Source organism: Uranotaenia lowii, chromosome 1, assembly GCF_029784155.1.
Source record: "Uranotaenia lowii strain MFRU-FL chromosome 1, ASM2978415v1, whole genome shotgun sequence".
NCBI classification, from domain to species: domain Eukaryota; kingdom Metazoa; phylum Arthropoda; class Insecta; order Diptera; family Culicidae; genus Uranotaenia; species Uranotaenia lowii.
In genome coordinates, this window is record NC_073691.1 from 128,899,603 (window position 1) to 129,016,378 (window position 116,776).

At 37.2% G+C, this 116,776-nt stretch overlaps 2 protein-coding genes and 1 pseudogene across 3 annotated transcripts; 1 reads left to right on the forward strand and 2 right to left on the reverse strand.

Moving 5' to 3' along the window:
• Window positions 1-14,822: 14,822 nt before the first annotated feature.
• On the reverse strand, window positions 14,823-94,887 carry LOC129739975 (uncharacterized). 2 transcript variants are annotated; one of them, XM_055731553.1, is made up of 6 exons: window positions 94,292-94,887; window positions 87,425-87,477; window positions 35,263-35,425; window positions 33,356-33,498; window positions 16,468-16,606; window positions 14,823-16,026 (listed from the first exon to the last, which is right to left on the reverse strand). In XM_055731553.1, exons 1-6 carry the CDS (start codon window positions 94,366-94,368, stop codon window positions 15,681-15,683), a joined length of 921 nt encoding a protein of 306 aa, XP_055587528.1. In that variant the 5' UTR covers window positions 94,369-94,887; the 3' UTR covers window positions 14,823-15,680. The 2 variants fall into 2 exon arrangements, with proteins under 2 accessions (XP_055587528.1, XP_055587529.1); XM_055731554.1 differs by lacking the exon at window positions 94,292-94,887 and having other exon boundaries at window positions 87,425-87,667.
• Window positions 26,582-28,273, forward strand: LOC129739979 (ubiquitin-conjugating enzyme E2 Q2-like; annotated as a pseudogene).
• Window positions 90,511-94,302, reverse strand: LOC129739974 (uncharacterized). The gene is made up of 3 exons (XM_055731552.1): window positions 94,064-94,302; window positions 91,440-92,622; window positions 90,511-91,133 (listed from the first exon to the last, which is right to left on the reverse strand). Exons 1-3 carry the CDS (start codon window positions 94,105-94,107, stop codon window positions 90,657-90,659), a joined length of 1,704 nt encoding a protein of 567 aa, XP_055587527.1. The 5' UTR covers window positions 94,108-94,302; the 3' UTR covers window positions 90,511-90,656.
• Window positions 94,888-116,776: the final 21,889 nt, after the last annotated feature.

The window sequence follows — 116,776 nt, forward strand, 5'->3', positions numbered from 1 at the left end:
CTTTAGATTCCAGACGATCGCATCGTATATGTAACTACGTTGCATGTGAATTTATTTAGTTTTTGCTGTGTAGGTCAGTTCGAAATAAAGTTTCACCGAGTAACGGTCGTTTAGCTTAAGCCCCGCGCGTTATTTTTTGATGCTTAATAAAGAGTGATTTGCATGTTTAAATCACTAGTGTTTACTGTAACATCTGTAAAAACGGACTTTTAAAAAGTGATTCGAGATCCCCCAAAGTGTCCGCGGAGTACCGACGGGATCAATTTATTGAAGTGCTCGTGAAAAGTAGGCTTTCGGAAAGCTCGACATCGTTGTGCAATATGGAATCACATTTTTAGTTTCGCCGGAACGTTGAATTAATCCGGCCTGAGTTTTAATGATTAACATCTAGCTAGGGACCAGCACAATTATTGTCATAGTTCATAACCGATGTTTGCTCGCAATCTTTCAGTCCTTTGTTCAGCAGCCACGAATAAATTCCGATTATCATCTTATACAAACGAGTGCACTATGTCCATGGCGAGGTGATGCATCACTCCGCTATAACAGTATCAATGAATTGATATTGGGATACATTGTTCCGGCTTGATCGAATCAGTCAACTTTTGTATAAGTCGATAAGAAAAAACATTGTTCCGTGTCTTCGAATCGACTCAATTTTGGATAATTAAACAAGGCTTCTTTTCTTTTTTAGGTGCTGAAGAAATATAAAATAGATATCTGTGAAGAGAAACGTAAAATGAATTTCCTGTTTCGTATTACATTTAATTACACTTACTCAGTCGGGCCTCCAAATCCTTCTTTAAACAAAGTAAAGGTGCTGGGGTTCTCGAACAATTTATTTATGAACAGCGATACCAATTCACTATCAAAACAATATTTACACACTTGTTATGAAGTAACCAGAATAAGAACTCAATATTTTCCCTTACACAAATTTATGTTTAAGATGAATTCAATAAAATTATAGAGATTATAAAAAATTCAATCAATTTTCGTCCTTCGGAAAATGATGTTCAGGTGGAACAAATAAATATGGTTCTGAAGCAAAATTTGAAATTTCGACAGAAATATTATAGTATTGTGAACGGTGGTATGCCGGACCATAACACTGGAAATGGTGCGCATCGTTTGCAACGATTTCTTCAGAGACAAAATGAAAAACTCAGTAAGTACATTTTTCATACAACTGACATATAGAATGAAAAAAACCATTCGACAAATGTTAGGAGTTAGGAATGTAACAATTTTTATCTAATGTATTTTTTTCTATTAATTTAGTTATCCGTCCTCAATGGAGAAAGCTGATTTGGCTAAGGCCTTCCTTCGAGCGTTTCCCTATCTAGAGGTCACGAGGGTCGAGTTGAATGCTCCTGCGGAATCGGCCTTTTTGGCACCGCAAAATTAGTGACAGAAGGTCTCTAAACCAAGGCCATATCGAGCGAAGAATAACCACAATGCGGAAAGATGTCCCATTTGCGAACCGCAAATTTCATCGATATATCGAGTGCATCCCGGAAATGTCAAGTTCGGCCCAATTGGGCGCAGAACTATGTGCCTCACTAGAAGCCTCGGCTCAAAATTGGGCCGAAATTTCACGCCACATGAGGGATGCCTTTCCGGTGCCCCACAAAATGGTTTTTGAGAAAAAGAATTTTCGCCACGTAATTTCAAAATTCCCTAATTTAAAAAGTTTTAGTGAAGCAATGGTGTGTAGTGCTACCGTGTACCTTTTTTATAAATTAGAATTCAACTAATAACCCTTATTTTAACGCTTTCAGATATTGCAAACCTTCAACCACAAGCACCCTGCATGCATTCCAAAAATAGGAATGCAGAGGTTCCTGGCGAATTCATTACTTCTGGACAAAACGGAATACCCGATGTGTACCCAAGTGTGGTAAGCTTCGCAAATTTTTTGAAAATAATTTCGTTAAAACGTTTAAGGCGGCATCCATAAATTACGTAACGCAAAAAATGCACTTTTTTGACCCCCTCCCCCCCCGTATGTCACAAATCGTAACGCTTCGAGGTACCCCCCTATGAAAATTACGTAACGCTGATAATTACCCCCCCCCCCCATCTTCTCACGTTTTTAAATACTGATTTTCGAAGTAAAAAAAATTATCGTAAATTTTTTTAACGTTCTTCAAAGCGGAATTAATATCTATCCAAATTGCTTCTTAGTACTCATTGATGATAACTCTCTCATAAAATAAATTGATTGTCTTATTACGAGTTGCTCTGTGTTTGTTAACTGATGATCCACCTTGTTTACTTTATTTTGTGACAAGAGCATAGCTTGTTATGCAAGATATACTCAACTTAGTAATATTCGTCAGAATAACCAAAATTGCATTTTTTAAATCAATTTAGAAAAAATAGTAAAATTTCCGTCTTAAAGTTGAATTGAATTCTTGGGGGTAGATGTACCTCATATTCGGTTTTGCAACGGTTTTTTCACGAATATTCAAAACACATTTTAAGAAATCTACCTATGAATCTTAAAAGAGGAAACGTTACAAACCAGTTTCAATCATGTTGAAGCTTACAAATTTTAAACTGATTTTGGTTTGCATATCATCCTGCAAAAATTGCATGACATGAAAAAGCTGCGATGAAACTGATTTTTTTTATAGAAAAATCGTTACGTAACGATGAGCATACCTCCCCCCCTCCCCTATGTCACAATTCGTAACGCTCGAGCTTACCCCCTCCCCTCCCTGGGAGCGTTACGTAATTTATGGATGCCCCCTAATACCTTCCAGTGTACATTAGGGCTTGTACCATGCTGTTGGGGACATTGAAATCAAGAGGATGCAAGAAACCTCCTGAAGACTTGGATCTGCCCTCTCGTTTCATTGTAGCGGACCCTCTCATCAGATGGGTCGAGGAAAACAATTTAGCAGGATACATGATGTGCCAAAAGGATCCCCATATTTTGTGTGTCGTGTAACCTTTAGGTTATTTTGCCCCGTTAAACCCCCATAGAGCAAGCCATTTTGGAGTGGTCCTTCCGATCACTCAAAGCGTTCAAGCTGTTAATCGACAATTTTCCGATGGAACTCAGCTTCACAGGGACAAAATTTGTAAAAGGTTGGATTAGAAAGGTTCAGTTAGTTAAAAATATAAATAAATTAGACACTCCAAATTAAAATGATATCAGGGAAAATATTCAGCAGATTTAAATTTAAAATACAAAAACACACACATAGAAAGCGCTAACTTAACGAACGGGAATGACAGTACCAAAATGTCATTGGAAAGTGAAACGGAAATTGGGTTAAGAAGAGGCTGCCAACTCCTTGTTACTGAATAAGAAAACTTTTTTTTCCACCTGTAGCTACGCAAGCGAACGCAACGTTTAAGAGCGAATACTAACAGATAGTTACAATAGTTAAAGTACTATCCGTTATCAGTTATAATTAACTAAGAAACAAGTGGAAGAAGAACAGTGAGCTGTACAAGAAATTGAGTCAAGACCCTTGAGATTCGGTTTTAATATTTTGTCTCAAGATTCTGGCTAAAGAATCTGGCCATAAAATCCCGCCAAGTGGGTTCAACAAAGCTTCCGTTCGCACGAGGCAAACGGGCCAGTGAATCACCGTTTTACAATCCGCTACTCTGCCATCGCCATCCTGGGTCAGGAGAATTCCAGGCAACGAATCCTACCAAGGCGACTCAACCAACTCCGGTTACACGTGGCAACTGGGCAGGTGAGCCGAAGCACTGGTCAGAGGGTCCCGACCATCCCGTGTCCATCCGCTAGTTGGATCCATCAAATTGCTAGACCAAGAAGCAAAGGATCCAACGAACAAAGTGGACAACAATAGCGGAAAATAATCAGCAACCCAGCCTATAACAATCCATCGGGTTCCGTTGCTCTGTCGAGGAGCCTGCGGAGCGCAAGCTCTGCGGGCACCATCCAGAGTACCAGCGAAAGATTGGCATCCACCACGAGGACAGCCAACCATAACCGCCAATCAGATTCATCTCGAACTGGTTCCAGAGGGTGTTGTTTGATCGCTTCAAACGGGTTCGTTAAAATTCATTCAACTACCCTCCGGTTCCATTGCTTCGAATGGCTAGTCGATGACCACGGTTGGAAGCGCAGCGACGAAGCAGACCCGTTACGGCCGGCCGGTACCAGCAGCAGCAGCGAAGCAGAACACACCCTACACACCCACACTACACGAAAGAGTAAGTTATAATAGGGTAGGAGCACTAGTTATTGAACAGGTACCAGATATTGCATGAACACTAGTAAAACATTAACCGATTAAAACAATAATATACAGTAGAAAAATGAATCAAAGATCGTTGTGCCACTGTTGAAGCATTTTCTACCTCTGTTCAAATTTTTATCAAGAATCTCGGACTCTTAAAGCCACAATCCCCGAAACTTGGATATGTGGTCAAATTTTGGCATGGTTTTTCGACTGGATGAAGAAAACAGCCTATTTTTGATTGGGGGGAAAATTGGATAAAAGACAAATAAACGTTTAAGATATTGATATTAGTGGTTTCAACTAAGTCTTTTTAAATGATTTCTGGAAGAGTGGAAGCCTTTATAATTCTAAATTTCTTAAAATTTAACAAATTCAAGTGTTCAATCATTGCATCACAGAAAACGAAAATGTTTCAATTATTGAACGTTCAATCTTGCAGTACTCGTTTCGTAAAGAAATGCATTTACCAGTTATTGAACAAACATCGGTTGGTGTTTGGAAATGTAAACAAACTGTTTCTCGGTTGCTAGCTCAACCAAAATCGCCCCTGCAAGGCATACTATCGAGCGAAATACCCCTAAATATATGCAATGATATTCAATGTTTACGTGTTCAATAATTAGAACATTTTCTGTTCAATATTTGAATCATTGTGTTTAATCATTGGAACAAAAGTAATTTTGAATAAAAAGGCTTAAATAATAATTTCAAAACATATTTCCGCGAAAAAAATATATCGATTCGAAGCAGAGAAATAAGCTTAAGCTACGCTATCAAAATTTTATCAGAAAAATCTTTCGTTCTTATTTATTGGCCACAAATGTGTTGAATCCCAAAGATGGTGTTCAATATATAGTGTTCTTACCCTACATGACATTTGCTTTGAAAAATCATTTGTGTGTTCTTCATGGATATCCGACCAGTTCCCTTATAGCGAGAGCCGACCTTGAGCTCAAAAGTGTTTCTTAGACTCTAGCTGGCCCAGCAAAAGAGGCGTATGTAGCCCACCCCAGACGGTTGCCGTGGCTTGACCAGCAACTAGGGGCTATTGGCGACCTCCTTCAGAGAGAGCAAGTAATAGTCGGGCAGCACGGGGATATGGGTCAGCTTTATATTTTCCTTGCCCCGCAGGAATACATCGAGTGCGGAGAAGACTCCTTAAAAGCGCTAGAGGTGTTTTTTAAGGTATTTCCAGTCCTTGGCATACCAGCGCCAAGCTTACTCCGAAACCTGAGTGTATTGGTACAAAACAGGGTATTCGGCAATTGTTTGCCGGAATCTGCAACGGTTCAGAAGACTACCAAACGATTTTATGAGGCAGGGTTAGCAAGAGGCGATGGTAAGTGTTCATTTAAGATAATTTTTAATATTATTTTATTTTTATTGAGTTTATTTTTTAAAGTTATATATCTTCTTTACAGCTCTATAAAGGACTGGATCACGGAACTTCATCATGCGGTTTTTAAAGTTATTATTTATATATATTTGACTTACATTCAATGTGAACTTTGTTGTTAATTTTTGTTTGTAATTATTTTATTTTAAGCCTACTCTGTTTTCGATTGAATAATTATGATTTTTTTAAATTTCAAATCTCAACTTTTACTATAAGATAAGAGTAATAAACGTAATAAAACGTTTACTCTCCGAAATGAAAATCCGTTCAATTCGAATTCAGGATTTTTGATGGGAAAAACAGTAACCATTCCTAAATTTGGGCGGTATGAAACTCATTTAAACTCTGGTTTGGGGGATTTTTTGGTGGAAAAAAGCCGTTCCCAAATTTAAGTGGAGTGAATTCCATTTAAACTCAGGTTTGGGGGATTTTTTTTTGGACAAAAACCAAAGTCGTGCGCAAATCTGGGCGGAGTGAATGTTATCGGGTGAGTGCTCCTACTTTGGACCTAGAGCCTACTTTAGTCCTAAAATGCCGAAAATTGAAAATAATTCATTTTGCTGGCATAAAATAAAGTTATTCCTATGCACACAATGAACTCTTATTTTTCCTGAACCCTACCATACCGTTTTTTGCCATTAAAAGTCTTTCTGATAAAATTTTCAACGTTTTTAAAAATGTACCTCTTCATCAGTGGTGAATCAGACAGCTCATTTAGTGGGGCGCGTATTGAGAAATTAGAGTGTTTAACACGTTCGTCGCCACGCTCATTTTGGTAGTTTTGCTAGCCGGGCCCAACGAAATTTTCAGAGAGAGAAAGCAAAGAGGGAGAACTCCCATATTTGAAACGTGTGGCGAAGCTGAGCGGTAAACTCAAGTAAGAGAGCGTCACTTGCTTTTTGATGTGACGGGGCCCCCCAGGAAATACACCCGTCTGCCGAATATGGTTGACGTGGCGACGAACGTGTTAAAGAAAAATCACGATTTTTTACTTTCCAGGCCAAAGTTTAAAGGGAAATTACTTTCACTGTGAAGAATATGAACCGTTGCAAAGGGCCCAAATATAGGAAACTTTTGACTTTGATGTTCCATGTTTAGACCTGACATCACCAAATCTTTGTATCAAAACCAACAAATCAACAATCTTGCGAATTTTTAATTGGGGCATAATTCAGAACCAATATTGAATATTTCCAACATTTTGGCCAGATTTACGCAAATAAACTATAAGTAAGTAAACACAATCAAGTTTCAACTATCGTTTTGCTGATAGAGCTGACGGGGAATAAAAGAGTTTGTGATATTCATAACAGAAATTTTAGTTTATTAAATATTGAAAAGCTGTTATACTATTTTATGATAGTTAATGATTTAAGTTTACATTTACAATTAATTTGTTTATTTATTTTCGAAAAATCAAACTTTTTATAGGAGTTTTAGTTCTTGGTCCAATGAAAGGAACCGGTCCAGTACTAAAATAGGAACAGTAGGTTCAAAGTTAGAAATCATCCATATCTTTGGAAATCTCTCAATAATGGCGAAACCCATGTTGAAAATTTTCATTGAAACTTGCAGATAAGATCATGACTTATAAATTAACTTCCTGAAGGATATAAATTTCCCGTCCATTCGTGAGAAAACCTTGATTATTTAAAAACCACCGCTTAATGTGTCCAAAGGAGGGCAACTAACCCTAGAAGCTTAGACTTGAGGGTTCCGATTTTTATTGCTGTACCAGATTTTGGGGGATAAGTTTTCTTAAGGGATCTCAACTTTAGGCTGTGCGTTCTATAGCCAAACCTGTAGGTAGGGAGTTTCATTTGAGTTGGTGGTAAAAGTTTTCAAGTTTGGGTATTTTTGATTTTCAGTGTATCAATGCTAGTAGATACCAGAGATGCCAGTTGGTTTTGTAAAAAATCAGGACACCATTACGAAAAAAAATTAGGATTTTTCAGGATACCACTAAATCTGCTTAAATTGCATGAATAAAGGCGAAATAAGGTTATTTTTAAGCCTTAATGTATGTACAGAAGAGAGAAATATTTTGCCTGCTCTGCTGTTTATTTGAAAAACTTCATTTTAATACCATCTGAACCGAAGATTATTATCAGTTAAACTATTTTATTACCGGTTTGTTCGATATCCTGATTATTTGACTATACATTCAATTACATCAATTACAATTTATATATTTATATATTTTATTTGAAAATCAGGACAATTTAATACATTCAAAAGACCATACCTACTTCAAAAATCAGGACAATTAAAAAAATCAGGTGCTTAATAAAAAAATGTATTTTTTTTTGAGCAGGGAAAAGCCCCCGGGAGTTGATTTTCATTCCCTAGAAGGCATAAAACCTCCTCAATTTTTATTCAAACTTATTTTTTCGACGTTTTTTATAGTTTACAATTTTGTAAAAACAGAAGTTGTTCCAGGATTTACTAAATACGGATAAAAGCGATATGGAGACCTGCAGTAGAAGATCCTTCAAATCAGGCATGTCAAACTGGGGGTTCGCGGGCCGCATGCGACCAGCGGCCTTGGTCAATGCGGCCCGCGTAGCCCCGTCTTAAATTATCACAAAATTCCCTACTACACAGAATTACACTGGCATTTCTGCCACAAAATATTAAAAAGATTTTTTTTGCTACGAGAGGTAATAATATTATTTTATGATATGAAAGATTTTTAATGCGGCCCGCACACTTAAACGAGTTTGATATGCCTGCTTTAAATGATCATTAGCAGGGTACTTATTGCATCAGTAAAGAAAGTTTTCTTTGATTCGTATAAGTTTCCATACGTTTATTGTTTTCGAGTGTCTAGCTTTTAGAGTACTGTGTAATTCGATAATTTTGTTCAACTTCTCCAAGGCATTTGAGGCCTGTATATGCTCAACTGCTGCTAGAAATTCAGCATTCAATCGTTCATGTTGAGTGTTTTTTCCAGTTTACGATATATTTCTGGTTTTTCAAGATCAATCGTTGTCAAAACCAAGCTTTGATCATTGATGTCGAGTGGAAGTGTCTCATTCGAGAGAATTACTGAGCAATAAAAAACACAGGGGTATAAATACGTATAAGAGAATAAAGAGCTCCCGGGGCACAGTAAGCACTTCTCTTTTCTACAGAAATACGTATTTTCTGAAATAGGAAAAATTTCGTACTTCCTATGGTATTAATTCTTTAGCAAAAAAGGAATCTCCTTATCATCTTTACAGAGATATTTAAATGAAACTAGATTCTCAAAGAGCCAAAACATTAAACATTTTAGCACCGGAAAAAAAGCTCCTATGATCGTTGAATCATCTTGATTCATAATGTACGCACTGCAATACGCACTGCAACACACAAAAACAGAAATAAACAAGTAAAACTTTTTTACGTAAGATTATCATTCTACATGCAAATATCAATTCTAAAAGTTGAATGACATTTCGTACTTCCGACTTTTTGAAAACAATACCGGACATTGTTGTGCTTCCTTCCGGGATATTTTCAATGAATTCGTGGGGGCTGCTGTTGTATTAGTGAGGCAAGTTTTTTCTAGAGACGGCCAATTTAAGGAACTCATAAAGGGCCAAAATTCGGCGCGGGGGCTAAAATAAGGAGCATTTCAATCAATAGTTTGATCAGGTTTATCTCAAATTATCAACCGCTTTCAAGCAGGGACATATTTTTACTACCTTTCAGGCTAGTAAGCAATCATATTTGTCGAAGGACTTTTGAAGGTACACATTACAGGAAGACTACAATCATGGGAAATGTAGTCAACCATGCCTTAGGGGCCAAGATTGGGTACATTTACCCTACACATTACAATTTTTACCATTACATATTTTTTTATTTTTCATTGTAATCAATTTACCATTGATCGGGGCACGATGAACCTTTTTTGCCTTAGAACCTAGCAGCGAATTCAACTCGATAAGTCAACTAAATTATAGAGCCACAGCTTGACAAGTTTACATCGGACGATTTAGCCTATTGGTTAGGTAGACGGTTGTTATCTATCGCTAGCGCAACGGACCTCTCTCGTACCTATACACCGCGGGCATAACTGTATCGTAACTTTGGCATTAAGTGGTTTCCACAGGATCGACTTGAGATCATTTGTTTAATGGGACAAAATGAATAATGGTTTTTCTAGTGATCATCAGTAATGAAAACAAAGTTTTCTTTTGAAGAACAAATAAAATAAAAGTGATTCCAGAGATAAACTGAAAAATGGGACGGACTTGCCATGAGTGGCAGCTCAGACGTCCGCAAATACTGGCAGATGTACTGAGCTATGACGTAGATATAGGCACTATCTTGAAGGCGCATGCTAAACCCTATTCTATAATGGCTGACATCATTGAATACAACATTATAACAAATCACTGGGTACCCCCAGCACAATTCACATATCCTTATTCCGAGCAGTTGCAGAGTAGAAGTGGAAAATAGAAAAGAGGTATGCGAGCGCAAAGCACCTTGAAACCTTCAAAGGTTGGTTGGTGTTCTCTCAACGTAACGTATTGCTAGGTTTTCCGCTTTTTGTCGTGAATCTTTCAGGGGGAGTTAAAAAACGGTAAAACTTCTCTGCCTCGTGACCAAACCATTCATTTCTTTTTTTAAGTTAACTGGCAGAGATGGATTTGTCATAGTTCATGATCAGTCGAAATAGCACAAGAAAGCAATGGAAGCATCTAGAATTTTTTTTGAGAACTATCAAAGCTCCTTTTAATGTAGGAACCGATGGCTGTAATGTGATGACATCAACAAACTGGGAACTGTTTACGAGATCAAGAAAATCTAACAAAGCTATTCAAAAAAACAAAAACATCGAGCTAAATTGCCAGCGACAAGTGTAATGAAACACTTTAGGAAAAATGTTTTATTGGCTTGTTGGTATTTAAAACAACTAGTGACAGCTTGTGCCGTTGCCTAAAAATGGAACTTGATCTTTGGCGACAAAAAGACGCAGAAATCGCAGAAATACCAAGTAATGCTGTTTATTCTTTTCCTTTTTATGAAGAGATTAATTACCGTAGTCCGTAATGTATGTTTGTTGCTTAATTTATCGGCCTTCTCGGTGAAAAGTGATGTCCTTTTTAGTAGGGACATCTTAAGATTATGAAATTTTATTGATGGATAGAAAGTTAGAAGACATGAAACTTTACCTGCTTATTTTCACCATCTTCTATTTCTTTTAACTTTCTTTCCATCTATAAAATTTCAAAATCTAAGACGTCCCTACTAAAAAGACATCTCTTTTCACCGGTAATTCCGATAAATTAAGTGCATTATCATTAGCATCCTAACATCATCAATCCAATCGTAAGCGTATATGAAGATGAAATCATTTTTTAGGTTTAATCAACACAAAGTTTGATATAAATTACCTTCAAAACTTCTTTAAAAGAAAAAAAAATCACTTAATTCAATATATACATATAAAGTATCTTAAAAGAAACTTTCTTTCAAATTGCATTCAACATAATTAACATGCAGTTGATTATTGTTCACCTATTTCGTGAAATACTTAATCATTTTTTAAAATCCTCATGGAAATAATTGTTGAAAATTTGAATAATCAACAACGACCCCCTCCTACCCCCGCCCCGCCCCTGAGAGTACCGCGCCCGATTTCAGCTTTGTTCAATGAATCAGTGAGTTTTCCCCGGTCGAGATAAGCTGTTAGAAGCATACGCCCCACCCAGTGATAGAATCGTAGAGCATCGCCGTAGCAGGGAAGTCGTTAATGTGCATTCTAGTTCCTTTCGCCCATCGCTTGAAGCATCCTGGACATAATTGAGAATTCCGGCCACGGCACTCACGTTTAATTTTGCACGAGTAAGTATATGCTTCCGGGACAGACGGCAGCAATAGTTAATTTAAACTCATTCTCCAACAGAAGAGCGCAGCCTCTATGGCACTGTCCAGCATTAGAATTTTTCGCAGTTTGAGGCTTTCAACTTGAGATATGGGAAAATAACGAGACCAGCAGATTTATGCCCCCATACAAGTAAGCGAACAAAATATTTTCATATTTCTTCAACAATTTGACAATTATTTATACTTTGAACAACAAAAAAACACATCCGCAAAGCAACACATTTTTGAGAAAAAAATTAAGTAACGTAGATTTGTTATTCGAACTAATTCCTTGTTTTTAATCATGTTTTTAATTAGAAAAAAAAGAATAAAAAAACCAAAGTTAGTTCAAGAGGTCAAGGCAAGGTTTTGATTTGTTATTCGAATGAATTCCTTACTTTTATTCATGTTTTTAATTGAAGAAATAGTTCAAAATACCAAAGTTACTTAAATCAAGGGGTCGTCCCAAAGCTTCGTGATATTTTTATAACAATGAAAATTCCCAGTAATCAAAGATCATAATTTTTAAAATTGGATTCGGCATCCCAAATTTATGCAAACAACATTTTGTTTTTATATCAACAAGACCTTTTCTGCCTGACCAGCCTTTGTAGATATATATCTCTCTGTGCGACCAGCACGCCATGAAGAAAGCACCTCAATGCTCAAAGTCTTTTACAACATATCAAACCCTTTGGCAACTTTCAAGTTCATAAATGAGTACAACAAAGTTTTTTTGATCGATTTGAAAACAAGTCAAGCTGTATTATTTAGTTGACTTCATCGAGTCGAATTTGCTGCTAGATTCCCCGGCAGAAAACGCTCATCGTGCCCCGATTAATGGTGCTTATACTGCCCCAGGGGGTTCTCATTATGCCCCTACAGTGACTGGTTTTCAGCTTTCGGCAAAAAAATTTAAAATGCATTTTTAAACGTTTAAATCTACTTTTTCAAGTATCATCTAATTAGGCAATAGACTATTTGAGTGTCTGAACACGAAACAATAGTGTAATTCACATGTCATAGCTGTGCTATATGGTTAAATAGGCGTTTTCCTTAAGATGGCCATTATGTCCTTATCTCCCCTACAATTTCGTCGCCAAACTGAGCAGAAATCTTCGATACGATAGAGAATCTGAAAAACGCCTAAAAGTCGCTTAATGTGCCGCAACGGAGAAAAAATGCTTTATCTTGAAAACCACTGAATCGGAAAAAAAACCTATCACTGGTTGCAAATTAAATACAGTTGCGTTTAAAAACGATTGCGCATATCAGCGCACAAACTTCCAAATTTGACAGAATGCCATTTCTCTCACAGTTGATTTTTTTTCATAAAACATTCACACAAACTATACAAACTTGTAAACTCTTTATCAATGAGTTTCGAACATTTTGCGAGCACTAGGGAGAGAGATACATCTATTTTAGTAAAAGTAGAGAAAATTTAAATTTCTTCACAAAATTAGCTGTAACTTTGTCAAATTTGCGTTTTCAATTTCATCTTTAATTTTGTGTGGATTATGTAAAAAAGTAAATCCAAGTATGTGGCCAAATTTCATCAAAATCGATCAACGAGATAAAAAGTTGGAGCGGTTTGTTTGAATATGAGGTTGGTTTCAGTGTGCAGAAACCAGATGGCGGCAACGTTACACGATTTGTCGTATCGTATGTATCGTATCGTGTGACCAACATCTTTTAAATAAGGGGTCGTGAATCTCGTTTTTAAGCTTATTTCCTCAGATTTAAGCTTTTTTGCCTTGAGAGCATAGGAGATGAAAGCTTAAATCTGAGGAAAAAAGCTTAAATCTGTCAATAAAGTGGAAATCTGAGGGGAAATCTCCATACGGTTTGAATAGAATTGCCGGCCTCTGGCAGAAACAAAAGGAAATGTGATTTTCAAGAAATCTCTTTGCTTTGGGGATAGGGGAGATAGGACATGTGTTTTGCTTACTGCCTGTGTTACAAACACACGCACAGCTGCTAAAGTTGGGCAGCTTGGTCGGTGGTTGTTTGTCGGTGGATGAAAATAAAGGAAAATTCTTTTTGCTTTTGCTACATACACACGCACAGAGCTCGGTTCGCCGACTGCCTGTAGTTGCCGGTATTTATTTCAATCCTTCTTCGTCTTGTGAATTGTGCTGCGATAGGGAGGAATTTTATTTTGTTTCTTTCAAAAATATGCAATGTGGATCCGCTAGGAGGTTAATGCCGATGGACGCTAATCGAATCATCCCGACGCATTATTTTGTTATGCCAATGATGCTATGATATTCATTACTCGCGATTGGCATAGAAGCTGAACTTTGGGTGTACCTACTGTCGTGTCCGGCGGATCTTTTGAAGACAGCTTGGGCAATTTAAGAGGTCCCTCGACGAAAACAATTACACGTCCGTCCGTCGCAACTATGTTCTATCAACTGATTCGTTCGTTTTTTTCACTCGGAGAAGCTGTTAGGAATGGCACCAATACAAACCTTTTCCAAATCGTGCAGATTCACTAGTGGTAGTAAATCCCTATCAAATTTGTCGGACTGTCTCTTCTTGTCGGTTCACACAGACAACGTATAAACTATTTGTTTTAATTAGACTTTATAATTTTCACACTTAAAATAATATTTCAATTTGTCATTTTTTTAAATAATTTTATTCTCTTAGTTCCTATTCTCTACACCTACATTAAGGTTTTCAGATTTCCCGATTTTATCTGGGTTTGCCCGGATATTTGATACAAAATTTTGGAACAGTTGGGCCCGGCCCGGTTGCCCGGATTTATCACTTTATTTGGCAAATCAAACAAAAACAAAAACAAAACAACAAACGCCTCCAAAACGAAATATTTTGAGCAAGTTTTAAATAAATAATTATGAAAGGTTTTTCTGGAAGCCTGATATACGGTTCAATATCTGTCGACGAGTTTTGTTAAAAAAAATTAAATTTTTTTCTTGATTTTTGTTGAGTAATTTCTAGGTTTTGAGAAAATTTGCCCAGATATTGCTCGGATTTATGGTTATCACTTTTGAAATCAATTGCCCGGATTCTTCCAGGTTTTTATATAAAATTACCCGGTTTGTCCGGCCCTGATACGTGCTGAAAAAAAATCTGGCAACCTTAACTTACATGGTCCAACAACGACGCGCGAGATGTGGGTTTGTCTCCCGCTGGTGGAATGGCTGGATAGGTGACTGTTTTTTTTTTCTATACGATTCTCAACATATCATTTGATTAAATTTCTGAATGATCTTATTAAAGATTATGATGGATTTAATTTTCCCCAAAATAGCTATGGCCAAATTTCGGATGTACCAAAAAAACACCTTTTCTCCCAAACCCGATAAAATATATTTGCGCTTTAACGATCTATGTATCAGAAAATACATGTGTCATTCCATGCCAAATGACCATGAAAATACTTCGACCCTCTCCGATTCGGCACAAAATCAGTAGGACGGATGACTTATAGGATAAAAAGGCAAAATTTTTAAGGAAGGGGGATTCCTATTCGGATGAGGATGGTCCGTTTCACTCAAATTTTTGAATATTCCTTATTAACATGACAATGAGTCATCCTACTGATTTCGGGTCAAATTGGAGAGGGTCGATGCATTTTCATGGTCATTGAGTATGGAATGCATTTCACTTCACAACATCGAAACCGGTTTTTGTCGAGCACTTTTTTATATATTTTTTAAATTCTTTATGACAGGAGCTTCAGGAACCTACGGTATAATGTACTTTTGTTTTTGAACTTGAATCTTATCTAATATCATCTTTCTTAAAATAATCACAAAAGTACCTTAAATTTCATGTTTTTCCGCAAAAACATTTGCTTTTTCCTTGTATTCATCTCCGAGACTTATGGCATTAAAAGAAGTCGCACTGTGAAATTTGATTTCGACATTTTAACATTATATGCATCTATAAACATGTAATACATACATGGAAGATTAATGTAGCATGATTCACCGATTCATTCTTGAAATAAATTATCGTAAACCCTCTGGAACAAAACTCACAAATATTTTTTATATTTTTTTCCAATATATTTTTCTTTATGCCGCAAAGCTTCATCATGTACAGAAGATTAAGCTTGTTGCTTGTTTAAAGAAACACTATCGTTCACACTCACTTCACTGCATCCGCTACATCACCTATGACGTTAATACGAAATCAATTCTACTTATCGAACAGGCACATCAAATTGGTCCCCACAAAACTCCATCTTCTTCTGTCGTCGGTGGAAGTAATCTTAATGAAGACGAAGCCCTCAATGTTGTGCAGCTCATTCTAGGACCGGATGTCAACACAAACAACAACAACACCAGCATCATCATCATCTGGAGTGGTACAATCTGTGCAAGTCGAGATTCTTTCGCCAATCCGGAAGCCGACGAGCACATGGCCGTTTCGATTCTATCACAGTTTTGGAAATGCCTATCACTCGATAACAGCGTGGCGATCTTTCTCAGAAACCGAGCCGATTCCGGTGTGCACATTAAGGCGGCACTGTTGTAGACGCAATTTTCGTATCCATAGCGGGCACTTTGGGAAGAAAGAAATGAGAAAGAAGAAAATTTATTTGTCATTAGGCTGTTGTAAAGTTCCAACAGGGATTGGGGGCTTCGATTCAATTGTATGGTCAATAATTTCTACCACATCTGCAATTTTTTAAGGGTGAAATTTGAAAAACTGAATGTCGCTCAAACTCACTTATAAAAGTGCCAGAATGTATGCTACAAAATTATTCCAATCATTTTCTACTAATTAAAGATAACATTAGTCGTCTTTATGTATGCAATGATAGGAATTGCAACGACATAAAATGCTCATGTAAATTGAAAAAAAAACTTCAACTTCTTTTCCCAAATTAATTTGTGACATGTGGTTTACAAAACAAAAAGTGCCTACCATACGTTGAGGACCAAATAAAACCGAAAACCTCAATACCGGCAAACATCCACCGAAAACCCCCCAGATACTTACCAGCAAAAATTCAGATAGAGAGTGTTGCTGTTAGACGCCGGATGTGCCATCTCATCCTTCAGGATGGCAACGAAATCCCGGGAACAAGTGTTCCAGTGGTTCTGCACATGGACGAAACATGTTTTATGTTTCAGGAATTCTGGAATTGGACGACAAGAGGAGAGACATTTTCAGCAAAATGTAGGATTGGCAGTAGAGAGACAAAACAAGAACATAATCAATAAACAGCTTTCGTAGGTTAGCGGAGTGCAATCAATATTTTTTTTTGGGACTGGTCACATCAAGCAATGCACGGGTGTGGTTTGTGGAATATTTTAAAAACATTCCGGCGTACAGTGTGCATCCATAAAAAACCATCGTTTATTTATTTCATAGTCGAAAATTTAACGAAAAGCAAAGTTCGAGGAATATAACAAATTCGTGATATTTTTTGAAGACAGATCTTCGTAAATTGTAAAAAAATATACAAATCATCGAAAACTTTTCTTAGTACATATTTATAATGCTCCTTTTTTCTGGAAATTGCTAATTGAAGTTAAAGATTTATTATTGAGATACGCGACTCAATTTTTAGATTGTACAAATAAATTTTCAATTTAGAGTCGGTATTGTGAGCAAACCGTTAATTTTGCTTAGAATAGGTGTGTTCGAAATAAAAAGTGGAACAACAATTCAAAAACAGAATTAGGGTGATATTCCAATCGTTTTCCCTAACCCATCGTTGCACAGACTGACTTAAGTTTTCAATATTTTAGTTGTTTTCCAACTTTTCCTCAAAAATAAAACTGAATCATGTAATTCGGAATGTTTTCTGCTGAAATGAGGCTTTTGAGATATTTTCTGCTGTTAAATGTGTATCTCAAGACTGTTTCAATTTTTCTTGTTTTTTTTTCGCGCGGTTTTTGTGCTAATTGTTAACAAAAACCTCACCATTCCTTCTATGGCAAATAAGGTTCTACGTCAAAACAAAATATTTTTCATATCAGTTCTCTTTACGAAACGTTCGTTGGATAATTTTAACATCATGATTTTGAAAAAAAAAATTATGATCCAAACTGTCGGATCGTGCAACAATTGATCGGCACAATCTCCTCTTGCAAAATTGGTTAGGAAATTTCAAATTTAAAAATTCGTATACTTCCAATAGCATTGATTGATTGTTCTTACAGCCAAAAATAGCAGTAAAATTTTTGGCAGCGATTGATTAAGTCCTGAATACTATAACAACTTGTTTTGAATTAGAAAGGAGGCTTGTACGGAAAAATCCAAATTTTGATTCAAAAACCTTCAGAGATGTACTGAAAATACAAAAAAAAACATAATTTGGAATTTTTAAATATTCCTTGGTTCTTTCGATACATTTTATGTGAACAAAAACTAAACTTAACTTGTACACCAGAAATGAAATTCGTTGTCATAAAAAAAATCAACCTAAGTAATTTTTTTTTATTTTAGTGTTTTGGCAGCTGATTTGCGTGTTTTAATCCATAACGGTAGAATGTTTACAAAAATCACTTTTGTAAATGATTTTTTATTTTTTTTTTAATTACTTAGATATTTATTTGATGAAGATAACATTTCAGAGAAAACCTTAACGAACTTGCGTTCCTCTAAAAGGTTCCTATTTATGTTAACAAAGATTTGATTTTAGTATAATTTAGCTTACATTACATTACATTAGCCGCTCTAGATTATTTCTGAAGAATTTTTTTACACGGGCATTGAATATGGGTACGCTTTCGCTATTCCTTATGTCTCTACTCAGACGATTGTACAAAGTTGGGCCTGTTGTGGCTAATCTTCTTTCTCCAACTCTTGTAGAAGAGTTTTCAACAAATAACCTATCAATAAACCTGGTGTTGTGGTTATGTGTTACATGTTGTACATTAAAATTGTGGTGGATGTTTTTAGTTTTTACAATTCGGTGCATAATGATTAACGTTTGCAAATCTCTCAAGCAGCTTATTGGTAGGATATTATGACCTGACAGTTTATATAATTCTAAGCTAGGGTACATGAGAGGAAGTTTAAATATAGATTTTAAACATCTGTTCTGTTGGACCTTCAATATCGATAGATTGGATACATTTGTGTGTCCCCAGGCACTTATAGCGTACGTATATCTACTGTGTACAAAACTATTATACAGTTTCAGTAAGACATGTCTTGGCATGAAATATGAAAATTTACGAATGATTCCACAGATAGGAGCACAGTTTTTTATAAGGTTAGATATATGAAGCTTCCAGGATAAACGGTTATCCAAGTGAACACCTAAATATTTAAAGTTGGAGACCTCTTCTATTTCGTTTTGCTTGTGGATCAAAGGTGGATGGGGAGGCAGTTTAGTTTTAATTCCCCGAAAAACTATAAACTTAGTTTTAGCAGTGTTTAGTGTTAACAAATTATTTTGGAGGTATTTGTCTACAATGTCAAGGTCTTTCTTCATTTCACTGATTGTTGTTTGTACATCCTTATTCGAGTATTCCAATACCGTGTCATCCGCAAATAGTTTTGGGAAACCACACAGAGGAAGTTTTGGTAAATCATTCACGTAAATGAGGAAGAGTAATGGGCCTAAATTGCTCCCTTGAGGCACGCCTACAGTTATCGGGGATTGAGAACTAAGAGTGTGTTTAATCTTAACAACTTGTTGTCGATTGTGAAGATAACTCCGCATAAAATCGTTGACTACACCTCTTATTCCGTAGGGGAGAGTGGGGATACTTGATCCCTTTTTCTTATTTTAACCATATCTTTTTGGAAAAATTTAGCAACTCGCCGTCTTTGACATTTTATGATAGCTTGTAACTTCAAGTTTCTATGCTCCAAAAATTAGAACGATACTCGAACCCGTTGATGAACTAGAACCATTTTCGTGGGAGTAAAAAAAATGCGATTTTTCTGAAGTTAGGGGAGACTTGATCCCCTATTGAAGGAGACTTGATCTTTTATTCAGGAAGCCCTAATCCTTGTATAAAAATCAAACAAAACCCCAAGATAGAATGTTAATTGACTATTTTGGTCATGTTTGTTCTCATTTCACAATTTATAGCAGACATAAGAAGAAAATTCTATAACTTTGTCTCAACGCTTTTTACATTGCATACTTAAAGGCGCTATTTTTTATAATTAAGAGAAAATTAATTATTTTTGCTCTTTTCTTCAGACAATTGTTTGATAAATATTAGTTTTTGGATAAATATTAGTAATTTCGTAGTCAGCAATCATAACGATCAATTCAGAAGAAGAATAAGCCGTTTGGAAGGGGGATCAATTATACCCAACTCTAGGGGATCAATTGTACCCATAATCAACATTTTAGAAAAAAATTTCTGAAAAAAGTTGAGAGTTTTCCATTGCTTTGAAAATATGGCATTATGAAGTTCATTTTACGCTCGAACGATTGATACATTGGAACAAATATTTTTTTCATAATTTTCCCATGTAAGGAACATTTTAAAGTGATGAAAAAAGATCTTCAAGTTACATTTTGTGAAATTTTTCAAACAAAGTTCAATTACTCTAACAATTATTTTGTTAAAATTTTTTAAACTACAAGCATTGTTATTTTGCTCATTTTGGCACATTTTTCTAGAACATTTGATCTTTGTAAGACATTCCAGTTTCGAGATATAGCTAAGGAATCAAGTATCCCCAGGGATCAAGTATCCTCATTCTCCCCTATGCTTCTAATTTCGCCAGTAACAAAGTGTGATCTATTGTGTCAAACGCCTTAGATAGATCCAAAAACAATGCCGCAGGTATTTCCTTTTTCCTGTCTAAGTTGTGTGACACACTGTTCACTAATTCTAGAACAGCTATCTCTGTAGAACCACCTTTTCGAAATCCGTGTTGGTACTCATACAGGAAGCCTTCACCTTCGAGAAATTCCACCAGTCTTGTTGCAATCAGTTTTTCAAAGATCCTACTGAAGGCCGACAATACAGAGATAGGTCGATAGCTATTAATATCTTTGGGATCGCCAGATTTGAACACAGGACTAACGACAGCAAGTTTCAAGCATTCAGGATACTGACCTATACAAAGACTATCGTTGAAAGTCGAAGTTAGAATAGGCGCTAGCTCTCTGTGATGAGTTTTAAGTGCTGAAACGGGGAAGCAGTCTACTCCAGGAACTTTTGTAGAATCTAATTTGGATATGACCGTTATCACTTCTTCAACTGTAGTTGGCCTAAGAAATATGGAATTCCTGCTACGCTTAATTGTGCCATATTCATTGATATTCCCTGATGTGTGGTGTTGATTGGCAAGATGCTGTCCGATTGAGGTGAAGAAGTCATTAAAAGCGTTAGCCACGACTAGCGGGTTACTCACAGATTGTCCTTGTATGTTCAATACCAGATCATCAGATTTTATTTTTTTACCAATTAAGTCATTTATGCGTTTCCATAGAATTTTCGTGTTGGATGTATTCAGCAATTGTTCATGGTAATCTAGTTTTGCCTTTCGTTTGGCACACTGTAGTTGTTTATTTATCTGCTTAACTTGCTCAGTAGCATTGTGGTCGCTAGGATTACGTCTCCACCTACTTAGGATCTTATCTCTTAATTTTGTGAGGCGCCATACCTCTAAAGTCATCCAAGGACATGTTTTTTTCATTTTAACTGTTACTGTCGAAGTGCTGGTATGAGTTTCTAGAAGTTGCTGATAGTGTTCTGTTATCGAGTGTAATGTGGCGTTAGGATCTCGATTCTGTGAGTCAAGGGTTCTGAGAAAGTCAACAAAGTCTCTAGACACTTGTTCCCAATTGGTACGCCGATGTGATAACACAGTGACTTTTCGTACAGGTCTTTTATTGCTGTATGTAGTGAGAACTGGCCTGTGGTCGCTGAGATCGCATGCAAATGTGCAATTAGTAATAGCATTTAGATCGCTAAATCGCACTACGCAGTGATCCAGCAGATTATTGCTAGAAGGTCTAGTGATTACGCTATTAGCAACAGAGAGGCCGAAACAATTTAAGAGACTCTGGTATTGTAGGACTGATTGATCGTTTATTCTGTTGATTGGGACATTGAGATCACCCAAAATAAAAATGGGTTTACTGGAATCTGCTTCCGAAAGAATCTGTTCTAGTTGGTTAAGCAGTCTAGACAGATTATAGTCTGGAGGCCTATAGATTCCGTGAACAGTCATTTGTTTTCCATTCAGTATCATATCAATTCCGATATGATGATATCCTTCATCTTGAGTGTTTCTTTTTATATTGAACTTAACTCCATCTCTTACGTATACAGCAAGACCACCACCATGACCACAACGAGACGAAAAAACGGCTTTATAACCCGGTAAGTTATAGAAAGCAGTGTTCTTTTTCTTTAGCCAGGTTTCGCTTATTACAACGATATCGATATTTGTTTACAAACTGTCTAGGAAGATTTTAAATGAATCGAACTTTTCTACATTATTCATCCCACGAATATTCAGCTGTAGCAATTTAGTTTTCGTGTGAAGATTGATGGGTAAAATATCATCTACAGATTCGCAGAAGATATTTGTACTAACATTTGTCAGCGATTCATCGGCCATATGGAGTTGTGTCTAGGCCGCACTACTTAGCGATCTTATTGCTTTAAAATATTCTTCATATCAGAATGAGATCGAATTGCTATTGGTTTGGAATTCGGAGTCCTTCTTAAAAGTATATTTCCATCAGCACCTGGCCAGATGTAAGCAATATTAAGCTGTTTTTGCTTGCATCGCAATTCTTGGAGGAGTCCATAATTGAAAGGAGTTATTTCACTTCGAACAGAAACGTTAGATTGACAGAGTTGAGATTCTGAGGTAGCTATCTTAAGTTCACTCACGTGAAGACGACCATATCTACGTTTGTCCTCAAGAACCTTCAATTTAGTAGACGGATTTCTTAGAACAACACGAACAGTTTTGATTTGAAAGCTTGTTAACCGTAGGATGAAAATAAGAATATCATTATACTGCTTTGTATAGCCAATAAGTATGTTGATTTAAAAAAATTCGCAAAACATGTCATGAAATTATTGAAAGCTCCAGAAAGCGAATCCTGCAATTTTAAAATATTTTTCAATGGATTCCGATTTTTTATTCTAAAATGGTTATACCTTTTTTCATGAAATTCTTTGCTTTTTCTCATGCTGGGAAAAAATGAATCTTAAGAATAGGCAAAATCAATAATTAGAAACCAACTTCATTTCAAACTTATTTGAATTTCTTGGATATGAAAAAATTTCTTCCTCCATACAAATTGTCATACAAAATTGAACACGTTCATTGACTACATGCAACTTAAAAAAAACTTGGCTTGTCTACTGATATGACATTTTTTTCTGAATAAGTTGATATTTACGTTTAACTTGTAATTTTAGTAATTTTTGTGCTCTAATTAAAAATTTTCCGCTCAGAATTTTCATATTTTTTGCATGCAATGGTGATTTTCAATAATTAATTCTATAATTCAAAGACACTTCATATTTCCATAAGTTTATTTTTTCTACAGTAAAATCTCAAAATTGATGTTTTGTAATTATTAATCTCGTTGAAAAAACATATGTATATATGAAAGTCGGGCAACTTGCAATGTCTGAAAAGTGGCAAAGTCACCTCAACTGCTTAGGCTTTGAAAGACTACTTTTTTATCAGATTTATTTTGAATTCCTTCATTTACTCAACAGTTTATGCGAAGAATCTAAAATTTTTTTTGAAAAAATCTGTTGCTCAAATTTCGAGACGAAAAATCATAATGAATTGTATTCAATGTCCCCTTGATTTTGTTTATAAAATTGTCAAAAATATTGTACAGTAGGAAAACTACGACCCTTAATCCCAAAAAATCAAAGTCGAAGGTCGGAAGACACGAAATATTACTTAACTGATATGCAATTTTCTCAGAAATTTTAATTTGCCGTCACTGGAGACATCTAAGTGAAGCTATATTTGGCCCTTATCATCCAGAAAATAAACAGTCATAGCTTTGTGAAACTAAATTTGATCCAAAACAGTTTTTCAGCCGGAAAACTCTTGGGAAACATTTCTATGTGATGTGATTGTTTCCTGAAGATTGATGAAATGCTACAGAGGTTACATTCATTACAAATAAACCCACTTACATGAAAAATATATTTAAATCAATTAACTTTTTGAAATGATAAATTCTTATACAAAATTGTATATTAGTCAAACAATCTAAAACTTCGGGGTGGTTGTTTCAATTTTCAAGTTTCAAATTAATATTTATCATGTAAAAATCGATCAACTTCCAAGTGAGTCCAAGTGAGTCCAAGGAATTGTTTAATAAAATCACATCTTCTTCATAGGGGTAAGTAGGGCAAAACAGATCACGTTCTTTGATCTTTTCACCTGTAAATAGGCACTTAAAAATTAAGCATTAAATTGTAACGGACCTGAGGCCAATTCCAACGCAAAGTAGATTTGCAAACGGTTATTGGCCAGGGTACCGAGAAGCGAACACTGCTACTCATCAGCTTTGTTTTTTTTATCAACTTTGTCAGCAAGAACTCAAGTGGGTCCGGGGCCCAGAAAAGTTCTTGTTGTCAAGTCAATTGAAAAAAATAACAGGTGTTGACTGAGTAGCCAAAAAGGGAAATAGAGAGAGAATGAACTTAGTTCTGGTCAGAATGAACCAAGTTCATTTCTTTTTTAGGGTATATATAAGAAACAATTAGGATTAATAAAAGGAGAGTTGTGAAACGAACTAAAACGCGATCGTTTACTTCGATGACCGCTCCGCTTCTACATTTATGGTGACAGCGGTGGGAAAAATTAGACTCACGCCGGACATGACAGTTGAAACAAATCAAGTGAAAATTACATACAGGGATGTTAAATATTTTGATAATTTAACAATTATTAATAACGTACATTACGATGTACTAAATTTTACACTAGACAATTGGCAAATAAAACTTCTTCCATCTCTGGATAAAAACACTTCTTTGCTATCGGTTAATGACCGGAAAAAATTATTTGACTTAGGAATAAATATCCAAGATTTAAATAAGGAGATACCATTTTTAGAAAACATGACGTATTCTCCTCTATCGAACGGTTGGTCAATTAGTGGCTTAATAACGATTGGGGCCATAATAGCCATTATTATTTATGTTTTCAGGCTTAAAGGTAATCGATCATCTAAAGATTGCCAAAGCCCAGTAGTGAAAGAAGTAGAAGTTCATCATATTATAAAGGAAGAAAATAAAAATCTAGAAAATTTTGAGAATGCGAGTTCGGAGCTTCATGAAAAACCAGCTGAAATCGAAATGGTATATGAAAACCGTCGAGCTCAATATGGTAGGGAAACACTATCCCTGAGACCCGTTAGAGTTCGATGGTGAGAGATGTAATACACTCTCTAAAAATGAAAAAAAAAGAAAGTTTTTTTTCTTAACTCTGACCATCCGTTATAATTCGGTGGCTATACAGCCTACAGTTAGTTTAACAATAATGTGTTTATCAATTTTTTTTTATTATAAATTTTGAATAGACCGAAGAACTGGAAAACAGGGATAAATTCATATCACCTTAAGGGCTATATACCACAATAAGAATTAAAAGCGCAAAAAGAAAATAAAATAAATAAAATCGGAGAAATCAAAAGATATACAGCCTACAGTTAGTTTAACGATAATGTGTTTATCAATTTTTTATAAATTTTGAATAGACCGAAGAACTGGAAAACAGGGATAAACTCTTATCACCTTAAGGGCTGTATATCACAACAAGAACTCCCAAAATACATAAAATTGGAGAAAACGAAAGACACTCCCAGAATAAATAAACTTGGAGAAAACTAAAGACACTCCAAAAATAATTAAAAGTGGAGAAAACAAAAGACACTCCAAAAATAAATAAAAGTGGAGAAAACCAAAGACACTCCCAAAATAATTAAACTTGGAGAAAACGAAAGACACTCCAAAAATATACAAACGTTGAGAAACAAAAGATGCTCTCAAAATAATTAAACTTGGAGAAAACTTAAGACACTCCAATTAAAAAAAAAAAAAAAATTAATCAACGAGGAGAAACATTGGACAATAGCAATGAATTAATGAAGAAACTCAAGACACCTCACGAACGAAGAAACTTGAAAATTATAAATTGACAAATAAGAAATCAAAGACAAATGAATAATGAAAGAAGGAATACTAACATAAAGAAAATATATCCATTTGGTTCCACTTATATAATCCCATCCCATATGTGTCCTAAGGTAAATCCGGGCATATGATCGCCAGGCATTGACCCAGAATGAAAAAAAAAAACATTATTGTGATGTTGCTGCATTCTTGGCGCGACGTAAGAAGTTTTAAATTACAGAACGTTGTCGTTCACATGTTTTGATGACAACGTGTGTCATTGCCTTCGTAGGAATATCGTTGTGCGATATAACAAAAGTGAAGGTTTCCATTTTCAGTCTCATAAGTTTCATAATCATTTTTTTGTTACATCCGCATCCAAGAACATTATGATTGTTTGTTTGCGAATTAGACTGATTGTTTTTTTCAAATGCCTTTCAGAATGATGAAAATATTTTTTTTTGAGATTTAAGATGACCCTTTTTGAAAAGTAACTATATCATACAAGAAACAAACGGATTAGAGATAGTGCAATTTTTTTTAAATGGAAATTTAGATATGGATTTTAAAATTATTATATTCTGTTATTTAAAAGAAAACCAAATGAGTTCATTCACAGACGATATGGAGACATCCTGACGAGGTGGAACTGATCCCCAACCTATTTCAACCTGAGCGGAGAAGGGGGAGGAAACCGAAGCCAACCGTTGGAACTTCAACATCAACAACAACAACCAGCACCAGCAACAACAACCACCAGCACCACTGAAAAAAAAAAATGAAAAAAACCACTGATACCACAATTAAAAAAAAAAAAAAAAAAACCAAAAAAAAAAAAGGATGCGAAAAAAAAAATTACTCGCAAAAAGAACAAAAAGCACCATAAGTTGAAAAAAAAAAAGATGCAAAGAAAAAAAAATTTGACTCGCAAGAAGAAAAAAAAACACACAACAAAAAGATGCGAAAAAAAAATACTAAATCGCCCACTACTAACCCCATAAAACTACTAACACAACATCGATAAATAGGGAAACAGATATTAGGCTAAAGAATTTGCTAGAGGTTAGGTCAAAGAATTTTATTGAAATATATGAATATTTTCTTTTCACGAACACTTACATTGAATAGGAATTAGGAATTAGGGAAACCGCTGAAGAAGACCAAAATGCTGTCGATGACGCCATCAACATCCGAAAGTGTGGAGCCATCTCGGGAATTAACGAGAACAAGAAGGAAATCAACGAGGGGAAGAAACTATACTGGGTCAATGGACGAAGCTGAAAAAAGGAGGGAGCGGAAAAGCTAAATCGGAAAATGGGCATGGAAACGAAAAAAAAAACAGAGAGGGTGACGTCGAGCGAAAGCGATCAGGACAGCGAAGGCGAGGAGGACCTGGAAAGGCACGGGGTAAATACGAAATAAAAGTATAACATCTAGCAACTCTGGAAAGACTAAGTCGAAGTCAACGACAAGATTATCTTAAGGGATCATTCTCAGGTTCGGTACAGGCGACCGATCGGTTGATGAAGGAACTACGAGACATCTACCGGTCCGATTCGTGCAAGAGCAACATATACTCGATAGAGCTGGTCAACGTTTCGATTTACGAGTGGAACATACGGCTGATGTCGGTCGACCCGGACCGCCCGTTGCACAACGATCCTGTCCTGCTGAAGAAGAAGGAGGGACAAGGACAGCATCCTGCTCAACATCATCTTGAAGGAGAGGCATCTATTCGAGACACAGTTCGTTCGGGTCGTTCATTCGGTGATTACGTACTGGTGGGTGGTGAAATCTGTATGGAGTGGTTCACGGAACAAGACTGGAGTTCAGTATACACGGTCGAGGCGGTTATAATGCAGAAAGCGGCCACTCTAGTCAAGGGTACAGCGCGAATACAATTTGGTGTGACCAAGAATCATTCATAGGGCCAGGACAACTTGGCGCGTGCACAGCAGAGTTTCAAATCGTTGGTCCAAATCCACAAGAAGAACGGCTGGTTTACTCCGCCAAAGGAGGACAGATAAAAGCAAATTGAACGGGGTTAAGCAGCTGCAATCGGAACAGCAGTAAACCAGCAAACTATCCTAATCTTTACAGTAGCAAACAGCGACCGGAAGCACAGAGACAACAGCCGTAGCAGATAAGCCCCAGCCAACACACAGATTGGGGAAAATAAAAAGGCAGCAACAGGAACGATATAAAGGATGGCTCAGCAATTCAGTTAGCTACACCGCAAGTTTGGAGTTCAACCCAGGTCGGCATTTTGGATCTTCAATTAGCTAGATAAAAGTTAGATTCCTGCACTCTCCTGTTTTGAAGCTATACTCTTCTAGAATAGCTTCAAACTCAGATAGTAGGGGGAGATGTAACGGACCTGAGGCCAATTCCAACGCAAAGTAGATTTGCAAAAGGTTATTGGCCAGGGTACCGAGAAGCGAACACTGCTACTCATCAGCTTTGTTTTTTTTATCAACTTTGTCAGCAAGAACTCAAGTGGGTCCGGGGCCCAGAAAAGTTCTTGTTGTCAAGTCAATTGAAAAAAATAACAGGTGTTGACTGAGTAGCCAAAAAGGGAAATAGAGAGAGAATGAACTTAGTTCTGGTCAGAATGAACCAAGTTCATTTCTTTTTTAGGGTATATATAAGAAACAATTAGGATTAATAAAAGGAGAGTTGTGAAACGAACTAAAACGCGATCGTTTACTTCGATGACCGCTCCGCTTCTACAAAATACCCTTTAGTTCATTCTATGAGATTTCAAAGACATAAAATTTCATGTTGGTAGGACGTATAAAGCAAAAAAGCTCAACACTGAGCAAATAAGGTCCTCCCCTCAGATGACTTCGGTTAAATTCAGAGGTAGATTGGAGTTTCTGAGAAAACTTCACGTGTGATAAATGCTATTCTAGACACTCAAACCGGCGAATTTGTGCTTTTTTTGTTTTAGATTTTGGGTCCGAACTTTCTATGCATAAGACGGTTTATATCAAAGACACCCCCCCCCCCCTGAAAAGGGGCTGTCTAAAAATTAAATTGCATTTGAACTAGAAGTTCTCATAATAAGCTTCCGTAACAGCTATCAGCCTCCTCAACCACATGATGGCAGACCCTTAAGAAGATTTTAAAAATGTGCAACCATTGGAAAAAATCGGACAACATTATGCACGACATGAAATTTGCCTGTGCAACTATTGGGCACAGACAAGCTGTTTTAAATGATTTTTCAAATTTTTAAGTCACTTTTTTCAAACACTTGAACTTTTGGATAATGTTGACCAATCCTGTATGAGTGCAATCGACAAAAAAAATCGAGTGAATTTGGTTGAAATGACTAAAATAAAGCATAAAAACAAAAATCATGTGCTTAGCTATGCATCGATTGGCTAATCACCCTAATAACAGAGTAAAAATTAGAGATGTACTGAGATGTACGGCGCCGAATATCGCCAAAAAACCGTTAAGCCGAATATTCGGCTCACCGAATAGTTGAGCACTAAGTATTCGGCCGAATAATCCGAATATTTACTATTTAAATTTATACAATAACAAACTTGTGCATTATTTCAAATGATTTTGGATAATTTGTGAAATATCCTTAAGTATGTAATGTTGAAAGAGCTACACAATCATCGAAAACTTATGGTTCTGCAAAACATCTTAGGGGTATCTGTATACCTTTCACTGTAGATTGTTGCATTTAAGTTACAATTATGTTTTCGGTCCTAAAATATTATACGATACGAGCGATTGGCAAAATTAACACATTAAAACCCATCCCCATATAGAGTAAAATTAGCTGTTATAATTAAACCAACTTCGGTTAAAATACGCCAAGCGTGAATTTTTATGTTAAGAGCACCCAAAAAAGAGGAAAGCAAACGGAGCGTGCAACAAGAGTTGTCAAAAGGGCCACGCGGAAAAGATCGGGCATTTCGAAAAAAAGTAAGTGGTGATTAGACTGCCCCAAATTTGTATGGAAAATTCAAAACCTGTAAAATGTTATGCGCTGCAGGCTGAAATTGATCCTAGTCCTAGTACAAGATCTCATGCCAAATTTGGGGCAGATCGGATCACGGGAAGGGGTCGCTCAACAAGCCTGAAGTTTGTATGGGATTTCGAGACATTTTGCTCGGGAGAAACATGAAAAACCAGTTTTTCATCAATAACTTTGGTTCCCGTCGGCCGATTTCTTTCAAAAACGGGTTTTCTTAAGGCCTAAACTATAAATAATATTTCATCCGAAGACTTTATTTCGATAAGAGTTAAGATAAAAAAGTTATAAGGTTTCAAAAAAGGGCTAACTTTTTAAAGGATGGTATTCTATACTGTTAATGAGTCGAGGCGGTCGAACATATTGACGCCTCATTAATAGTGCTGAATTCCACCGTTAAAAAAGTTAGCCCATTTTTGAAGCCTTATAACTTTTTCATCTTAACTCTTATCGAAATGCAGTCTTAGGATGAAATTTTTGTCATAGTTTAGGCTTTAAGAAAACCCGTTTTTGAAAGAAATCGGCCGACGAATACCAAAGTTATTGATGAAAAACTGGATTTTCGAGTTCCTCCCGAACAAAATGTCCCAAAATCCCATACAAACTTCAGGCTCGTTGAGCGACCCCTTCACGTGATCCGATCTCGCCCAAATTTGGCATGAGATCTTATACTAGGCCAAGGATCAATTTTAGCCTGCAGCGCATAATTTTTTCAAAAGTCGGGTCATTTGGGGCACTCTAGTGGTGATCGGACGTGTTGATGGCTTCAGGACCGCGTGCCTCAAATTTTGCCGGAGAAAAAGCAGAAACCCGCTCCAGAGCGTGTTCCCGGAAGGTCGACGACCAGCATCGGTGTCGCGGAATTGGCCGGAAAAAAAAGAAAACCGGCGAGACGAGCCGGCCAGAAGAGGCGGCATTAAAGAAAAGGAGCAGGAAAAGAAAAAAGGAAAGAGCCGCAAGACCAAGTTGCGGCTCTTTTTTCTCCCCTCATCTTAACTGCCTTCCGGTGCGGCAATTTCGGGCAGTGGCAGGCGAGCCGAACAGCCGAAGAAAATCAGTAGCCCCCTGGTAGTCCCCTGGAGGCGCCACAGGTGTAGGGCGGAGGCACAAATACTACAAAGATCAGCAGCCCCCTGGTAGTTCCCAGGAGGCGCCACAGGCGTAGGGCGAAGGCACCAACACTACAACAATCAGTGCCACTGGCGAAGGGCGCTGAAGAGCGGCGGTGGCAGCAGTGGTGCCATCCGATCGGCCCGAGCTAAGAGCGGGAAATAGCTCACGCAGTGCTGCCATCGGCGTTCCAGATCGCAAACACTAACTGGGAACCACCGAGACTCGAGAATTGCCGTGAAGAAAAGTGGAGGTCTTCCGGCATAGATTGTCCACAAGCATAAGCGGAGGTCGCAGTGGTGCCATCCGTTCGACACAAACAGAAGCGAGAAACAGCACACGCAGTGCTGCCAATCGGTGCTCCAGTTCGCCGAGCGGCCGAAGAGCAGCAGCGGTACCAAGGTGCCACCAATCGGCCTCAGGCTTAGGGCGGCCGAAACAGCAGCAGCGGCGCCAAGGTGCCACCAATCGGCCCCAGGCGTAGGGCGGCCGACCAGCAGCAACGGTGCCAAGGTGCCACCAATCGGCCCCAGGCATAGGGCGGCCGAAGGAGTAGCAGCGGCGCCAGGTGTTGACCAATCGGCCCCGGACGTAGGGCGGCCCAAAAGCAGAAGAGGCACGAGGTGCCATCCGATCGGCCCCCTGTCGAAAGGCGGCGGACGCATGCAGGGCAGGCGAGGTGCCGCACTAAAAGGGTCTGTTCAACAAGAATGCGGTGAGTACACGCTTGTAGAGGAATAGTGGGAGTGTTTTTGCCAAAAATGTTGAGAATATAAACAGAAATGCATTGAAATTTCTCTTGTCATTATTTGTGGCACCGACCACGACTAGCCATCGTAATAAGATCCTACAGAAGTATGCTGACGAATATCACTTTATACTTTGATTATCGTTTATTCGAGATTTTCTTGATATATCCAGGCCATAAATCCAATAAAGAATTCAAAATAAGTTAAATTTAGCCGGGATGCCGGGATATTGTTTAAAGTTTTTCCGATTCAGCCCGGGTTTATTCAGATTATTTGCTAAATCAAATGAAAAACTGAAATTTTATCTTGAAGATTTTAAAATTTTGTATTCCAAAACGATGTTTAATAAATTCCAAAATGAACATACATTTTTGTTTTATCCTTCGATACGATTTCTACACTGCTGCTGTGATTCAATGAAAACACTTTAAATTCAGGTTTTTCCTTTCTATTTCCTCTTGTATGTTTAAGAATTAAGCCTAGATTTCTAGAAGCGTTCAGATTTGCCCTTTTTTTCAAAAATCGTCCTTAATTTTTCGACCATGTGGATACGTTGTTTTTAACAACTTTTTTGAAATTATCTTACTTAAATTCGATCTTTATCTAATTCGTTATCAAATAAGCAATCAAATTGTATGGCACAGGTGCCAAGGTGCCGACATGTTTTGACCAAATTTCACAGGAACACAATCTGCTTGTTGATAAAGCGACAAGTCATTTGATGTCCTTTCCGGTTGGTAATAATCGACTCAAAACACGAGGGGCATTAACATGGAAGAAATAAAAGCAAATTTAAATAATCCCTTCTGTTTTTTCATTAAAACTCAACAGAATATTCGGCCGAATACAGTTGAAAAGGTCAATATTCGGTATTCGGCCGTTCGCAGAATACCACTATTCGGTACATCTCTAGTGAAAATCAAAATTTAGATTCTTAGAATCAATTTTAATCCTCATTAAAAGTGAAATAGCAATTGAAATAGAAAAAAAAACAATCCCGCAGATGTGACAAAGTGAGCTGAAATTCGACTGTCTGACAGGCCAAGGAACAACTTCAGCCCGCATGGTTACGATTCCGAAACATACCCCTATTTTTGGATTACCCTAATGTACATAGAAATGTAAACTTCAAACAACATTCGGAATTATGATTCGAAATAAAAAAAACTATTAGAGCTCACTTTCTTATTCCAGAATACAGATTCTGATATCGGCTCAAACAAAATCTTAAAATTTAGTATTCAGATTCTAAATTCAAATGCAAAAAAAATCAAGAAGCTTTGTTTTCAAAATACTGATACGCGTTTTTCATTAATACATATCAATACACTCCAATGCTTAAAAGAACGATTACTGGTTTTAATTTAAAATGCCGTCTAAAAAAACTGTTAGAATTTCAACACAGCTTACAGAAAAACGAAAAACATAATTAATTTCAAACGTTTCGAATCGAACTCAACAAGTTTTCATATTGATGTTAAGAAAAAAAAATCTCAAACATACAAACTGAAGCAGAAACAACAACGTACCTGGCGTGATTTTGTTTTAATAAAAAAAAAATCCTTTTGATTTGACTTGAGTGCACGTACTTATGGATGATTAAAATAATACAAGAAGAAACGAGCTTAATTCATCACTGAGTTCAATCTTAGCAGAAATAATCAGATTGTACGGTAAATGGGGATTTCCATGACATGACTAGATTAGCCCACAAGATAATAACTGGATCATCCATCAATTCCCCGAAATCCTCAACATCATTGATGAGAGTGCATCCCTAAACTAGGTAACGTTATAATATACTCTGTACGAATAACGATATCTTCCTGGAACTTTCGTCTTATATCAACATGCACTCGCGGAAACGCTTTGAGATGGCGACGCTAATTCAAAGCCTTAAAAAAGGAGCCCAAACTTATGCCGGCCGACCGACGACTTACCCCTTTGGAAGGACCGATCTTGGCACAGATAGGCGTACAGCTTCTTGGCACCGTAAACCTCGTTGTCGATGATTCTGCGTTTCACAGAATCCAGACAGGAATCCACATACCTCTGGACACAGGCCATCCCCCGGTTGAAGACTCTTTTCCGGTCGGCGTGTTAGGAGTACATTCATTAGAAATACAGGGAAACGAGATATTGGGAAAAAAAGAGAAGTCAGTGCCAGAAGCAAATTGGTGGTTTTACGGCGAAAAAAAACTATGGTAATGAATCTATCCCTATTCGGTTTGGATTCAAAGATTTTTCGGTCGAATTTTACTAAACCAGCAGCATGAGGAATAAAATTGGCTTGAATGGAAAACATGATAAAATTACAGGAGGTGAAAACTTAAGTACGAAAGAACGAGAAATATTGATAGAGGGAAGCAAAACGAAAGAACGAAAGAACGAAAGAACGAAAGAACGAAAGAACGAAAGAACGAAAGAACGAAAGAACGAAAGAACGAAAGAACGAAAGAACGAAAGAACGAAAGAACGAAAGAACGAAAGAACGAAAGAACGAAAGAACGAAAGAACGAAAGAACGAAAGAACGAAAGAACGAAAGAACGAAAGAACGAAAGAACGAAAGAACGAAAGAACGAAAGAACGAAAGAACGAAAGAACGAAAGAACGAAAGAACGAAAGAACGAAAGAACGAAAGAACGAAAGAACGAAAGAACGAAAGAACGAAAGAACGAAAGAACGAAAGAACGAAAGAACGAAAGAACGAAAGAACGAAAGAACGAAAGAACGAAAGAACGAAAGAACGAAAGAACGAAAGAACGAAAGAACGAAAGAACGAAAGAACGAAAGAACGAAAGAACGAAAGAACGAAAGAACGAAAGAACGAAAGAACGAAAGAACGAAAGAACGAAAGAACGAAAGAACGAAAGAACGAAAGAACGAAAGAACGAAAGAACGAAAGAACGAAAGAACGAAAGAACGAAAGAACGAAAGAACGAAAGAACGAAAGAACGAAAGAACGAAAGAACGAAAGAACGAAAGAACGAAAGAACGAAAGAACGAAAGAACGAAAGAACGAAAGAACGAAAGAACGAAAGAACGAAAGAACGAAAGAACGAAAGAACGAAAGAACGAAAGAACGAAAGAACGAAAGAACGAAAGAACGAAAGAACGAAAGAACGAAAGAACGAAAGAACGAAAGAACGAAAGAACGAAAGAACGAAAGAACGAAAGAACGAAAGAACGAAAGAACGAAAGAACGAAAGAACGAAAGAACGAAAGAACGAAAGAACGAAAGAACGAAAGAACGAAAGAACGAAAGAACGAAAGAACGAAAGAACGAAAGAACGAAAGAACGAAAGAACGAAAGAACGAAAGAACGAAAGAACGAAAGAACGAAAGAACGAAAGAACGAAAGAACGAAAGAACGAAAGAACGAAAGAACGAAAGAACGAAAGAACGAAAGAACGAAAGAACGTAAAAACGAAAGAACGAAAGAACGAAAGAACGAAAGAACGAAAGAAGAATGAACGAAAGAACGAAAGAACGAAAGAACGAAAGAACGAAAGAACGAAAGAACGAAAGAACAGAAGAACGAAAGAAAGAAATAACGAAAGAACGAAAGAACGAACTAATAAAAAATCATTAATATGAAAACAATAATAAAAATGAAGGATCAATAAACATATTATAGTTTTAACAAAATATTATTGAAATTTTTTTCAAACACCATTCTTGCAAAAAATGATCTATTCAACAAAACGGAAAATACATAAACGACGAATGTTGAAGGGATAAAGGTTGACCTAACACCCTAATTTTTGTTATTTAAAAATGATGAACAAATAACCACAGAGAAATAAACCTCGTTATCGGGATGAATTTGCTCGTTTGAATACCTACTCGCATCTTTTGGAGATTTCCTCCTCAGTTTCGGGAACCTTAGACGTGTGTAGTAAATCCAAAGCCACTTTCTGTGTTGTGTTTTGAAAACAGACATCCAGGAAAGATGTGTTGCCGCACACCGGTTCCGGTAAGAAGCTGATCTTTTCGTGCTGGTTCGAGTCTGTAAAAGACAAACATCAACGTCCTGTTTTTATTGAGTTTGGTAAAATGTGTTAAGGCGAAACAGTGAACGAAATAGAGAGACCAGAGAGAAAGGTTCACTTTAGATGAGATATCTCTGTCATCATTTTCTAGGGATTTTAGTTTACAACTTTAAACCAATCAGGATAACAAGGTATATTGAAACGAAAAGATCAAAGACCGGCCTTCATTTAACTATTTTGGCCCTTTAGGCTAAGTTTTACAAACTCAAGCAAATCGATTTTAGTCACGATAATAGATGACAAATAAATGGTGTCTATATTTAACTTTATGATAAGGACTATGCCAAACATCAATCAAATGATGTACAAATACAATGCACAAAGTGAAATTATAGACGTAACTACTCATATGTGGTAACAATAAACAAAGCACAACTTAAAAAAGCATTTAAAAACACTTTTACACTACAACAAAATAATATCATAAATACATTAGTTTTAAGTAATTTTAAGTATTGTAGTCTACAAAGATTGACTTTAGAAATAAAAAAAATGACATGAACTGTTTTGTGGAATTTCACGGAATCCACAAATCCAACATTCTTTGTAATAAATGTTGGATTTGTGAAAGAAAAACCAAGAATTCATAGATTACGATGTTTTCCAAACAAACATCCGTCCAAAAAAAAAAGAAATCTTCTGCTGGGCGATAATGAACCTCATTTTCAATCCGGCACCATATTTGATCACGTTCATCGATTTTGACGAAACTTGGCCTGGTATTAGATCAAACATTTTTACATCTTTGGACCAAATTTCAAGATTTTTCAATGAAAATTGTCAAAGATACAGCAAATTTAGTGAAGCAGTTCCAAATTTCCCTTTTTTTACGGGAATGGCTGTAACTTTTGTTTCCCGTCATTGTAAAGGCTTCAAATTTTGTGGAGTATTAGTTGGATAGTTAAACTAGATTATGTGAAATTTTCATGAAAAAATATCAACCGAGAGAGAAATGGCAGCTGTTGCTGACTACAACAGCACTCGTATACCAACATTATTATTCCACCCTATCTTTATCACATGACTGTTTCATTCAAAGAAAATCCAACTCTCAATAATTTGATCTACCGTTTAGATAAGTTACGGTTACGTATATTATTCTTAGCAATAATCAAAAGACATGAATAGTTTGACATAGCATTTTACACGTCAATACTTTTTATAAACGATCATGACAAATAATATTGTTGACACAATTGCAAGGACTTCTAATTGAATATTTCCTTGCAGAGATAGATTAAGCAAAATTTTCCATCATTACCTTTGCCTTCTGCTACCTACTGCCGCCTCTGCTCTCAGCACGCCGTCTGATGATTCGGCACGAATGAATTGCCTCAATCAGCTGATGCCCTTCTAGACTCGGTCCTACTTGGGTATGCGCTTCAAAGAAGGACGAACCAAAACAAACAACGGCGATTACACCGTCCGGGTGCTTGCACAATCTTCTTACTCTCACGTACACCACTGACGGGTAATGAAAATAAACCACTGGGATTACACCGTCCGGACGTGTGAGCAATCTTCTTCCTCTCTCACAAACACTAACATTTGGGCGATGAACATAAACTTCTACGATGCCAGCTTTCAAATCTATAGCTGCTTTTCTTTTCTCGCACACGCGCACTATTGACGGGGAATGATCATTCACCCACGTCGCTTTGCAGCACTGAACCACTCCTTTGAGGGCCACTGGGATTCAACTGGATTCTTCAGCACGTTGATGTGCTCACATACGCGCCACCGCGCAGATAATTCCTTCGGACACGTAGACTTCCGTTGACGATAATGCGGCGGCACGCAGTCTTCCCGCAGCGATGGGAATTCCCGTGTAACTGAGCACTATCCGCGTGAGCTGCTAGCTGTACTGCTGCACGTACACATTGATGAATGTTCATCCAGTATATCTGGTTCAACTGATTTGTGATCCGAGCTCTGCGCGCACACCAGCCTAAATGTTCACTTGGAGGTTCGAATGTGTATGAGCCGATTTGATCAGTTCGATTCTACGACCACTCCGTCACCGATGCAAGATTGGACCTACACAAAAGCCCTGGAGACAACATGTGTTATGTTTATGTGGTTTCATGAATGACTCGGTTACGTTACCTCCAGTGAGGGCTTGTTTACGTTTCCTTTCCAGATCCAATTGGGTGAGGCAGGGCAAAATCCAATTGGAATTGTTTTAGCGAACGTTGTACGCCTGTGTGGTAGGTTTCCTAATTAGGATGAGCTCGATCATGAAATAACGTAATAAGTTTACCTATCTTAATTCCTTCAGAAGTTTTCCTTATTTTGCTTATCAAATCCAGCTGAACAGCATGTGAGCTCTCCTCTCGAATGCCTCTTCGAACTCTGGTTGCCTGCACGACAGTTTTATGATTAGGTTGAGCTTACTCTGAACGAATGTAAGAATTTTACCTTTCTTATCTCGTTACTTTGCTAAGCAGCCTTTCGGTCGCACCAAGCGGATATTGGACCGTTCGCGGAAATCGCTTTATCGAAGTATGTTCGCCTGCGTGTGAATTGTTTGATTTAGCTTAAGCTCAATTATTACAGAATAGGTCATACCCTTATTCTCGTGTGTCAACTCTACCTAGGCTCGATCCCGATCATGCACATTTGGGCTTGAGTGAGGAGAGATTCTTAACCCGTGTCCTAGCTGTTTCGTTACCGTCCTATTGCATGCTTCTGGCATGCCTCCACTCGCCTTCGATGGTTGGTTCCGGACGTGGTAGCACGTTCAACGCGCCGTATCGACCTTCCTTAAGGTTGGGGTTATTCGTATGATTATTTTCCATCACATATGATTGATTTCATTCGATTACCTTTAACACAGGAATCACTCTGTTTGCGCGGAACCGAATTTCTCTAATCATGCAGAGAAGTTGCTTAGGATCGGATTGACTAATTGGTTTTACGACAATCTGCATGCAAGATGTCGATCATAGACTAGGAACACGAGAAATGAAAGTGACTAAGCGGAAATGCTGCTTCTTGGTTTTGACAACTTGACAAGTGTCAGGGCTGCTTTCAGTAGATGGTGATGTCATTACAGGCTGAGTTCGATTTCTTGAACGAGTGATCCTAATTTGTAACAAATTGTGTTATTTGTTCTGCATAATTTGATCTCGCTCAAGATACGGTAATACAGCTCTCCTGTACTTCCAGAAGAAATTTTCGTGATTGTAAAAGCAATCACGAAAATTTCGCTAACGCTATGCTTACGGTTTGCTCTTATATATTTCTTAAATAACATACCTGATTCAACAAAATCTTCCATGTTGGACCTCGAATACAGGTTTACTTCTGAATGGTGATATCAAAACGCATCAATATTTGCTTGCTCTCACTTAATGAAGTGACAAATTGTTGCAAGTCATGTATGGTGTTATCTTTCTGCGCAGAAATATTTTAGCTTATGCTTATTTCTACTTAGCTCCTTAATTTTAATGATGAACAATTTCGCTCTTGTTCGTGGTATTGTTATTTTTTGTAGGCTATTTTTTTGATGAGACTTTATGCGTTGTGTCTGATCGTATTTTCTGTCTATAATTCTAGTATTGCGGTAATTTTATAATGCTAAGATTGTTTCATGCGTAACTTATGATTGCTTAATGTAAGTATTAGAGAGAGATTTACGGATTGAAGATTTTTAGAGAACCATTTCGAATGGGTTTTGCTAATGGTCATGCTGAGGGGTTCTTGGAATTGATTGCGTGCGTGCAGATGAATGTTTCTCATCTATTACAGCTTGATCAAGGATTCACATAGTGGGTGGTATTATGGATTACATGTTTTTTTGGATTTTTTGCTGCTTTTTGAGATTGACGAGGTTTCGGCGATTTGTGTTGGTCCTCCAGTCTAATCTTAAGCATGTTTTCTTGCACATACTTATGTGAGTGGTCTGCATGTTGAGTGCTCACATAGCTGAGTTCATATGTGATAAATTTGAGCTTATTTTGTGTTGAAGGTTGATTTGGCTGCTATCGGCGTAGGATGAGTTTTCGGTGGAATGGTTTGGTCCTCAAATCGAATCGTGGAGCATGTTGTTGAACGTTTTTGCTGCTTTCGACGATGGACGAGGATTCGATAAGTATGGTTGGTCCTCAAATCAATTCGAAATGCCTGTTTTGAGCGTTTTGCTGCCTTCTACGATGGACGAGGTTTCGGTGAGCTTAATTGGTCCTCAAATCAAATCGGAAGGCATGTTTCGGGCGTTGATACTTGTGGTCTACAGTCTAGCTGCTACATAGCTTTAAAACAGTTCAGTCAGATTTGATGTCCTTTGCGTGATACGTTCCTGTCTTCGATGTTTTGATGTCCTCCAGAAAATAATTATTGCTACCTTGCCTTTGACGAACTATGCTCAGGATGAATTTTGGACCAAGCTTTTTGGTGCGGTGATCCAGTGCTGACGATTGTTCAAAAGATCTTCTCCAGACGATGTCGCCTACTGTGAATTCCCGACTTCGAGCTCGTAAATTATAATGCTGCTTACTAGCCTCATGAGCTTTGTTTATGCGCTTCAGGACAAATTCTTGGATGTTTTTTATGACCGTCAGTCTCAACTCTTGATCTTTTACTGGATCCTGTGGCGTGTTGAGGTTTGCCAAGGGGTACGTTTCCGTGAAGAGGATATGTTCTCTTCCGAAGTTGCAGAAATATGGGCTGCATCCTAAGGTGTCGTGCTTGGTAGTATTAATGGCACACACGACCTGTTGGATGTGCGCATCCCATTCTCGTTGGTCGACATCTAGAAGCGATCTTATGCATGTGATAAGTGTCCTGTTTGTTCTCTCGGCCGCGTTACACATTGGGGTGTAGAAAGCTGTCCTCATGTGAGTTACGTTATATCGCTTCAACAGAGATTGAAAAACCTGCGATAAAAACTGGGATCCAGAGTCTGACACAATTATTCTGGGTGTGGAAAAACGAAGGAAGACATATTCCTCCAAAAACTGAACCATCTTCTGGGCGTTCGCTGTACGAAAGGGCTCGACGATCACAAACTTGGTGATCCAATCGACTACTACAAAAAGGACCGTGAACCCTTTTCTGGAGCGCGTCATTGGGCCTACCCAGTCTACCGAAATAAGCTCCCACGGTAGCTTAGCTGGTTTTGGATTACCTAGGGTTGGAGTTAAGGTGCTGTTGGGTGCTTTGGAGGCCTTGCATACTTGACAAGCTCTGACGTATTTTTTTATATCGATCGACATATTTGGCCAGTAATACTCTCGTTGAATTCGTTGATGAGTTCGTTCGAATCCCAGATGAGCTGCTGTAGGAATGTCGTGGAATCGTCGTATTAAGTCCGTCCTTGCTGGTCCAGGAACAACTTGTTTCCACCGATGAGACCTTCCTCCCGTCTCTTCTACCACAGCGCAATTTTTGTAGAGCACACCGCCAATAATCCGGAAATCTGGGAAACTATCTGCATCAGCCGTTACTTTTTCCAGAAGTTCGTCATACCATTGATCTGAGGTAGCCATTTGTACTGTTGCAACCGTATTGTTCAACTCTATCCTGCTCAGACAGTCAGGAACCACGTTTGCTGTCCCTTTTCGGTATTTAATATCAAAGGAATACGCGTTTAATCTCAAAATCCATCTGGCTAGAAGAGGTGTGGGATTCTTCATGGTTTTGAGGTACGACAAACTTGAATGGTCGCAGTAAACAGTGAAGTGACTGCCTTCCAAATATCCCCTGAACTTTTCGATCGATCGGATAACTGCGAGACATTCTCGTTGTGTTACCGAGTACTTCCGTTCCGATGGTGTTAATTTCTGAGAGAAATAGCAAATAACCTGTTCTCCGTTTTCTGTTTCCTGGGTTAGTATTGCACCGATAGCAACATCGCTGGCATCGCATGCAACAGCAAACGGTTTGGTGTAGTTTGGTGTAGTTAAAATTGGTGCCGAGATCAGTTGGTTTTTCAATGTTTGAAAGGCCTTCTCGCACTCTTCAGACCACTTGAATTTTGCCTTCGCTCGGGTCAGCTCCGTGAGTGGGGTGGCAGTTTTTGAGAAGTCACGTATAAAGCGCCTATACCAACCACACATTCCGATAAACCTTTGAATCTCCTTTTTTGTTGATGGTGTCGGAAACTTGCTGATTGCCTCGACTTTGGAGTCATCCACGTGCCAGCCTTTCTCATCTAGGATGTATCCTAGGTAGTTCAGACTCTTCCTACAGAACACTGATTTCTCCGCGTTGATTGTGAGCCCTGCTTTGTGCAACCTTTTCGCAATTTCCTTTAGAAGATGAAGATGTTCTTCAAAGGTTTCCGTTGCTAATATGAGGTCATCCAGGTAGACAAAAACTCGAGGCTCAAGGTCGATGAATATGTGAGCCATCACTCTAGAAAGTGCTTGGCTTGCCGTCGACAGACCAAACGGTACGACCTTGAATTGATAATGGCCCCTTTGAGGGATTGTGAAGGCTGTCTTTGGCTTTGATTCCGGTTCCAGGGGTATTTGCCAAAAGGCCGATTCCAGGTCAATGGAAGAAAGGAATTTAGATCCACTCAGATTGTTCATTATCGAAGCAATATGAGGGATCGGATAAGCTTCCTGAATGATGATCGAATTCAATTTTCTTGCATCCAGGCAGAGTCTCATGGAACCATCCTTTTTCTTAACCGCTACCGTAGCATTATTCCAAGGACAACACATAGCTTCCTCGATCACATCTAGTTTCAACATTCGATCAATCTCATTATTCAGGTCGTCTAGAACGAACTTTGCCATAGGGTAATATTTTTGTTTGAATGGTTGTGCAGTTCCGGTTTCAATTCTATGATGATATAGATTAGTTCGCCCTAGTCTTCCCTTGTTGTCCGCCGTTGGAAACCAGGCTATCGTTTGCGTCAATTGCTGCTTCTGTTCTTGAGACAGTGAGCTGATGATTTCGTGGTTGACTTTGGAGGTTACTGTTAGTCCACAGACCATGGCTTTTACCCCAAACACGTCCCAGAAGTCCATTCCCAGTATAAGAGATTTGGGCATCGATTCGATAAACAACACCGGTAGGGTGTGTGTTTTGTTGTTGTACGCTATTGGTAGGTAAGTGAAATAAGAAACCTGATGGGGTGAATTGTCAACGGTTCTAATTTCCCCTTTTACGGGATACTTCTTGAGACCCAGCTTATCAGCGATTTTGGTCAACTCTCCGCCAATTAATGTGCATGTTGCTCCGCTATCGAGAAGTCCCTGTAGTGTAAGACCGAGAACTGTTATTTCCGCATATGGACGATTATCTGTATCGATAGGATTTATGATTAGCGAGGCTACCTTTTGAAAGTGTGGGAAACTGTTTATGTTGGGGATAACGAGTGATTCGGAAGAGCTCCCCCCCTCCTTTAAGAGGTCTCCCTTTTTCCGTTTCCCGGGCGAAACTGTTGATTTCCTTGTGTTAATTGCCTGAATCTAGCTTGACAACTATCGCAACTTCTAGTTGTGCATCCTTTTCTGCCACAAGTGAAGCAAAACAAGTATGTTTTGGGATTTGGACACATAAAGTATGTGTGGCCTGGTCTTTCGCATTGCCAACAGGTTATTGGATTGGTTACTGATTCTTGAGTTGTTCTTGGGTTCCTATTTGGTTGTCCTGACTGTAAGTGCAAGGCACTGACCTCCTCTTCGATAGTTGCCACCTCTTCTGCGTTGTTCATAGCCGTGTCGAATTGTGCGAGCTCCCTCTCCTGATATTCTTCAGCGGTCATGTCCGAAAGTTGTTCCGGAAAGTTGCCTTCCACCATGTGTACTTGTTGACGAACGATGTTGTTTCGATACAAATTCTGCTGAGGTTGTGCATTGAACCCCGATGGTCGGTTGTTTGGCGGATGGAAAGGTTTCTGCCAGGAACTACGGAGCACGTTGCTTGGAGACCGATTTTTCATGGCATACGAGCGTGAGACCTCAAAATCTTTGCACACCTTCACTAGCTGCTGTACGGAAGAAACTTGGGATGCAGCGGCAATCGGGACAAAATCCGTGTTGAGATGTGATTTCAAGATGAATAACTTTTCTGATTCCGGCATTGGTGGTTCAATTATGTCGAAAATAGCTATTAAGTCTCGGTAAAATGACGTAAATGACTCGTTTGCTCCCTGGAATCGCAGATAGAGATCCTGCTTGAAGATCTCGGAATAATGCGATGGTAGAAACTCATTTTTTATGCCGGTTTTGAAGGCTTCCCACGTAAACATGCTTCGATAACTTCTGGTGTACCATTCAAACGCCCTTCCTTTTAGCAACTGTTTTACCACGCGTAGCAGAGTGGCATCATCCATCCCTTCCGTCGTTGCGTACATTTTCACTTGATTGAGAAACTCTCCTAACTTCCGAATATCATTTTCTCCGCCGTATTCCTCAATTTTCCAACGATGTAAAGGTTGCGAGAATCTGTAGGAATGATGGTTATCTTCCCCCCTGATGTGCTGAGATCCAGTGTTCCAGTTTGACCAAGTTGGTCCATTTCCTTGAGGTCCGAGCTCAACCCTTCGAGCTCCGTGGAGTTGATCGTTATAATAGTGCTGTTGTTGCTGCTGCTGTTGTTGTTGCTGTTGCTGTACCGTCTGCTGTTCTAAGTTCTGCCGCTTTGCTCTCTCTTCATCCAAGCTTCTTTGTAGCTGCTCACATTGTTCTTGAAGTTGCGCAAATTGTTGAACCTGTATTTGTTGTTGTCTGAGGATATGCTGGTACTGATTTTGTCGTGCGTCGTCCGGAAATGATGGGATTTGTGGCTGATCTATCAGGATTTTTGATTGCTGTTCGAAATGTTGCTGGTTCCATTGTTGGTGCTCCTGGACTCTTTTTTCCAAACTCTGTTGCTGTTCGAGCTTTCGTTGTTCGAATTGACGTTGTTCCCATTGCAATTGCTCTCGCTGCTGCTGAAGTTGGAGCTGTTGCTCGTGAAGATCATTTTCTTTTCGAAGCTGCTCTTGTTGCTGAATTTTGTGTTGCTGCTGTTGTTCTTCTCGTTGCTGTTGCTCTCTTTCGTCGTTGTGTTGCTGTCCAATGATAACGTGCTGCTGAAGAACCTCTTTTATGCTGGATTGCAATTTAGAGTTCTTTAGCCTGTCCAGAGTCTCAATCTCGGTCGGTAGGATGTCCTGATCACCAGTCGTTCCTTCTGCTGTCGTTGCTAAGTGTGCCAAGCTCTCCTCAATTTTTGACAAAGCTGCTTCCAGTTTTGAAATAGTTTTATTTGCATTTGATGTAATCAGACTGTCTTGAATAAGAGATAGTCTAAAACGATAATGAAGCAATCTAGATTGATACCTTTTCAATACTGTAGCTGATTTTTGTCGAATTGCTGCTTCAACCAGATGTATTATGGGTGAAATTCGCGCCTGACACTGGTAGATGTTGTCGACGTCAGTTGCCACGTGTGTTGATGATGTCGGTATGTTCTTCTCCTTCGCCTCTTTATCCAGAATGTCTCTTAGCGTCTTAAGCTTCGATTTGCGATCCAAATTTGAAGTTTGTTTTACTTTTCGTAAGCTCAGTTCGAAGGCTAGCTCTTCGTCCTCCAAATAATTTATATCCATTTTAAAACAAGCACCGAAATATCGAACACTCCAGAAATTTATTCACACAATAAATAATCACTAAAGAATATCCCGGTTGACTGAATATCGCGGATTATTTAGTTGGGCGCCAATGTTGCTGACTACAACAGCACTCGTATACCAACATTATTATTCCACCCTATCTTTATCACATGACTGTTTCATTCAAAGAAAATCCAACTCTCAATAATTTGATCTACCGTTTAGATAAGTTACGGTTACGTATATTATTCTTAGCAATAATCAAAAGACATGAATAGTTTGACATAGCATTTTACACGTCAATACTTTTTATAAACGATCATGACAAATAATATTGTTGACACAATTGCAAGGACTTCTAATTGAATATTTCCTTGCAGAGATAGATTAAGCAAAATTTTCCATCATTACCTTTGCCTTCTGCTACCTACTGCCGCCTCTGCTCTCAGCACGCCGTCTGATGATTCGGCACGAATGAATTGCCTCAATCAGCTGATGCCCTTCTAGACTCGGTCCTACTTGGGTATGCGCTTCAAAGAAGGACGAACCAAAACAAACAACGGCGATTACACCGTCCGGGTGCTTGCACAATCTTCTTACTCTCACGTACACCACTGACGGGTAATGAAAATAAACCACTGGGATTACACCGTCCGGACGTGTGAGCAATCTTCTTCCTCTCTCACAAACACTAACATTTGGGCGATGAACATAAACTTCTACGATGCCAGCTTTCAAATCTATAGCTGCTTTTCTTTTCTCGCACACGCGCACTATTGACGGGGAATGATCATTCACCCACGTCGCTTTGCAGCACTGAACCACTCCTTTGAGGGCCACTGGGATTCAACTGGATTCTTCAGCACGTTGATGTGCTCACATACGCGCCACCGCGCAGATAATTCCTTCGGACACGTAGACTTCCGTTGACGATAATGCGGCGGCACGCAGTCTTCCCGCAGCGATGGGAATTCCCGTGTAACTGAGCACTATCCGCGTGAGCTGCTAGCTGTACTGCTGCACGTACACATTGATGAATGTTCATCCAGTATATCTGGTTCAACTGATTTGTGATCCGAGCTCTGCGCGCACACCAGCCTAAATGTTCACTTGGAGGTTCGAATGTGTATGAGCCGATTTGATCAGTTCGATTCTACGACCACTCCGTCACCGATGCAAGATTGGACCTACACAAAAGCCCTGGAGACAACATGTGTTATGTTTATGTGGTTTCATGAATGACTCGGTTACGTTACCTCCAGTGAGGGCTTGTTTACGTTTCCTTTCCAGATCCAATTGGGTGAGGCAGGGCAAAATCCAATTGGAATTGTTTTAGCGAACGTTGTACGCCTGTGTGGTAGGTTTCCTAATTAGGATGAGCTCGATCATGAAATAACGTAATAAGTTTACCTATCTTAATTCCTTCAGAAGTTTTCCTTATTTTGCTTATCAAATCCAGCTGAACAGCATGTGAGCTCTCCTCTCGAATGCCTCTTCGAACTCTGGTTGCCTGCACGACAGTTTTATGATTAGGTTGAGCTTACTCTGAACGAATGTAAGAATTTTACCTTTCTTATCTCGTTACTTTGCTAAGCAGCCTTTCGGTCGCACCAAGCGGATATTGGACCGTTCGCGGAAATCGCTTTATCGAAGTATGTTCGCCTGCGTGTGAATTGTTTGATTTAGCTTAAGCTCAATTATTACAGAATAGGTCATACCCTTATTCTCGTGTGTCAACTCTACCTAGGCTCGATCCCGATCATGCACATTTGGGCTTGAGTGAGGAGAGATTCTTAACCCGTGTCCTAGCTGTTTCGTTACCGTCCTATTGCATGCTTCTGGCATGCCTCCACTCGCCTTCGATGGTTGGTTCCGGACGTGGTAGCACGTTCAACGCGCCGTATCGACCTTCCTTAAGGTTGGGGTTATTCGTATGATTATTTTCCATCACATATGATTGATTTCATTCGATTACCTTTAACACAGGAATCACTCTGTTTGCGCGGAACCGAATTTCTCTAATCATGCAGAGAAGTTGCTTAGGATCGGATTGACTAATTGGTTTTACGACAATCTGCATGCAAGATGTCGATCATAGACTAGGAACACGAGAAATGAAAGTGACTAAGCGGAAATGCTGCTTCTTGGTTTTGACAACTTGACAAGTGTCAGGGCTGCTTTCAGTAGATGGTGATGTCATTACAGGCTGAGTTCGATTTCTTGAACGAGTGATCCTAATTTGTAACAAATTGTGTTATTTGTTCTGCATAATTTGATCTCGCTCAAGATACGGTAATACAGCTTGTCAAAGTTGGAAGTGGGTGCGCAGCTTCACGCGGTTTCATTCTTTTTTGAACGCAACTGTATCTAGGAGTGGGCAGGATTTGTAGCTGAATATTAACTTTACCAGGCAGCTGTCTCGTCATTTCAACAGTACTTTCTAAGCAGTAGCATCAATCGGCTAGGAATTTTGTATCGCGTGTTGAACCGCATCAAAAACGCGTCAAATACAACTCTCAAACGCTGCAGGCTGAACGAAAGGTGAAAGTGTGTTGTTGTCGATGTTATTGAGCAAGCCTTATTTTCCTTCAGAACACGCCATATCGTGTCGACAACTGTGGAAAATTTCTACATCTTCTTCGCGTTTAGGGGAAAGACGGGCTAAATGCCTAATACTATAAAGTGATTATTCTATCAATTTGTTGGCATGCGAAACAATGCTCTAAAAGCAAATTGCACCAGACTGAAATTGATAGCAACTGTCTTACTGGGAGAAAAATATGCAGACTAAAAGTCCAATTTTCTGGGTTACTGGCTCTTTTCGTTTTTATACTGCATCTTACAGACAAAATTATTTGAAACCTTTTCAAACGGTTTTTTTTAATTTAAAATAAAAAGAAAAAACAGTCGAAAAGTCAAAAAAAAAAAATCTATCGTGAACATTTATAACCTGATAAGCTCGAAAACATTGCCCAACTTCCTGACTCACAACACAACTCATCCTAACTTTTTTAGCACGGGTTGATAAAGCTATTTATGACAGAATTTATTTATCGTCCCTAAAAAGGTAGCTAGGCTTCTGTTATCTAGATGCATTAAATTAGCTGATTCCGAGAAATTTGACCTTTCTTAATGGTATCTTGAGCTCGCTGATTATTTATGAAGGGTTTCACCTTTATGAGAACCTGTAATCCTTTTTTCATCAGTTGAAACAAGAAAAATCATTTACCATCACCATGCTGACACTTATCCATAAAAGGTTTGATGGGGATATAAAAAAAAAGAAATTTAATCTACGTTTAACGGTACACAGTAAACGTGCTATCGGTATGTTCTGTTTTAATTTTTTTTTCAGCATACAGCTTTTTTTAACCCAGTTGTTCATTAAGTGCTGTCGTCGCATTTGTTTAAATGAAGTTGACAGTAGTTAGTGCAAAAAAGGGTCGGTACCAGTCAGATCCCGGCAACGTTACACGATTTGTCTCTGTATCGTGTGACAAACATCCTTTAAATAAGTGGTGGTGAATCTCGTTTTTAAGCTTTTTTTCCTCCGATTTAAGCTTTTTTTGCATTGAGAGTATAGGAGATAAAAGCTCAAATCTAAGAAAAAAAGCTTAAATCTGAGAGATGTGCTCCACACGGTTTGTATAACATTGCCGGTATCTGGTACTAGTATGAAAAAAATGCAAATGGAATTCGGATGAGGGAGAACCCAGCAAACATTATTGTAGGTACATTTCTAATTAACCTTTGTTATACGTTTCTCATACGTAAGGGACCTTTTAGATATTCCGTAACGCTTGCACGCTTTGCTCGAGAACTCGATCATTCATGCCAACAGTCACAAAGGCGATTATGTCATTGGCACAATGCATGTGGTAGCACATTTTTGGCATAGAGTGAGCTCCAATCGACATTGAAAATTTTTAAACCTATTCTTTGGGTGTAGACAAGGACTTACAAAATCGCTCCATATCACTGCTCACTATTTGTTTGTGAAAAATATAATTACGGAAATTTATCAAAAAGACACCGGTTTTCCCTAATCGACTGATTGATTTATGCGCTCGTTGTTTGAAAACGCGAAGAAACTCACTGGATTGATTTGAAACGTAAAGTTTTTGGAAATTGATCAGAAGTTTTTCCTTAAAATATTTTTCGAAAGTGCATATGATTAAGGTACACCGGGGTAAGTGGGGACGGTGGCTATTAAAACAATACTGTCAACTATTTTTTCAAACTTTTAATGCAGAATGTTCAATTTGCTTGTATCCTATCCAATAACTGTAAAAGAGATACGGTTCCGACAATAACGGATGTTTGCGGTGACTTTTCGTTAATTTTCTATTTTTAACTACGATGTGGAGTTGATGTCCATCTTTTTCAATCGTAAATTTCTTGTAAACTAGCTGGCTCTTGACAAAAAACTCTACATTGAAACAATCCTTACATTAAAAACAACCAGTTAGGAAAAGAAACGACGATTTAAAATTAAGAAAAAAGAGTTTATTTTCAAAAATCTAATATATTGTCTCCAAACCCTACCTGGGGTAAGTTGGGATGGCTTTATACATACTTGATGTTTAGATATTTTTTCAATTTTCTCTACTTCATTCAATACATTTTAGCTTTATCTAGCATTCGGATCATGAAAACTTGGGAAAATCGGATCTCGTACCGTAAACTGGGGGTACTTTGATCACCGGGGTTACTTTGATCAACATGAAATTTTTGCAGATAATCATCATTAACTAAGCAAAAAGTTAAAATATCTGAAAACTGTTTACTACGTTTGAAAGCCTATAAATTTAGTTACGAATAAGTTTAATTTGGTTTTTATTAGAAGATTTTTGATATTCCTAATAATGTAACTTTAAAAACTTAAAATATCTGGTTTTTCGAAGGCTCACAATCAAACATCTCTCCTGATCAAATTCAAGCAATAAGGAACAAATGCGTTGTTTAATATGAAAGTTCAACTTTTTTCTTTGTTTAGGTTTAGTGTAAGTGTTATTTTTAAGGTCATTTGGTGATAATGTTTTTATATTGGAAAAAAAACGGTGTATTTCCATGAGAAACCCCGTATAGTAAAAATGGCTAAAACCCGATCAAATGGTTCAATTTGAAGAAAAAAAATACATGGGAACAGTGCGAGGACGTAGAGAATTGCATGAACGTAAAATTTTATTTGTTTTTTAGGCCAAAAAAAAATTGAGAAATGTTTATAATTTTTACCCCTAGATGTATGCAGCAACATGGTCCATCTTTTGACTATAAATGTTTTTGAAAAAAAAACGTTGAAAAACTCAGTATAGTCCTAACAGAAATTACTGTTATTAATGTTTATGCTTTGTGTGCTTATTGGCACCATAGCAAAAATTTTGGAGATGTTGCGGTACTTAAAAACCACAGTGATCAAAGTCACCCCGAAACTCGAAATCTGGTTTTGTAACAAACATTCAATTATTACCACCAATGTCTTTTGAATTTAATACAATCAATGATCATGTTTGATACTCCTAACCTCAGTAAGGGTTTTAAAAATTTTAGATATTACGAAAAAGCAACCCCTACCAAAATATTAAAAAATGAATGAAAAAAGTGATCAAAGTTCCCCCAGTTTACGGTATGTTGCAACATAAATTACTCACAATTATCACTACCATGAACTTTTTTCAAAATTTTGGACGGTTCGAGCAATAAAGTAACGTATCCAACCAAGAAAACACAAATTTGTTGAAAATTTTCTGAGAAATCAAAGGGAAAATCTACTGTCCCCACTTACCCCATAAAGCGGGGTAAGTGAAGACACCAGCAGTCCATAACAATTCACGTGATAACTTTTTTCGCTTTTCGTCTATCAACCTCATCTCTTCAGCATTTGTAAACAACATGTTCTGCATCACATTGAATGCGATTTTATCAAAATTGATCCACTGCTGATTTTTTAATGATTTTTCAAAGTTGAACTATACGAAAAACCGTTAATTTAAAAAGAACTGTAAGAAGAACAATATAGGTAATTATATCATCTTATTGCCGAAAATAAAAACATTAAGATTAGGTCCAAAGTTCATAGGTCTATTTTCAAATTTTATTCCAGTTTTAATTTCCTCTATCTGCTCAACTTGAGGAAGTAACAGTATTTTGATTTTGAAAGTTGATCAGGATTTCATTTATGGTAAATTTAGAACTGAATACTATACAATTCATGAGTTCATGAAAAAAATAATAAATTAAAACATCAGTTCTTACCAAAAAGTCTGTTTCACATACATAGAATCTGGTTGGATAAAATAGATCTCCGCAAAGAAATAACGTACAACAAAAGTAAAAATGTCATTTTATAGGGTTTTTATTGCACTTTAAGGAAAAAATACATGAAAATCATTCGTCAGCTTTTCGGATGAATTTTCGAACTTTTTTTGTGATACCACCCATCATTTTCTGCACAGTACTGCTGGTAACCTCATTCGCCATCTTGTTTCACCACTTTTCCATTCGAGCGGGATTTTCCATGGTTCTGCCATATTTCTTCAGTTTGCCCTTAACTATTGCCCAAAATTTCTCGATGTGACGAAAATCCGGACAGTTTGGTGGATTGGTACTTTTTTCAACAAAATCGATCTTGTTCTCCTTATACCACTTAACGACATCCCGGCTGTAGTGGCAGCTTGCCAGGTCCGGCCAGAACTTCACCGGACCTTTGTGGGACCAGATGAATGGCAAAACCCTCTTCTGGAGACATTCTTCTTTGTAAACATTTCCATTCATTGTGTCCCCAGTGATGAACATCTTAGTCATCTTCCCACAACTACAGATCCCTTCGCTCTGTTGTGGTATGAGCCTACTTGGTTGAATGATTCAACTGAATCAAAGTAATCGAAAGATTCCTTTTAATTCAACCACGGTAAATGAAAAGTTCATATACCAGTATTTCGATAGCAACTTACTACCTTCTTCAGCGAACGTGGTTGAATTTAAAGGAATCTTTCGATTGCTTTGATTCAGTACAGATCCCTTGCCAAATCATCAACTTACGAGCAAATTTATCTGCAAAAACAAACTTGAATCTACCCGCAACATTCCCTTTACGTTTCGCAAGGTAAAATTTGTTACCGGGTATTAGCCCAAAATCCATTTTGACGTAAGTTTCGTCGCCCATCAAAATGTATCCGTTGTACTTGGTCAACACTTTCTCGTATGACTTCCTTGCCCTGGTTTTGGCAATCAGGTTTTGTTTCAGCGTCCTGTTGGGATGTTTGCTTGCATGATACGACCGCAAGCCTTCTCGCAAACAAATTCGTCGAGCTGTCCTACTGTGATTCGTCTTGAACTTTTTAGCCAAATCACGAAAGGAGATTCCAGGATTATTGTGAACTGATCGTATCACCTTTGCTCGCAGCTTCCGGTCATATGTTCCACTTTTACGCCTGGTTTGTTTTGCTCGATGCAGCGTAAGGGTCTCCCGGTAACGTTGCAGCACCGAATTTACAGTCGATTTTGGATATTTCAGGAATTTCGCGATCTTTACCCCTGACCACGTCGGTTTCTCTACGTGAGTGTGCAGAATTTTCTCTCGCCTTTCGCGTTCCATCGTCGGTAACTTTTGACTAACTGCTTCGATCTGTCAATAGATTTGCAATGTGACAACTAGGGTAGAGGCCCCTAAGACAACGGCTTAAGGAAGCTGTTTTCATTATTTCAATAGAATTGCCTTCCATGTTGGTTTAAAACTGATGTTTAGTAATTGAAATATATTTTCAATTCTGTTTTATGAAACTATGTAGGAAATAGATCAATCTATTACGTACTTTTGAGTCAATTTATGATTTATTTTCCTCATTCAAGTTCTTTCATTGTCGTACCAGGTTCCTAATTCCGTCGTACAAGGAGACCGAAATTGTCTCAATTTATTCCACCCTCTTCAGAAACACATTTTAAATTTTGCGGTTGCGGTTCATGCAATTTGCATTAGCTTACATCGAACGGATCAACCGCGCAGGATAACAGCAGAAGTTCTTTCAAGTAACCAGTCGCAATAAGCCATGAAACTAGGATAGCTTTATTGTAAACAGGTCTACCATTGCTTGGGTAATGCATCTGCAGGCAGCAAAATATTATACCTTCTATTCAATTCTACCGAAATTGTCTCAAACTATTCCTCCCTCATGAGGGATAGATTTGAAATTTTGCGGTTGCGGTTCATGCAAATGCTATTATTTACTTCGCTCGGAACAACCGCGCAGGATAACGGTAAAGTTCGAATGAGATCTAAATCGCAATAACGTGGTCTTGCCAAGAAATCTCAAGGTAGCGTTATTGTAGCTAGGTACCATTGCTTGGCTAAGGCAATTGCAGGAAGCACAGTATTAGACCTTACAAATTGAATCCACCCTGCAAATGTATTTTCTACCAACACACTCTCCAACGGACAGGGCTGCCATGATCCAGGATTTGTCTGTAAAATAAGATTTTATAACATTCATACATATTTTTTCCACTAATTACAATGCACAAATTTTCACAGAAACTGCACATATTTAAAGGACATTAACATTTTTAATAGTACTATATGTTTTTTCTACGTGATGAGACTGAATAGTAAGACATTTCAGAAGAGACAGAATCACTCTTGCGTTTTGTCAGCATATGTATTCTTATCCATGTGGGAACCCTGGCGAAAGATATCGAAACATAGCAATACCACGTTGATGCGAATAAAGCGCATTAGACTGGTTCAGCTCATCTATTTTTTTTTTACGAGCGATAAAGTTTTTGCAAAAATGTTTGTGATTCAACTAAAATTAAACTTTTCGACTTTTTTATTCAAACTGTAATATGTGAAAAATTACAAAACATCTTTTGTTGAAAATTCGCTGAGAATTTATGAAAAATGAAACAAACATGAGTCAAGTTTTTTCCTGAGCCGACGTCCGCGAGTTCAGCATATAAAAGGGTTTCAATTTTGTTGAATTTTGACAACTTTATGTACAAAAAAATCATATCTACCGATTTTTTTTTTATCCAAACTTGTATTGAGATCCAAACCAGAGACTCATGAACTCTTATTTCAAATTTTAAATTATTCATTCATCTAAATTCTCTTGTCTTTTTGACTTTCAACGGAAGTTTTTTGAATCGTGTTTTCATGCATCGCAAAAATTCAATAGAAATCGAGGTTTTCGGTCCAGAAAATGATTTTTTTTTTCCTCGAGTAGTTATTGATTACCATTTAGATAATTTCTGAAAACTGGAGAAGTTTTAGTTTGAGTAATCAAGGATCTCTCAGTGACCATTCTGTAGAGCGAAGCGTTTGGTCGTATGTGAGATTTGCAATTTGAATGAAAGAAGTTCAAAAAGTCTAATTTTCATATAGTTGATGTGATCTCATGTTTCAAATACTTGAGAAAGATTTAGTGTCATCAGATAATAAAACCAAAAATAATCAAATCTTAAAATATAAAATTTCGAAGAAACAATGTCATTGGAGTTGAATGTTAGAAATGTGTAAAGTTGGATATTCTTGCGTGCACTCAAACGTCTTTTAAATAATGCACGGAACTGTTAGTAAATAAAACACCAACCACTTAGCTAAAAAAGCCATCAATTCTTTGTTAATTCAAAACCATGCATTATAAGCAATGCTGAATACATTTAACTAACTTATTAACATTAATAGACTTTTTGCACTTATCTCCCTGCGCATCAAGTTTCTAGCTTCAAAATAAACAAAATTCCTTTATTGGGTTGTGATTACTTAGAAATCAATTATGTTCTTTCTCTATGAGTTCGGCTGTGGTCAGCGAAAAATAGTAAAAATGAACCGGTCTAGTTCCAATTCTTGCAAAACGGTTTCCTATTCCTGTCGCAAATTACGACGAATTATGGGGGCCGAGCGATTCGATTTCAATCGAATATTGACAACTCTAAATAGTTAAGATTAGTTTGAAATCATTTTTCTAATTTTACTTTAACACTTTTCTGTTGAATTTGATGATTTTGAGTGTTATATGCTCTGACAGGAAGCGTTAAAACAAAGAAACACGTTGGGGGAATCACTAAGTTCGTCTTTCAATATGGCGGAGTGCGCCAATAATTAATTTCACTTCGCGATTTCAAATTAAAATATCTCAAAAAATAGTTTCAAAAGTGACAAATTTGTAATAGAAAATAAATTCACAGGCGTAAGTTTATCATGTGAAGTAGCCAATTAAAGTGGAAAGTGATTTTTCGGCTCTAAAACATGCATTTATGAATTAAGACGAATCAGAGGGATACGACGGAGGTGGGTACACCTACCCTAGGTGCGCTGCAGTAAATGAAAAGATGCGATCAGATTATATGTGAAACAGACTTTAGTGCCCATTTACCAACAAAAATTTCATAATCCATTAATAGAATAAATCTAGGGTTGCCATCCATGTCGGCTTGTGCCGCTATTTTGTTGGGACATTCTGTTTTTTTCCTCAAAATTTCACTGGAAAAAAATAAACTCTAGCCTCAATTTGAATTCATTGGTACAACACAGAGATTTATCCAAATACGTCTTTTTTCTCTAACTAGGTAGCATTTTTAATAGTTTAAATAAGTCAATACTAGATATTCAACTCTTAAGTTTTTAGCATTACAGTAAAATTCTAATTCAGTTAAACGTTGTTGGAGCACGTTAACTTATGCAATGTAATGAACTTTGGTATGAAGAAAATATTGTTTTCAAAAGATTAAAGATCTTATTTTTTTCGCCGGAATCTTAAACCTGACTTTTCGGCCGTAGATTCGGGCCTTTTTCAAAGGAAATCTAGGAATTTATTTGAATTTGTTTTAAATATAAAAGCTGTTACAATTTTACAAGGTGTTTTACTTACTATGCGTTGCCCTTTATTTATGTTGTCGATTTTGTTGTGCATGCTCAGGTTTGTTTATCCTGTTGCGAAATTATGATGTAGTTTTTGTAACTATTGTAATATTCGTTGTTTGTACGTTACCATTTGGATTTAAATTGTTGTATTGAACTTGTTCTTTTCGTATCACAATTTGTATAAACTTTTTCGTAATTGTTTTCAACTAGCGATTGGTGTGTTTACTTCTGACTGGTTATGAATCGACAACATAAATACAGTACAACGCATAGTAAGTAAAACACCTTGTAAAATTGTAACAGCTTTTATATTTAAAACAAATTCAAATAATTTCCTAGATTTCCTTTTTTTTTTTTCCTTGTAGGGGAGAGCCCACTGCGACCAGTAGTTGATCTATTGTGGTAATTACCCCGCGTTACTGTATGCTATCAGGCTCACCTGCACTATGGGTTGAAGTGACAGTTGATTGCTGACTAAGCATTTTATCCCAATCGGGTATGATATCAAAGATGTATGATATAACCTTCTTAGGGCTGATATGCAACCATATGTCTTGTGCGCTTATTAACTTTGCCCCAAGAGCACGCTCTCTCCTATTAAGGAGGGCGCAGCAGTTGCATAGAAGATGTTCTGCAGTTTCTCTTTCGAACCCGCAGAACCGACAGTCGTCGTTTTGAATAATGTTTATCCGTTTGAGATGTTGTTTTGTTGGACAATGTCCGGTCAAGAGACCTGTGTAAGTACTTAACTCGTGCTTACTTAAGTTCAACATGTTTTTGGAGAGTCGTGCGCTTGGTTCAATGAATCTTTTCGTCTGAGCTGCTCCCTCTGCTGTTCTCCAGTTGGAGACAATAGTGGTGCTTTCCCAGTTCTTGAGTTCCATATTCAAGGCACTCCTCGATACTCCGCAGAAGGGTTCTGGTCCAATTAACAGGCCCTGAGATCCTTCCCTACACAGTTAGAAAAATCCTTGTAACATTACATGCAGCTGCATGGGTAGAAGGGAATCGGGTATTTACATGTATCAATACGGCTTAATTCATGTAAACTTCCAATCATTCTTTTAGGTATGGTTGTTTATCCAATAAGAAAAGCATCGATATTTGTCGATAAGAGATTTTAATATCTTACACATACATTTTATTTGATCCACACAAGAAAAATTGGTATTCAATAAATTTTCACGAATACCGGTTTTTTTGGTGCTATTTCCCCGACGACGGCAACGGCGATTGACATGCTGGTAGGAAAATAAGTTGTCATGAACTTGAGGTAGCCCGAGCTTTCGTTGAATTCAAGTGGCATTTTTTCTGGAACAAATAAAATTGACAATTTGATATAATAATTACAATAATTAGAAGGGTATTAAGTTTTATTTCTCACTTACTTGCTTTAAAACTCAGCATGCACCACCTCGATTCGAACAGAAGCGAAAAGCACACGAGCAGGTACAACAAAATACGGTCGAACGTTGCGAACGCTAAGATTTACATGAAATTGCAAGCTAATTGACGAAGTTCGCCTTCGTTGGGAATCCAACAGGAACGAAAACAAAACAGAATTGGCAAACTGACGTTGACGCTGGATTTCGCATGCGGTGACATGTAAAGTTCATCTTAGCCTTTAAATGTTATACTCTTTTTCATATTTTTCGTGGCGATGATGTGAAAACGTGCAATGTAAGATTACATTTTTCTTTCTGTGTAGCTAGCTGGTCTGCTTCTTCGTTCCCTAGGATACCGCAGTGGCCTGGAACCCAGAATAAAAATACTCTGTTCCGTATGGCCAGGTTTCTTAGTGCAACAATACACTCCCATACTAGCTTGGAGTAACATGTGAACGTACTTAGTGCTCGGAGAGCGGCCTGGCTGTCAGAGAATATATAGATACTTGTGTACCTGTATCCTCTTTTCAAACAGGCTAAAGTGCATTCTAGAATTGCTTGAACTTCTGCTTGGAATACTGTTGGCCAGTTTCCCATAGGAATTGAGATCCTGAGTCTAGGTCCGAACACCCCTGCCCCAGTTCTGTTATCCATTTTTGACCCATCAGTAAAGAATTTAATCGATCCGGGAGGAACCTTAGGACCACCTGACTCCCACACGTCCCTATCGTTGATAGTTACATTGTATGGTATGTCTAGGTTGAAAACGGGCTCCATCCAGTCATCATTCCTTACAATAAGTGAGTTTATTTTAAATTTATTCAGGATTTTTAGATGTCCTGTAAGATCCCCCTCATAGAGAGTTTTGATTTTTGAGAGTCTCAAGGCACTACGTTCTGCCTCTAACTCAATAAATTGATGTAGTGGCAGAATATTTAGTAGTGCATTCAGAGCCTCGCTTGATGTGGTTCGCATAGCGCCAGTTATAGATAGCGTTGCTATTCTTTGAAGCTTCGCTAATTTCTTCCGGGCCGTAGCTTGCACAGTTTTGGTCCACCATACTAAGAAGGCATAGGAGATTTTGGGTCTTATTATAGCTGTAAATATCCAATGGATGATTTTCGGCCTTAGTCCCCATTTTTTCCCTACTCCTTTGAGGCAAACCCATAGAGCTGTTGTAGCCTTGGCTATTACATGCTCTAACTGTGGGTTCCATGATAGTTTTGAGTCTAGTATGATTCCTAGATATTTCACCTGCGATTCGAAGTTTAGCACTTCCCCATCTAGTGTTAGAGGTTTTAATGCAATTTTTCGTCTCATAGTGAATGCTATCACAGTAGTTTTGGAAGGGTTAATGTTCAGTCCCTCTTCCCTGCACCAGAATAGTGCGTAATTAAGTGCAGATTGCATTCTGTTTGACAACACATTCTCATATTTTCCCCGAACTATTAGGGTGATTTGCCAATCGTTGTCCTCTGCCCCATCGTTGCACACCTTCAACAAAATTGCTTAAATTTTGAAAGTTTTTGAAAATTTTTCCAAAAAATATTCATTTTTGAATTAAGTATGGTGTTTACTGATGGAACAAGTAAGTTTACAATATATTTCGCTTCAAAATCTGTATCAAACATTGACTTAAAATTCACTCGTTCATTTTGCACCATTTTGAGGCCAATCGTTAACTTGAATTTTAACAAACTTTACCTCGCAAATAAGGACTTGCGTCAAAACAAAAGCATTTTTCGCATTGGTCACGCTTGAATAATGTTTCAAAACAATGTTTTAGGTAGAATTCAAAAGAAAAAAAAAATTTTCCTCAACCTTTCCCAGATATTTGAACGTTCAATAATTGGACCGATTAATGCTCCCGTACCCTATTGTGGCACATCGATTTGCCACTACCACAACCTCAAAATTTTTGCGTTCGACCGGTGTTGACATTTCATTGTTTACATTTGTTCGGTTGCGGGTGCAGTTAGTTTTTCGGATTTCTCGTTCGGTTTCCTGTTTTGGCTAGAGAATATGGCAAACTCTGTAAGAATAGTACTTTAAATACATTTCTGATAATTAATTTATCATATTTCATTCGCTTACAGCTAAATTCTTCCGGTTCTTCGGCGGAAGAATCGAAGAAAAAACTCTACAAAAAGAGCTATTCCGAGGATAGCCTGAGTCAAGCTGTGTTATCGGTGAAAGGTAAGTGATGTTTTGAAATAGTTTTTGACAATCACCGGTGAAATTCGGGTTTTCCCCGTCCTAAACAGGAAACATTATGAGCCTCGGAAACGCATCAAAAGCCTACGGAGTCCCGAAGTCCACCATCAAGTTCCGGCTAAGCGAAAAGTGGACGAAAAAAATACGTCCCGGACCACGCACGATATTGCTGTCTGAGGAGGAGAGAAAAATTGTAAACTGGTTGAAAGAAATGGAACGACGTGGGTTTCCTTGCACAAGACATGCAATTTTCTGCAAAGTGAAACAGTTCCTTGATGCTTCGCCACGTCAAAATTGTTTTAAAAACGGTGCACCGGGTAAGTTATTACTTTATTAGTTTTTTGCTTTATAATTATTTTCCTGGTTCCAGGTCATAAATGGCTTCGGTTATTTTTAAAAAGACATCCCGAACTGTGCATCCGAACGCCGGAAAGTGTCAGCCTTGCGAGTTCGACAGTAAGCGAAACGGACATTCGTAAATGGTTTTCCTCAATTTTTCATTATTTGGAAGACAATGATCTTGGAGATGTTCTGAGAGATCCGCGCAGAATTTTGAACGGCGATGAGACATCTTTTTTGTTAGATCCGGCCACAAAGTCTGTTATTGCTTCCAAGGGTAATCCAAATGTTTATCAGACGCATCAGGCAGACGCTAAAAAAAACGTAACAGTTCTTTTCACATTCGATGCTGAAGGATTCATGTTTCCTCCAGATATTATCCTACCTTTTAAAAGACTATCAACTTCTCTGTTGAAGAGTTTCAATCCAAAATGGGGAGTTGGTAAGTCAGAGCGAGGCTGGATGGATAAGGAAAACTTTTTAGCGTACGTTCAGAATATTTTGCACCCTACACTCGTGGAGCGAAATGTTCCGTTTCCTGTCATCTACTTTGTTGATGGTCATAGCTCGCATACTGGTATTGAAGTTGCTGAGCTCTGTAAAAATCTTAATATTATCCTTATAGCCTTATTTCCGAACGCTACTCACATAATGCAGCCATGTGATGTAGCTATTTTTAAGCCATTAAAAAATAGTTGGTCTAAATGCATCGATGACCGAAAAATGAAAAGTGCTGGCAAGACATTTTCCATTAATGATTTTGGACCAACTTTAGCGGAAGCTATCGACACAGGAATTGATGCATCTACGGTTCGAGCAGGATTTCGAAGATGTGGTCTGTATCCGTTTGATAAAGATGCCATAGACTATAGTAAATGTTTGGCCAAAGCAAGAGAATCAGAACCCCGAAATTTAAACCAAAATTATTTTTTTCCAAACGAGACCGATTGTGTTCCTATCAATAAGAACAAAATTGATACTGCAATAGTGATGTTGGGTCCTGAAAGAATTTTAAAGTTTCAAAACGATAATTTCGAGGATGACAACGAGTCGGAAAAAATTTTGCAATTTGTTTACAAAAATATTTTTGAAGAATATGATACCAATAAAAATCAACAGACATTACCTAACAGTAACGACACGAATAGCAATCTAACATTCAATATCGAACATGAAGCTCAAGCCGAATTGAAGGTAGAACAAACTTTTCAAGTGGAGCCTGATTCTAAAAACTCACTCTCTAAAATTGATCCGGTGGATTGTCAACGACGTGTGAGTATCACCGATTTTCTTAGAGTTCCTCCCACTCCCAAAAGAAAGGGCATCCGAAAAAACTATAATCAAAAACGCTATTTTGTATTGACCGCATCGGAACGTCTTCAAGAAATTGAAGCTAAGGAAAACGAGAAACAAATAGAAATCAAACGTAAACAGGAAAATGCGAGAATAAGGGCGGAGAAAAGAATACTTAAAGCGAAAGAAACTGAGGAGCGGAAGCGAAGTCGTCAACTAAGAATGGATGCTCAGAAGAAACCAAAGGCTTTAAAAACACCGAAACAAGAAACTCAATAATGAAAAAACAAATATCTTCAAACAGTTACATTGTTCACAATTGAAAGTGTCATTATCTTCTTTTTTAAATCTATCATTGTTGTTTTAAATTTCAAAATTTATCCTCTGAAATAAATATGTTTTAATAAAAACTGATTTTTCACTTTTTTATGCCATTTTTTGAATATTGAGATATTGAGCCATACAAAAAACTTGTATTTTTTTTCTACACAATAATACGTAATCGCCATATTTCATTAAAATTATTCGATAACAATTGAACGTAACATCCCATTTCAATAAAAAGATAAGTTTTCAGGTGTGCAACCATTGGAAAAAAATGTGCAACATTAGGACAGGTAGGCACTTTTCGTGTGCAACGATTGGGAAGAGACAGCTTGTTTTTGTCGATTTTTTAAATATTAATGCCACATGTTTTTCATCCGGAAGTTTTTGGGCTGTCTTGCTTAATCCTGGGAGAATACCAAGAAACTATTTTTTTTTGAGTCGGTTGGAAAAAATACCCAAAATATTGCATAAAAACTGAAAATGTGTGCTTAGCTGTGCAACGATTAGCAAATCACCCTATTACTACGTCGTCTGCAAAGCCAATAACTTCGAAACCCATAGATACAAGTTTGTTTAGGAGGTCGTCCACGATCAATGACCACAACAACGGTGATAGAACCCCGCCTTGGGGACATCCCTTAGTTGGAGTGGCACTGATCGTGAGTCCTCCCAAACTTGCATAAATGGTTCTATCTATCAGCATGGTACTAGTCCAGTAAACAATTGCCATGTGGCACCCTCGTCTTTTCATAGCTGATTCGATTGAGTAATGAGATGCGTTGTCGAATGCCCCTTCAATGTCTAGAAAAGAAGCAAGTGCTATTTCTTTTGCCTCCATTGTCTTTTCTAGTTTTTGTGTTAAGGTATGTAAGGCCGTAACCGTTGACATACCTTTTTTGTAAGCGAACTGAAAATTGTTCAGCTTACAAAAGCTAAGATACTGAGATTTAATGTGCTCGTCAAGTATCTTCTCCATTATTTTCAAAATAATGGATGTCAAACTGATAGGTCTAAATGCCTTTGGTTGAGATTTATCTTTTTTTCCTGGTTTCGGAATGAAGATAACGCGCACCTTTTTCCACGTGGTGGGAATATGACAGAGGGTCATACTGGCGACAAACATCTCTACCAAGGCAGGTGTTACCATTTGTTTTGCTTGCTGTATCTGGATTGGCATAATTCCATCTTCACCAGCAGCTTTAAATGGCTCGAATGTACTTTTTGCTCAGTTAACCATTGACGGTGTAAAGATTGTGCGCGATTTGCGGAGAGCTTCCTCGCGTCTAACACTTCGACTGGGTCTTCCAGCCAGAGTGTCCATAATCTCTAACCCTTCGATGGATCCTGGAAAATGCGTACTTAGTAGTAATTGAAGTGTTTCTTCTGGGTCTGTAGTTAGCTCCCCATTGTGTTTCTTCAATTGACCCAGTCCATTTGAGTGTTCTTTAGATAGAACTTTCTGGAGCCTGGCAGCTTCTGGCGTAGTTTGAATGGATTCACACATGTGCCTCCAACTACTTCTTTTAGCTCTTCGAATATTTTTGTTGTACTCAGTTAGGGACTTACGATAGTCATCCCAGTTTGAGTCAGCTTTTGCTTTGTTGAAAAGTCTTCTTGATTTCCTTTGAAAAAGGCCCCAATCTACGGCCGAAACGTCGGATATAATGCAAACTATATTGTATTATTAATTACAAACATCATTGACTGAAATGCCATTCCATATCAACACGAAAAAAAATCAGTAAATTATATTGAGAATCTTAAACAAAGTGCCTTATATCATTCACCCCCTTTTTGACTCAATTGTACAAAGTATACAAAGATGTAGTTTTCAAATCTGTAGGACTGTAAAACGGGGTAACATTGATCACCGGGGTAATCCTGATCAACATGAAATTTTTCCAGATAATCATCAATAACAAAGTCTAAAATTAAAATATCTCACACCTTTTTTCTACGTTCAAAAACCTATAAGTTTAGAATCAAATAGTGAAAAACTTGGTTTGTTTTTATAATTTCAAATGTAATTAAAAATGTAATTTCAAAATCTTGAAACATCTATTTTTTCAAAGGCTCGCAGACAAATATTATACATATACTCTTCCTGATTTCAGCTTTGATTTCAGTTCAGATTTAAACAGGTTGATTTATGCGTGAGTTCTTTTTTACCTTAGTAAGTGTATAGTTTTGGTGTAGTTTTTGTTGTAGTTTGAGGTAAATCTAGGGTATAAAATAGGGACATTTTCCAAGAGTGAGCCAGTCTGGGATAAAAGTCTAGAAAGCCTATCAAATGGTAAAGTTTGAAGGAAAAAATAAAACACGAATAGTGCAAGCGCCTAAGGAATTGAATGAAGGCAAAATTTAATTTGTTTTTGTAGTTGAAATTTTATAAGTAATGTTAAAAAATGTAGCCTCTTAGTATATGCAGCATCATTGTTCAACTCTCAATTTTAGTTGTTTTTCAGCCTTAACACAGTAAGGACCGCAAAGTTGTTTTTTTGGACCTAAATGATATCTGAGCCTAGAAACACAGAAATTCAGAAGGTGTTTTGTATCCTTTATGATAAGGTTGCCAGAATTTTTTCAGTACATATCCGGGCCGGACAAACCGGGCAATTTTTTTTTATAAAAACCTGGCAAATCCGGATAAAACCACAATCTGGCAACCTTACTTTATGATCAAGAAAACTCGTTAAAACCGAAAAAATAGGGACTGATCAATATAACCCCAAGGCATAATAAATAGAGATGAAATCGATTTTTAAATCAAATTTAAAATAGTCTAATTTTTTTTACGTTCACAAGAGTCCAGTACTGGTTTTAAAAATATGAAACATGTCACATTCCCCTTAATAGAAAAAATAATAGAAAAATATTGAAAAAGTGATCAATCCTACCCCGTATTATGAGACTTGAAATTACTTTCACTTAAATAACGCGGTAATTCGCTAAAATTATAGAAAATAACCGTGCTTTTAGCAAAAAACCATGAAAACAGAAGTCATGTAAAGAAAATTGGGCAAAATCAATCCGCGTAAAAAATCCTAAGTTTATTTTCTATAAGTTTAGCTATACAATTAAGCTTTTTTACGAGTTTCTTAAATGTCACGCTTTTTCTGGTGTGTCCCACCTTTTTTAAAGTAACTGGAAAACCTAAATTAATTTTAAATTTTATCTAAGAAATACATTTTGGTTGTAGCTGAAATACTGTAGGCTGCCAATAAACAAGCGGTTTATACACAATAATTGAATTCCTTTCCCTAAAGTTATTCGAGTGTCTGGCCGCCGACTCATCTCTCTTTCCGGATGAGCAACAAACAAGAACTGAAATAGGTACCTAAAAGATCAAAGCAATGAACGGTAAAATCGCTTCTGTCCGACCAACCCCGACGATGACGTCAACGAAGTGCAGATGGCGCTCTGGTCTGGGCTGTGATTAAATTCGTCCAACATTTGAGGGAAAATCGTTTGGTAAATATTGGTTTTGGTGCTGAACAGAAAACGTAACCTTCCTAATGCTGAAGCTGTCTTTCAAGCGAAGGGAAACAAAGACTGTAGGTTTAATTAGACTTTCAAAAATATGTTGTTTTTCGATTAAAATCTGCTCTCACTGTTTGGAATCACACTTATTCATATTTTCCTAAACAACAACAGCTTCCACAATATATTCTCCTATGACAATTGGTTTGAAGGTAGGTTCTTTCTCTAGGGCAAGCTTGATTTTATGCAGATGATTTTCGGTAAGGATGCAAGAATTAGTTGTGAGTGAAAGGATACGATATTTCCAAGGGCCCTTGAAAAACGGGGGATTGTAATAGAGAGAGGATTCTTTACATTTGGAATGGTAGGGGAGAATTAAGAAACTTGATCCCTGTGGACACTTGATTCCTCCGCTATATCTCGAAACAGAAATGTGTTACAAATATCAAATGTTCTAAAAAAATGTGCAAAATAGAACAAAACAACAATGCTGTTATCTGAACAAATTTTAGAAATTTTATTTTCGAGTTTCTGAACTTTGTTTGAAAAATTTAACAAAATGTGAATTGAATATCTTTTCTATCACTTTAAAATGTTTCCCACATAAAAAAAAATTATAAGAAAATATTTATTCCAATATGTCAATCGTAAGAGTGCAGTATGAACTTCATAATGCCATATTTTCAAAGCAATAGTAACTCTCATTTTTTTTATGAAGTTTTCCAAAATGTATGTTATAGGTATAATTGATCCCTAGAGTCGAAAAAATATGTTTCTCTTGTGAATGGATTGGGATCATTGGTCATCGTGAAATTATTAATATCTGTCCAATAACTGATGTTTATTCAGTCCTATTAAAAAGGACTGAAAATACTGTAGGGGAGAATGAGGATACTTGATCCCTGGGGATACTTGATTCCTTAGCTATATCTCGAAACTGGAATGTCTTACAAAGATCAAATGTTCTAGAAAAATGTGCCAAAATGAGCAAAATAACAATGCTTGTAGTTTAAAAAAATTTAACAAAATAATTGTTTGAGTAATTGAACTTTGTTTGAAAAATTTCACAATATGTAACTTGAAGATCTTTTTTCATCACTTTAAAATGTTCCTTACATGGGAAAATTATGAAAAAAATATTTGTTCCAATGTATCAATCATTCGAGCGTAAAATGAACTTCATAATGCCATATTTTCAAAGCAATGGATAACTCTCAACTTTTTTCAGAAAAAGTTTTCTAAAATGTTGTTTATGGGTACAATTGATCCCCTAGAGTTGGGTACAATTGATCCCCCTTCCAAACGGCATATTCTTCTGCTGAATTGATCGTTATGGTTGCTGATTACGAAATTACTAATATTTATCCAAAAACTAATATTTATCAAACAACTGTCTGAAGAAAAGAGCAAAAATAATTAATTTTCTCTTAATTATAAAAAATAGCGCCTTTAAGTATGCAATGTTATTAGCGTTGAGACAAAGTTATAGAATTTTCTTCTTATGTCTGCTAGAAATTGTGAAATGAGAACAAACATGACCAAAATAGTCGATTGACATTCTATCTTGGGGTTTTGTTTGATTTTTATACAAGGATTAGGGCTTCCTGAATAAAAGATCAAGTCTCCTTCAATAGGGGATCAAGTCTCCCCTAACTTCAGAAAAATCGCAATTTTTTTACTCCCACGAAAATGCTTCTAGTTCATCAACGAGTTCAAGTATCGTTCTAATTTTTGGAGCATAGAAACTTGAAGTTACAAGCTGTCATAAAATGTCAAAGACGGCAAGTTGCTAAATTTTTCCAAAAAGATATGGTGAAAATAAGAAAAGGGGATCAAGTATCCCCACTCTCCCCTATTTATCTAAATACTAGAAAATTGCGCCTTAAAGTATGCAACGATCTTCGTGTAGTAGAAAAACTTTTAGAATTCTCTTTGTCTTATACTTACAAACTGTGAAATGAGAACTTATATAGCAAAAAATTTTCAATGGATCTTTTATCTTCGGAATTTACTAGATTTTTGCCTAGAGTCAGTGCATCCTGAATTAGGGATCAAGTCTCCTTTAGTAAAGCATCAAGTGTCCTTTAATTTAACGTCTCACGAAAATGCTTCTAGTTCTTCTACGAGTTTATGTAACGTTCCAATTTTTGGAGCATATAAATTTGGAATTACACGCTGTCAGGAAATGTAAAAGATGGCGAGTTGCTGAATTTTTCTAAAAAGATATGACGAAAATAAGTAAAGGGGATCAAGTATCTCCATTCTCCCCTAATGATCAAAATTCCACATTTGCTTCATAATTTGCAAAAATTTTCAACAATGCTCTCTCTATGAGCACTGGTTTCTCTCAGTTAAACTAAAATTTACACATTTTCCCTCGCAATTGGCCACAATTGACCATATTTCCAATCATTGGCTCCACAATTTGTGTTATCATTGACGTATCATCTTTCCTTATCTCAGTTCCCTGAGTAAAACACATCATCGACAGTTGGGCACAAAACCTCATTTGAGTGCGACTCTCCCAGTCCTAACATTTATAGAGACTTTTAGATAATAATCAATGTTGATTATTACTATGGACGAGACTTAAACTTGGCTGTCCACCATTATTCAGAGAGAATAAGTTTATGTCTGTTGAGCACATTCCATTGATCTATATTTAAATAATAGCCAAATTAGGCATATAATACAATTTTTTTATTGTTAGTGAATCGCGCTAGCCCATCTTTATTCGGAATGATTACAATCTATTCTGCTAGTGTTAGACATTTGGTAAATTGACACACATTTGATGATGATTTGCTCTTGTGAAAGCGGAAAACTCGCTTCTTTCCTATGATCAATAAAAAAAATAAAAAAAGTCCACCCGAGCTGTTCTTTATGAGAAAAGATAATATTTTGTCAATCTTCTCTCGTAAATAAATAGCTGACAACAATGGGAATCGAAGACTTTTAAATTTCCCGGAAGTTTCTAGCTTAAGATGCTACACAGTGGTCCGGAAGGGCTTAAAGTGGAGCGGAAAAATGGGGCACCAGGCACCATATATCGTTCGTTAAAACAGGAAACAGTTTAGACAGGAGGTCAATCATCCCTTTCGTGGAATTAAAAAAAAAGGTATCGAAGTTTTCCTAGATTCGGAAGACGTCGACTGATGTACAAATACTGCGAAATACAGACGCGTTTTCATTCTATCTTAATTGCACGCAAAGTTATTGAGCAGAAAAATGACGATGATAAGTCAATATTTCACGAAAACTACATCTAAAGCATGGATCATCAGAAATCTGGACGCACTGTTTATTATACCATAGTCCTATTTGCCGCTGATAGTGTTGGTGATATTATGCTGGTTGTTTCACCAACACTTTTTAGTTTTGGGACAATCAACCTCAAAAACGACCATGTTTGTCGACCGTCTGTCCGTTTTTTGTACCGAGAGTTTTGGAGGTTAATTGTCCCGTCTCATCTGTACACGCTCAGCAAGTGTGCGTAAGAAATGTCAAAAACAACTCTATAGCGTTCCTAGTTGTCGGATCTGGAATTTTTTTTTCGGAAATGTTTCCTCTATCAGTGCTGAAAATTTCAAAACGATTCGTTTTGCTTCAAAAAAGTTACACGTGATAGAAGCCCCGAGACGAAAATTAATTTTGGACACCCACGTTCAAAAACCCGATGTGGTCTGGTTCAAAAATCGCGAAATCTGATTTGAGGAGGCTTCCTGACCAAAAATTTTACAAAGCCACTGGTCGGAGTGATGTCCCCATCAAGTTCAAATTCGTTTTTGCCAATAACTTTGCAGAAAAGTGTTTGATCTGGCAAGATATTTGGAGCTGCGGCCGAAAAAACCCGGTTTTTTGTGAAAACCAAGACCATGGACTCCGAAATGTACAAGGACCCGATCAGGAGAGCATATCAAAATAATAACTCAAACGTATCTCACCAAGATATTTGCATCTGATTCAGTTATAGTTAAGTACTCCAAATTTTCGATTTTAAGTTTCTCCAATCTGAATTATATCTTATTCTGATTGACAAACTTGAATGGGGTTGAGCTCATATTCATTGATCTAGATTTTTTTCGGATTGTCCTAAAATAAAATGATTATATCTTAATTTGATATACGTTTAACTTTTTCTGAAACACGGACATCGAAGTCAACGGCTCAAACCTTACATTAACAAGTTTCGCTCAACAGATTCATAAAATTGAATCAAATTTTTGGGAAACCAAAAATGGGGCATGGTTTTATCAAATAATGTGGTTTATTGACCTTCCACTAGAAAATTTTCTCGAAGCACTGATATCTTGATAAGTTATAATTTTGATATAATTTGTTCTGTCCAATATCAAACTATGCTATCTGAACGAGATATAATCTTGATAGGAGCATATTAAAAACTGATATAATTTAGCTATGATCGTATAGATTTTTTGATATAATTTGAGATATTTTAACATCCTACGAGTACTAAATTATGACTCATCCAGATAGGAAAAAAATGAATATCAAAATATCTCATCTTGATATAATTTAGTTTTTCTCTTCTGATCGGGTAGCTGCCACTACAGCGAAGAAGTACTACAGTGGTATCGGGCCAACTGGTGGATTTTGTCGAAAAGGACGTCAACCCACCCAACTGCCCTCAATTCCGCCCTATCGAAAAATTTTGAGCAATTTTAAATCAGAAGATAAAGAAGAATGGTAGGACGACTCGGGATGCAACAGAGATGAAGAGATTGTGGAACAAAATGGCCGCTGAGGGCAGTGAATAGGGTGTCCAAACTTAGATGAGTGATTCTCGACGAAAAGTACGAAATTTCATCGTACATTCAAACGGGCGATCCTTCAATTTACACTCAATCCGATCTCATCCTTTCTACTCTTGATCAGTTCGTAGAAAATAATCTCATCTTAAGAGCTATTAGGATATATTGAAAGTTCTACACGAACACCACCTTAGCAGGGGGCCTCAGCCCTAACCCCAAACCATGGGAGAACCGAATTGATTTTTGAGAAGGGCGCACGATAAACGCGATTTTCCGGTACTAATATCGACCTAGGTCAGGGAAATAGAAATTTCGCTGCTGCATTTTTGCAGCATTTTTTTCTTTTCGACAGAAAAATGAGCACTTTTTGAAAAGATTTGTATTGGTTTATGATAAAAATTTGTGCCGGAGCCAAACAAAATCAACAAAGCTGTTGTTTTATAGATGATGTAAACTTATCCAATGCACAACTCTCTTAACAACTTAAAAAAAGTTTTAAGAATGGTCATCCATTGTTACAAATTTTGATAGTTTAAAACAAAAAAATACTGATTTTAGTAACGCAGCTAGCATCACTGGTGAGGTCGCCATCAAATCAAAATTTGAGGTTATGACTGAGGCCAATTTTTCGCCAATATTATCGTCCGTATAAACCCTTATAGCGTGGTGCTCAAGAGTTGGCGTTGTGGGAAGATGCCGGACAACGAGCAGATGACTAGGGTATAGTTTTCGATCTGAGCAATTTTGTTCATTTATATCAAATTAGCAGTGTTCGGCATTAAAATGCTAGTCGCTAATTTGTCTGCTCCGTTATTGTTAGAAAATTATTGTTTTCATTTATTTTTTTTCATCAACATTTTGTACTGGCAGATAGACAAACGTGACCACAAGAAATTAGTCAAGGAAGAAAGCTGATACATGGTTTTTTCTAGTGTCTGGAGTTAAATCGCTAATCGCTTATTAGTCCGCAACTTTTTTGTCGACAAACTTATTTTCTTACGTTATTTCTTTTGAAAAAAAATGATAAAAACAACTCTACTATGTGCAATCATTCAAGCAAGAATGCTGATAAATGTTATTTTCTATAAAGTGATGAAGTTTTTTCAGCCGTAAGTTCTCCATTTATTGTTAATCAATTCCAAAAGACTTTTTAACGAATAGTCACCGTTGATTATTATTTTTATGAAAGTTTAATGGCATTGCGGTGAACTTGATACTACGAAAATTCTTGATAGAAGAATTAAGGATTGAAATTAAATGACGGATAGACAAAGCAGATGCTTAATAGAAGAAAATTGAAAGATGTTGAAAATGAGCCAAGAGCATATTTTATGGAAAGCTTCAAAGGTGCGTTCTAGACCCTTTGTCCCACATCAATTGAATGGCTGAGAGAAGTAATAGCGAGAGGCGCAATTACGTTCACCCATACATCCAACCCGATGGATTGGTAAAGCACGTGCTTCCCAATCGGACAAAAAGTCTAGACCGCATGGCTCTGGTGAAGCTTCCCTTTTGCTGAACCAGTTCAAGCGATGTGTTATTGGTTGTTTCGGATTCCGTTTTTATCGGCAGCGCTACTTATTGTTTTCAGGCAAGTACCGTAAACGTCCCTACTTTTGCCAACTATTTAATTTTTTTGAACTGTATTTCGAAATATTTACCCCTTATATAAACCCCCCAAAGCCAAATGATTTTATTCTTTTTAACGAATAGTCACCGTTGATTATTATTTTTATGAAAGTTTAATGGCATTGCGGTGAACTTGATACTACGTGCTTTACCAATCCATCGGGTTGGATGTATGGGTGAACGTAATTGCGCCTCTCGCTATTACTTCTCTCAGCCATTCAATTGATGTGGGACAAAGGGTCTAGAACGCACCTTTGAAGCTTTCCATAAAATATGCTCTTGGCTCATTTTCAACATCTTTCAATTTTCTTCTATTAAGCATCTGCTTTGTCTATCCGTCATTTAATTTCAATCCTTAATTCTTCTATCAAGAATTTTCGTAGTATCAAGTTCACCGCAATGCCATTAAACTTTCATAAAAATAATTCCAAAAGACATACCTCTGTTAAACAGCTAATAACTTTTTTTCCCATTGAGATACAAAGTTACCGTCTTAGACAAAGTTGCTCAGCGGAAAATTTCCTTTGGAAATTTTATAAAATGGTACAAAAACCGTAAGCAGGGTTGGTCCCACAGAAGAAACAAAAATGATGTTGATTTTTCAAAACTAAATATTCAATTTTCCAATACAAACTTAAAAGTTCAAACTTACTCATGTATAGGTTATTTAAAAGTTCTGCAAAAAATCATGGATGAGTTTTGAACCAAACAAAGCTTTTTAGACTTCAAGGTTTAAGAAATTGAAAAGTGACCCCAAATCGACTCAGTTTATTGTTAGGAAGAATCGCTCTATCAACGTTGTTTCCATTATGGTTTCATTAGGTTAACCTGGGTTTATATTTTTATTTTGTGAAACCAAAAAATCATTTGACAAGAAATATACGAATAATCCACTATTCAGCGGTAAAAGTATTACCAACATCGATAAAATGAGCAAGGATAAATTGAAATATTGCTAAATTAAACTCATATCCATGAATGTCATATTTATGTATTTTAAATCCCCCGAGACCAGAAACTGTTTGCATTTCCTTTCAGCCTAACTCCAAATTTGGGCTTGCATTGACCATAAAATTGGCAAAAAGGCACATCAGTCGGCAGTTCATCATTGGCAACGACAATGAAAGTCAACCGCGTATGTAGGGAACAGTTTGGAAACACGTTATTTTTTCACCCGAATACCACACATGTAATCGAACCCAGGAAAACGCATATGTGAAAAAAGTGGTGTCAGCACAAATAAGTAAAACAAAAAAGTTCACTATTGTCACTTTTATTGGGTACTTTGCATGAAAAGCATCGATTGATGGCCGTTACGCCGTTGAAGGATCGAAGAAAGGGTGTTCACTTTTATTAAATCGGTTGAAGAAACCTTTCTCTCAGAAGGACTGAGATAATATTTAGTCTGTGGTGAGCCAAACAGCGGGATGTTGTTTCTGTCCAGCCAGCCAGCCAGCGACCGCTCCTCGAGGATACCGGGAAGGTTAAGTTTGGCCTTTATTGATTAGGGAGCTGGATGCTACCTGATGGTCGCTGAAAAATGATTTGAATTTTGAAGCTTTCTTCTCATATCACGTATTTCAATCATGAACTCTGCGAATTCGGGCCATAACTAGGATACAATTTCTGCCGTGTAAATCAAAAGTTTATTTTCTGGCAACAACTATTTAATTCTGTGGTTTTGACAAAATTTGTCTGAATTTTTGGTTGACAATTTTGAGATCGAATGTTCAGATTTTGCCATTCAATCATTCAATCAAGGACTCAGATATTGCCAAAATATTTCAATATAAGAGATACAACGCTTTCATTATATTGTATTCTTCAATTTCTAGAAACTCCAAAAAATAAGATTGCAACTTCTTCTAACATCAGAAAGTTATTGAATTTTGGATACTGTAGATTTTAACTCATTTAACAACTCTGCTGAAAACTGCAAAATGATTTGACTTACGGTTCAAAAATATCAAAGATTAAATTTTTTTTCGCTCTAAAATTTCGTCGAAATTCCCATTTATTGCAGTAAAGAAAACATCTATAACTCCTTTTTCAGAATTCAAAATTACTCGCGGTCTTTGGAAAAGTTGATAATTGGGTCAGTGTTTATGTACAGTTTTCTAAGATAAGTAGGTACACAAATTGAATCACTAATTTTTAAACCTATTTTTAAAAGTTATCTCGAAATCTAGAACAAACAAAAAAAAACGGTTGTACTCCATTTACCCGAAAACCATTGCCCAGAATGAAAAATCCCCAGAATTCCAATCGCCGGAAAGAACCATTCCCCAGATTTTTTTTCCCCAGACGAACCATTCCCCAGAAAAATTTTCGCCAGAATGTACCATTTCCCAGGATTTTTTTTACCAGAATGAACCATTTACCAGAAATGTTTTCGCCACAAGAACTATTTCCCAGAAAATTGAAAACATTTATCCTGGAAATTGTAAAAGGAATTGCTACAAAAAATGGGGTTTCATAACTTTATTCTTTTGCGGCAAAGCCGCAACCAACGAGGATGAAGGGGCTGAGGCGACACAAAGCCGCCGAAGCTCCCAAATCCGAGGTGGCCGCCGACCCGCCGTCGGAAGCGGCGGCCCCATTGCATTGGTCTAGGTCTGCCGGGGCTTCTTAGGTCTGCGTGAAAGCTAGGGGTGATCCCTTAGCCCCGTCCGCCACGCGACAGCGTGAAGGACAATATTTCTTTAAAGTTCGAACGCGCAGCGTGAGGAGTCGGATACCAAAACGGTTTTCAAAGGACCATGGTTGGCATTGAATTAATTCAAGTACCCAAACCACAAAACATAATATCGGTTCTGAAATAATTTTAGTTGGAAACTTTCAAACAATCGGTTTCATTTGAAAAATTTAATTTCTTTTTTTTTTGTTTTGTTTCGATTATAGTCGTTTTACCATCTTTATGGCATTCGCGACTTTATCAACGTTGCAGTTGGCGGATCGTTATTGAAAAACTATCCGGTACAACTGTGTTCGATATTTACTCTTGGGCTCGAACTCGCGGACATCGGCTCAGGAGACAACAGACTTGCCAACTGAGCTATATCACAAGCCCAAAAATTTAATTTCGAATCATATGAAATTCACAAGAATTCATTAAATTGAACAACACAAAAAAAATAAATAAATAAATAAATACAAGAGGAAATAATCTGGGATTTGTGTCATTCTGGGAAATGTACTATTCTGGGGAAAAAAATTCTGGGAAATGTTCCATTCTGGGGAAAAAAATTCTGGTAAATGGTGCATTCTGAAGAATTTTTTTTCTGGGAAATGGTTCATTCTGGGGTTTGATTTCGGGTATTTGTCATTCTGGGGAAAAGTCATTCTGGGCAATAGTTTTCGGGTAAATAGGATACAATAAAAAAACTGATTGGATATTTAGATTCTGCGCTCCCAAATAAATCAAAATCAATTCTGAGATTCCTTGAACCTCGGAAAAATGTGAATTTTATTGTTTTGTGTTATCTGTGATGATAAAGCTTAGTTCTTTTAGAAATGGGACAGTTACAAATGCCTGTATCTCAAAAACCATTCGTTTGAACGAAATACTTTCTATGAAGGAAAAGTAGGCAATGTTATGATATTTCATGAAAAAATTTGAAAAAAAATATTTACCGTTTTTTGTAAAAGAAATTTCTACTTTATTCTTGGTGTCTCCCATTGGCCGGCGCACACTTTTTTCTGTCATGGTATTGATCAGTTTCTCCAACTTATACTTTGTAAAATCTATATTTTAGGTGGCTTCACCTTCCTTCTTCAATTTCTGATACTTTTTGGTCCAATACTTCTCTGGAAACTGGAAACTGGAAGCATTTTAGTGGATACAGTTGTTTCGAAATGAACAAATTTGGTTATTTTTTATCACATTTTTGAACGTTTTTTTTTCGGTACCGGTTTTACAGCTTAAGAGCTTTGGAACTATCAAAAAATGGCTGTTTGAGGTTGGATTTCAATGAGTCATCACTAGGCAACACTTTCAGCTTATCGGAGAAAATTGTTTTGGACATTTCAGCGATCTACCCTTAGCTTTTCGTTTATTGAAAATTAAAAATGCTGGTATGAGACTTGCATTCCTTGATGATCCTTAACCGTTGTTGCCGATCATCTGCTTCACTCCAATGCTTGATTTGAACTTTGTGGACATTATTGACAGTGTTTGCATACTTATCCACCACATAAACTCAGTAATTCTTTGAATAATCAACGGTTTTTTCAGCTATCAATTTGATAATGACGAATTTTAAAGGAATCTGTGCAAAAATTTTTTTTTCTTTTTCTCAAGCATCGTACATATCTCAAAAACGCGTAAATTTTAAATTTTGAAAAAAATAGGTCGAATAGTACTTTTTACAGGCAACAAAATGCTGTTCAAATTTTTAATATCCAATAACTAGTTAACGAGCTATTAGCAAATGAAAGTGTCCCATTTCTAAAAGAACTAAGCTTTATTTTCAGAAATACATTGGCAAATCATTCCAAACATCGATAAAATTGAGTCATTAAACTTGAAATTTAGAGATCCACATTACCAAAATCATAAAATTTTCATGATTCAGACTTAGAATGCCTATCCAGAGGTATCTAAATAAAATTTAAAAAATATATAAAATCTGTTAAATATGACTAGAATCAAAAATTTAAACTGTAACATTGACAATCCTGGATGAAAATCTGTGAAATTATGATTTTTTTTATGAATTTTAAACCTTGCTCAATGATTTCGTAAGGATCTTAAAATTTAAAAATCACAGTTTCTAGGAAAAAAATTAGACTTCACGACAAAATTCAAATAAATTGTGAAAAAACTTTTCGAAAATGTACGTAAAAAATATCGCTATGGTAAGCTCCATGAAACTTTGAAATGGAAGTGACGATGAAAAATAATACCATCGTATCTGTTCGAATAAAAACGGGGTTTTCGGAGAAAACAGTTAAAATCTTTTTACGAATTACGAAAAGATTTTCATGTTTTTTTTAATAAATAAAATGGAAGCTAATGTTGTTACTTTTTTGTCAAAAAGAATATTCGCATAACAATCAAAATCAACTAAAACATTATACATTTCTAACCAAGATTTATAACTACAGGCTCCGTTCGTTTTGGCAACATTCGATTTTGGCAACATTCAATTTTGGCAACATCCGATGTTGGCACATGTTCCACAATCGAACGGCTTTTAGAAACAACATTACCTTTTAGTTTTCGTTATAACAGGACCAATTTTATTTAGACAAACACAATAAATACGTTTTTATGTTCTGAAATGGTGATAAAATGCAACAATAAAAGCCAAAGATTTTGAAAAGTTATATAAAGTACCCAAAAATGTCCAAAAAATGAAAAATTGAAAAAGTTAAAAAACAAATACAAACAAATGACTGAATAAAGCTTAGTTCTTTTAGAAATGTGACAGTTACGAATGCGTGTATCTCGAAAACCATTCGTTTGATCTAAATACTTTCTATGAAGGAAATGAAGATAATTTTATGATAATTCATGAAAAAATTTGAAAAAAAGAATATTTATCTTTTTTGTAAGAAAAATTTTTACTTTATTCTTGGTACCTCCCATCGGCTGGCGCACACTTCATTCATGATATTGATCAGTTTTTCAAACTTATAATTCGTCTTATCTGAATTTAAGATTGCTACAACCTTCTTCTTGAGTTTCTGCTACTTTTCGGTTCAATACTTCTCTTTTAAAAGAAACTGAGGGCAATTTAGTGATAAAGCTGTTTCAAAATAAACAAAACTTGATTAGTTTTGAGCCACTTTAAAGCGTTTTTAATGCAAATTCTGCTGGCAAAATCTGACAATAACGAAGTGAAAATATCATGAGATTGAAGTTCAAGTATAATTGGTTAGTAGGGAAGAGTGGGGATACTTGATCCCCTTTTCTTATTTTCACTATATCTTTTCGGAAAAATTTAGCAACTCGTCGTCTTTGAAATTTTCTGACAGCTTGTAACTTCAAGTTTCTATACTCCAGAATTAGAACGATACTTGAACCCGTTGATGAACTAGAAGCATTTTCGTGGGAGTAAAAAAAAAATGCGATTTTTCTGAAGTTAGGGGAGACTTGATCCCCTATTGAAGGAGACTTGATCTTCTATTCAGGAAGCCTTAATCCTTGTATAAAAATCAAACAAAACCCCAAGATAGAATGTCAATCGACTATTTTGGTCATGTTTGTTCTCATTTCACAATTTCTAGCAGACATAAGAAGAAAATTCTATAACTTTGTCTCAACGCTAATAACATTGCATACTTAAAGGCGCTTTTTTTTAATAATTAAGAGAAAATTAACTATTTTTACTCTTTTTTCAGACAAATGTTTGATAAATATTAGTTTTTGGATAAATATTAGTAATTTCGTAATCAGCAATCATAACGATCAATTCAGAAGAAGAATATGCCGTTTGGAAGGGGGATCAATTGTACCCATAATCAACATTTTAGAAAACTTTTTCTGAAAAGAAGTTGAGAGTTTTCCATTACTTTGAAAAAATGGCATTATGAAGTTCATTTTACGCTCGAACGATTGATACATTGGAACAAATATTTTTTTCATAATTTTCCCAAGTAAGGAACATTTTAAGGTGATGAAAAAAGATCTTCAAGATACATTTTGTGAAATTTTTCAAACAAAGTTCAATTACTCAAACAATTATTTTGTTAAAATTGTTTAAACTACAAGCATTGTTATTTTGCTCATTTTGGCACATTTTTCTAGAACATTTGATCTTTGTAAGACATTCCAGTTTCGAGATATAGCTAAGGAATCAAGTATCCCCAGGGATCAAGTATCCCCAGGGGATACTTGAACAGCTAAAACCAAAGTTTTCGTTTTGAAAATTGTTGTTTTTTTTTACAGGAGCAGAATTTGATCAAATGGTTTTATTTTATACAAAACAACTATCAAATACATCAGGTATCAGGTATTTATACAAAACAACTATCAAATACATACTTTGATACCCAAGCAACCAAAAGTTCGAATATCACTTAAGGGCCGAACTAGTGTCCCGTTTCTAAAAGAACTAAGCTTTATAACTACTAACACCAAAAAAATGATGAAAAATGACAAAAACAGCAAATATGACGAAAGATAACGAATATTATAAACAAAACAAGAAGAGTGCAAAATGCATCAAAAACATGATAAAAAATTAAAAAATCACTACAAATGGTCGGAACGGGGTCGTATTTATTTTTGACTGGTTTAATCACCTTATATATAATAAAAAAGTTTATGTAAGTTGGTACATGAGTTCGTTTTTTGTTATTTTTCCTGCTTTGTTTTTTTTTTTTTTTTTTTTGTAAATTCTTTATTTGAAACGGCTCATACCTTTAGGCTTTAAGGAGCCAAACTCTTTTTGTTTTTTTTTACAATAGTTTGCTTACTTCTAGTTCACTTTTTTTTTTTAAAGAAAAGAAAATAGATAGGGAAATATGAAAATAAAAAGAATTATAGACGAAGATCAATAGCTTAAGGAAAAGATATATTTCGAACATGTAGTCCAAGTCTATCACTGCCAGCACATCTCTCACTGGAACATAGGGTGGTTTTCCTCGGGCCCTAAGGGAGTCTATGAAATTCGTTCTAGCGACAAGATGGACCTCGCACGACCAAACAATATGCTCGATGTCGTGGTAACCTTGGCCGCAACTACACAAATTGCTGCCAGCAATATCAAAACGATAGAGTACCGCGTCTAAGGAACAATGATTAGACATGAGACGGGAAAATATACGAATAAAATCCCGACTCAAGTTCAATCTATTGAACCATGGTTTAAGGCTTACCTTTGGGATAATCGAATGGAACCTCCTGCTTTGTTTTTGTTAACCATTTGTCTGCAAACTATTTTTACCTTAAGGTTGTTTGCAATGCGGCACAACGAAAAAATTTCAAATTAAAAGTGGCCCGTTGCTTCAAAGGTTGCTCACCAACGTTCTAATTTACGCACTCAGCAATCCATGCTGTTTTGAATCGTTATAGCGGGGCACGTTACCACAACAACGACTACAAATCGTGTAGCGTGTAGCCCGCGTGATTTTACCAATCAATGTACACAGTAAACGAAAATTATCGAGTTCGGTAATTTTTTTCACCGAAATTCTAACATGTGTAAATCGTTAAACTGTTCGGTAATTTTTTCGGTAAAAAATAAACGAACATCGGTAAATAAAGAATCGATTTACCGATGTTCGTTTATTTTTTACCGAAAAAATAACCGAACAGTTTAACGATTTACACATGTTAGGATTTCGGTAAAAAAATTACCGAACTCGGTAATTTTCGTTTACTGTGTAGGCGGCTATTTCACAGACACGTTTCCTCACGCACGATACCTCTTTCTAATCATTCAAACAGAATGAGCTTTTCATCATTACGAAATTGAATATTAAAGAAAACTTATCTACTAGAATAATTGGCACTCCAAATTCTGTCTTCCGGAAAACTGCGAATCACCCACGAGCAATAAATTAATAATACGACCGTCGCCAACGGCTCGGCTTTATATCACACGTGTGAGTTCCTTTTTTTTTAGCAAATCAGTCCGGGGGACATTTTCGGACCTATTTCGGGATTTATGGCTTCGATTGCTTTCAGCAGATCCCGTAACTGCTAGGAATTTTCATTACTGGATATTTTTCCGACACGAAGCACAGATACCAAAAAAAGATCAATAATTGAATTAACTTGCAACCAGACAAGATTATCTCACCCCGATTGATTGATGCAATTTTTTTTTTCTTTATTTAGTGAACATAAACCGTATAAGTTCGAAAACTGTTGTCAGTCTCTAAGTTGTGTATTCAGTAGGAAGTGTGTGTGCAAGAGTGCTTAGGTCCTAGGTATATCTTAAAACTAAGCTTAGTGACTACTACTACTTCTCATTTGAAGGATATGAGGGAAAGGATATTAAGGATAGGAAATGAGGAAATGGGAATATGGGAGAGGGATAGGAGGGGAAGGGATTTCAGATAATTCCCACACCAGGTTGTGCGTAGCAAGGAAACCATTTCCTGTTTCCAAATCTCCCAAGAGTCCATATTATCGCAAGATTTACCGCGCTTGCATTCGCGTTGCTTCGGTGGATGACGAATTTCTTGGGAGGGCTAGGCGTTATAAGTTTGCATTGGTTTTTAGCGAAGCCTAGTAACGCTCCACCCCCCGACTAGTCATACCAGCTATGTACAGTATGGTTTCGTCAAGGTGGGTGGGTGCTACTAGGCTGAGTTTCATTAAAAAGATATCTTTTAAGGGTGGACTTGAAAAGCGTCAGACTTCTAATATTTTTTATGTAAGAAGGTAATGTATTAAAAAGATTTAAGCCTTTGTTCAGAAAACTATTAGAAACCATTGTTGTTCTTCTTCTATTTATGTAAAAATTCGAGTTTACATTGCCTCTAGTGTTGTATGAATGGATTTCCGAAATAAAAGTGGGGGTAAAGTTTGTTTTTATTAAGTTGTTTAATATCCTGTAGATCAATACACAATTTTCAAACTTATTCAAAGTGTGTAGAGAAAGCACATTTGCAGAGTAAAGTTGATCAGTGGGAAACAAAATTGGCAGACTTTTAACAATTTTCAAAGCTCTTTTTTGTAGTGTTAAAAGAGGTTTTAGATGTACAGAAGCAGCACATCCCCATATACTGTTCATGTAAGCAAAGTGCGGGTGTATGTAAGCGTAATAAACTTTCCAAGCAATTTTTTCGGAAACAAAACGTCGTACTTTTTTCAATGCAAAAATATATGAGGTGACTTTGGAGCTTACTCGGAGTATATGTTCATTCCATCGCAAATTTTCATCAATAAGGAGTCCAAGGTATTTAACTTTAGAGACCTGCTCAATTTCTATACCGTTCACAAAAATCGGAACTTTTTCTGATTGTTTATGCAAGTTAAAAATGATAAAATTTGTTTTTTGGAGGTTCAATGCCATATGATTTTGATTGAAAAATGTTATAAGAATATTTGTGTCATGCGTAATGTGTTCTTTAAGCATGTCGAGGTTTTCCACTATGTATAAAAGAGTTGCATCATCTGCAAAAAGCTGCAATTTACCTTTCAGAGAAAGAGTAAAAATATCATTTATATACATGATGAACAACAAAGGCCCCAAGATGGAACCTTGAGGTATACCACATTTGATAGGTAAAGTTTGACTATCGCTGGAGTTAATTCTCACAATTTGTTGTCTGTTAGATAGATAAGAATCCATAAGCTGCCCGGCATTTTCGGAGAAACCGAATGATTTCAATTTTTTAATTAAGATCTTGTGATGAACACAATCAAAAGCTTTGCGAATATCTATAAAAACACATGCAACAGTTTTTCTCTCATCCAAGCTTTCTGCAATTGTACTTATAAGATTAGCACAAGCACTTAGTGTGTTTGATTTGGGGACGAAACCAAATTGATTGACATGTATTAATTCATGTTGCGTACAGTGCTGTTCTATTTGGTCAAATAACAATCTTTCAAAGGGTTTAGAGAGAGCATTCAGAACGGAAATCGGCCTATAATTAGTTTTATTTGTTTTATCGCCACTTTTAAAGACAGGAATAACTTTTGCACATTTAAGAACATCTGGAAACGAGTTCGAGTTTATGCTTTCATTAACAAGATCCGTGTATTTATGAATGTACTTGTTTTTGTATTTTTTCAAGAACTTAGTTGATATACCATCAATTCCAGTTGCACTTTTATTATTAAGACTGTCGATTTTGTCGGACAAATAGTCTTCTGAAGCGGCAGTGAAAGAGAACTCAAAATCAGGAACTTCGAAATCAGTTTCGGGCTCCAACCAATTAGTGATAATTGATCCACTTACGTTGATAAAAAAATTGTTAAAAATTTCAGCGATTGTCATTTCGTCACTCGATATGACACCATTTATATTTAAAGCAAAAGAGGAATCATAAGATGATTGCTTGATGAAAACAATTTCATTGATATTATTCCACAAATTCTTAGGATTATGCAAGCTGTTAGTAATCAAATTGTCGAAATACTGCTTTTTCAACAGTTTCGATTTATTTCTAATCTCATTTCTAACTTTTTTGTATTCCGAGTCAAACTTAGCATCCTGTCTTGACGCGTGGTACAATTTTCTTTTTTTATTTATAAGATTTAGTATTTCCGAGGTAATGTAAGGTTTTCTTATTTTGTGTGTTTTTCGAATTGGTAAAACTGTTGTGTTTCGCAGAACGACTTCTTTGTAGTGATCTACAAATTGATCAAAGTTTGTAACATGATTGACACTAAGACTACTGTCATGAATCTGATCATATTGTAAAACTGTTTTTGGAACTTGTTTAGAAGATGTTTTCGAGTTAGTTTTCACTGATAGTACGATAGTTCTGTGATCAGATAAATCTGAATCACTAACTAACAGCGTGAAATTAAAAGTCTGTTCATTCAGATCGGTTATCACATGGTCAATTAGAGTCGCTATGCTATTAGAGAGCCTAGTGGCATAATCAGCATTAATGCGATTCAAAATAACATAACCATTTCCTTCAACAGTACTCCGATATGTTACCGTGAGACTGTCTTTCTTATTCAGGAGGTTTATATTAAAATCTCCGAAAACTATAGTTTTTGGATAATTTGATAAAAGGGCTTCAAAACTAGCTAAGAATGGTAGGTAATTTCTTCCTGGATTGTAGACGGCAAAAATATTAAAAGAGTACTCTGGTAAAGCTATAATCAGAAAGTCCGATTCATCCATGTGCGCATTGTTGAGTACATGAGAGGACAAATTTTCATTGATAAAGATTGAAACACCACCACCTCGAGTTCCAGGTCTGGTGCAATGGTATGAATTATAGCCTGTTATATCAAAGAGCTCATTCTGGTATAACCATGTCTCAACAAAGACAATTATATCGATCTTTTCACGTAAAGAAACCAAAAAAACATTCGAAGTTGTCCAGTTTGTGTCTACAGTGATGCAATTTTTTCTTCCTTCTGAAGCTTGCACTTTAACACATGATTTATATCATTGGAGAACTTTTCAGATACACTGCAATTTTCGTTTTCTTCTGAGCCCTTAAACGACATGTTTTTGCTTAATCCAATAGTCAGAAAAATTATTTGTTTCACCATTTATTTTTAAATTTTTGTTCGTTTTTATTATCGACATTTTTCGGCGTGAAGAAAAAATCGAACAAGCCAAAAACTGTATAACAATACCGTATTGCACAGGTCTAGGGGAAAAACTAGCTCGTTATTTTAAGCAATATGATATCAACGTTGCCTTTAAGTCCTTAGACAAAGTAAAAAACACAATTTTTATAAAAATTAAAGATAAAACTTCAAAAGGAAAAACAGCAAATGTAGTTTATGACATAAAATGTGGAGAATGTAAAAAATCTTATATTGGCGAAACAAGTCAGTTTTTGCATAAAACATTAGAACAACATAAAAACGATGTTAAAAACAAAAAGGTTGGAGGACTAGCCCAACATAGCCTAGAATATGGTCATATTTTTGACTTTAAAAACACGAATATTATTGAAAAAGTCTCAAAATATAACACAAGAATTTGTGCAGAAATACTCCACATCAAAATAAGGGGCGACAACGACGTTGTCAATAAACAGAAGGACTTTATAAATTTAAAGTCAGCCTACAACTCCATTTTACATATGATCAAAAACACTGACAGACAAATGTAAACATAAAATCAAAGGGAAACAAATAACTACAAACAGTAGTATAAACGATCGCTAGATTAATTAAGTTTAAAATAGTATAGTAAAATGGTAAATTATAATAAAATAAATTTAATTTAAGGTCCGCTGAAGGGGAGTGATAAGCCAACAGTAGCTCGAAACGTCCGGACCAACTGGCAAGTAATTTTGTAGTTATTTATTCGCCGAAAATAGTTGATAATAAAGTCAAACAACTTATCGCGACGATTAGCTAATTCAACTATTTTTAAATTTACAAAAACATACGATTTTCACCCTACTAAGAAAAAGGATAAGTGGCAACAAACTTTGTTTTAAATGATAAGTCACATGAAAGCGTTTGAAAATTTAAAGTTTTTTTAAAAAATATTTTGATGTCATAACTTATAAAGCTCCAACTCCAGTAATTTTTTGTTTTGTTCGATTTAATTGTTACATTTTTTTCTGTCAAAAATGTTTTTAAAGAAATAGAATGAGGGTGCTGCATAGATTTAGGGTAAAAAGAGGTCTGAAAAATTCTTCTAGCTGAAATCATTGAAATTAATGTTTGGATCGATGAAATTTTAAAATTAACAAACGCGTGATGCAAAACATCCAGCGTACGAAAACGAGAATTACAAGGCGAATCTTTCATTTGCATTTTGATGCATTTTTGTCCAAACTGGTAACTGAATTATAAAAATATTTATATAAAAAATTTGGTGATGGTCCGAAAAATGTTTTTACACCAACAGTGAAGGTATATGATAATAAAAGGAATATGAAGGTTGTAGGTGAATTCATCAAGCCGATCTGTCATACTGGATGAAGTTTTTAACAGCATCGAAAAATGTAAAAAATTGAAAATCTATCGCTCGATTTTTTCAATTCTCTATGAGAAACAAATATTTTGAAAACTACATTACGTTGTGAGAAACTATGTCATCATCATTTTGTTATCATTAAATAATAACTTTATTACATCATATTAAATTAAAAATTTAGTAAGTGTTGTCGTAAACAAATGTTGCATAAAACCCAGCCCTTTTTTTAAAATCTAAACTTTTCGATATAATTGTGATGTCATAACGCATAAAGCACGAATTGCATAATTTTTTGGTTTATTCGAATTGAATTTTACATATTATGTGCCATAAATGTTTTTAAAGAAAGATAGAATTGTGCTGCATACATTTAGGGGTAAAAAACGCTACAATATATTTAACTAGCTAAAATCGTAAAAATCAATGTTTGGATGAATGAAATTTCAAAATTATCAAACGCTTGATGCTAAGCAATCATATTCCAGCGTATGGAAACCAGATTTAAATAGTGAATCTTTGATTTGCATTTAGATGCATTTTAGCTTAGCCTGGAAACTGAATTATAAAAAATACTTATTTAACAAAAATTTGGTAATTGTTCGAAAAATATTTAAATACCTACAGTGTTGGTATACGATTATTAAAGCAATATAAAGTTTGTGGGAGATATCATAAGGCCAATCCGTCATACTAGATAAAGTTTTTAACGGCATCGAAAAATGTAAGAATTTGAACATTTATTGCTCGATTTTTTAAATTTTCCATGAGAATCAAAAAACTTTCACACGATGTGAGAAACTATGTCATTATCATTTTGTAATCATTAAATGATAATTTTATTAAATTATATTTAAAAAAATTGAATTAGTGTTGTGGTATACAAATGTTGCATCTAACACTGCTGTTGCATGATGCCCCGTTTGACGGTATCAAAAGCTCATTCTGTTAATTCTCATTTTGCATTAGATATCGACATACCCTTTAATATTCTGTGCACGTAGTTCAACGGATTTGATTTACCAAAATTTTATTTTATGCTTCCTTGAACCATTACCAGACTTTTCTCCTTGATGATTGTATCAAAATTGAATTAAAAGGAATTTTCAACTTTTGAAGAGTTTTTATTCAGCGCTACTATTATTTTCAACAGTTGAAAAAAACTAAGATTTTTTCAACTCCGTAAACACACGCAAAAAAATTAAAATAGTTTTCTTTCCAAATACTCACACCTAAATGTTTTTTTTTGATAATGTACAAAACTTACACAAGTTGATAGCATTGGTTGTGCTGCTATTTTTTCGAGTATCTCTTTATATTCACATTTTATATTCTGTATCTTTGTATTCAATATGTTTCTCAGCATAGAACTGTGATATGGTTCCATAATTTCGGAATTTCATTGCACAAAACCAATAAATCAAGTAAATTTTTATCGAAAAATTCAATAAAATCAAGAATATCCTTTTTTTTGGAAATTTCGAAGGTTGGTTAACAAAAGAAGAAATTGAAATTGCTCCAGCCATATTATGTTAGAAAGATGAACGTTGCTCATAAATTAATTAAACATTAATAAAATATAGCATAATCTCGGGGGCGCATCTAAAATATTTTTAGACAGTTTTTTGGAAAAAATAAAATTATATTAATTTTTGTACATTTCGGCGAAAGTTAGGAGTCATAACATTCTAGACTAGGGATACCATACGTACTCTTTTAAGAGTACATGTACTCTTTTTCGATCGAAAAATGAACGTATTCTTCTTTTTGTGAAATTTTACGTTTTTGGTGGAAGGAATTTAATAAAACTATCTCATATAAACACTTATTTCTTCCGATACATGAAGATTGTATTCTAATGAATACAAGAAAACAAACTTGTTAAGCATTCGTTGCACAACAGTCAGTTGTGCTTCTTCTGTTGAATGTTTCAAAGGATGGCTATCAATAGAAGGAATCGAGAGTGCATTCACGATTTCAAACGGGATTTTTCGTTCAAAATTAGCGCCTTTGAGTATGTAATGAACTCCCGGACAGTAGGCAATATGCAGAACTACAGTTTGCTTAAAAGCATAGTGCACAAATCAAAAGCGCACGAATCAGCAATAATGTTTTAAAATATTTAAAAAAAATCGCCTCTATGATAAACTATTTTAAAAATGCAGTTTTTTTTATCAAACTTTGTCAACTTCGCATTTGTCATGTAAGTCTCAACAACAAATGGGCGGTATTTCAAAGACCTAAAACATTATGGTTTTTGAATAAATTGTGTTAGTCTTAAAAATTTTGAAAATTTTCCTCAATGTACTCTTTTTGGCGCTGCAGGATATGGTAACACTATTCTTGACTAAACCTAAGGACCATTTCATTTAGTTTATTCTCATTTGCTACGGTTGTAATATCTCGTAAATTCTTTTTTGAAAATCTAAAATTATTCAATCAAGATTAGTATTCAATATTTTCTCCAATTTCTAAACAATTCTTAGAAAAAAAATAAAAAGAAATAATTCAATTCATAGAAAAACCGTTTGATTAATTATGTTGGAGATTTCAATCCCCCGTCATAATGCTACTTACCGCAAAACTCCACCAGGCTGACAAAGGTGATTATAATCCAATAAGAAGCAATCATATTTGTCGTGTCCCGGCCGTCGTGGCATAGCCATTTTGTATCTTTTTTTGTTTAAATGAATTATGCTGCCGTCTGTCCTTGTCAAAGCTATTCATACGACTGACTCTTTATTTCTCAACTTGACTCATTTCTCCTCTTCTATAACCTCTCTTTCTCTCTCTACAAAAGTATTCCCTCTCTTTCTATTATTCCTTCCTATGTTGCCCTCGTTCCCTACATCCTCCTTCACGCCTACTCTTCACTCATATACACGATATAAAACCATTTCCTTCAATTTGGCTGGTTTCTGAATTACTCTTCTTGGTCTTCCCCTATTTGTGTTCTCATCTGTCGGGCATATTTCAATCTCAACCGGCTGTGGAGATTCTCGATCATTCACTGTTCCATTCTCTTGATTACCACTAACATCGGAAACGGAAATATCTGGCGATCTCTTAACGTCTTGCACATTACGTGATAATTGTGCCCCATTCTCTGCTCTTACAACCACCTTGGCACCCTCGCGAGTAAGCACTGTGTATCTTTCCTTTGAGAACGTTGGGTCAGTTTTTGTTCGTTGAGTGATCGCTACGACAACTTTATCGCCAACCGCTATGTCGCTATCCTTCGCCCCTCTATGTTGATCGGCAAACTTCTTGCTAGTGAGTTTCGAGAAGGCATCATCTTCCTGAACCGCGGTTCTGTCCACTACCGTCCGTTTGCATTCCCATAGACTGGGAAATGTTCCCCGATACCGCCAACCGACTAGCAGTTCGAAGGGCGTTATACCCAAACGCGAGTGGTGCTTACGGGTATTATGTGCATGTACGTATTCATTCAGTGCCTCGTTCCAGCTTCTCTTCTCCTCCTTTGCCGCTGCAATTGCCTTAATGACCCCCTGGTTCTGCCTCTCGATGGCGCCATTGGATTGCGCGCTGAGGGGGATAGATTTTTGAACCTTCACGCCCTTTGCTTCCCAATAATCTACAAAGTCGTTTCCGTGAAACGGGGGCCCGTTATCACTTTGCAGGATCAAAGGGAGACCCCATATCATAAAAATTTTGCAAAGTGCGGCATTTGTAGTTTTGGCGTCCATTTGCTTAACCTCTATGGCGTGGAGATATCTAAACAAAACGAACTCTTACTGAAATGTTTAGTTATATAGTGATTGTTATTAGAATTTACCTTGAATATATGTCCACACACATCAGAAAATGTCCAGAGCCACAGCCTTGAATGTACAGAAAATCAATTTGTATGATCTCCCAGGGACCATCTGGAAGTTGACGGCTGATCAGGGGTATCGGTGGATTTCTTCTTGAAATCACTAAGCATGTTTCGCATTTGGTCACAAATTCTTCGGCCTCTTTTGCCATGTTCGGCCACCAAAAATACTCACGAAGTATTCGTTTGGTTGCCCCGCATCCTAAATGGCCCTGATGAGCCGTTTCAAGCGCTCGTTTTCGAAGGCTTTTTGGAAGAACGATCAGGTCTTGCTTGAACACTAATGGGTCCAATGTTCTCAGATGCTTTGCCTGGGATTCATATCGACACAAATTGTCTGGCCATCTACCCGTTCGGAGTCCCCGTCGGACCTCATCAAGCTCCTCATCGATTTCCGACTCCGACTGTATTTCCGCCCACGTCATATTCATGCTTCCAGCATCCAGCGAGTAAAGCATGTGCCTATCGTCTTCCTCATCGAACGGCTCATCGATCTGTGATCTATCGATCAGGCGGGACAAAGCGTCGGCAACGTTGAGGTGTCCAGGTATCCTTTCTATTTGGAATCGATATGGCAACAGTCGTAGTGCCCAAGCTTCTGCTCGTGTGATGGCTCTTCTGCTCGTCCTATGCAAACCGCCGAAAATAAACTCGTTTGCTTCCGAGTCCGTCCTGATTATGAACTGTTTGCTCGTCAAGTAATAACAGAACCGCTCGACGCCCCACACTATTGCGAGGGCTTCCCGTTGAGTTTGTGGGTACCGTTGCTCCGCAATAGTAAGCGATTTTGATGCGCACGCGATTATCCGTGGGATTCCAGAGAGGTTGAACTGCACCAGGACTGCCCCTAAACCGATTGGTGACGCGTCAACATATAGCTCCGTCTGGTCCCTATGGTCATAGTATCCCAACTTAACTATACTTTTCAGCGCCTCGCTTTTCAGGTACAGGAATTCCTGCTCTTCCTCCTCTGTCCAGTAGAACACATCCGATCGAGTGAGCAGTCTTAGTCGCTCTGTGTGTTCAGCTCTGTTGACTATGAAACGCTCTGTGAAGTTCACAAGGCCTAAGAAGCTTTTGACTTCTGACAAAGTTTCAGGCCTTCGGAAATTTTCTATGGCTTTAATTTTATCATCTTCGATACTCCAACCATCAGGAGATAGACGAAAGCCTAAAAATTTAACAGACTGTTTTCCGAAAACGCTCTTTGTCGTATTTATCAGAACGTTATGTTCCTTAAGTTTCCGCAACACCACTGCCAAGTTTTGATCGTGCTCAGCTTTAGACCTCCCGGACACCAAAATATCGTCGAGGTAGTTGACTACCCCGTTGCAATCCGAAAGAATCACCATCTGTAGTATCTCCTGAAAGATGTCCGGTGAGTTACACAGACCAAACGGAAGACGCTTAAATCGGTAAGTGGCGTTCCCCGCAAAAAAGTTCGTCAGGTGCCTGGAGTCCTGATGTAGCACCACATGGAAAAACGCGCTCGAGAGATCTATCGTTGAAAACCAACAAGCTCCATGCAGGTCCGCCAAAATGGCTTCGAGGGTAGGCATTCTGAAGGGCGATCGAATAATGCACCTGTTTGGGCCTCGAAGATCTACGACAAGCCGTATGTCATTCTTGCCTTTGGGGACCACAAGAAGAGATGAGCAATAGGACTTATCCATATGATCGGTCACTTTTTCGATGATCCCGGAAGTCAACAGTTCTTCAAGCCTGCGCTCTGTCTCCTCCTTGAAGGCGGGAGGAATCGAAGTGAAAACATTTCTCGATGGTGGCAAATCCTTGTTGTATGCTAGCAACACGGGAGGTACATTAAATTTCGGAAATTCTGCCATTGAAGAGATTGCGAGTAACTCGCATGGCAGTAGTCGTAATCCATCCGAATTTGGCGAATCCTGAACTGGCACACCGAGACCCAATCGTAACACACTGTACCTAGTTGCTGTACTTCGGCCCAATAAAGCGTTACCACCTTGAACCACATAAAATTTTTCCAATGCACGAGGACGATCTTCGGTAATGAACAGCTCCGCGACAAATGTAGCCACCACTGGTATCGGTACAGGCATTGCATAAGCTTTCAGAGGCTCGAAGAGGATCACTGTTCATCAACTGATCGAGCACGGCCTTTCCGACAGTATTAACGTCTGCACCGGAGTCTATTATAAAATGTACCGGTAACCCAGCCACATGACCCGTAATGGTTCCGGGGTGGCTGTTCACATTCCCTCCAGGATTCACAGAACATATCGACCGACCACTATCTCCATTTTGAACAATGAATGAATTCCTTGGGAGAAGCTGTTGCGTCTTCGGAAGCATGCCATTTACTCCGTCTACGTCTCGGTCTACGCTTGCCATCACCGAAATTCCAGCAGGCTGGTCTGGTTTTGCAACATTGTCATTATCGCCAACAAACTTCTCTAAAGCAAGAGCGGGATACTGAAAATAGCAGAAACGACACAAATTTGACTTTTTTTTCTTAGTTTTTTTTTTCTTAGTGTAATAAAGTCATGTAATTCAAAAGTGATATGCTCCAAATATATCGTTTTATTTAATCCATGGTTGAAATTTTCAAAAAAAAGAATACAAAGTTATAAACTATTGTTAACCTTACTGCTTCTTGTCCTCGTTCTCATTTAATCCATTGTTTAAATTATTTAAAAAAGAATGCAAAGTAAGAAATAACTGCTGACGTTAAGCTGATGTTGTTTGAACCAAACCAAATCATTGAGAAGGAACACTTACAGGCTTCTTGTCCTCGTTCTCATTCATTTCTGACTCCTCGGCAACGGTGATCGCAGCAATCTTGGACCTTGGTGCTGAATTCGGTTCAATATCATCACTTGCTCGACGCTTTGAGCCGATCGCTTCGCCGCAAGCACGCTCAATGTGGCCCATGACATGGCAGCGACGACACTCCTTGTCAATTGCGTGACATTCATGAGGACGGTGGAAGTGTCCGGTACATCTCCAACAAGCCGTGCGAACGAAGGTGGTCCCAATACCGCCAGAAAATCCACGGCCTCGTGGATAACTTCCTTTGCCTCGATGCGCTGATGCAAACCTTCCTCTGAAGTTTTGAGATGAGCGTGAGTACGACACCGCGGCAATTTCTGCCATTGAACTTGGTTGGTGGTTCCTTGCAAATATTTCCTCGTTCTGCTTCTCGATCTCTGCAGCACGCACCTTGTTCATCAGATCTTGAAGTGAGCCTCCTTTACGCATGACCTTCCGGGCGGCTTCACGAGCTTTTTGGTTCACGGCATGAGCTTGAACGACGTCGGCCACTGTCTCGACCAACTGATCGGCGTTGTAATCACACAGTTTTGCCACTGCCACGACACGTTTCATGTATTTTAAGTCGGATTCGCCTGATGCCTGGGGCATGGATCTCAGTTTCTGGCGTTGCAAGAGTGTATAGTCTCGAGATCCATAGTATTCCTGCAAGCGGCACATTACATTTGAGTAAGGCGATGTCTCTTCGTCCGGGCTCTCGACGTTGGGCGTACTTTCTAGAACGTCAATCAATTTTGCGCCCGCTTTCATCTTAAAGATGCTGATTTTTGTCGATTCGTCAGAAATTCCGGCGATCTTCAAGGCCAACTCGAAAATGTTCCGCCACTGCTCAAACGACTTCTTGTCAATCTCATCCTCGCCCTCCAACGGTCTGCATTCGCCTATTTGAAGGGATGCTAGCGTCATCGATGTCAGCATAGTCGACTCGTCTGCGCATCTCATCGTAGAATTCCGCTGGCCGAAAAAGTTATTATCTTCTCCGTCCAAATCCTCCTCGATCCAGCCAGACAAATTTCGGGACGTTTTGTTCCCACCGCGTGCCATCCTCAGCTCACTCCTAAGGGATGCGTTAAGCATTTTCTCCTCTTTCAGCTCTTTCATTAAGCGCTTCATGTCATTCGTCGAGTTTTCTCTAAAATAGTCAACAAATACGAAACCAAACTTTAATACAGACCCACATATTTAAAAGCTGCAGTACAAAATCGTTTGCATAAAAAAATCAACATTGTTGTTTGTTTTGACTACAGTTCCACCGATGTTCCCACTACGATTATGCTTTCATGCTACTCACCCGCTCGATCTCGAATTGTTCCTTTTAGCCATAATCAATCGAATTCAGAATAGGACTCAATACTCCAAACAACCGTTTGCAACGAATAGAGAAAAATAACTGTAAGCAGCAAAGGCACGCTGAAAACTTACTGCCAATTTAATACCAGTGTCACACGCACATATTTTTCCGACCATTCCGACCATAGTGCATACAGCTACGGGTGGAGGCATATCAAGAAAAAGTAGGCAAGAGGTACCGATTATATTTACACACCCGAAGCTGTACTCACTCTGATTCAAACCGTTCGCTATAGGCTGGTGGTTGTGAAAGATCTTCCACACCATGTTCGCATGTCACACGCACCCATGTCTATACATACCTCTCAGAGCGTTCGCTATTGAATGGTGGTGGTGAGAAATCTTCCACATCATATTCCCATACATGTCTTCATCTCGTATAAAAACATACAGGTTTGTTCATCACCTGAATTTCGAGAAGTTGAGTGTTCACTCACACCACGTTCAATATATATAATTCTGAGTCGAAGCCGAACTACATACGCACACAACGTTCAATATTTATTATATTAAATGCAGTGCAATCAAAACCACAGTCGGTGAAAAATGAAATACGATTACACGCATACAACTAAATTTTCTGCTAGGGAGCTTGTCACTGGCAAACGTGAAGGATTGCAATTTTGTCGATTTAAAATTGCTTTGAAATTTTGCTCGCAAGAAGCCATAAAGCAAATCTTTTGTGAAATTTCTCTTCTGTTGGTACAGAAAAACCCTCTCAAGGGCATTAATTGATTCCTCACGGGGAATAAAAAGGTAACCTCTCGGGGTTAAAAGCTTCGTTTCCTCACAAGGAAATATCATTACAAGCCCTCACAGGGGAATTAATTGATTCCTCACGGGGAATTATATTGTAACCTCTCGGGGTTAAAAACTTCGTTTCCTCACAGGGAAATATCATAACAAACCCTCACAGGGGAATTAATTGATTCCTCACGGGGAATTATATGTTAACCTCTCGGGGTTTTAACTTCCTCACAGGGAAATATCATGTCGAGCCCTCACAAGGGAATGCACTAATTCCTCACGGGGAATTGCTGCGATTTCTTCGCCAGGAAAATTTCGGACACTACCCTCCCAGGGGACTAAGGTCACTAAATCACTAAATCACACACAACATTAGTAGACTTATTCCGGATCCCTCTGATTTCTTAAAATTTTCTGATTCGTGCTTATCTTCTTAACACTGTCAACATAACCAGTGACTCTAGGTTCCAACTTACCGGACTGTGCCATTGTCGTGTCCCGGCCGTCGTGGCATAGCCATTTTGTATCTTTTTTTGTTTAAATGAATTATGCTGCCGTCTGTCCTTGTCAAAGCTATTCATACGACTGACTCTTTATTTCTCAACTTGACTCATTTCTCCTCTTCTATAACCTCTCTTTCTCTCTCTACAAAAGTATTCCCTCTCTTTCTATTATTCCTTCCTATGTTGCCCTCGTTCCCTACAATATTATCGAAAATAAATTTGCTGTTCCTGTGAAAAATTTTCTCCAACAAAAATAACCGACACCTGTCGCATAACATGAATGCACCTCACTTGATCACAAACATTTACTTTGTGGTGGATGATTTCCAAATTTCTTCGGCTATTTTTATTAAATCACGTCATTGGCCTAAACCGAATCTAGTAACGGGGAGTCTTTGATTGGTAGACACAATTGGGCTTTCCTTCTGCCGGTTGAAGTATACCAATTGGAGCACGTGAACTGTAAACAAATTTGGCACTACTTGGAGCTGAAGCTTAAAATTCTTCTCCGGAAAAGAAACGGCAGGAACGTTTCTAGCACAATTTCTTAGAAAAATCCTCGAAAAGGACTCGTTTCGAAAAATTATTTCGAGGGCTTTAGGAAATCCGCACTCTTCAAATCCGCTGGAGGATTGGGAAACTTGATCCTCATTCACATATCCCTTATTGCACCACCAATGGAAACCCTCAACGTCGTATCCATATGAACGGGATTGGTTTCGCGAGAAAACTCAACACGAAAGCACCAAGAAGCGAAAAAATCAACCACTTTCTTTAAGCATGCCGAACGAATCCGCCAAAAGTCACCGGTAGACTGGCTCGAAAATCTGTTGATAGTATACTTTTATCATCATTAGCAATGTTTTCCATCGCAGATGAGAGGCTTTGAATACTCGGCTCGTGGAGCTCAGATCTCAGATTCAACGCAGTCGCACAATGCAAGCACGTGGCCAAGTTACTCACTAGGAACACGTGGAACTCACCGCGTCGTACGCGCAAATATCTTATTTCTTCTATACTTTCAATTCAACATCCCTTTCAATCTTCGGAATCCCGCCAGAAAATATATCTATCCGACAATGACCGTGGCCATGAAAAGCCAACCTTCAAAGCAGACATCCAACAAATTTCACCCTTGGTGATCCGATGGCACGCACATTGTTGGGTCTGGTTCGAATCACTAACCTTTAATCCTTGTTCAGATTAAAGATGACGATAAGTACAAATAATTTCAAATGGTCACTTATCAATTGACTTTGGAATCCCTGTAAAAACGAGTCAGATTTATATTGAAAATGTTTATCCCTGAATTTATGTACAAACAATTTTTTTTCGAATGCGCAGGGCAGAATGAGGATACTTGATCCTCTTTTTTATATTTTCATCATATCTTTTTGAAAAAATATAGCAATTCTCCGTCTTTTGAATTTTCTGACAGCATGTAATTTTGAGTTTACATACATTTAAAAGTTAGAACGATACATGAGCTTTTAAGCTTTTGCCGGGGAACGAAAAAATGGGATATTTTTTTAAGATCGTTGATCCTTTTTTCAAGGTGCCTTAACCCTTGGCAACAATCAAGCAAAATCCAAATATAAGGTCCGTTGACTATTTTCGACCATTTTAGTTTTCATTTCACAGTTTATAAGTGTAAGATACAGATAATTCTGGTAGTTTTTCTACTACCCTTTAGTCATTGCATTCTTAAAGGCGCATTATATAACTTTTTTTTTATTTGTTGAGATAAAAGCGCTGATGTTTTGTTCCATTTAGCTAATTTTTCTAGAACATTTGATTTTTGTAAGACTTTCCGGTTTCGAGATATAGCGAAGAAATGAAGTTTCCCCAAGGGACAAGTATCCTCATTCGTTCCTATCAGAAAAAAGCATGGCCGTAGGAATCTCAAACAAAGAATTAAAACACCTCATCATGTTCTATTGGAGAACATAGGCGATTCGAGAGTCCAAACTGTAGTGAATCTAAATTCAAAATCAAGTTGAATTTAATCAACCACCTGAGACGCGCTACAAACAACCGTCCGAGTTGAAAGTCGTTTGCAGAATCTCGTTAAATTTTCTATTTCCTTGTCATCAAGAGAAGAGAGCGATTCTCTCTTTCGTTCATACGCTTATTTTTATTTACATAACTATACATAATTAATCATGAACCGCAATAGGTTTGTTCATTTCAAACATTTTCTGATTCTATTTGTCTTTCATTCGAATCTTTAAACATATTTTAGCAATATCATTAATTAGAATAAGTTATTCACTTTTGTACTTCTATTATTCATTACATCATTCCCTACATTACCCTTCGCCTCTATACCTATCTGTAAAACTAGGTTTCTACATTGAATATTTCCAACAGTACGCTATATCGATTCCAGAGTGCGCGTCGATCGATTTGAAGAAATGCTACCCCAGTTAGGAAATGCCATCCAACTTAAAAAAACAGGCAATTTCTACGATAAAACCAGACTTAACAGGTACAGGGAATTTTTGTCACATTTTTCAGGTTCGCAACCTGCCATCGGTATTGTGAACCTACAAATTCTGACAAAATAAATTAGACAGAAAATGGTTGAATTTTTGTTCTCAGTGTCATGTCAGTGTGGTCAGTGGTTTCTATAGTCAATTCACGAAATGCGAATAAGATTGCTTCAAAGCATTATTTCCGATTTCCGTAAACTTTCAATCAAATTTTAATTTTTGCATACCTAATTTAAGTTTACAAGTTTTATAAAAAATTGTATACATTTCTTTTCGATTATAAAATATTATTCGTTGCATTGAAAGTGATGTGACAAGTGATGTTTTGCAATCTTAGTTATCCGTGCGAAGTATAACCAAATGTTATAAAACCCTTCTTTTTAAATTCAATCGACAAGTCGCACTTCTGTCGCTGTGCGCAGTTTAATTGAGTGTGCCGTGCGAAATATCAAAACTGAATCGATTTAAAAAAAATCGTTTTAAGAAACTCGTGGCGGCGAAACCTAACCGTCGAAATCGGAAATGTCGACGAGAATCTTCACCAGACTGGGTCCAAGTGAAGATGCTGGCTCCGGATCGTCAACAGTGGAGGTCTTTTACCACGACCATTAGTCAGTAAGTAAGTAAGTAAGTAAGCAAGTATAGATTTCAGTATGGGAGCCGGAATCCGTCATTACTTAGTTTCCTTCGAATCAGTATCACAAATGAGTTCACTCAGATAAATCAATGAAAATATGTAATCTGCAGTTTTCGAAAAGATCACGTAATCGCTTCTGCATAACCATAAAAAACGATATTTTCCGAACTATGCAACATAATCGAACGGCTGCCTCCTTCATTCTACAGGGATTCTTAACTACATCCGCATCTTACAAAAGAATTAAACTATTATATCATTTCAATGTCCATATTTTGGCACTACTTTAAAATGTCATGTCACATAATCTAGTTTTTCGGATTATACATACACAGATTAATCATTTCAAGTAACAGAGTATGTAAGGTATGGACTTATCGTGGATTATTAAATACACATTTTATGATAACATTTACATTTGGTCACCCCTCGACAGTACGGCATAAACTTTAGGATTCAACGTTGGTCTCTTTCTCTCTCTCTCTTGCTGTTTCACTCTTATCGACAAAAGCGCGTCGGCGACACACTTCGCAATCGCATCGGGGTTTGCAAGTAAGGTCGTCGAAAAACAACAAACGAACATTTGGCGTGTTTAGTAACCGGAGTAATTTAGTAACCGGAGATTTTCCTTGTGGTCATATTCCCGGATTTTACATTGGCGATCCTGCCAGGAGCCTCTAAAATAGTTAGAGGAATATTCAGGAAAATCTCCGGTTGCTAAATGGAAGTGAAAAAAAAATGGCGTCTATTTTCAAAAAGTTATTCGAAAGAATGTGAAAATTTTATCTGGTGGAAAGCATCTCCTTTAACAAAACGATGGACTGGAAGCTGGAGCTTCAATAAAGTGAGCATCATCAGCTAATGGTAAGTTTGCAAAAAAATGGTATTCCCATCGGCAAAGTAACTTGAGATTTGATTGCCAGCAAAATGAAAGAAACCGCAACCAGCTTCAGTTGAGGCGAAAACGCTAGATTTAAACCAGGCGGGGACGCCAGCTCTCATCCAGGCGGAAACGCCAGCTTAAATAAGGCGGGGACGCCAGCTTATATCCAGGCCGAAAGGCCAGCTTAAATTCGGGCGGAAACGCCAGCTTTAATTAAGCCGGAAACGCCAGCTAAAATAAGGCGGGGACGCCAGCTTATATCCAGGCCGAAAGGCCAGCTTAAATTCGGGCGGAAACGCCAGCTTTAATTAAGGCGGAAACGCCAGCTTAAATAAGGCGGGGACGCCAGCTTATATCCAGGCCGAAAGGCCAGCTTAAATTCGGGCGGAAACGCCAGCTTAAATAAGGCGGGGATGCCAGCTTATATCCAGGCCGAAAGGCCAGCTTAAATTCAGGCGGAAACGCCAGCTTTAATTAAGGCGGAAACGCCAGCTTAAATAAGGCGGGACGCCAGCTGATATCCAGGCCGAAAGGCCAGCTCAAATTCGGGCGGAAACGCCAGCTTTAACAAGGCGAAACGCCAGTTTTTTTCCGGACAGAAAGGCCAACTTAAGTTCAGGCGGAAGCGCCAGCTAAGTTCAGGTGGAAGCGCCAACTTAAATTCAGGCGTAATGCCAGCTTTAAAGGTGGGGACGGCAGCTGATATCCAGGCAGGAAGGTCAGCTAAATTCATGCAGAAACGCCAGCTTAAATTTGGGGTTTGATGATGTCAGAGGCTTCTGAACCAGTAGACTACCTTTAGAAAGTGGCTCGTAGATATGCTCAACAACGCCAGCTGAGCAACAGGCAGAACGACAGCTAGGTAGGTGGAGGGGCCAGCTGTGAAACAAACGGCAACGCCATGTTCAATCTATTTAAGAACTCCCGGGACAGGGTGGAGGCACTAGCATAAATAAAATATGCTGGTACACTAGCTATGTTTCGAAGATATCAGTCGTAAAAGTCAGTAAAGAAGTGATTGAGATCTTGAATGATCAGTTTAGCGATGGTTTGATACTTCATAAACCTTTAAGTAAGACGAAAAAGCATTCCAGTTTAGTTTAGCTGAGCGTGATAATCTTGGTCCAAAAAGTAAAATATAGTGGTCATATTATAAATTATAAATTAGGTGACATAGCGAGCGGACTCCATTTTTCATGGGTTTTACCTCACATGCCTGCTTTCCGTAATGAGAAGGATCAAAGCGGTCTAAGACATCAGTTTCTACAAGCATGGAAAGCAGGATCGGTCTTAGAAGCAAATTTTCTTGAAGGTTGGAGGGTGGAAGACACCAATGCACTGATAATATGCTATGATAATAGTATGCGGAATATGCTAGCTTAGTAATGAATTGAAATCAGATGGAAGGTGTACCTACTATTTTCTTCACAACAAGCTTTATTCGATGACTTCGGCGAAAACGCCAGCAAAAAAGCTTCCATGGTGATGGAATCAAGCTCTTTGGAAGAAAGGAGGTTCTTAGAAGTAGAAACGTATTTGTGAATAGGAGACGACTAATTTAAAATTCATAACAAGATTTTAAAAGCTATTATCACAGCACCAGCATCTAATACCAGATAGCCATTATTGTTAACAATCAAATCGATTTGTTTATCGTCTGTTTTAAAAGCTCGCTACGGGGTTTAAGTCTTTCGGTTCATAGGAATACGTTGTTATTTAAGATTTCCAGCAACGCTTATTTACCTCTAAATTGATTGCGAGATTTGTAGCACGAACGTCAAATTTCTCTCGAATGCACCAGAGCGCAAAGTATGTGTACACAAAAATGAAAAAAATTATTAACACGTTGTGGTTAAACGGTGCTCCTTCGTCTTTTCTGACTCTAGTACTTTCGAACAAATTGTATGTTTGAGAGGCAGGCTTACTACGAAACCGATAATCGATAAACACCTTTTACAAAATGTCTGTATTTTGAGTACACTATACGAATTTTTCAATTCTTATAGCATGAATTGGAAATGCTTCCGGTAGTGAACACGCTGATTTGTTTGAATACGTGATTCTTGTAGGCCTGAGGCGTTTCCTGAAGGGCCACGAATTACGAATATACTGACAGCCAACTGGAAACGTTGAAATCGCCTGTCAAAGCTTCCTACACAGGTTGAGAAAGATTGGATCCACACTGATCAATTCAGAAATCAGACTTAGGAGGGCACGAGCTGTGATTTACAAAAACTTCATGTCACTCAACATAGGCCAGTGTTTAAGGTTCTTTCTGAAACCGCAGATGCTTTTCCGCGCCCTTATGTACTAATCCATATGATTGTCCAGTTCAATAATTAGATGTTCAGAACAAAGTTCGCGATTTTCTCTAGCCATCATGAAAACCAGAGTGGCATCGGGACAGACTGGATCGAGAGTTAGACAGCTGGTAGGTCGGGAACACTTTGCTTTGTGCCGTCGCGGAACGTCACTGAATATCGGCAAACGCTCCATGGATAAGAGTTCCAAAATGCAAGGAATGGTTCACTCAAGGACAGAGCCACCACACGAATTACACTTAGCACTCACTCGGATTGGACTGTTTTCGCAGCATCAGCAACTTTGTTCACGCGATCGCTGGAAGATAAATGCTAGAGTATGAGAAGGTGAAAACCCATCTTAGCTGAACTGCTACACGCATAGGAAAAGGGGTTTGCCCTGGCCATGGGCAGCCTTTGGGGATAAACGCTTGATACAAACCAAAATTCAAGGAACAGTTTAAAAAAATAAATAAAACGAAACATTGAAACATAGCTGTTTCGAATGTAGTCGCTGTTTTCGTAGTTTTTGTTTATGTTTACGACAAAACGCCTGTGACCAGTGGCGGCAGCGACTGTGAAGAAAGCGTTACGGGGAGTTATCCACTAGTTGTGTTCAATCACAGATTAACTCAATTGCTGTTATACGGAGCAGAACTTTTTTTTCTAGAAACCGCTGGCTGAGCATGATTTGAGCATATTTTCAAAATGTATAATTTTGTTGACGGCACTCGGCCGTCTTCGCCGTTTAATAACTCAAGTGAAAGTTACTTAAATTACTTGTCATTTTGATGCTTCACCCACGCCGGTTGTATGGGAGGCCTTGTTTGTTGAGAAAAACGGATGAAAAACTAGCGAGCATGCAGACAGGATGTTTTTAAATAAGATTATCATTAAATTTGATCAGTTTTTTTCCAGTAAAAAAAGTATAAACCATTCGGCGGTGCTATTTTTTTTTTTCAGCACGATTGATTCCACATGTTAAAAAACATTCCGTTCTGATTTTTTTTTTCTTTCTGTAGAGAAGAAGGGGAATGTAAGGTATGGACTTATCGTGGATTATTAAATACACATTTTATGATAACATTTACATTTGGTCACCCCTCGACAGTACGGCATAAACTTTAGGATTCAACGTTGGTCTCTTTCTCTCTCTCTTGCTGTTTCACTCTTATCGACAAAAGCGCGTCGGCGACACACTTCGCAATCGCATCGGGGTTTGCAAGTAAGGTCGTCGAAAAACAACAAACGAACATTTGGCGTATTTAGTAACCGGAGTAATTTAGTAACCGGAGATTTTCCTTGTGGTCATATTCCCGGATTTTACAGAGTAGTAACTCAAATAAATTTATGTATTCAGATGATTACACATCTCTTAAAATTCAAAATTTTGCTATCGCCTCGAAATTTTCTAGATTACCGGAACTGAGTAGCACAACGACGTGCAAATCACCTGAAAATCTTCGAACTATATCCTGAACTATCAGTAGTTGCACTTTTTGTGTTCTGTGTAGATTTTGAAACCGGTTCTTGGTTTTGTTTAAATGGAACCAAAATGCGCAATATACTAAATCATTAGCATCACGAATTTCCACACTATTGAAAGTAACACGACAGATTCTTTTTAACTTTTCTGTTTTTTTTTTTAGAAATTCGGAATTTATTCTTGGTACAACTAAATTTCTTAAGATTGTACTTATTTGCTATTGTCGTTCCTGTTTGTCCACTTATTTTGGAACAGATTCTTAGCGTTACACGTTATTCGAAAACAACTCAAAACAGATCAAAAGTAATAAGTTCTTATACTGTATTAAATATCTAACATAGGGTTTTATTCCTTTAATAACGTTATGCTCAGTCAGGGTCGGCATCAAATAATCCTTGAGTAAGTCAGCAATGACTCAGCGTACCCGGAAGACAACTTTTAAGTCGTTCGGATACATTCCGCTGATTATTTCCCTCCGGAGATAAAACTGAAAACTTTATAGATCAGTATTTTTCTCGATTCTCAAGTTTTCCAGAACCAAGTCGCAAAATTTGCATATTTCCAGCTCATTCAGATGTTCAACATCCATTTCTAAGCGTCACTTAGTTCATCCGGATTACCCGGAACCAAGTCGCAACATGAATTCATCAACCTTTATCATCTCGACTATTGGCGTCACTGTAGTTCTCCGGATTATCCGGAACTCAGTCGCACAATAAAAAAAAATACTCTTCACGGTTCTCCGAATATCTCGGAACCAACTCTTGGCGTCACTCAGGTTCTCCGAATCATTCGGAACCAAGTCGCACGAAAACTTCAACAAATTGCGTCACTTTGGTTCTCCGAACAATCCGGAACCAAGTCGCCCAACGAACTAACCAGCTTGTTTAGTTCCGACCGAAAGCAAGCGATAAAACTATCCTTTATCCTATTTGGTGAGATTTATAAACACTTTCCCTACACTTCACTAAACTACCGACTGCGCCATTTGTAGTGAATCTAAATTCAAAATCAAGTTGAATTTAATCAACCACCTGAGACGCGCTACAAACAACCGTCCGAGTTGAAAGTCGTTAGCAGAATCCCGTTAAATTTTCTATTTCCTTGTCATCAAGAGAAGAGAGCGATTCTCTCTTTCGTTCATACGCTTATTTTTATTTACATAACTATACATAATTAATCATGAACCGCAATAGGTTTGTTCATTTCAAACATTTTCTGATTCTATTTGTCTTTCATTCGAATCTTTAAACATATTTTAGCAATATCATTAATTAGAATAAGTTATTCACTTTTGTACTTCTATTATTCATTACATCATTCCCTACACAAACCTTAACTCAAAAAGCGGACGCTCGTGGTAGAGGATATTTGGCATTGAAGTCTTCTAAGCCAACGGTCGTGAGATCGAATCTCGGTCACGGCATACATAGTACACTTTTTATGGGTTGATGGTTTTAGTTTATGTAAGAAAAAAAAATTAAAAACTAGTAGAAAATTTTTGTGTCGAACAATATTAGAATTCGAACACATTTTTTTCGATAAAAAATATTCATATTTATCTATACACACGGTTTTTTTACACGGTTTTCGGGAATTAACACGGTTTTTCTTACACGGATTTCGCGAATAAACACGGATTTTGACAGAAAATAGTCTTTTTGAACGGGAAACACTTAGAAATTTTTGAAGTTGGGAAAATCTTAGCTCTAAGACTAAGAACGTGATACATGAGACCTAAGACCCGACACCTGAGATATGAGATCTGAGACATGAGACACGAGACATGAGACCTGAGACACGACATCTAAGACCTAAGACCTGAGACGTGAGACTTAGACATACACATGAGGCAAGCTACTCGTGTTAGTACCGCGAGAAATTAGTTTAGCTCCGATTTCAACTTGCGACCCCTCTTGTGAAAGGGTTTGACTTGAAGCCGACGAAAAATAGTGTCTCGAGTTCACTAGTATCGGAAGAATTTAGATTCGCTCCGATTTCAAGTCCCAAGTCTCATGTTCTAGGTCTCAGGTGTCATGTCAAAAGTCTCAGGTCTCAGTTTTCAAGTCCCACATCTCAGGTCTAGGTCTAGGTATCAGTTGTCTTAATTGTCAAGTCTCAAGTCTCAGGTACCAGTTCGCAGGTCTCAGATCTCAGGTATCATGTCTTAAGTGTCAAGTTACATGTCTTATTGTTTCAAATTTCATAGCTGCAGAATTTGAATAGTCACGGTTTTCCGCAATTTGCACTTTTTTACGCGTTGGAGGAGACAAGGCATAATGGCCACCTTGAAGAAGACGCTTATTTAACCATAGAAAACAGGTATGATATATGACTTACATCATTGTTTCGTGTTCACACAAAAAACAGTCTACTTCCTAACTGGCTGATACTTCAAAAAGTAGGGGAGAGTGGGGATACTTGATCCCCTTTTCTTATTTTCACCATATCTTTTTGGAAAAATTTAGCAACTCGCCGTCTTCGCCATTTTCTGACAGCTTATAACTTCAAGTTTCTATGCTCCAAAAATTAGAACGATACTTGAACCCGTTGATGAACTAGAAGCATTTTCGTGGGAGTAAAAAAATGCGATTTTTCTGAAGTTAGGGGAGACATGATCCCCTATCGAAGGAGACTTGATCTTTTATTCAGGAAGCCATAATCCTTGTATAAAAATCAAACAAAACCCCAAGATAGAATGTTAATTGACTATTTTGGTCATGTTTGTTCTCATTTCACAATTTATAGCAGACATAAGAAGAAAATTCTATAACTTTGTCTCAACGCTAATAACATTGCATACTTAAACGCGCTATTTTTTATAATTAAGAGAAAATTAATTATTTTTGTTCTTTTCTTCAGACAATTGTTTGATAAATATTAGTTTTTGGATAAATATTAGTAATTTCGTAATCAGCAATCATTACGATCAATTCAGAAGAAGAATATGCCATTTGGAAGGGGGATCAATTGTACCCAACTCTAGGGGATCAATTGTACCCATAATCAACATTTTAGAAAACTTTTTCTGAAAAAAGTTGAGAGTTTTCCATTGCTTTAAAAATATGGCAATATGAAGTTCATTTTACGCTCGAACGATTGATACATTGGAACAAATATTTTTTTCATAATTTTCCCAAGTAAGGAACATTTGATGAAAAAAGATCTTCAAGTTACATTTTGTGAAATTTTTCAAACAAATTTCAATTACTCAAACAATTATTTAGTTAAAAAAATTTAAACTACCAGCATTGTTATTTTGCTCATTTTGGCACATTTTTCTAGAACATTTGATCTTTGTAAGACATTCCAGTTTCGAGATATAGCCAAGGAATCAAGTATCCCCAGGGATCAAGTATCCTCATTCTCCCCTAAATAAAAACGTTTAAAATTGCATTTTAAAAATTTTTGCGGAAAGCTGGAAATTAGTAACTATAGGGTAAGGTTGCCAGATTGTCCGGTTTTATCAGGGTTTACTCGGATATTAGATACTACATTTTAGAACAGTCCGGCCCAGCCCGGTTGCCCTGATTTCATTGAAAATTTCTCGGATTTTGCCTGGATTTACTCACTTTATTTGGCAATTAAACAAAAAAAAATACAAACACCTCCATAGTGAAATTTTTTGAGCAAGTTTTATGAAAATAATCATGAAAGGTTTTTTAGAAGCCTGAAATACTGTTCAAAATGTATCGATTAGTTTAGATGAAAAAAGATTTTTTTTGATTTTTTTTTTCTTGAATTTCTGAGTTATGACAAAATTTGCCCGGATATTGCCTGGATTTATGGTCGTCAATTTGAAATCGAATGACCGGATTTTGCCAGATTTTTATTAAAAAAATTGCCCGGTTTGTCCGACCCGGATACGTGCTGAAAAAATTCTAGCAAACCTTGCTATAGAGGCAGAATGAGAACCCGCACTGGGGCAGTATAAGCAACATTAATCGGGGCTCGATGAGCGTTTTCTGTCGTGGAATCTAGCAGCGAATTTCACTCGATGAAGTCAACTGAATAATAGAGCTACAGCTTGACTTGTTTCATCTGGCTTATTGGTTATATGTCAGTGAGGTAATCAGTAGGCTCGAGTTCGATACCTGTTCGAGGTGATTTTTTTTCATTTATTCATTTGTTTGTTTCGTCAACGGTAACGTAGACTAGTTTGATACATGTGTATTTCCTTAAGAATAGGTTTAAACAGTGTCTGCTTTACAATTTTTCTTAAGAACTTAGATTTCTTCGATGAAAATATTGTTTGAGTTTTTGCCGAGACATTGTAAAGTCAATGGTTTCGCAGTGTTGATTGTAAGAGACCATCATGCGATTTATTGGCCCGTTTTTCGCGTAGTTTGTGCGATAGTGATTAATGAAAAATAAATTTCTATTTCGGAGTTGCCGAGAGGGTGCATAAAAGTTGAACTTTGATAGAATTTCTTTTGAGTCTATACGCTGCGAAACGATATCGTTTACAAATGAAACCATTGCATATTCGCGGCGCTCTTTTAGTGTTTTTATGTCAATGAGCATGCTTGGCATCGCTCCTCAGATATGCCCGTTCAGAGTAAGAGCGTGTATTTTTTTCGCTGTGCTCTTCCCAAACAGAGAATCTTAAAAAAATTCTCAGTTACCTCCAGAGCGACCAAGCGTCCACCCAAGTGTGGGCAAGAGTAGCAAGCAAACTGATGAAGTGCGTTCTCGGTGCAGATAAATTCGTTAGCACTCGGGCGAAAGAGAAGCTTTACAGAAAACTCAGTTTGTCTTCATCGGTTGCGTCTGGATCGATGTTTCGAAGTGCGTCAGAATTTACAATGCAGAACATAAATCTAACGGAACTAAATTAATAACACCAAAGGTAGTTAAGATAGAATGCTGGTGTCTTCGACAACATTGCTCTGTATAATAAAGCGCATATTTTGATATGAAATATAAAATTAAGAGGTCCACCAATAGCGAGATATAAATCATAACTTTCTTGTTTAGCATTTTAGAGCTTTTTGCTACAAAGTTATTTATCTCAATAAAATACACAACTTTGCTTAACATGTCAAAGTTCTACAATCTTAACCCAAGGAGATACGGTTGAATTTAAAAACATACTTGAAAAATGCTTTACAAAAAGTTATTGTTATTATCGCCATATTTTTGAATCTCTCGACTTTAAATTTTATATCAAAATATGCGAATTAACAACTTTGCCCAAAACACCTATCTTTTCATTCCTGAGCGAGGTCCTCTAGATTGATGTTCTGCACCAGGACCAATGATTAGCTACGAAAGCTTTCTTCGGTCGAAAAATATTTAAAGCGTAGCGGTAAAGGAGGATGAATCCTAAATTTTACGATTTGTGAAAGTTTTGCAATTTTATTACTTAAATTTGTCCTAGATCCCTGCGTAATTTTCACGGTTTGTTTAATAAACAAAGATTTTTGGAAAATTTTAGTAAATTTTACTTTGCGAATTGCTGCTTTTAAAAGTACATAACATTAACCTAAGTATACAGCAATTTGCGGATGCCCGGATATTGTGAAAAAACTGCTTGGATTTTGCCCAGTTTTATCCAAATTATTTGGAAAACAAAAAACATCAAAATCGAATTCCGTTTGAAATTATTTGTCAAAAATTGGATTTGTGAAAGTTTGTTTCATCAAAAATCAAACCAAAACTTTCCTTCGTATGCTTTAAACATAAATTTAACACTGCTGATGTGTTGCGTAAAAAAATGTAAGTCGTTTTTCTTCACTAGATAAATGTCTGTAATTTCCTCAGATTTAGCTGGATATTGCTCGGTTTTTGGAATGGAGAATTTCAGATTATTTACCCGGTTTTCACTATGTTTTTCAAATAATTTGCCAGGAAGTGCCCGGCCTGGCTACGTACAAAAATAGTTCATACATAAACCTACATTGGACCTCTTCAACTGATGCACTGTTCCGCACTGCATTACGGCTTTTTTGAAGAAAACATTCCTGCAATGAAATCTTTCTGGCTTGATACACTGAACTACTCAGCAGCGTCGCTAGAGCACAATTTTCTAGCCAGTTCCTTCTCTTTTCTTTAGAGCGAGCGACGTCCACCCGACCCTCAGAGAAACCGCATTCGGGCGCACTCGGCAAAAAGATTTGTGAACGTTGATCGGCTGAGCAGTGCACTAGGAAACCGAAATGATAAGAGTGTAATTCGTTCTCTGCTCTGTTCTGTTTGCGAGGTGTTGGACAAGCATGTCAATGAGCATGCAGCGCGCTTTATATGATGGAAGTGGAAATGATGTCCAACCTAATTTACGAAGGGCATATAGTAGAAATTGCTTTTGAACTGATTCTATTCTTTCTTCGTGTGAAATTGAATATGGGGACCAAACAACGCTGCAATATTCCAGTAAAGACCTTACATAGGCAATATATAGTAATTTTATTGTGTATGGGTCTTGAAAATTAAAGCAAAAGCGCTTAATAAGGCCAGCATGTTATTTGCCCTATGGATGATAGTATTGTAATGGTCTGTGAAAGTAAGTTTGGAGTCTAAGATAATTCCTAAATCAGTGAAAAGTGATGTCTTTTTTTAGTAAGAACATCTTAAGATTATGAAATTTAAAACATGGATATACAGTTAGAGGAAATGAAAGAAAGTGAAAATAAGCGGGTGGAATTTATTGAAACTTTATCATACCATACCAAATTTTTGTTCGGCACGGGCCAACTACTATGAATTGGTAGATACAGATAGAGTTGCATCACATCTACCGCTTCATAGTGTTTGGCCCATAATTTCCAGAACCCGGCAACCTTATAGGATTTGTCTATGTACGTGTGACCAACATCTTTTGAATATGTGCTCGTGAATCTCGTTTTTATGCATTTTTTTGCCTTGAGAGCATAGGAGATGAAAGCTTAAATCTGAGGAAAAAAGCTTAAATCTGAGAGATATGCTCTACACGGTTTGAATAACATTGCCGGGGTCTGATAATTTCATAATCTTAAGAGGTTCTTAGTAAAAAGGACATCACTTTTCACCCAAACGGCCGAAAAATAATATAACAAGCATACAAGACAAATCTCATTTCTAAAATTGGTCCGCCAGATGGAAATGTTGGCCACCCATGCTTAAGTGGAATGTTTCCAAGCAACCGTTCGAAACCGTCATCGTCTGTAAATCCAAGGCATGGATACTCTTGCAAAATTGACTTCACTACTTCGCCCAAAACTGTCGCACTTGGTTCTTCTCTATCATAGAAATTTGGTCAACAATTCTTTGTACCAAACTGGTCTAATTTTGTTTGGTGAAGTGCAATTCCTTGGGGACTCATAAAAAAGTATGTTATAAAAAAAAACGTCTATATGATTTAGAATGTGCCATCTATTTACAAACAATAACATGCTTACATTTTCCCAAACCAGCTTTACAACTGTCTGTCGTTCTCCATTGGGAGAACTCGCCACTGGTTCTTATTTTTATCGTATGTGGATCACTGTTTGGGGTTGAAGATTTCAAACAAGAATCTTAGATATAGTGTAAACCCATCAGCATACATTTTGTCTCTGCCAACTAATATCGAATGGCTTGCTTCAAAGACACGTTCTCCTTTTTTGCTAGTCAACTTCCTTGCGAACCGTATTGCAAAGATCCAAGAGTCCAACTTTCAATAAGTATGTTTCATCGTTGACCATGTTTTTCTGATGCATACAAGACATGCAGAAAGTCGACGACCTGACCGAAAGCTCCAACAGCAGGTCTCGAAGTCAATGTCGGAAAGACCAAGTCGATGGATACCAACACAGAAAATTGTTCCAATTACGTGGTGGAGTGCTGAGAAAGTGGAGTGCTTCCAGTATCTTGGCAGCCAGATAACTCCTGATGGCGGTAACAAGAAAGACATCTTAGCTCGGATCAGAAAAGCCCGATTTGCGTTTGCGAGCCTCCGGAATATTGGTCGTAGCGATACCGAACGCAGCATCACAATCCAGAGCGCACTAAACTTTCACTCACCGACCACACGAGAAAAGGCCCTAGAAACGGATGAAACCCGATTGGAGCAATCGTTGCCCTTTTATAGGATCCGATCTAGTGCAGTTTGATTTGATGCTGCTACAGTTTTTTTTGTCGACACTCAAGGTTTTTCGCTCGTGCATCCTCGGTTTGGCATTAGATTTTTGGTTTCTAATAGGGTGTTATATAATCAAAGTGGAACTTTGATATTAAAAGGTTACATCTTCAACTCAAATGTCTTATCCATATTGTTGTAAGCGTACACATATGTGGTTACGTCCCGAAAATCGCAAGTTTTTGTGAATCGCTGCCTGCGGAATATCATCCGCGCTAGGTGACCTGGCAACTGGATCTCAAACGTGGAACTATATCACCGGTGTTTTCAAAGGGCGCTAAAATTCGAGATTCAGGAACGTAAATGATGGCGTAGTCTAGCAGCTGAAATCCGCACTGTTGACAAAAACCTTGGCTGGCAGCAAGTGAAGACTCTGGCTCCGGATCGCCAGCAGTGAAGATCTTCTATCTTAGGCCTATGCGTCGGAAAACTGGCGCAGAGCACTGCGACTTAAGCGATTTCTGTCCAATTTGAAGAAGAAGCAGTTGATGGCTGTGTTCTAAGACGAGAAACTTTTTTCGATTGATCCGGTGTTCGATTCACGTACGGATCGGTATATTTCACGCCAAAAGGCTAAGATCGTTCCAAAGAATGTGAAATCAAGTTTATTATTACCCCATGCCTCCTATTTTTTAACCCCTCGACTAGTTGACATGGGCGTATGTTCAAGCGAAGGCATGTGGATTCTCTCACCCAAGTCTCGATTCTTTGAAGGCTTCCTTCTCTGAGGGGCTTCAAATTCTTGTTTTGATAAACATGCATTTTAAGTCGTTATAAACAGTGAGTATGCAATATGCCTACAATTTAAATTTAGCACTCCTAACCTACACAGCAAGAAAAAATCGTGTAATTTTAGATTGAAAACGATGCACGAAAACGGAACACCGTTTATGATCTAAAATTACATCATCTTTACATCGAGGCGTGTAAATTTAGACCAAAAACGATGCACGAAAAGAGAACAGCATATTGCCATGTAAAAATACACAGCGATGTAAAATTTTAGATTTTTTCCGGAATATTAGAAATTTTTATGAAATATTGGGATATTATGAATTGTTTGAGTAGAAAAATACACTATAGCTTACTGTTGTTAAACATTTATTTAAAAAAAAAACATCAGTAAAGAAAAAAAAAAGTACACCCACCATCAAGAGCACTGCCAGGCTGGGGCACTGTTGAAAACAAAGATGTCCATTCTGCTAATATCCTAATCGGTCACTGGGGGACCAAAGGGAATTCCGTTCCGGACTGTCCGGATCCATACGTCACTGCCGGGTGCCTCAAATGCCTCGAATTGTTCAGACAAATTCCTCTCCTGGGAATCAAATTCCGGATCCCTACTGCCACTTCAAAATCTGCTATCGCTGTAATCGAGAAACAAATAATAAATTTCAATAACATCATTTGTCAATTTAAAAACCTTCTACCATACAGATGATGGAGCTTCGTCGTAGAATGAAGACACTCGGTTTCCGAAAAATAACTCGACTGGCAAATGGCAAAAACAGTTTCAGTCAATATTAAATCAATCAGATATAATTTTACACTGCTTGTGATATAAATTTCATTGGCCACTTTATTTTTACATCATGGAATGTAAATTTATACCAAAACAATTTATTTTCATTCGCTTTTTGAGAAAAGACTAAAATTACATCAAAACGAGTGGAAAATTACATCTTTTTATGATTATACTTGTGAAAAAATAGATCACTCGTGTTTTAGATTCCGTATACTTTTAGAAATTTTTTGCTGTGTAGACGACATTGGAAGTATTTGATTGAATTGAAGTATTGCTGATCAACTCTTTTTTTCTATTTCTGCGATAGCTGATTTGGGCTCCCGTAGGGTACCACTGTAAAAAAATTACAGTATTCAAGAAAAAAATGAGCATTGTTCTACATAAGGATTATTTATCGACTAAAATTAAATCGGATGAACAAGCGGAAAACATTTAAAGATGATTTAAGAAAAAGTTGTCAAACAAACATATACCAAATATTATTATCGGATTATCTATTGTTTATAAAACAAAAAAATGTGTTTGCCTTGAGCTTGGTCAATCAGCGGTCAAAATCACGGAAAAATGAATAATAAAAAAAACCTGTTTGCGATGGGGTTAATCAGCGGACAAAATCACGAAAAAAAAATGAAAACCTGTAGTTGTTTAAATAAGTTTAGAGTTCGACGACGTTTTGCAGTCGGAGTTATCCGTATAAAGTTTAACTGAAAAGCGGTTAGCGTGTAGAAAACCGTCAGATTTTATACTGATTTGACAAATCGCACAAATTTCGCAGTTATGAGTGCGCAGTTCAATTTTTTGCGATGCGAATGGTATTATTTCCTATAATAGATTATTCACCGTACACAATTTTTTTTTTTAACTTCTCATATACGATTTGTTACATTTAAACGACAACATAATTGAATTCAACCAGCATATAAAGTATCAAAGACGCATTTATCGCATCAAGAATCTTCGTCATGCCAAATTCGTTAATTTTCAAGCTATGGAAAAATGTGTTTTCGATAATGTAGAATGTTTTTTGTTTTGTCTGGGATTTTAACGCTCGTAATTAATTCAATCTCAATGAATTCTACGAATAATAATATTTCATTCTGATGACTTCATGTTTTGTCCTCTCTTGCAAAATAATGATTTGAAGATTGATTTAAGAATTTACTTCTAAACTTTTCAATGAAATTAGTGAGTAAAAGTGAATTTTTTAACTGTGTTTACTGCTCCGGCTAGCCTACCGCACGGAAGGCTACCGTCGCGCGATTAGAAATTTTCCCAGTAACTGCAATATCTCGGTGCCACCTCAGATAACACGAAATATGTACCTACAGTAGAAGCCAGCTTATCCGAGAGCCGGTTATCCAATGCAAATTTTATCATCGCGATATAATGTTAAGCTTTTGAATCGACCTTGATGCTTATGCTTATGCTTATGATACATACATAGCCAGATCTTGTCAGCATCCCGGTGAGTAGCAAAAATACATTTGCTACTCATTTTGACACGGCCGTGCCCACTGTGCAATATTGGACGCAAAGACAACTGGAACACAAGGGAGGAAGAAACGTGGACAACAGTACCATACGTTCCCGTGTATATTAAATATTTATTCGTTGGAAGCATAGACGCTAAGATACTTCTATGCTGCTTGATATTGGACCTTGCCATTCTTCCTTGAACGGTTGGAAATGAGGTTTTTATACATAAAAAACCTATCAGTACAATTATTCTGGAAAAATTTCCGTAATAATTTTACGATAATTAACTTTGAATCCTTTGTACCATCATCTCGGGTCATCGATAATGGTTATATCGCCAATACTCGCTCTCGAGATGAAAGAGAAAAAAATATGATTAATAGAGCACTGAAATCTTTAAAATATTTTCCTTGTTTAAAGATTTCAATACCAAAAAATATAATAAAAATAATGTCGATGAATATTAAAGTTCTTACCTGATTACATTTATTCATTGCACACAAAAAATTCTAAATATTTTTTCTTTACTTGTTGTTTCTCTATGAAGGAAGGTGTAGTTGATGGCATTTGAGTTTCCATATTCGATTAGGTCCATCAAGGTCCAAGTTGTTGAAAACTTTCAATTGGCATAAATATTATACATAAAATATATATAACTGACCCAAAGTAGATTGAAACAATAATGAGCCTTCATAAAACTGTTTGTATGCTACCCAATAATAATGGGGTCTGAACAAGAAGGCTTATTGTTAAATTTGGAAATAATTATTGCATCCAATGCTGATGTTTTGAGAACATGGGAAATGTTACTTTTGTATTTTGGGTTTCCGTTCATTTTGAAATTTTCATTCTGATGTGTTTTCCTAATTTTTTTTTTGTAGAATTGTGTTCTGTAGAGAAATCATAAAATTTTGCTGACATTGAGAGAAATCACGTGAAAAGCGAATATAGAAAAAGTAAATCGGAGATTCCTCACCAAACGATGCAAGGCAAAGCAACCTTTGCTATGATGATGATTGCCTCCTGCTAGTAGCCCTGTATTGACCAGCGGCTTTTGGGAATGACGGCGCCTCATGCTCCGCGAACATGTTTTATTTCGGTGCTGCAGCCTGCAGGCCAGTGCCATAGTATCATGAAAAAACAAAAAGCACCGATACTGTTCAGCCAAAAATTAAACTACAGTCCCCACACAATCATTAGTCACTTAACGTATCCCTCCACCACAAAATGTTCGATTATTCGTTAGTTTGTTAGTAGACCAAATATCAAGCATTGCATGAATTTCAGTCATTAAATGCTTCCTCTTTGAGTTAAAATATGTTTTTCATTGAAATCTTGTTTAAAAATAACATAATTTACCGGAACAGTCAACGTTTTTCAAAACCACAATTATGGGTCAATATTGAAGACCGTAACAATTATTAGTCAAATTGCTCACAATTATTAGTCACATAGAAGTCCATGGCAACACCCGAAAATCAACATGGAAATCATCATGTTTCTGGCAAACATTCAGGGGCATTCTTTGATAATATAAATTCCAGGGGCATTTGGGTAGAGCTATAGCAACCAAGAAATGTTTCGCTTTGCTAGCAAAAGAGTGACCCATGATTGTGTGAAATTTGATAGATGCTGTTTCAGTTATGGGTCAATTTTATTTTGCAAATATTATTTAAATTTCACATTTTATTCGCTCTGTTTCATTTGTAAAATGTTAACTCGTCCTTTGTGCTTATATGAGACCTATTTATTTTGTTGGAATTTTTTAAATACCCGCATAAGGAGCTTAACGGTTTAAGATGTCAACCTTATAACATTGGAAATTTGTGCGATAGTTCAACAGGTAATTGTTAACGTATGACAAAAACTATTCAAACAGCAATTTTCTGTTATCAAGCGCACACATAATATTTTTAATCCATTTTGATGATACTACCGATAAATTAAAAAAAAAATAATATGAAATAATTCCATTCAGTTCAGCAGCAATCAGATGTTCAAATGCTCGGTGACTTATGATTGTGTGTGACCCATGATTGTGGGGGGATGGTAAATAAAATTCAAAATAACTATGTTTGTCACATTTTGCACGTGTGTAGGCCACTTCATTTTTCCAGGATGCAACACTCAACGCAATCAATGGCACTGGATTGGTAGGATTCACTGTCCGAAAAAAAATATGTTAAAGCCGGGCGAGCAATGATTCTGACACTCATGCTTGGGTCTTTTTCAAAAGAATTTGACCAAGACTCACGGTATAATATTTTTCCTCCAATCAATTCATCAAAGACAAATCGTATCTCTCACCAACAGAGATGTTAAAATCGCGAGTCTACATACTCGCACTTTGCCCTTCTTTGCAGAACGATTTTATTTCGTTAAACTCAATCTGCAATGATGCTATCTAAAGTTCAACTCGGAAAGCATCAGGAAGTAAGCTTCGGGTAAACTCGGCAGGAGTAAACAGCAATCGGGGGGAAACATCAGCGAAGCAAACGAACAGTTGAGCGAATTAAAAAAAAATCGTTTTCGTTCGGCAGCCGAACACATCAATCGGACAACGCATGGGGGCGTGGCTAAAAGTGATAGATACAAGGGAACGGGAAACGAGTGAGAGAAGGGTGCGAGGAACAGGGATGTCAACCTTCCAGATTTTGTCTGGATCTTCCAGACTTTTTGACCTCCAGCCAGACTATTTTTTTGGTATCCAGACTTCCAGATTTTAAGCATTTCTTCCAGACAATTCCAGACATTTTTGGTTTGACAAAGTTTTTTTCTTCTAAATTTTAATCTATTTTTGGCATCATTGACTACTTTAACTGACTGGGGTTGAGTAGAATTGTTCGAGCTCACTTCGTTTTAATCAACAACCCAGTAGGTTTTGTTCCCACCGATTGACTCTGACCAAGTTTGAATCATAATCGTCCGAATTCGGACGAAAACTGTCTAGTATTTTGACATTACTCGGTCCGATCGTCCATACTGGGAGAACTTGGAATCATATCGTCCCGAACTTATTTCATCACTGGGCTGTGTGAAAAGGCCTATCCAAATATAAAATGCGACCAGCCGGCGGCCATTTATCTTTCTTTTCTTGGTGTTTCCGTGGCATGAAAACACGCGTTCTTTCGTTCCGTTCGCGAAAAGTGACTGGTTTTTCGAAAATTTTCCCAAGTTTGAAACAGAGAAAGAGCGGTTTCGAAATGGTAAGGTTTGCAAGAAATTTTTTAACATGCCCGAGCCTGTTTATTATTTCAATCTGATACCTGAGACTGAAATGAAAAGACTGATATGATTTCTAAGCCAGAATCCGAAAATATTCCCCAACTCGAATTAGTTATAAGAAACGAAAACTCTGTAATCAATTTACATTTGTTTCTAGAATAAACATTTTATTGATCGACTTCATTTTACAACAAGTATTTATTAAAAATTCACAATAATGTGCCTTCGTAACATTCCAAACTGGATCATCTACAAGAGAACAAATATAAAAGGATGTGTCGAAAACTGATGGCTGTATAGTAATGTGAAAAAACTGACACAAATCAGAAGATTTAAATAATTTGTTTTTTTTTATATTTACAGTGTTTTTCGATAATCTATAACTTCCAGTCATAATGCCCTAGAATCCACTGAATGGTTCGCATACAAGTTATTTTATACACAAATTAATTCATGGTGTGAAAATATATTTAATAAGTCGTGCCTAAAATATCTTTTATTTTTACAATTTCTCTTCCGAGGAAAAATTCTAAATCTATTTTTTTAGCCTGAATGTTTTGCATTTCT

Coding starts and splice junctions, on each gene's coding strand:
- LOC129739974 (XM_055731552.1), bottom strand. CDS start 94,107: ATGGCTATGCCACGACGGCCGGGACACGACAATGGCACAGTCCG. Junction 92,623..94,063: donor CACGACAATGGCACAGTCCG/GTAAGTTGGAAC, acceptor TGACTATTTTAG/AGAAAACTCGACGAATGACA. Junction 91,134..91,439: donor AGAACGAGGACAAGAAGCCT/GTAAGTGTTCCT, acceptor TGCTATTTTCAG/TATCCCGCTCTTGCTTTAGA.
- LOC129739975 (XM_055731553.1), bottom strand. CDS start 94,368: ATGTTATGCGACAGGTGTCGGTTATTTTTGTTGGAGAAAATTTTTCAC. Junction 35,426..87,424: donor CAGCCTGGTGGAGTTTTGCG/GTAAGTAGCATT, acceptor TGTCTTTTACAG/ACTCGAACCAGCACGAAAAG. Junction 16,027..16,467: donor CTCTATCTGAATTTTTGCTG/GTAAGTATCTGG, acceptor TTCTTCCCAAAG/TGCCCGCTATGGATACGAAA.